The sequence below is a fragment of the Oncorhynchus masou genome, chromosome 31 (assembly GCF_036934945.1).
Source record: "Oncorhynchus masou masou isolate Uvic2021 chromosome 31, UVic_Omas_1.1, whole genome shotgun sequence".
In the NCBI taxonomy this organism is placed as follows: domain Eukaryota; kingdom Metazoa; phylum Chordata; class Actinopteri; order Salmoniformes; family Salmonidae; genus Oncorhynchus; species Oncorhynchus masou.
The window spans coordinates 49,930,730-50,074,908 of record NC_088242.1 but is presented as its reverse complement, the minus strand read 5'-3'; the positions used below and the strand labels follow the sequence as shown (position 1 = coordinate 50,074,908).

Genomic DNA, 144,179 nt, shown 5'->3' with positions numbered 1-144,179 from the left:
ATCGTCATTTCGAGACGTATTTGAACCAGCGATCTAAGGATAAACTCCTTGGCTAACTGCCTGGGTCCTGCGTTGGGAGACTTTTGTCCTCTGACCACACCCACAATACTGTTCACATCAATCACACCCTCCCTTATTGCAACCATCCCAGGTAGCTTCTAGTGCCAACCCTTACAGAGGCAATCTGTGATTGCTACATCCATTTAATATATATCCAATGAAGAATATAACTTGAACTGCAAATTGGCCCCTTAAACACTTCCTTTTCCAGTGAGTGTAAAGAATTTTCAGTTCATGCATCCCTGCTGTACTTAAAGAAATATTTATAGACAACACATCTTATAGGCTGCAGAAACAGGCCCCTCAGCCTGGACAGGAAAGATATCGTATCCCCTGATGTTATACAGAAGGTGATTACTCCAGTTATTTCTCCTAGTATTTCACAACTTTATGATCCCACAAGGTTATTGGTCAGTGAATGGGGGCAATCTTCTTGAACAACCATGAACTTGTCCATCTGCCTGCACAGTAACAGTGCTCAACCAACTCTCTGCCCTGTCCTGTTCTGGCCAACCAACTCTCTGCCCTGTCATGTCCTGGCCAGCCCTAACAACTCTCAACCAACTCTCTGCCCTGTCATGTCCTGGCCAGCCCTAACAACTCTCGACCAACTCTCTGCCCTGTCATGTCCTGGCCAGCCCTAACAACTCTCAACCAACTCTCTGCTTGGCAGCATTTGGGCTGGAAAGTCTCTGTGGATGTATTTTCGAGGCAGTTGTGACTAACCACTTTAATTCAATTATGGAAAAAACATTTCAAAACCTGATATTTAATAAGGAAAAATAAGGAGATTATGCACATCATAAAAATGTACATTTCCACTGGTGTATTTTGGCCGGACGTTTTAAACAAGAGGCCAGAAGTTATTGCTATTGGATAAATAGTTACGATTTCTAAAATGCCCTTTATGTAGAAGGTATTGGTGTACTGCTTCTCATGTTGCTCTCCTCTTTAGATTCAGCATGGACACCCACAGTCTAAACTGACACTGACACTAACACTCAGATATCAAACAAACTAATACCATGTTCATGAATGTGATATCTTTTAAGGGGTAACGTGCAGTTCGAACAATAACGGCACTAACGGCACTGTGTTGGTAAAAAGCTGAGGGATGGGGCTGTAGAAATATAACCATCCATTATCATTTTAACCATGTTGAGGCTATACAGTGTTTGTTTACATTTACATTGTTTACAAACATTGGAGTAAAACAAAGTTTTATATTTTGAGTTCTGATGGGGCACGACCATTGAACTAAGCTCATGAGACATATTCTTCAAGCCTCAATGGACGTACAGTATATAATTAATTGAAAAGTACAAATATGGATGTACCATAGATTGCCCCATTAACACTGCTCACTGTTAGAGGTCACAATGTCCTTATTAGACACTGTGTGAGCCTGCCAGGTCTGAGCTCCACTGTGAGGGATGCGTGGGCATGTCCACCTCAGTCCAGTAAGTGATCAGGTGTTTGACTCCGTCTGGTAGGAAGGAAGTTCTTATTAATGCTGAGACAGAAGGCAGAGTCTCAGCTACCTCAGGCATGCCTGCCCCCCCACACACACACAAATGTTCACGCACACACACTCTCTCTCATACACACACACACACACACATAAATTCAGATCCAAACAGCAGCAGGCAGGGACTCGCTGTGGTTCATTACTGTAAGAGGGTGTAATCCAAGGTGTGCTGTTACAGGAAAAGGGGTGCTTGGGAACAGGTATAGTAATTAAAGCTGTGAAGGTATCTGAAAATGATGTGAAGACTGGACAACCACCCTTTCTCCCTACAGTATGTTACTCTGGCTTTCCTTATCCATCCTCCTTTCCTCCCACCTTTTCTCCCTGCCACCTCTTCTCCCCCATCTCTACCTTCTTGCATTCAAAGCAGCTGCGTCAGTGTACTGTATCTCTACATCTCTGAGCTCAGTCGGAAAAAAACACGACCTCAGTCTGTGCTGACTTGGGAAACCCCTACCCTCTTCACAAGCAGACAAGCTATTTATTGGCTATTTACAAAATTTGCTTTATGATTTACTCCATTAGGTTTTCTTCAGTATGAAACATGAATCAGTGAAAAATCAAATCAGTGAATAGGCCCGCCGAGCCACAAACAAAAGTCAGATAATGTTGAATACAAGATGGCACCGACAGACATGACCACCATGTTTCTAACTCTTAGCCATCTTTGGACATTAGATCGACGGTCACTCAGAAATTTGACTTCCCTGACCTGGGTCCTTTGGTCTGAACTTTCCGAGGCAGCTCTATTCATCCTGGGGGCTGCACCAAAACGCTGACGCCGGAGAAGAGGAAGAAGAAGTGGGGCACTGCATACCATCCATCGCTTCCGTGTATATACCGTGTATGTACTCTCTAACGTTCAGTCCCTGGACAATAAAGTAGATGAGCACAGGTTGAGGATCTCCTTCCAGAGAGACATCAAGGACTGTAACATACTCTGTTTTATGGAATTATGTCTCTCTCCGAATATATTCTTCCTGTTGATTCAGCCAGCGGGGTTCTCCGCCCAGCACCCAGACACGAAGAAAGAACTCTCCAGGAAAAAGAAAGGCGGAGGGGTATGTTTCATGATTAACAACTCATAGTGTGATTGTGGTAACGTACAGGAACTCAAGTACATTTTTTCTTCTGATCTGGAACACTTAACCATCAAATACCGACCACATTACCTCCCGAAATAATGTTCTTCTGTCATCGCCGTGTACATTCCCCCGCAAGCCAACACTGCAACAGCTCTCATGGAACTACATTGGACTATGTGCAAACTGGAAACCTCATTTCCTGAAGCCACATTTACAGGTATTGTAACTGGGGACTTTAATAAAGGAAATCTGAAGAAAACACTACTGAAATTATATCAACACATGTCCTGTGCGACACGTAGATCACAAACTCTTAATCATTGCTACTCTCCCTTATGGGATGGCTACAAGGCCCTCTCCCACCCTCCCTTCAGCAAATCTGATCACACCTCCATTCTGCTCCACTTAGATAGAAACTTAAACTAGAAGCACCCATGGTAAGGACTGTTCAATGTTGGTCTGACCAATTGTAATCTATGCTTCAAGATTATTTTGTTCACACTGACTGGGAAATGTTCCGAAAATAATGAGGGCAGTGTGCTCTCATCCCCTGTCGCAGACGTGAGTTAGCAATTTAAGCATGTTCACCCTCGCAAGTGTCATCCCCACTTGCTTCAAGATGTCCACCATTGTTCCTGTACCCAAGAAAGTGAAGGTAACTGAACTGAAAGAATATCGCCCCATAGCATCATGAAGTGCTTTGAGAGGCTAGTTAAGGACCATATCACCTCCACCTTACCCAACAACCTTAACCCACTTCAATACACATATCGCACCAACAGATCCATGGATTATGCAATCACCATTACATTGCACACTACCCTATCCTATCTGGACAATAGAAATATCTATGTAAGAATGCTGTTCATCGACTAAAGCTCAGCCATTGACTACTAAGCTCAGGACCCCGGATCTGAACCCTTCCATGTGCAACTGGGTCCTGGAATTCCTGACGGGCCGACCACAAGTGGTGAAGGTAGGCAACAACACCTCTGCCACGCTGATCCTCAACACGGGGGCCCTGCAGGGGTGCGTGATCAGCCCCCCCCCCGTACTGTTCACCCATGACTCTATGGCCGAGTAGGTCTCCATGCCTCTCCCTCAACGTCAAGTCCTTAATTTTGTTGACGTGGCCTACAGGAGAAAGCAGAGACAGCACGCCCCCATCCACATAGACAGGATTCTCACCCTGCAGTGGTAAGAGTCAAAAGCTTCAAGCACCTCTGCGTGCACATCTTTGACGACCTCAAATGGTACCTTCACACAGACAGTGACGTGAAAAAGGTGCAACAGTACCATTATAACTCCTCCACCACACTTTAAAGTTGGCACTATGATTTCGGCCAGGTAGCGTTCTCCTGGCATCCGCCAAACCCATATTTGTCTGTCAGACTACCAGGTGATGAAGCAATATTCATCACTCCAGAGAAGGTGTTTCAACTGCTCCAGACTCCAATGGTGTTTTGTTTTATACCACTCCAGCCGATGCTTGGCATTGCTTATGGTGATCTTACTCTTGTGTGCGGCTGTTCGGCAATGGAAACCCATTTCATGAAGCTTCCGACGAACAGTTCTTCTGCTGATGTGGCTTCCAGATCCAGTTTGGAACTCGGTAGTGAGTGTTGCAACTGAGGACACCTTCCAACAGGACAATGACCCTAAGCACATAGCCAAGGCAACACAGGAGTGGTTTGAGGACAAGTCTCTGAATGTCCTTGAGTGGCCCAGCCAGAGCCCGGACTTGAAGCCGATCGAACAACTCTGGAGAGACCTGAAAATAGCTGTGCAGCAACGCTCCCCATCAAACCTGACAGAGCTTGAGAGAATCTGCAGAGAAGAATGGGAGAAACTCCCCAAATACAGGTGTCCCAAGCTTGTAGCATCATACACAAGACGACTTGAGGCTGTAATTGCTGCCAAAGATGCTTCAACGAAGTACTGAGTAAAGGGTTTGAATACTTATGTAAATGTGATATTTCAGTTTTTAATATTTGATAAATTGGCAAAAAAAATGTTTTTGCTTAGTCATTATGGGGTATTGTGTGTAGAATGATGAGGGGGGAAAACATATTTAATACATTTTAGAATAAGGCTGTAACCTAACAAAATGTGGAAAAAGTCAAGGGGTCTGAATACTTTCCGAAGGAACTGTAATATATATATATATACAGTTAAAATCGGAAGTTTACATATACCTTAGCCAAATACATTTAAAAACTGTTTTTCACAATTCCTGACATTTAATCCTCCCTCTCTTAGGTCAGTTAGGATACCCACTTTATTTCAAGAATGTGAAATGTCAGAATAATAGTAGAGAGAATTATTTATTTCAGCTTTTATTTCTTTCATCACATTCCCAGTGGGTCAGAAGTTTACATATGCTCAATTAGTATTTGGTAGCATTGCCTTAAAATAGTTTAACTTGGGTCAAATGTTGTTTCGGGTAGCCTTCCACAAGCTTCCCACAATGAATTCTGGCCCATTCCTCCTGACAGAGCTGGTGTAACGGAGTCAGGTTTGTAGGCCTCCTTGCTCGCACATGTGTTTTCAGTGCTGCCCACACATTTTCTATAGGATTGAGGTCGGGGCTTTGTGATGGCCACTCCAATACCTTGACTTTGTTGTCCTTAAGCCATTTTGCCACAACTTTGGAAGTATTCTTAGGTCATTGTCCATACATCGAAGAATCTCAAATATAAAATATATTTAGATTTGTTTAATACTTTTTTGGTTACTACATGATTTCATACTTTTGATGTCTTCACTATTATACTATGTTGAAAATAGTTTTAAAAAACCTGGACTAAGTAGGTGTGTTGAAACGTTTGACTGGTAATGTGTGTCTATATACATATATTTCGGGCTCTGACATTGCTCATTCTGATATTTCTTTATTTTTACTTTTTGGATTATGTGCATATTGTTTTGCATTGCTAGGTATTATTGAATAATATTTATTTTGGCAACAGAACAAATGTGCAATGTGGACCCACAGGATATCACTTAAAAGTATTAATTAAAACGTTTGTTTCCAAAGTGGTCCTTGACGCTCGAATAAATAACACATATAATGATTAAAATGCAAAACAAAATTACAAACAACCATCAATACATTCATTTATATTGACATCCTAGAAAGTGGCACGATTCACTGCACTTTTCCATAACCTTAACATTATTTTGCATGACCTGCATTCTCTTTCAGCCTTTTTGATAGCCCACTATACCAAGCAGAGCAGGCATAATCAAAATAAACTGAATCAAGGTTGGAACAAGCAGTTTCTTAACTTTGATGTTAAAATATCTAGTGTTACGATAAACTACCTTTTAAAAGTTTGGGGTCAATTGAAATGTCCTTGTTTTTGAAAGAAAATCACATTTTCTGTCCATTGAAATAACATCAAATTGATCAGGAATACAGTGTATACATTGTTAATGTTGTAATTGACTATTGCAAACGGAAACGGCTGATTGTCTATGGAATATCTACATAGGAGTACAGAGGCCCATTATCAGCAACCATCACTCCTGTGTTCCAATGGCATGTTGTGTTAGCTAATCCAAGTTTATCATTTTAAAAGGCTAATTGATCATGAGAAAACCCTTTTGCAATTATGTTAGCACAGCTGAAAACTATTGTGCTGATGGTGTTCTTTAGACTAGTTTAGTATCTGGAGCATCACAGGCTCCAGATTACAGGCTCAAAATGGCCAGAAACAAAGGACTTTCTTCTGAAACACGTCAGTCTATTCTTGTTCTAAGAAATGAAGGATTTTCCATGCAACAAATTGCCAATAAACTAAAGATCACGTACAACGCTGTGTACTTCTCCCTTCACAGAACAGCACAAACTGGCTCTAACCAGAGTAGAAAGAGGAGTGGGAGGCCCTGGTGCACAACTGAGGAAGAGAACAAGTACATTAGTGTCTCTAGTTTGAGAAACAGACACCTCACAAGTCCTCAACTGGCAGCTTCATTAAATAGTACCCGCAAAACACAAGTCTCAAGGTCAACAGTGAAGATGTGACTCCGGGATGCTGGCCTTCTAGGCAGAGTTGCAAAGGAAAAGCCATATCTCAGATTGGCCAATAAAAATAAAATATTAAGATTAAGAACACAGCCAATCCAAGTTTTGGGAGGTGCTTCAGGAAGCATGGGGTGAAATCTCTTCAGATTACCTCAACAAATTGACAACTTGAATGCCAAAGGTATGCAAGACTGTAATTGCTGCAAATGGAGGATTATTTGACGAAAGCCAAGTTTGAAGGACACAATTATTATTTAAATTAAAAAAGTATTATTTATAACCTTGTCAACATCGTGACTATATTTCCCTTTCATTTTGCAACCCATTTCATGGAAAACAAGGACATTTCTAAGTGACCCCAAACTTTTGAGCGGTGGTGTAAAAATGTCAGTTTGTTCACCAGGTCAGCAGAAAAAGGATTGATCTATGGATAAAGATAAATTACACTTGTCTTAGATTCAATCTCCTTGCCTGCACAGTTTACCTTTATCTTGTCAGCCCTCAGCAATCTACGTTTTGTTCCAAACAAAATCGATTCAGTTTTTCCCAAATGTAGAGACAATTTGTTGTAAGTGAACCAATCTTTAACCGAATGCAATTCCTTACTCAGGGTCTCCTCTATGTAAGCCGTATTCCTCCCTGATACCAGTAAGTCTGAGTCATCAGCATAAAGCAGGAGTTTGCAATTTACTGTATCTGGCATATCTTTGACGTATATACCAAATAAGAGAGGCCCTAAAGTGTATCCCTGCGCTACTCCACAGGATATTTATTTGGCCTATGACAGAAGATCACCAACATTACATACTTGTGTTAAGTTCGTCAGATAAGACCTAAACCAATTCACTGCTACATTAGACACATGCATTTCAGATTCTCGTCAGGAGAAGCTTTCTGCAAGTCTAACATCACCATACCTGTACAGTTCCCCTTTTCACTTTCCTGCTTGATGTGGTCAAAAAGGTGGAGAAGGCAAGTATCAGTGGAATGAGCTGTTCTAAAGCCAGATTGGAGTTAATAAAGAAGTTTGTGCTCGAGAAGGTATCCCTCAAGTTGACTAAAATCAATCTCTCAACAATTTAAGGTGCTGAGGATCGACACTTTGGCCTTATCCATTTTTGTATCTTGCCTGGATTCTACAGTTAATATAACCATCTTAATGTAGTTGTAGATTTGTCCTTTCAAATTTGTCCAAGTAGCGATCCATTTTCCAGATGATATCTAAGATTTCGGAAGTGATGCATTTTTCCTTGATTCTAATTTGTTTGGAGCTAGAGAGTTGACTGCAGACTGAAGCATCTCTTTAAAAAAATACCAAGCTTGATCAACATCACAGTTTAGTACATAAGACCAATCCAAATGTCCAAGTACTTCTACAAAACATTCCATTGAGTATTGTTTAATAGACCGTACCTTCATGCAGTTATTACCTAGCTCAAGTAGAATTTGATTTCTTACAAGTACAGTACAGTAGGTCACCAATATTTAAGACACCTGACTGTCAGACGTTCTCTTGGTCTGATACAATAATCAAATCCAAAGTTGATTTACTGTGATTATACACCCGAGTTGGCTCAACAATCAGTTGTTTCAGTCCAAATACCTGTTTAAAAGTTATACAGGGCATTTACTAGTGTACTTTTGTATTAAAATTGCCAAGCAGAATACATTCCCTGTCAGCTAATTTGATTCTAGTAAATCATAGAAATCATTCTGCTTAGGAGGCAGATAGCAAACACCAACAAGTATAAGACAACATTTAGAAAGGAGTATATCTACCCATGCAACCTCAAGTCCATTCATTTTCAGTTCTGAACGAGGGTTAAAATGCACATCATTCCTAGTAAAAACAAACACGCCGGCACACGCAGGCATCGCTTTGGTTGTGGTCAATTCTATGAATGTTATAACCTGGTAGGTCAACCTCATTGTCCTCAATTAACCCATTGAGCCAAGTCTTAGTCACAGCAACTACTGCAGCCCGGGTGTTAGAAGCGAGGAGTTTAAATTCCTCTAAATTTGGCAGCAGGCTCCGTGTGTTCACATGGATGAAGTGAAGTCCTCTCCGATTGAAACAGTCAAACATGTAATTTCCCCTGCCCACTGCTGATACGTCGACTATCTCATCTAGATTGCTCTAATCGACCCCGCCTGTCTAACAGCCCAATGTTTGTTACGGTGTTTGAGCAGAATACATTGCAAACTTTACAGCTTCATCATATGATAAGGGTTGGATATCTCCACACTTTGTGAACAAAGAAATCACAAATATCGCAAAAACTAGAAACATAAAGCATTTCACTGCACCTGTGACAACATCTTCAATTCTGTGTATACGGCCAATCAACTTTGATTTCATAAAAACTGTGTCAGGATAGCAAAGCATCTTTGACAGCAGCAACTGGAATGACAGATCGCACCCACTCAGCCACTGAAGGAGGTTCCTCCCATTAACGCTTCACTTTAAAGGCCAACAACACTTATTTCCCCCCGCTGTAATACATCTGTGCCACAAGCTCAACTCCCCCTTGGGACAACGTAGTATAAACTTACTTAACATGGCTCAATATTTCCAAAGCCACCCACACAAGCCGTGTGTAGCGTTAGTGTACCCCAGGCAGGGAAATGGCGCTAGGAGCTCTGAATCAGTGCAGCTTTACTTACAACCCTTTGAAAACAAACTTTCAAAACCTAATTCCCTTTTGCTCATGCATTACTGTAGAGGTAATGAAAGCCTGGCCTTATGCAGAGGCTTGAACGGACGAGACAGAGGCCTGAGAGCGTGTGCGGTACAAAACAAACAGTTAGCTCTAGCTGCTCTTGCCTTCCTTCCCCCGGCGCGGCCAGGTTTTACGAGGGGACGCAGATTGGAGAAATATATGCTGGTTTGTTGTGAGCGAAATTCGGCCCTATGGATTTAGACTGTTGGAAAACCACAGTCGGACAGAAAACAAGTTTGTCTGGCGAGGGCGTGTGTTTGGACAACACTGCATGTTGATTTATCTGCTGCCCAGAATGTGTAATCGAATGCCTAATGGACTCACTGTTCATTTGTGAATTAACACATTCTTACATTTACATCACTGACGCTGGACATATGCTTTCAATTTTAGCTAGTACGAATATATTATTTTTGTTTTTTGGGCAGTGGGGTGGGAATTTTTGTCATCTTGACAAGGATTATATTCTATATCCAGTATTTCCTCCACCAAAGGCCAACGCAAAGCAGCTTAACTCCTACCCTTGGCCCTCTGTTAGGGTATGTTGACAGGGTATGAGAAATCAATCTAACTTTTAAAAATAGTATTACCAGTCTTGCAATATACCTGTATTTGAATCATGCTGAAAGACTCAATTAGCTTAATGGCAAAACGACAAGACCTATAAAACTACCTGAAACAGAAGGGAAGCAATTGCACAAGAGATGGTATTACAGGGTGCTGGAAAATTTGAGGGAAAGTTATCCTTCACATCGATGTTACTGGATTCAGTGGAGCTTGAAGTAAAAAGCACAAAGAGGATCAAATGGAATGTACTTGTTAACAAATATGCGAGATTCTAATCTAGGAGGATGATTCCTATACAAACTGAAATTATTATTTCACTATTTGAATCATCTCATGTGCTCTATAAAAGCATACAGTACAGTACACCCAGGCCAACCATGCCTCTATAGACAGACTAACTGTAACTATAGTACAGTCAGACAGACAACTCCACGGAACTCCACAGAAATCTGAAACTCCCTGGAATTCCGGAAATTGTCATGTCAGATAACAGACCAAAGACGAGAAACTTTAAAGCACTTTAAAGCATCAAAAGCAAATTCTAGCACCACTGCACAATCTTTAACCATTAGACTGATAAACAAGATTTTTATCCATTTTGTTGAACATGTCTCCCCTTCCCTTTCTTTAACTGCCATTCCCAACCCTGTCCGTCTAAAACTGTTGACTTGATTAAACATGGCACATAACTTATGAAGAACTGAAAAGGAGTCATCCATTTTTTCTCTCTGTCTTTATTAAAGTTGAATGAAGTCTACAGTAACACAATGATATATGACCTCATGGCCTGGTGTAAAAAGCAATTAAGTCATTGTTCACCACAATGGGGATTTTTTCTTAGTTTTAATAATCTGAAAAAAATAGTTACCATATGCTCTAGGGGTTTTCCATGCACCACTCCACTCTGAGAGCTGCAGTGTCTTTGCTTTTTGATCAGAGACTGAATTATAGCCTGCATGAGTAACCAGGTGAGGGACATCTCTGGTCAAGTGTTAAGTAAGATACTAACAATTCCTCTGTCATCAAATTCCCCTGTTCGGGAATTAATCAAGTCTTATTGGATTGAATTTGAAAAATTGATCAAACTTGATTGGCTAGAGATTTCACTCATCAATCAATTGCACTAGGCATAAATGAAAAACATGCAGGGGCATCTTTTATAAATTGTGTGTACGCACAAAATATATCCTAAAATGTGCATGCGTCAGTTTTCACGCAAATGTTTGCATTTATACAATTTTTACTTAATGTGAGAATGTGCTCAACTCCCCGCAAACTTTAGAACATGCATAGACACATCTGGTAGCGCTTGAAATATTGTATTGCAAGCTGGCAAGGAAGTATTTTGGGTAAATGGGGCATATGGAAGCTTTTTACCATATAGCCCATTTGCACAAAATACTTCCTTGCCAGCTTGCAATATTCATTAAAAAAAACAGCAAAAACATTAATAAGAATGCAGCCATTTGACATTAGTGAGCATCTAAAGTAATTTGACACAGGAATCTTTTTCCAATTTATTTTTATAACCAATGCAGAATAAATTATTTACCTTTTCTGGCCGTGATGGGTTCATATTCCCGAATTAACCATACAACAAATTAATATGCGCATCACTCATTTAATTGGATCTAATAGACTAGTAAATAGATATCCTGAGACAAGGCCGAGTATAGCCCACAAAGATCTCCACCACGGCACAACCCAAGTGGGGGCGCCAACCCAGGCACGAACCAGTAGGCCAGTGACTCAGCCCCTGTAATAGGGTTAGAGGCAAATAATCCCAATGGAGAGAGGGGAACCGGCCAGGCAGAGACAGCAAGGGCGGTTCGTTGCTCCGGTGCCTTTCCGTTCACCTTTACACTCCTGGGCCAGACTACACTCAATCATAGGACCTACTGAAGAGATGAGTCTTCAATAAAGAGTTAAAGGTTGAGACCGAGTCTGCGTCTCTCACATGGGTAGGCAGACCATTCCATAAAAATGGAGCTCTATAGGAGAAAGCCCTGCCTCAAGCTGTTTGCTTAGAAATTCTAGGGACAATTAGGAGGCCTGCATCTTGTGACTGTAGCGTAGATGTAGGTATGTACGGCAGGACCAAATCGGAAAGATAGGTAGGAGCAAGCCCATGTAATGCTTTGTAGGTTAACAGTAAAACCTTGAAATCAGCCCTTGCCTTAACAGGAAGCCAGTGTAGGGAGGCAAGCACTGCAGTAATATGATCAATTTTGGGGGGATTCTAGCAGCCGTATTTAGCACTAACTGAAGTTTATTTAGTAGAATAGAGCATTGCAGTAGTCTAACCTAGAAGTGACAAAAGCATGGATTAATTTTTTTAGTACCTGTGTGTTCAGTGGTGAGAGACGTGTGCTCCCAGATCAAAAGCCTATCCCTTATCCATGTGGGAACTTAGATGTGCTCAGAAGGACTTGTAGTGGGTGCGTGCTCCCTCTCCAGAGCCTGGCGAATGTCCAAATCTATGTCCCAAACCACAGGGGCTATGACTCGAGATGGAAGGCAGGTCCTCTGGCATTCATGTGCCCAGTCAGCAGTGGTCGGCCGTCAGGGCCAGCAAGGCCTTCTCTGCTGGCCTAAACATCATCAGAATATATATTTTTTTTAAATATATTTTCCCACAAATATGTATTAAATTATTTCCCAGAGTAAGAGTTACACTCTTCATTTCATAGCGTTCCTCTTGGTTGCACTGCTTCTAGCCCCAGGTTGAGATTTGGAGGGCTGGTCTTTGTGTTAGATATTTTATCCAATCATATTCAGCCATCATGCGTTGCCAGGGGTCTAAAATCTGCCCTCCGGCCATCAGAATCAACAGTGCGGGCACTTGTAGATTAAAGTGAATGGAAATTAAAATTTTGTGTCAACCAATCAGCTTTAGAGTTGGCTATTGTACGCCTGCTGGCTGGCTCCAGTGTTACACAGGAGCCAGCTAGCAGGCGTTGTGCCTGCACGTCTTTTGATTGGATTATCAATATTGAGAGGCAGGTCCTATATGGGCAGGTCTCAGAACTAGGAAACTGAAATTGATCAACGAGTTAATTCGCATACTACTAAACTTTTTTCAACCCACAATGGCGGAAGGAGAAGATATCGATTTTGTCAAGGATATAATTATAACACCATTCTCAAGACAAACTTTTCAAGAAAAGTTAGACATTGTCAGGAGAGGTAGACGCCGACGCTACAAAGCCGACGCTACAAAGGCTCCGAGAAGCACTGCAAACTGTACTGCTGGGAATGCCTATTATTTGCAAGTGATCGATTTGGTGTTTGGAGCCACACTGGCTTTGCAAACCTGAGTTGTCTAACCAAGGCAGCAACGAGACACCAAAGTATGGCTGGGCACTTACAATGGTGCTTTTGAAAACTTTTGGGGACACCCGAGTGGATCTACAGCTCAACGAACAAGCATGCAGGGCAAGGAAGCTGTACAATGAAAAGGTATTGTACTCTTCCTCTGCAATTCTCTGAATAAAAATGTCAATTTCAAGGTGACGCAACGCCTGGATATACTGCGTTTCTGTCTAAATGTATAGTGTCTAGAGCCATGGCATCATAATGATGGTAATAAGAGGTGGATTAATTTGGGTGGGACTGTGTAGGACTTCACTGAAGGCCCAGGCCCCAGAACCACGGCACGCTACTGCCAGTCAGTGATTTTCATCCTCAACCATGAGATGGTTGGGTTCTGGCATTGGAGCCATGGGAGGCAGAGGATGATCTTATGAGCTGGAGCACTAATTATGTAGAAAGGAACATTTTCCTGATGAGTGGACTCCACGGTAAGGGGTGTGGTGATGTGTATAATGGTTCCGGATCCTAGTGGTCGATTATCAAGTGCTTGAACCAGAAATGGAGAGGAGAGTGGGTATGAGGTGATGTTCAGAGAGGAGGCAAGGGTCTGGTCAATAAAGTTCCCAGCGGCACCAAAATTCACTAGCGCTGTAGAAACAGTACATGAGGGACAGAAAGCTAGTGTGATTGAAACTAAAAAGAGTTTGTCAGAAAATGATGAAGATGGGATACTCACACCTGCCCCAGGAGGTGGGACATCATGTGACCGTCCCTCTGCTCTCGTAGATCCAGAGTTAGGATGTATCTGAAACTGCTGAAGCCCTCCTTGACCACAGTAGGGACAGAGCCCCTGCTGTTTCCGACTACGTTATTCAGCTGTGGGGAGGCGTGTGAACCCCTACCTCCATGGTTCAGGCTCTGATACAGAGTGGTCACTGAGGGAGGGAGAGAAGCAATGAGGGTTCCGACGCTCCCAAAGTGGGTTATCCAGACGGATGGCCATCGTGATGAGTGCGTCCAAGGAGAGTTTGTCATCTCGACATGCCAGTTCCGTCTGGACCTCCTTCGCGCAGTCCTATTCTGAATAATGTACAGAGCGCTGGCTCATTCTATCCGCTGGATGCTGCTACAGCCGGAAGGTTAGCACGTCCATCATATTTATGCGGGAGGGACAAACTGGCATCGCTGACCTGGGCAGACTACTTTATGAACTGGTGTACTGGCTCACTGGGTCGACTGGTGGTAGAGTATCCTCCGCTAGTTGAAGGCAACGCCTCTCGGGTATTTGAGATGTTGCAGACAGTGAGGAACCTCTTCCATAGCCTTCCCCAGTTGCGCCAGCAGGTCGTGGTGTTGACGAAGTAGGTATCTCTGTTTGTCGACAATCTGGGATATATCCTGATTTCCTGCTTCTTCCATTTGTTGAGGAAGTATTCTGTAACGTAGACACTGGGAGTCGAGAAGCAAGTGCAGGTGGTGAGTTTAATATTAAACAAAACATGGAACAATACAAGAAACAAGAGTGGTGTATGTACATGAAACAATATCAATACTGTCTGGGGAATAAACCTAAGTGAGTTCCAGATATAGGGGCAGTAATGAGTGAGGAAATGGAGTCCAGGTGTGCCTCATAATGAGGAGCAGGTGCGCGTAATGATTGATGCCAGGTGCGCGTAATGATGGTTGCCAGGACCGGTGGTTAGTAAACCTGCGATGTCGAACGCCGGAGAGGGGGAGCAGGAGTAGACGTGACAATCTCAGAACTGTTGTTTAGTGAATTCTTCTTTCATAACCCATTAAGGTCCTCACCTGAAAAGTACCTAAAGTTCAGAGTATTCAAATCCTAAGACATTTGTACATTTTTTAGGGGGGACAAATTGCAGATAGAACCTTATGGCTCTGAAATATCAATCTGGATTTAGCCATAACGTTTATCTGGCACAGAATGTTAAAAAGATACATTTTTCAAGAGAAAAGTACAGACATTTAATGATTACATTAAGAGAATACCCTTCATTCTTTCTAATCACATCATCAAATATATTAATTTATGTTCATCACAGATTTGTTAAAGCGATAGTTAACTAAAATGACAAATCTGCTATATCCCATGGATAACTAGTAACATTGCTAAAGCTTAGCTCTGGATGAGTAAACTGATATTTTTCTGGTTTTTGACACCCAAAGTCAGTAAATGACTTGCTATTAAGTTTGTAATTTTTGTGAAACACCCCTTCCATGGAGGTTTTCGTATTGATATAGAACAAGACAAGAACAGCACTGCTGTTTGTATTTGAAAAAGAGGACCAGAACCTATGATATGAATAATCAAGAACTTGGGACTATAAGGTTCTATCTGCATTATGTGTAGTTTTGACATAATATTTTTCAAGCCCCAGATCTCAGAATTGTTTTGTGATGTCTTCCTCTTTCGTGACTCAATAAGTATATCACCTTAAATACAATATTTTTTTATTCACAACCCAGCATTGTGTGATTGGATTGCAGACAGAACCTTATAGCATCAAGTTAAAAGGTGTTTGCGTAGATAATACTTTAAGATTTTTCATTTTTCATAACTCATTACTTTTTCAGAAATCTGACAAAAGTACTCAAAGTATTGGGACAGTGAAATTATACAATGACTATGAGGTTTAAGTGCAGGCTGTCAGCTTTAATTTGAGGGTATTTTCATCCACATCGGGGGAACATTTAGAAATTACTGCAATTTTTGTACATAGTCCCCCCATTTTAGGGTACCAAAGGTATTGGGACAAATTCACTTATGTGTATTAACTTATTATCGTTTGGTATTTGGTCCCATATTCCTAGCACGCAAGGATTACATCAAGCTTGTGACTCTACAAACTTGTTGGATGCATTTGCTGTTTGTTTTGGTTGTGTTTCAGATTATTTTGTGCCCAATAGAAATCAATGGTAAATAATGTATTCCTATGGGACTTTGTACAAAAGTACCCTCAAATGAAAGCTGACAATCTGCACTCTAACCTCATAGTCATTGTATCATTTCAAATCCAAAGTGCTGGAATACAGAGCCAAAACAACAACAAATGTGTCACTGTCCCAATACTTTTGAAGCCACTGTATGTGAATAACTCATGTTTCACCTAAACGTCAGATAGAATCTTATGGTCACAATCTATTGCTCAAGATGGATAAGTTATACGGTACCTGAGGATAAGTACACTTTTACACTATCCATCATTTGTAAATAGTTATTTTATGATCATAATGAGAAAATTATCTTTAAAAGACTGGAGGGCTTGTTGTCTTGCGAAGGAGAACCTTTGTTTGTTATGGGGAAGGTTCTGTCATGAACTGCTCTCAAGTGTCGTGCACATCAGGTCATCAACTTCTCTTTCAAAACAACCACCCCCAAGTATTGGGACCTGCCCTGTAGTTAACACAAAACTTGTCAACAGTATATCAAAGCAAAATATTGCCATAGCAACCTAAAATGAGTAACAGCGATATGTATCATATTTATGCTGCCTTTTAATATGGCCAAGATCTCCATAAACTAGCGTACAGAATATACATATATTTTTTAACTGATTTCTAAAATGAGCACAAGCTTATTGGCCCCTGCCCTCCTGTTATTCTCATGTCAGCCCTAATGAGTGTTGTTATTCCTACAAAGGAATTAACAGTGAGCTGCACTTTAGCACATGGAAAATGTAGGCCTAAGTTATCAATCATACAAGTCACTCATCCAGCAGAGTTCCTGAATCAAGCAGTGGGTTATTAACTCCTTGGTTGAAGTACTTTATAACTAGAATACAATACATTTCATTAAAGAAGTAGTCAAGTGAGCGGTGAAAACGGGTGCGTTTGGTAGAGAGCTCTGCCAGACAGAACCCTGGTGCCCCGGTCTGTGAGGCTTAGAGCAGGTGGCCTTCCCCCCCCTGGCACTGCATGTTAAAACTGTACAGAGTCTCCCTCTCCCTGCCTTCCCTTCAGCATCTGTCTCTGTCGGCCAAATGCTGCCTGCCTCGCATGTCCCGGGGTAGGCTGGGGGGCTGCATCCCAAATGGCACCTTATTCCCTATATCGTGCTCTACATTTGACCAGGCTTTATTCAAAAGTAGTGCACTATATAGGGAATACGGTGCCATTTGGGATGCAACCCTGGAGGCTAGAAAGACAAGGCTGCTCAACTCAACAGGGCCTGTATGTGCATTGAAAGTCGTCCATTTAAAATAACCTATGGATAAATAAATACAGAGCTCTAAGTTCACTGTACAGTAATTGGTCAGGAAGCCCATTAGAGGCAAAACTAATTTACAGTAAATGGATCAGCGTGGAGCTGCTGATGTGCACTTGGCTCCCTCTGTGCATTATAACGATTGGAAATTTCAAGTAAAGTCCTGGAGGTTTTTTAATGTGCAAATATTTATTGCGATGTCTCGCAGACGCTGTTTTCTTTTTCTTTGGGAAAAAAAATCAGCACTGTTTGAGTGTGTGAGTACAGGTTTAGCCAAATAAAGCATTTTACAAATAGAAATATTACAGAAAGTGGTTAGGAATTATGTCATTTCTGATCATATGTTCGGTTCTATTATGTTAGCTTTCGTGGGCAGTAAGGTCAAGTTTGAAACAGAGGTTTTATTAATGCAGCCATTTTTATCTCAATATCTAATATTTTCTGGGTAACAATTAAGTACCTTACTGTAATTAACCTCACTGTTAAATTAAAATGGTCAAAAAGAAACAAAAATAGCAAATTCTCAAGCTTGGAGAGGGGTAAACTGAAAACTAGCTGTTATTGGCAGAGATGTTTGAAACTCTCTTTCTTATTGGTCTATTAACTCATTTGCAGCATGGTAATGTCACCAGGGAGGCCAAAACTCCAGCCCACCAAAAGAGGCTGAAATTTTGGCCGAGCTTTTCAAACAGCTCTTACACTAAAAGGGAATTATCTTCATTCTTATTTACAATGACTGCCTACTCCGGCCAAACCCGGACAACACTGGGCCAATTGTGCACCGCCCTATGGGACTCTCAATCACGGTCAGATGTGATACAGCCTAGATTCGAACCAGGGACTGTAGAGACACCTCTTGGACTGAGATGAAGTGCCTTAGACTGCAGCGCCACTCGAGAGCCCACAAAAATGGAGCCTGATAGAGCGGTTTACCCTGACGACCACACACACATACATACATACAGTCAGAGACTGTGGTTAGGCCTGCCAACCTTGTTGACCAACTGGCTTAGCGTGTGGTTACATGCTGTACGCAGAGCAGTCATTATCGTATTGAATCTGCTCTTCACATAAGCAAACAAACAAGCTCAATCAGTCATTAACATGTCAAGCTAGAGGTGTGTGTGTGTGCGTGTGTGTGGTTGTTGGGGTAAACCTCTCTATTAGAATGCCCTTTTGAGTTTTAAGTCCTCAGTAAAACATCATAAATGATCTGTGAATTTACTTGAGTCTGTTTTTCTTTCTTTTAACAAAGGGTCTCCATACGCAAAAAGATTGCAGTTAGAGTGCAGTATAACTGCAGTTCAACTGCAGTACACTGTAGTTATTTTGCAATTACTGCGTACAAAATACCACAGTCGACTGCAGTTACTGCACTTTTACTGCAGTGTGAAAACTGCAACATTTTTTTGTAAGGGTTAAGAGTGACTCAATAGTCACTACTTGATATATCAGAAACATCTATATCCGAGGGTATAACATATTTCTTAGCCATAATGTCATGTATGTGTAGCAGTACTAGTGGTTTAATAATATACTGTAACTGTACAGCAGTAGCAGTGGTGGCAGTAGGTGGTTCCAAAGGCAACCAACGCCATGGCAACACCACAAGCCACAGAACATAAAACAGCACGATAAGTTTTTATGCTGCATGTAAACTGCCACCACCAGAACCAACACAGCAACCACATGCATGCACGCACACACACACACACACACACACACACACACGCACACACAACCACCTCTTCAACCCCCCCCACCCTTGTCCCTCAGACAATACTGCAGAGTTATCCTTTCTTGGGCACAGGGATGGAGAGAGGGTCTAACTGTGTCTGACTCTGAGCTGTGCTGTGTGTTCTTTGGCAGCGTGGCTGAAGTTTATGGTAATGTTTTGGGTGATAGGTCGGTCGGGTGTAGTGGGGTGGCGGGTGGCAGGCCAGGCTAGGGCAGCCATTGGTGGTGGCAGCGTGGTGACTGTATGGGGTTTCAGGCTGTGTCCAGCTGGCCAGGGTCCATTCTCTGAGGTCGGGGAAGTGAGATGCAGCAGGCAGTTAGACCTTGGGCTGCTTGTGGTCAGGGTGGGGGGCAAGAGGGGGCGAGCCCCCCTCAACTGTAGACCAAAGCACAGGGCCCCTGCAGAGAGGGCACACCCACACACATAGGCACAGATTGCACAAACATATGCAAGCACACACTCAATATGCACACACACACACACACACACACACACACTTACAATCATACACCCCCGATGCTCTCCCGTCACAGACAACATCTGAAAAGACAGATAAATGCCACAGTGTCCATCTCATGATGCTCAGACTCTGGATTTATCACACAGGCATGCAGACACAAATGCAAACTGTTTAAAAAGAAGCGGGTTTACCGGCTAAGGGAAACTCCTTCCCTGACTTTCAATACAAAGGTCTCTGTAAATTCATACTAATAAAATATAATATTTACTGTAACTGTTTATTTTTAGTATTGCATACATATTACATTTGCAGTTGCCACCCCATGTTATGATGTTTCTCTCCAGTCATCATCATTCCCACCCATCCAGTCCCATTGTCCCTCAGGTTGCCTGCCTGGCAGCCATATAAGTGAGAGAGGAAATAAGGCATAGAGAAAGGTGACTACAGATGTTCCTCCTAGTTTACCTCCCAACACCACACAGAGTCTAACAATATGACCGGCTTGAGTTTCACCCCTCAAAAACAATATGCTGTGAGAGGCAGCGACTGCTACCAACTGCGAACCCTGTGGTCGATTCCCTGGTATGTTTGGTCTGGCTCTTCTGAATATCATGTTGAGTGCCGTTGAAGACCTAGCTAGGCTTGGTATGTTCTACACTGTAACACCAAAGAACCACTCTGAGGCTGCATTCCAATTGGAACCCTATTCCCTACATAGTGCACTACTTTTGACCAGGGACCATTCATTAGGTACAGACCACACCTTCAACATAGTACAGTAGTTTTACAGATTGTATTGAAAGGGAATGGGGGGGGGTAGTTGAGTTAGCTTGGTAAAGGGGTGAGCATGATGCTCGAGATAGGTAGAGGTGTGGTTGTCTGTAAAAGGCTGAAGAGATGGTGCTCTTGGTGTAGGGGTGTGGTTGTCTGTAGGGAGATGAAGAGCGGTGTTCTTGGTGTAGGGGTGTGGTTGTCTGTAGGGAGATGAATAGATGGTGTTCTTGGTGTAGGGGTGTGGTTGTCTGTAGGGAGATGAAGAGCGGGTGTTCTTGGTGTAGGGGTGTGGTTGTCTGTAGGGAGATGAAGAGCGGTGTTCTTGGTGTAGGGGTGTGGTTGTCTGTAGGGAGATGAAGAGCGGTGTTCTTGGTGTAGGGGTGTGGTTGTCTGTAGGAAGATGAAGAGATGGTGTTCTTGGTGTAGGGGTGTGGTTGTCTGTAGGAAGATGAAGAGCGGGTGTTCTTGGTGTAGGGGTGTGGTTGTCTGTAGGAAGATGAAGAGCGGGTGTTCTTGGTGTAGGGGTGTGGTTGTCTGTTGGAAGATGAAGAGTGGGTGTTCTTGGTGTAGGGGTGTGGTTGTCTGTAGGAAGATGAAGAGCGGGTGTTCTTGGTGTAGAGGTGTGGTTGTCTGTAGGAAGATGAACAGCGGGTGCTCTTTGTGTAGGAGAGCGGGTGCTCTTTGTCCGTAGGACATTGAAGTGCGGGTGTTCTGGGTGGAGTGGTGTGGTTGTCTGAAGTCCTGGAAGAGCAGGCTGCTCTTGATGTTGGAGTGGCATAGTGATTCAGGTCGTAGAGGAGTGGTCCTGGATGAGTGACGGGATTAGGTGGGGATCTGGACTCTGGGAGTTTGGTGAAGAAGTGTTAAACAAATCAAAATATATTATACAGTTGAAGTTGGAAGTTTACATACACCTTAGCCAAATACAGTTAAACTCAGTTTTTCACAATTCCTGACATTTAATCCTAGTAAAAATTCCCTGTCTTAGGTCAGTTAGGATCACAACTTAATTTTTAGAATGTGAAATGTCCGAATAATAGTAGAGAGAATGATTTATTTCAGATTTGATTTCTTTCATCACATTCCCAGTGGGTCATAAGTTTACATACACTCAATTAGTATTGGTAGCATAGCCTTTAAATTGCTTAACTTCAGTCAAATGTTTCAGGAAGCCTTCCACAAGGTTCCCACAATAAGATGGGGGAATTTAGGCCCATTCCTCCTGGCAGAGCTGGTGTAACTGAGTCAGGTTTGTAGGATCCTTGCTCGCACACATTTTTTCAGTTCTGCCCACACATTTTCTATAGGATTGAGGTCAGGGCTTTGTGATGGCCACTCCAATACCTTAACTTTCTTGTCCTTAAGCCATTTTTCCACAACTTGGGAAGTATGCTTGGGGTCATTGTCCATTTGGAAGATCCATTTGCGACCAAGCATTAACTTCCTGACTGATGTCTAGAGATGTTGCTTCAATATATCCACATAATTTTCCTACATCATGATGTCATCTATTTTGTGAAGTGTACCAGTCCCTCCTGCAGCAAAGCACCCCCACACATGATGCTGCCAGCCCCAGGCTTCACGGTTGGGATGGTGTTCTTCGGCTTGCAAGCCTCCTCCTTTTTTCTCCAAACATAACGATGGTCATTATGGCCAAACAGTTCTATTTTTGTTTCATCAGATGTTTCATGGACATTTCTCCAAAAAAGTATGATCTTTGTCCCCATGTGTAGTTGCAAACCGTAGTCTGGCTTTTTTTTATGGCGGTTTTGGAGCAGTGGCTTCTTCCTTGCTGAGTGGCCTTTCAGGTTGTCGGTATAGGACTCGTTTTACTGTGGATATAGATACTTTTGTACCTGATTTCTCCACTATCTTCACAAGTTCCTTTGCTGTTGTTCTGGGATTGATATGCACTTTTTGCACCAAAGTACGTTAATCTCTAGGAGACAGAATGCGTCTCCTTCCTGAGCTGTATGATGGCTGCATGGTCCCATTGTGTTTATGTCAAAACTATAGTTTGTTAAGTTAACAAGAATTTTGTGGAGTGATTAAAAATGAGTTTTCATGACACCAACCTAAGTGTATGTAAATTTCCGACTTTAACTGTATATATGAAATTCTTCAAAGTAGAAACTCTTTGCCTTGATAACAGCTTTGCACCTACTTGGCATTCTCTCAACCAGCTTCACCTGGAATGCTTTTCCAACAGTCTTGAATGAGTTCCCACGTATGCTGAGGACTTGTTGGCTGCTTTTCCTTCACTCTGCGGTCCAAGTCATCCCAAACCATCTCAACTGGGTTGAGGTTCGGTTATTGTGGAGTTCAGGTCACCTGATGCACTCCATCTCCTTATTGGTCAAATAGCCCTTACACAGCCTGGAGGTTTGTTGGGTCATTGTTCTCTTGAAAAACAAATGATAGCCCCACTAAGCGCAAACCAGATGGGATGGCGTATCGCTGCAGAATGCTGCGGTAGGCATGCTGGTTAAGTGTGCCTTGAATTCTAAATAAATCACAGACAGTGTCACCAGCAAATCAACACCACACCTTATCCTCCATGCTTCACGGTGGGAACACATGTGAAGATCATCCGTTCACTTACTCTGCGTCTAACAAAGAAACGGCGGTTGGAACCAAAAATCTCACATTTTGACTCATCATACCAAATGACAGATTTCCACAGTTCTAATGTCCATTGCTCGTGTTTCTTGGCCCAAGCAAGTCTCTTCTTATTATTGGTTTCCTTTAGTATTTGTTTCTTTGCAGCAATTTGACCATTTGTGAAGCATTTATTTGGGCTGCAATTTCTGAAGCTTGTATCTCTAATAAACCTATCCTCTGCAGCAGAGGTAACTCTGGGTCTTCCTTTCCTGTGGCGGTCCTCATGAGAGACAATTTCATTGTAGAGCTTGATGGTTTTTGCGACTGCACTTGAAGAAACTGTCAATGTTCTTGACATTTTCAGGATTGACTGACCTTCATGTCTTCAAGTCATAATGGACTGTTGTTGCTCTTTGCTAATTTGAGCTGTTCTTGCCATTATATGGACTTGGTATTATACCAAATAGGCTTATCTTCTGTATTCAACCCCTACCTTGTCACAACACAACTGATTGACGCAAACACATTAAGAAGGATAGAAATTCCACAAATTAACTTTTATCAAGGCACACCTGTTAATTGAAATGCATTCCAGGTGACTACCTCATGAAGCTGGTTGAGAGAATGCCAAGAGTGTGCAAAGCTATCATCAAGGCAAAGGATGGCTACTTTTGAAGAATCTAAAATGTAAAATTCATTTGTTTAATGCTTTTTTTGGTTCCATATGTGTTATTTCGTCGTTTTGATGTTTCCACTATTATTCTACAATGTAAAAAAAATTGTACAAATAAAAAAATAACTTGAGGTGTGTCCAAACTTTTGAATGGTACTGCTTATTATGGACATTTTCTGAAATTACAATGAAAAAATGTCTTATGTGTAGCACCTTTAAATGCTGATTTTTGGTTGCATTGTCAAACAAACACAATTCAAGATTATCTTTGTAATTATAGTAAATAGCCTAAAGTTAAGGCTCTCTTACGAATTAATGTAACATTTAGCCTTAAAATGAGTAACACATTTTGAGGTTACTGTAACTATGCTTTTGTTCTTACAGTATGTAATCAGCAGCTAATCTTCCTGGGGTCCAGCAACATTAAAACAGTATATACAGTTTAAAATATTACATGATGTTACATTTCATAACACTATACCCAATACATTTACTGTGTTCCCTGAGGCCACTACTCAACTACCACATATTTACAATAGAACATCCATGTGTACGTGTGTGTAGAGTGCATGTCTTATCATGTACAGTGCCTTGCGAAAGTATTCGGCCCCCTTGAACTTTGCGACCTTTTGCCACATTTCAGGCTTCAAACATAAAGATATAAAACTGTATTTTTTTGTGAAGAATCAACAACAAGTGGGACACAATCATGAAGTGGAACGACATTTATTGGATTTATTGGATTTCAAACTTTTTTAACAAATCAAAAACTGAAAAATTGGGCGTGCAAAATTATTCAGCCCCTTTACTTTCAGTGCAGCAAACTCTCTCCAGAAGTTCAGTGAGGGTCTCTGAATGATCCAATGTTGACCTAAATGACTAATGATGATATATACAATCCACCTGTGTGTAATCAAGTCTCCGTATAAATGCACCTGCACTGTGATAGTCTCAGAGGTCCGTTAAAAGCGCAGAGAGCATCATGAAGAACAAGGAACACACCAGGCAGGTCCGAGATACTGTTGTGAAGACAAGGAGCACTGTGCAAGCGAAGATATCCATAAAAAGTGTCGTTTAAAGTTTGCCACAAGCCACCTGGGAGACACACCAAACATGTGGAAGAAGGTGCTCTGGTCAGATGAATCCAAAATTGAACTTTTTGGCAACAATGCAAAACGTTATGTTTGGCGTAAAAGCAACACAGCTCATCACCCTGAGAACACCATCCCCACTGTCAAACATGGTGGTGGCAGCATCATGGTTTGGGCCTGCGTTTCTTCAGCAGGGACAGGGAAGATGGTTAAAATTGATGGGAAGATGGATGGAGCCAAATACAGGACCATTCTGGAAGAAAACCTGATGGAGTCTGCAAAAGACCTGAGACTGGGACGGAGATTTGCCTTCCAACAAGACAATGATCCAAAACATAAAGCAAAATCTACAATGGAATGGTTCAAAAATAAACATATCCAGGTGTTAGAATGGCCAAGTCAAAGTCCAGACCTGAATCCAATCGAGAATCTGTGGAAAGAACTGAAAACTGCTGTTCACAAATGCTCTCCATCCAACCTCACTGAGCTCGAGCTGTTTTGCAAGGAGGAATGGGAAAAAATATCAGTCTCTTGATGTGCAAAACTGATAGAGACATACCCCAAGCGACTTACAGCTGTAATTGCAGCAAAAGGTGGCGCTACAAAGTATTAACTTAAGGGGGCCGAATAATTTTGCACGCCCAATTTTTCAGTTTTTGATTTGTTAAAAAAGTTTGTAATATCCAATAAATGTCGTTCCACTTCATGATTGTGTCCCACTTGTTGTTGATTCTTCACAAAAAAATACAGTTTTATATCTTTATGTTTGAAGCCTGAAATGTGGCAGAAGGTCGCAAAGTTCAAGGGGGGCGAATACTTTCGCAAGGCACTGTATATGTGTGTCTGTGCCTCTGTGCTTAAAAAAAGAAATATATTTTTAGTTTTCATTTACAACTGCAACCTGGCCACGATAAAGCAAAGCAGTGCGACACAAACAACAACACTGAGCTACACATGGAATAAACAAACATACAGTCAATAATACAATAGGAAAAAACTTATATATACACTGTGTGCAAAAGAGGTGAGATAAGGGAGGTAAGGAAATAAATAGGCCATAGTGGCAAAATAATTACAGTATAGCAATTAAACACTGGAGTGATAGATGTGCAGAAGATGGGTGTGCAAGTAGAGATACTGGGGTGCATAGGAGCAAAATAAATAACAGTATGGGGATGAGGTAGTTGGATGGGCTATTTAGAGATGGGCTATGTATAGGTGCAGTGATTTTTGAGCTGCTCTGACAGCTTGTGCTTAAAGCTAGTGTGGGAGATATGAGTCTCCAGCTTCAGTTATTTTTGCAGTTCGTTCCAGTCATTGGCAGCAGAATGAGGAATTGGCTATGGGGGTGACCAGTGAAATATACCTGCTGGAGTGCATGCTACGGGTGGGTGCTGCTATGGTGACCTTGGTGACCAAGCGGGGCTTTACCGAGCAAAGACTTATAGATGACCTGGAACCAGTGGGTTTGGCGACAAATATGAAGCGAGGGTCAGCCAACGAGAGCACTGCATCCAACTTGCTGAGTAGAGTGTTGGAGGCTACTTTGTAGATGACATCCCTGAAGTCAAGGATCGGTAGAATAGTTAGTTTTACGAGGGTATGTTTGGCAGTATGTTTGTGTGTCTCTTCACAGTCCACGCTGTTCCATAAGGTGTATTTTAATCTGTTTTTAAATCGGATTCTACTGCTTGCATCAGTTACCTGATGTGGAATAGAGTTCCATGTAGCCATGGCTCTATGTAGTACTGTTTGCGTCGCACAGTCTGTTCTTGGCTTGGGGATTATGAAGAGACCTTTGGTGGGATGTCTTGTGGGGTATGCATGGGTATCCAAGCTGTGAGCTAGTATTTTATAAACAGACACCTCGGTCCATGCAGCATGTCAACACTCCTTACAAAAACAAGTAATGATAAAGTCAGTCTCCCTTCCACTTTGAGCCATGAGAGACTTACATGCATGTTATCAATGTTAGCACTCAATGTTAGTGTAAATTTAGGGGCCAGCCGTGCTGCCCAGTTCTGAGCCAATTGTAATTTTCCGAGGACCCTCTTTCTGGCACTTGACCACACGACTGAACAGTAGTCCAGGTGTGATAACACTATAGCCTGTAGGACCTGCCTTGTTGATAGTGTTGTTAAAAAGGCAGAGCAGCTCATTATGGACAGACTTCTCCCCATTTTAGCTACTGTTTTATCAACATGTTTTGACCATGACAGTTTACAATCCAGGGTTACTACAAGCAGTTTAGTCACCTTAACTTGCTCAATTTCCACATGATTTATTACAAGATCCAGTTGAGGTTTAGGGTTTAGTGAATGATTTGTCCCAAATACAATGCTCTTAGTTTTTGAAATATTTCTGACTAATTTATTCCTTGCCACCCATTTTTAAATTAGCTGCAGCTCTTTGTTAAGTGTTGCAGTGATTTCACTCACTGTAGTAGCTGACGTGTATAGTGTTACGTCATTCGCATATATAGCTACACTGGCTTTACTCAAGACCAGTGGCATGTCATTAGTAAAGATGAAAGGGTAAAGGGCCTAGAAAGCTGCCCTGGGAAATTCCTGATTCTACCTGGATTATGTTGAAGAGGCTTCCACTAAAGGACACCCTCTGTTTTCCATCCAAGTTGTCAGACCCCGGGGGCTTGTTATTGTTGATAGACAATACTTTTTTCACTTCTTCCACACTCACTTTACGGAATAAACAATTACAATGCTTGTCTTTCATAATTTGATCAGTTTAGTGAACTGTCAGCACTGTCACCAGTGAACTGTCACCATCAGTACGACCAAGAATATGACTTTCGCAAAGTGGATCCTGTGTTCTGCCTTTCACCCAGGACAACGGAATGGACCCCAGCCAGCGACCCAAAAAAACGACTTCGTAAAAGAGGGAAACGAAGCGGTCTTCTGGTCAGACTCCGGAGACGGGCACATCATGCACTACTCCCTAGTATACTTCTCGCCAATGTCCAGTCTCTTGACAACAAGGTTGATGAAATCCGAGCAAGGGTAGCATTCCCGAGGGACATCAGAGACTGTAACGTTCTTTGCTTCACGGAAACATGGCTCACTGGAGAGACGCAATCGGAGTCGGTGCAGCCAGCTGGTTTCTCCACGCATCACACCGACAGAAACAAACATCTTTCTGGTAAGAAGAGGGGCGGGGCGTATACCTTATGGCTAACGAGACGTGGTGTGATCACAAAAACATACAGGAACTCAAATCCTTCTGTTCACCTGATTTAGAATTCCTCACAATCAAATGTCGACTGCATTATCTACCAAGGGAATTCTCTTCGATTATAATCACAGCCGTATATATTCCCCCCCAAGCAGACACATCGATGGCTCTGAACGAACTTTATTTGACTCTTTGCAAACTGGAATCCATACATCCTGAGGCTGCATTCATTGTAGCTGGGGATTTTAACAAGGCTAATCTGAAAACAAGACTCCCTAAATTGTATCAGCATATCGATTGCGCAACCAGGGTTGGCAAAACCTTGGATCATTGCTATTCTAACTTTGCGACTCATATAAGGCCCTGCCCTGCCCTCCTTTCGGAAAAGCTGACCACGACTCCATTTTGTTGATCCCTGCCTACAGACAGAAACTAAAACCAGAAGCTCCCACGCTGAGGTCTGTCCAACGCTGGTCCGACCAATCTGATTCCACACTCCAAGACTGCTTCCATTACGTGGACTGGGATATGTTTCGTATTGCATCCGACAACAACATTGACGAATACGCTGATTCGGTGTGCGAGTTCATTAGAACGTGCGTTGAAGATGTTGTTCCCATAGCAACGATTAAAACATTCCCAAACCAGAAACCGTGGATTGATGGCAGCATTCGCGTGAAACTGAAAGCGCGAACCACTGCTTTTAATCAGGGCAAGGTGACCGGAAACATGACCGAATACAAACAGTGTAGCTATTCCCTCCGCAAGGCAATCAAACAAGCTAAGCGTCAGTATAGAGACAAAGTAGAATCTCAATTCAACGGCTTAGACACAAGAGGTATGTGGCAGGGTCTACAGTCAATCACAGATTACAATAAGAAAACCAGCCCCGTCAGGGACCAGGATGTCTTGCTCCCAGGCAGACTAAATAACTTTTTTGCCCGCTTTGAGGACAATACAGTGCCACTGACACGGCCTGCAACGAAAACATGTGGACTCTCCTTCACTGCAGCTGAGGTGAGTAAAACATTTAAACGTGTTAACCCTCGCAAGGCTGCAGGCCCAGACGGCATCCCCAGCCGCGCCCTCAGAGCATGCGCAGACCAGCTGGCTGGTGTGTTTACGGACATATTCAATCAATCCCTATCCCAGTCTGCTGTTCCCACATGCTTCAAGAGGGCCACCATTGTTCCTGTTCCCAAGAAAGCTAAGGTAACTGAGCTAAACGACTACGCCCCGTAGCACTCACTTCCGTCATCATGAAGTGCTTTGAGAGACTAGTCAAGGACCATATCACCTCCACCCTACTTGACACCCTAGACCACATATGTCAGAGTCAAGGCCCACATCCGGCCCGCGAGAAGGTTTTTACGGCCCCTGGGATGATCTTGATTTATTATTAGAACCGGCCCGCAGACCGCAGCAAGCCGGCAGCCCGCAGATCTTTTACACGCACCAATACTACATTTCCCACAATGCAACGGTGACGCACCGAGCAGTAGGCTGCTTCATTTCAATATTTATTGGCACAGCAGTCGTCAGCATCACAGTAAAATTAACTTTCAGATACCCATCAAAAATGGCAAAACGGAAGGTGGACACTGAGAACCGGGGTTTCAAACAAGGTGGGAGTCGGAGTATATGTTCACGGAGGTAGCTGGAAAACCTGTGTGTCTTCTGTGTGGAGAAAGTGTGGCGGTGCTGAAAGAGTATAATCTGAGACGACATTATGAAACGAAACACGCGGACAAAAACAAGAATATGGACATGGAACAAAGGCTACAAAAGGCAGAGGAATTAAAACGAGGCCTCAAATCTCGACAGGCTCTGTTCAAAAAAGCCAAATCACAAGGCCAGGCTGCTGTCAAGGCCAGTTTTATTTTGGCAGAAGAGATCGCTAAATCAGCCCGGCCATTTACGGAGGGGATTTCATCAAAAACTGCATGATTAAAGTTTGTGACGAAGTTTGCCCAGAAAAAAGGCAACTCTTTTTAAATGTGAGTCTGAGCAGAAACACCATTGCCGAGAGAGTAGACCAGTTGTCCATCAATCTAAAAGAGCAGCTTGTGAAAAAGGGAAAAGATTTCATTGCATATTCCTTGGCTGTGGATGAGAGCACCGACATTTCTGACATTGCCCAGTTGTCAATTTTCATCCGCGGAGTGGACTCCAGCCTAAGCGTGACAGAGGAGTTTTTGGCTTTACGTCCTATGCATGGCACAACTACGGGGCATGATTTGTATGAAGAGGTGTCAAGATGTGTAAATGAGATGGAGCTGCCTTGGGAAAAACTCGTGGGTTTGACAACCGACGGAGCACCTGCGATGTGTGGACACAGGAGCGGACTGGTGGCGAAGATACGGGAAAAGATGCAAGAGGAAAACGCGACAGGTGAGCTGACAGCTTATCATTGTATCATACACCAGGAAGCGTTGTGCGGTAAAGCCTTGAAAATGGAGCATGTAATGAGCATCATCATAGGTTTTCAGTAGGTTCAATTAGGTTCACTAGACTATATGCGTCATTTAAAAATTTTTCAATGAACATTCGAACAGTCCGGCCCTCGGCTTGTAGCTAAATTTTTTATTTGGCCCTCCGTCCATTTGACTTTGACACCCCTGCCCTAGACCCACTCCAATTTGCTTACCGCCCAAATAGGTCCACAGACGATGCAATCTCAACCACACTGCACACTGCCCTAACCCATCTGGACAAGAGGAATACCTATGTGAGAATGCTGTTCATCGACTACAGCTTGGCATTTAACACCATAGTACCCTCCAAGCTCGTCATCAAGCTCGAGACCCTGGGTCTCAACCCCGCCCTGTGCAACCGGGTACTGGACTTCCTGACGGGCCGCCCCCAGGTGGTGAGGGTAGGCAACAACATCTCCACCCCGCTGATCCTCAACACTGGGGCCCCACAAGGGTGCGTTCTGAGCCCTCTCCTGTACTCCCTGTTCACCCACGACTGTGTGGCCACACACGCCTCCAACACAATCATCAAGTTTGCGGACGACACAACAGTGGTAGGCTTGATTACCAACAACGACGAGACGGCCTACAGGGAGGAGGTGAGGGCCCTCGGAGTGTGGTGTCAGGAAATTAACCTCAACGTCAACAAAACTAAGGAGAAGATTGTGGACTTCAGGAAACAGCAGAGGGAACACACCCCTATCCACATCGATGGAAAAGTAGTGGAGAGGGTAGTAAGTTTTAAGTTCCTCGGCATACACATCACAGACAAACTGAATTGGTCCACCCACACAGACAGCATTGTGAAGAAGGCACAGCAGCGCCTCTTCAACCTCAGGAGGCTGAAGAAATTCGGCTTGTCACCAAAAGCAGGTCTGCACAACGCATCACCGGGGGCAAACTACCTGCCCTCCAGGACACCTACACCACCCGATGTTACAGGAAGGCCATAAAGATCATCAAAGACAACAACCACCTCAGCCACTGCCTGTTCACCCCGCTATCATCCAGAAGGCGAGGTCAGTACAGGTGCATCAAAGCTGAGACCGAGAGACTGAAAAACAGCTTCTATCTCAAGGCCATCAGACTGTTAAACAGCCACCACTAACATTGAGTGGCTGCTGCCAACACACTGACTCAACTCCAGCCACTTTAATAATGGGAATTGATGGAAAATATATCACTAGCCACTTTAAACAATGCTACCTAATATAATGTTTACATACCCTACATTATTCATCTCATATGTATACGTATATACTGAACTCTGTATCATCTACTGCATCTTTACGTAATACATGTATCACTAGCCACTTTAACTATGCCACTTTGTTTACATACTCATCTCATATGTATATACTGTACTCGATACCATCTACTGTATCTTGCCTATGCTGCTCTGTACCATCACTCATTCATATATCTTTATGTACATATTCTTTATCCCCTCACACGTGTGTATAAGACAGTAGTTTTGGAATTGTTAGTTAGATTACTTGTTGGTTATTACTGCATTGTCGGAACTAGAAGCACAAGCATTTCGCTACACTCGCACCATCTGCTAACCATGTGTATGTGACAAATAAAATTTGATTTGATTTGATTTATACTTGGATGTGTAGTGTCAGCGTTTGTTGCTGGCATGTCACGCCTAAATTTGCTAATCTTGCCAATGAGAAAATCATTCAAGTAATTGGCAATATCAGCGGGTTTTGTAATGAAAGAGCCATCTGATTAAATGAATGACGGAGCTGAGTTTTTATCTTTTTGCCCAAAGGTGCCCCAAAGCTGTTTACTATCATTCTTTATGTAATTTATCTTTGAACATAGCATAGTTTCTTTTTATTCAGGTTAGTCACATGATTTCTCAATCTGCAGTATGTTTGCCAATCGGTAGTGCAGCCAGACTTATTTGCCATTATTTTTTCCTCATCCCTCTCAACCATACATTTTTCAATTCCTCATCAATCCACAGGGATTTAGCAGTCATTTTCTTAATGGGTGCATGCTTATTAGTATCTATAATAGGCAATTTCATAAATGTGTCAAGTGCAGCATCTGGTTGCCGTCATGAAAACTCAGGGAGAAAAAGGTGTAGATTCAAGCACAGAGCGTGGCAGGTGTTTATTTTGCCTTCGCTGAAGGCAGGAATCGTGGTCACTTGCAGGCAATGGTCATACACAGGTAGGCAAAGAGGCAGGTGAATCAAAACTGGGACTGAAGGCTATAACTGGTTCTCACAAACGAGCTAGGAAAAGGCTTAGTAGGTTCAAAACTGACAATACCTCACAAAGGCACAAACAGAATGAACTGAACTAAAATAAGGAGCTGATGAGACCAGGTGAGTAACTAACACAGGTAAAATCAATGAACAAAAATGAACGACAGGGCTATGTTCAAGAACACAAAGAAACAGGGCTATGTTCAAGAACACAACGAAATAGAACACAAGGTTGACTAAGAAAATAAATACAGAACCTTACAGTTGCTCCTTATTACACACCATAGACCAACACATATTCTTTACATCAACAACATAGGAATCACTACAAAACATGTTGCATGACCTCTTATTTACTATATTAGGCCCCGCCCTTGGAACTTTGGTTTTCCTCGATATGGCTACTATATTGTGATCACTACATCCAATGGATTTGGATTCCGCTTTAAAGCACATTTCTGCAGCATTAGTAAAGATGTGATCAATACATGTTGATGATTTCATTCCTGTGCTGTTTTTAAATTACCCTGGTAGGTTGACTGATAACCTGAACCAGGTTGCAGGCACCAGTTACAGTTTGATGCTTTCTCTAGAGTGAGCAGCCTGATGAAAGCCAGTCAATATTTACATCACCCAGATTTTTTTTTTACCTCAGTGTTGATATCGCATACATTTTCAATTATTTCACACATATTATCCAGATACTGACTGTTAGCACTTGATTGTCTATAGCAGCTTCCCACCAGAATGGGCTTTAGGTGAGGCAGATGAACATGTAGCTATATCACTTCAACAGTATTTAACATGAGATCCTCTCTAAGCTTTACATGATTGTGGTTCTGAATATAAACAGCCACACCATGTGATAACCATGTATTGCTACCACTGTATCGTCAAAGGTATCATCTAAGTGAGTTTCAGAGATTGTCAGAATATGAATGTAATCAGTTACTAGCAAATTATTAATATCATGAACCTTGTTTCTTAATAAGCTACATATGCTAACGTGTGCTTTTATTAGCTCTTTTCTTGGATGCTTGATTGTTTTCGTTGCTTTACTGGGAAGCTTAACAGAAGTAGACATGCTCATGTTATTTATGTTAGTGCAGGGTGAGCTGCTCACAGTGGACTTCCTACTAGGGCAGTCCGCCTTATTGCTAACAGTTTAACTCTGGTTCATAGGCACATGATTTCTGCATACAATAGCTGTAGGATCAGCAGAGGCATTCAGGGCAGTTAGAGGAACATAAATTAGATTACTTATTACATTCCACAATGGTAGGGATTAACTGAGCTGGGCTTGGGTCATTGATAAGTCATTGTCTCAACTCAGCCTTATAACACTGTGAAAGGATCCAGGAACTCAAATGATTTGAATGAGTCTCATCCTCCTTATAAAATGAGCTTTGTTTCCAGAAGGTATCAAAAGGGTCAATAAATGTTACCTCCACAGAGCTGCAATAGTCTGGTAGCCAGTTATGGAGGGCTAAATGCCTGCTGAAACGTTCAATCCCACGATTTAACGAGGGCACGGGGCCAGATATTACGGGGCGTTTGTTGGTGTCAAGCAGAGACCCAATCAGTTCCTTAAAATCCATCTTCAGTTGTTCTGAGCTGCCCTTCATAATGCAATTGAATCCCAAATGAACTATGATAGACTACATTTCCTGATGCAAGTTTAAAATGTTTGGGAGCAGCTTTTCGATGTCCTGCACTAATGCTCCTGGATAGCAGAACATTTCTGCTCCAGGGACTGAAACATTTCTTACCATTGAACTACCCAATACAATGGCTGGAGATTTGGATGGAGAAATCCGCCCATTGCTACCTCTCACACAATTCATTGAACCTTTTATGGACCCAGGAGAAGCAGGAAAGTGTATACACGTTGCTCCCGGCGATAGGTGCAGATCTCCAACAGCAGGCAGTGCCCCGTCAGATCCAGAGAGAGGGAAAGGAGCCGAACTCGATGATGAAGCAGCTGCTGGAGTCAGCGTAGTTGGAGTCAGCACAGACGTTGCAGACACAAGCAAACCCAGCAATGAAGGCGCAGGTAGATCATGCACCAGTGCAGCAAAGATATTTCTTATGTCAATCTGCTCTGACCCTCTTGCAGTCACTCCCGTCCGCTTAGTAGCATGCCGCTGCCTTCGGTTTCCTTGACTTGTGACATGGGACCAGCGCTGATTGGAACAATGTTCAGGCAGTTGTCCGTCTACTCCACTACTGCATGGAGGAGGAGAAGCAGATGGAGATAGCACAGGCCAGGTAGCACAGGCCATTTGGATAGGTACAGATGACAAGGTGGGGAAATATTCATCAGGCCCGAGCGGCGATCAGCCATAGGAGTTGAGAACGAGAAAATGACTATTTGCGTTTTCTCCATAAGTTTGCACAGAATTGAGATTTGTTTGCTAAGCATAGCCACCTCATTCCTGTAATCTTCCGCTAGCAAACAATTGCCGCATTGGAACTCCGGATTGTCAATATTGTCCTGGACAAGAGGGTAATAAACACAGATTCTACGGTGCTGGAAATGTTTGTTCTTTTGGAATTTGCTCAAATTTGGCCCTAAATCATTGTTTTTACATTTAAAAAGCAGTCCATTGGGTTACAGGGATAGTACACTTTTATTGGAAGGGACGGAAAGACACAATTACCGACATCAGAATGTTTAGCATTTGCACCATAAACAACACAAAAGTCACTGTAAAATTCAGCTATTAATGCTCCGAATGTTTAAGTAGATCTACTCCCTCTTATGCTTGACTTGGGCAGGAGCTCACCGGAGTTGAGTCCCGACCCCTCAAATGTTCTACTGCTTGAGCTCCTGCACCTCTTATACAATATTACCTCAAAAGTTAATTAACAAACACCATATCCTAAAAACGGGACAGGTCAAAATAAAACAGACAATATTGAATTGACATTTAGGCTACACTCAAGCAGGCTTTTTACCCCATGGCCTAAATTGTCATGATCTGTTGTTTCAAGTTTGTGTCTGTCCATTTGTGATGAGCTGATCATAGCGAAAAAATAAAACACTTCTGTTTTTCCCAGCTGGGTTAACATATTGATTCTCATTGTAAATAACCTTTGGCAGCTGATACTCAAATAGGTAGCCAAATAGATTAGTCACGGGAATCAGGACTAATAAAGCTAACACAAAGTCCTGTTTTACATACGGTAGACCTACCAGATGGATGGGCATTCATAAAATTCCATTGCAGATTGGCACTGTAGGCTACACCCCAGTAAGCATGGTTCAATGCTTTTTTTGGTCCTGTCCGGACCAGGCGCCTATTTTTGGTGCGGTCCACAGGCCTTGATTTCCCAGACGACGGATGTTGAATTTTTGTTTCAGTCCGGAACAAATCTGAACCAATCATAGACGTCTATGTTTTGTTCAGATTTAGTCCGGTTTGGACAGGCAGTGATTTGGTCCAAACTTAGACATCTTTTAATTACGTCTTTTCAACTTTAATTCCCATCTGAAAATGAACCTGATTTAAATGTCAGGAAAATATGTATTTTAGACTTATTTTCAGCGTCTTTTGCTTTCTGGGACTATTCTAGTTTCGGGGTACAGAGCCCCACAGCAGAGGTGTCATAATACCCATAAAACCTAGCAGTCAAACAGGGAATGGTTCCAATAATTTTTCCACCATTCAATTTTTCCATAGGGAATTTTAGAAACACTTAAAATAAGGGCTGTGTTTTTTGTGTAAATGTAAATCTGTCTCAGACAAGGTGACTTTTATCGACATATTAGGCTATATTTACTCTCACATTCAAAAATAATAATTAGCATCAAAGTAGACATCATGCAAGACTACAAATCCATGCAAGCTCTTTCATTTCATCTCTAACTGATACCTTTGCTTACAGTTATTGTGCATGTTTTAAATTGACACGACAGTTCACCGAAAATGTAAAATGGCGCCAATGGATAGGGCTGCCGTGCTTCAAGCTCTTAGGAAACTCTGCAGTATTTAGTTTTTTAGTATTTATTTTTTACATTATTACATACAGCCAGTGGTGACGCATCATTTTGAGCCCCACATTCTTTGCAAAAAAAAATATATGTATATATACACTAGCGTTTGAAGTTTGGGGTCACTTAGAAATATCCTTGTTTTTGAAAGAATAGCTCATTTTTTGTCCATTAAAATAATGTAAAATTGATCAGAAATACAGTGTAGACATTGCTAATGTTGGAAATAACTATTGTAGCTGAAAACGGCTGATTTTTAAAAATGGAATATCTACATAGGCGTACAGAGGCCCATTATCAGCAACCATCACTCCTGTATTCCAATGGCACATTGTGTTAGCTAATTGAAGTTAATCATTTTAAAAGGCTTATTGATCATTAGAATATGATTTAGCAATTATGTTAGCACAGCTGAAAACAGGTGTTCTGATTAAAGAAGCAATACATCTGGCCTTCTTTAGACTAGTTGAGTATCTGGAGCATCAGTATCTGTGGGTTCAATTACAGCCTCAAAATGGCCAGAAACAAATGACTTTCTTCTGAAACTTGTCAGTCTATTCTTGTTCTGAGAAATGAAGGCTATTCCATGTGAGAAATTGCCAAGAACTGAAGATCTCATACAACGCTGTGTACTACTTCCGTCACAGAACTACGCAATCTGGCTCTAATCAAAGAAAGAGGAGTGGGAGGACCGGTGCACAACTGAGCAAGAGGACAAGTACATTCAAGTGTTAAGTTTGAGAAACAGACGCCTCACAAGTCCTCAACTTGCAGCTTCATTAAATAGTACTTGCAAAACACCAGTCTCAACGTCAACAGTGAAGAGGCAACTCTGGGGTGCTGGCCTAGGCAGAGTTGCAAAGAAAAAGCCATATCTCAGACTGGCCAATAAAAAGAAAAGATTAAGATGGGCAAAAGAACACATACACTGGATAGAGGAACTGCCTAGAAGGCCAGCATCCTGGAGTCGCCTCTTCACTGTTGACTATGAGGCTGCTGTTTTGCGGGAAGTATTTAATAAATCTGCCAGTTGAGGACTTGTGAGGTGTCTGTTTCTCAACAATAGACATAAACAGTGTTCTTAAACTAATAACACACAAATTATTGTATTTTTCTTGTCTATATTGAATACATAATTTATACATTCTCAGTGTAGGTTTGAAAAAGTATGTGAACCCCCTAGGCTAATGACTTCTCCAAAAGCTAATTGGACTCAGGAATCAGCTAACCTGGAGTCCAATCAATGAGAAAATATTGTAGATGTTGGTTAGACCTGCCCTGCCTTAAAAAAACTCACAAAATTTGAGTTTGCTATTCACAAGAAGCATTGCCTGATGTGAACCATGCCTCAAACAAAAGAGATTTCAGAAGACCTAAGATTAAGAATTTTTGACTTGCATAAAGCTGGAAAGGGTTACAAAAGTATCTTAAAAGCCTTGATGTTCATCAGTCCACGTTAAGACAAATTGTATATAAATGGAGAAAGTTTCAGCACTGTTACTACTCTCCCTAGGACTGGCTGTCCTGCAAAGATGACTGCAAGAGCACAGCACAGAATGCTCAATGAGGTTAAGAAGAATTCTAGAGTGTCAGCTAAAGACTTACAGAAATCTCTGTTACATGCTAACATCTCTGTTGACGAGTCTACGATACGTAAAACACTAAACAAGAATGGTGTTCATGGGAGGACACCACGGAAGAAGCCACTGCTGTCCAAAAAAACATTGCTGCATGTCTGAACAGCCACCACTAACATTGAGTGGCTGCTGCCAACACACTGACACTGACTCAACTCCAGCCACTTTAATAATGGGAATTGATGGGAAATGATGTAAATATATCACTAGCCACTTTAAACAATGCTACCTTATATAATGTTACTTACCCTACATTATTCATCTCATATGCATACGTATATACTGTACTCTATATCATCGACTGCATCCTTATGTAATACATGTATCACTTGCCACTTTAACTATGCCACTTTGTTTACATACTCATCTCATATGTATATACTGTACTCGATACCATCTACTGTATCTTGCCTATGCTGCTCTGTGCCATCACTCATTCATATATCCTTATGTACATATTCTTTATCCCCTTACACTGTGTATAAGACAGTAGTTTAGGAATTGTTAGTTAGATTACTTGTTGGTTATTACTGCATTGTCGAAACTAGAAGCACAAGCATTTCGCTACACTCGCATTAACATCTGCTAACCATGTGTATGTGTGACAAATAAAATTTGATTTGATTTGATTTGATTTGAAGTTGGGGCACTCTGTTCACAATGTTTACATCAGCATACCGCTTGCCCACACAACGCCATTCATGCGGTCTGCGGCCGTTTGGACGTACTGCCAAAATCTTTAAAATGACATTGGAAGTGGCTTATGATAGGGAAATTAATATTACATTCTCTGACCACAGCTCTGGTGGACAATCCTGGAGTCAACATGCCAATTGCACGCTCACTCAAAACTTGAAACATCTGTGGCATTGTGTCGTGTGACAAAACTACACATTTTAGAGTGCCCTTTTATTGTCCCCAGCACAAGGTGCACCTGTGTAATGATCATGCTGTTTAATCAGCTTCTTGATATGCCACACATGTCAGGTGGATGGATTACCTTGGCAAAGGAGGAATGCTCCCTAACATGGATGTAAACACATTTATACATTAAACATTTTTTAGAAATAAGCTTTTTGTGCATCTGGAAAACTTCTGGGATCTTTTACTTCAGTCATACTTTTGACCAGAGCCCTCTGGGTAAAATGGGGAATAGGGGGTATTCGGGATGCACACTATGTCAATTACAAAAAAAGAGGTCAATCAGATCAAACCACCCAGTAAGTATGCATACAGCATTCTCACTGTGAATTCATACAAATTGATTTCCCCAGCAAGGCCAATATTATTTGCACTGCATGCCACTAAACATTGGGCGATTTATCATCCACACATCCCAGGCCAGGGAGAGGGGTTTTGTGTATAGGTACTCTTGGACCTCATGACTAGTGGGTTTGATGCACGGCCAGGGGCAATATGGCCGCTTTGCCAGGAGTCCAAGCTGTTAACGCTTGTCTGAGTTACCGTAAATCCTTCTTCCTGTACCACTAAGAAGCTCAGAAAGCTACAGCCCTGCTAATCGCCACCCTGAGGTCCTTTACAGGTAGCCCAGCCACTGAGACTTACTTACAGACCCAATTATGATCTCCCTACTCCATGTGTAACAGGGAGCATTGCAACGACACACAGAGCTCTCAGTGGATTGTTTTCTTATTATCCATAGGTGAATCAAGGAGCAGCATCTTTGCCTCATGGAATAATGAGAAGGAAAAAAATAATTTGAAAAGCTTCTCTCTTCTTAATCAACAACCTGATCAACTCTATGTGAAGGAGATGTGTTGCGCTGCATGAGGCAAATTGTGGTCACACCAGATACTGACTGGTTTTCTGATCCACACCCCTACCCTTTTTTTGAAAAGAATCTGTGACCAACAGATGCAAATCTGTTTTCCCAGTCATGTGAAATCCATAGAGTAGTGCCTAATGAATTTATTAAATTGACAGATTTCCTTATATGAACTGTAATCTAGTAAAATCTTAGACATTGTTGCATGTTGCGTTTATATTTTTGTTCAGTATAAATGTCATCAAAAATGTCATCTACGTAATCCCCAAAAGTACGAATTTATCATGAGGGCAATCAACAATAACTACTAATGATGAAACTACTGGGATGAAACCACTCTCCCCTGCTGCGCTGTGGTGTAGCGATGATGTACGGTTCAGCCAGGAGTTGATGGACAGTCAGAAGAGCGAATGAAATAGTAGGAGGGACTTCCCAGCTCAAGTGGTTTCAGACTTCACATCCTACGTCACACAGGCTCAGAAATACTACTGTGTCTATGCGAATCAGGGCTATCACTCAATTGCAAGCCATTTCTTTCTACGGTGTCCACAGATCAATTTGTACCTGAAAATGTCGGTCGAAACTGGATAACAGAACCAGGCAGAGATCTTACATCTAAAAGGTTTTAAAAAAAGCATATACAGGTAACTGCCAAATAAAGGAAACACTTGAGTAAATGAGGGATACAAAACATATTGAAAGTCCGTGCTTCCACACAGGTGTAGTTCCATCCTGAGGTAACCTCTCTGGGATATGTGGGACGCTAGCGTCTCACCTGGCCAAAAGCCAGTGAAAATGCAGAGCGCCAAATTCAAATAAATTACTATAAAAATTTCATGAAATCACACATGTAAGATACCAAATTAAAGCTACACTTGTTGTGAATCCAGCCAACATGTCAGATTTCAAAAAGGCTTTTCGGCGAAAGCAAACGATGCTATTATCTGAGGATAGCACCTCCGTAAACAAAGAGAGAAAAGCATATTTCAACCCTGCAGGCGCGACACAAAACACAGAAATAAAAATATAATTCATGCCTTACCTTTGACAAGCTTATTTTGTTGGCACTCCAATATGTCCCATAAACATCACAAATGGTCATTTTGTTTGATTAATTCCATCGATACATATCCAAAATGTCAATTTATTTGGCGCGTTTGATCCAGAAAAACATCGGTTCCAACTTGACTATAAAATATCTCAAAAGTTACCTGTAAACTTTGCCAAAACATTTCAAACTACTTTTGTAATACAACTTTAGGTATTTTTTAACCTAAATAATTTATCAAATTGAAGACGGGATGATCTGTGTTCAATACAGGAGGAAAACAAACTGTAGCTAGCTTTCTGGTCACGCACCTATCTAACAGTACACTTGAAGTGACCCTCGTTCTGAACAGGGCTACTTATTCATGTCACAAAGGAAAACCCTCAAACAATTTCTAAAGACTGGTGACATCCAGTGGAAGCGGTAGGAACTGCAAGAAGGTCCCTCAGAAATCTGGATTCCCAATGAAAATTTATTGAAAAGAGAGTGACCTCAATCTGAATGGTTTGTCCTAAGGGTTTCGCCTGCTAAATAAGTTATGTTATACTCACAGACATGATTCAAACAGTTTTAGAAACTTCAGAGTGTTTTCTACCCAAATCTACTAATAATATGCATATCTTATATTCTGGGGATGAGTAGCAAGCAGTTGAATTTGGGCATGCATTTCATCCGGATGTGAGAATACAGTTTTAATTGCTTAGGGTCGTGTATAAAAATACCTTGTGTGTGTGTGTGTGTGTGTGTGTGTGCGTGTGTGCGTGTGTGCGTGTGTGCGTGTGTGCGTGTGTGTGTGTGTGTGTGTGTCACAGCCACCAGTTGAACACTTATGGGAGATTCTGGAGCAGCGCCTGAGACAGCATTTTCCACCACCATCAAAACACCAAATTATGGAATTTCTCGTGGAAGAATTCCAGATACTTGTAGAATCTATTCCAAGGCGCATTGAAGCTATTCTGGCACCTCATGGTGGCCCAGCGCCCCATTCAGTCACTTGTTGGTGTTAACTTTATTTTGGCAGTTAGCTGTACATATCTTGAAGCTGTCTTCCATTGGATCGAAGACTAGCCATGTAACCAATGACTATTTAAGGGGCATGCCACTCAAAAATCCTGTCTCAGTTCTAGTAGCTGCTTTGTTCAATCAATTGATCGCTATTTGATTCCTCTCCCTTGCAAGTGCTTCTGATTTGCCACTCATGTACCCAAGTGTTTTCTTTGGCAGACTCATACCATGGTCTTTATAGCATTCCTGGGTTCAAACATTTTGTCAATTAGGCCTGTCCTCTTGTTTGTTTGACTTATTTACTTTGACATAAAGGCTTTTGAATAACATGTTAGCCTTCCATGTTTAATGTAGGCTACAGGGTACCCTGGAAAAAATATGCCGTACCTTCAATTCTGGATTAAGTGCTAGTTCTATTTTACTGTTAGAAATACAAATCTTTGATGCACAAGTTACAGCATATTATGGACCAATGATTGTATCAGAAGATCTGGCAACTCTGGTTTTGCTTTGAAATATCATACTTTGAACGTGACATGTACAGTGCATTTGGAAAGTATTCAGACCCCTTTTTTCATTTTTTTAACATTACAGCCTTATTGTAAAATGGATTCAATCAAAACATTCCTCATCAATCTACACACAATACCCCATCGATCATCCTTGAGATGTTTCTACAACTTGATTGGAGTCCACCTGTGGTAAATTTTAAATTCTATTGATTGGGCATGATTTGGAAAGGCACACACCTGTCGATATAAGGTCCCACAGTTGACGGTGCATGTCAGATCAAAAACCAAGACATGAGGTCGAAGGAATTGTCCGTAGAGCTCCGAGACAGAATTGTGTCGAGGTACAGATCTGGGGAAGGGTACCAAAAAATGTCTGCAGCATTCAAGGTCCCCCAAGGAACACAGTGGCCTCCATCATTCTAAAATGGAAGAAGTTTTGAACCACCAAGAGTCTTCCTAGAGCTGGCCACCCGTCCAAACTGAGAAATAGGGGGAGAAGGGCCTTGTTCAGGGAGGTGACCAAGAACCCGATGGTCACTCTGACAGAGCTCCAGAGTTCCTCTGTGGAGATGGAAGAACATTCCAGAAGGACAATCATCTCTGCAGCACTCCACCAATCAGACATTTATGGTAGAGTGGTCAGACAGAAGCCCCTCCTCAGTAAAAGGCACATGACAGCCAGCTTGGAGATTGCCAAAGACACCTACAGGACGCTCAGACCACGAGAAACACGATTCTCTGGCCTTTCCGTTCACCTTCGCACCCCTGAGCCAGACAACATTCAATCATGGGACCTACTGTTATTACACTATTACACTCGACGGAACGACTTGATTAGTGTAGTGTCAACATCGCAGCCACTGCCAGCTAGCCTACTCCAGCAGTACTGTATCATTTCAATCATTTTAGTCAATAAGATTCTTGCTACTTAAGTTTAACTTTCTGAACATTCGAGACGTGTAGTCCACTTGTCATTCCAATCTCCTTTGCATTAGCGTAGCCTCTTCTGTAGCCTGTCAACTATGTGTCTATCTATCCCTGTTCTCTCCTCTCTGCACAGACCATACAAACGCTCCACACCGCGTGGCCGCGGCCACCCTAATCTGGTGGTCCCAGCGCGCACGACCCACGTGGAGTTCCAGGTCTCCGGTAGCCTCTGGAACTGCCGATCTGCGGCCAACAAGGCAGAGTTCATCTCAGCCTATGCCTCCCTCCAGTCCCTCGACTTCTTGGCACTGACGGAAACATGGATCACCACAGATAACACTGCTACTCCTACTGCTCTCTCTTCGTCCGCCCACGTGTTCTCGCACACCCCGAGAGCTTCTGGTCAGCGGGGTGGTGGCACCGGGATCCTCATCTCTCCCAAGTGGTCATTCTCTCTTTCTCCCCTTACCCATCTGTCTATCGCCTCCTTTGAATTCCATGCTGTCACAGTTACCAGCCCTTTCAAGCTTAACATCCTTATCATTTATCGCCCTCCAGGTTCCCTCGGAGAGTTCATCAATGAGCTTGATGCCTTGATAAGCTCCTTTCCTGAGGACGGCTCACCTCTCACAGTCCTGGGCGACTTTAACCTCCCCACGTCTACCTTTGACTCATTCCTCTCTGCCTCCTTCTTTCCACTCCTCTCCTCTTTTGACCTCACCCTCTCACCTTCCCCCCCTACTCACAAGGCAGGCAATACGCTCGACCTCATCTTACTAGATGCTGTTCTTCCACTAACCTCATTGCAACTCCCCTCCAAGTCTCCGACCACTACCTTGTATCCTTTTCCCTCTCGCTCTCATCCAACACTTCCCACACTGCCCCTACTCGGATGGTATCGCGCCGTCCCAACCTTCGCTCTCTCTCCCCCGCTACTCTCTCCTCTTCCATCCTATCATCTCTTCCCTCTGCTCATACCTTCTCCAACCTATCTCCTGATTCTGCCTCCTCAACCCTCCTCTCTTCCCTTTCTGCATCCTTTGACTCTCTATGTCCCCTATCCTCCAGGCCGGCTCGGTCCTCCCCTCCCGCTCCGTGGCTCGACGACTCATTGCGAGCTCACAGAACAGAGCTCCGGGCAGCCGAGCGGAAATGGAGGAAAACTCGCCTCCCTGCGGACCTGGCATCCTTTCACTCCCTCCTCTCTACATTTTCCTCCTCTGTCTCTGCTGCTAAAGCCACTTTCTACCACTCTAAATTCCAAGCATCTGCCTCTAACCCTAGGAAGCTCTTTGCCACCTTCTCCTCCCTCCTGATTCCTCCTCCCCCCCCCTCCTCCCTCTCTGCAGATGACTTCGTCAACCATTTTGAAAAGAAGGTCGACGACATCCGATCCTCGTTTGCTAAGTCAAACGACACCGCTGGTTCTGCTCACACTGCCCTACCCTGTGCTCTGACCTCTTTCTCCCCTTTCTCTCCAGATGAAATCTCGCTTCTTGTGACGGCCGGCCGCCCAACAACCTGCCCGCTTGACCCTATCCCCTCCTCTCTTCTCCAGACCATTTCCGGAGACCTTCTCCCTTACCTCACCTCGCTCATCAACTCATCCCTGACCGCTAGCTACGTCCCTTCCGTCTTCAAGAGAGCGAGAGTTGCACCCCTTCTGAAAAAACCTACACTCGATCCCTCCGATGTCAACAACTACAGACCAGTATCCCTTCTTTCTTTTCTCTCCAAAACTCTTGAACGTGCCGTCCTTGGCCAGCTCTCCCGCTATCTCTCTCAGAATGACCTTCTTGATCCAAATCAGTCAGGTTTCAAGACTAGTCATTCAACTGAGACTGCTCTTCTCTGTATCACGGAGGCGCTCCGCACTGCTAAAGCTAACTCTCTCCCTCTGCTCTCATCCTTCTAGACCTATCGGCTGCCTTCGATACTGTGAACCATCAGATCCTCCTCTCCACCCTCTCCGAGTTGGGCATCTCCGGCGCGGCCCACGCTTGGATTGCGTCCTACCTGACAGGTCGCTCCTACCAGGTGGCGTGGCGAGAATCTGTCTCCTCACCACGCGCTCTCACCACTGGTGTCCCCCAGGGCTCTGTTCTAGGCCCTCTCCTATTCTCGCTATACACCAAGTCACTTGGCTCTGTCATAACCACACATGGTCTCTCCTATCATTGCTATGCAGACAACACACAATTAATCTTCTCCTTTCCCCCTTCTGATGACCAGGTGGCGAATCGCATCTCTGCATGTCTGGCAGACATATCAGTGTGGATGACGGATCACCACCTCAAGCTGAACCTCGGCAAGACGGAGCTGCTCTTCCTCCCGGGGAAGGACTGCCCGTTCCATGATCTCGCCATCACGGTTGACAACTCTATTGTGTCCTCCTCCCAGAGCGCTAAGAACCTTGGCGTGATCCTGGACAACACCCTGTCGTTCTCAACCAACATCATGGCGGTGGCCCGTTCCTGTAGGTTCATGCTCTACAACATCCGCAGAGTACGACCCTGCCTCACACAGGAAGCGGCGCAGGTCCTAATCCAGGCACTTGTCATCTCCCGTCTGGATTACTGCAACTCGCTGTTGGCTGGGCTCCCTGCCTGTGCCATTAAACCCCTACAACTCATCCAGAACGCCGCAGCCCGTCTGGTGTTCAACCTCCCCAAGTTCTCTCACGTCACCCCGCTCCTCCGCTCTCTCCACTGGCTTCCAGTTGAAGCTCGCATCCGCTACAAGACCATGGTGCTTGGCTACGGAGCTGTGAGGGAACGGCACCGCAGTACCTCCAGGCTCTGATCAGGCCCTACACCCAAACAAGGGCACTGCATTCATCCACCTCTGGCCTGCTCGCCTCCCTACCACTGAGGAAGTACAGTTCCCGCTCAGCCCAGTCAAAACTGTTCGCTGCTCTGGCCCCCCAATGGTGGAACAAACTCCCTCACGACGCCAGGACAGCAGAGTCAATCACCACCTTCCGGAGACACCTGAAACCCCACCTCTTCAAGGAATACCTAGGATAGGATAAGTAATCCTTCTCACCCCCCCCTTAAATGATTTAGATGCACTATTGTAAGTGGCTGTTCCACTGGATGTCAGAAGGTGAATTCACCAATTTGTAAGTCGCTCAGGATAAGAGCGTCTGCTAGATGACTTAAATGTAAATGTAATGTACTGAAGAGATGAGTCTTCAGTATAGACTTAAAGGTCGAGACTGAGTCTGCGTCTCTCACATGGATAGGCAGACCATTCCATAAAAATGGAGCTCTATAAGAGAAAGCCCTGCCTCCAGCTGTTTGCTTAGAAGTTTGAGCGACAATAAGGAGGCCGGCGTCTTGTGACCGTAGCATACGTGTAGGTATGTACGGCAGGAACAAATCGGAGAGATAGGTAGGAGCAAGCCCATGTAATGCTTTGTAGGTTAGCAATTAAACCTATAGTGTGTAGATTGATGAGGGGGAAAAACTATGTAATACAATTAAGAATAAGGCTGTAACGTAACTCAATGTGGAAAAAGTCAGGGGGTCTGAATACTTTCCGAATACTTTTAAAAAAAAGTTTTCAATGTAACCTTTATTTAACTAGGCAAGTCAGTTAAGAACACATTCTTATTTCCAATGACGGCCTAGGAACAGTGGGTTAACTGCCTTGTTCTGGGGCAGAACGACAGATCTTTACCTTGTCAGCTCGGGGATTCAATCTAGCAACCTTTCGGTTATTGGCCCAACAGTTTAACCAATAGGGTACCTGCCACCCCTCTTAGTGCCAGCATCAATTTGTGGTGGAAAATAGACGGCCACGAAAAATATAGATGAAAACTCTCTTGGTAGATAGTGTGGTCTTCAGTTTATCATGAGGTACTCTACCTCAGGCGAGCAATATCTTGAGACCTCCTTAATATTAGACATTACAGACCAGCTGTTATTGACAAATAGACACACAACCCCACACTTCGTCTTAACAGATGTATCTGTTCTGTCCTGCCGATGCACAGAAAAAACAGCAAACTGAATATTATCCATGTCATCGCTAAGCCACGACTCGGTGAAACATAAGATATTACAGTTTTTAATGTCCCGTTGGAAGGATAGTCTCCAGCGGAGACCATGCAGTCCAACACTGCTCCCACCAGGATTTCTCAGCCCAGCAGGGTCTCAGGATCAGACCCTACATCAAGGTCTGTCATTGCATGCTACCTGTACCTCGACCCCAGGCCTTAGGGACAGGTAATGGGGCCGGGGAGAGACTGAGGGGCGGAGGTCTGGACTTTGGAGGAGATGGAAAGACAACACATCAAAGCTGTGTGTAACTAACTGCCCTAACTGCACCGTGAGTCCTTTCGCTCGCTGCCACACCAACCTACGACTGCAGGATTGCAGTGTATACTTAACAGTCGGTGCATAAGAGAAAGATGTACATCACAAATAGCACCCTATCCCTCCGGCTGCGTTTACACAGGCAGCCTATTTCTGATATTTTTCACAGGTCAGCTGTGAAAAAGATCTGATGTGATTGGTCAAAAGACCAATTTAGTGGGAAAAAATATCTGCCTGTGTAAACGCAACCTAAGCAGTGCACAATTTATTTATATTTTTATGACTGGATGTGTATTTTTTTGTTGGGGGGGTACAATATTTAAAATCATATAAATTAATATTCCGTTCATAAACTTCCCTTTTTCAGGACCCTGTTTTTCAAAGATAATTCATAAAAATCCAAATAACTTCACAGATCTTCATTGTAAAGGGTTTAAACACTGTTTCCCATGCTTGTTTAATGAACCATATACAATTAATGAACATCTGTGGAACGGTCGTTAAGACACTAACAGCTTACAGACGGTAGGCAATTAAGGACGCAATTATGAAAACTTAGGACACGAAAGAGGCCTTTCTACTGACTCTGAAAAACACCAAAAGAAAGATGCCCAGGGTCCCTGCTCATCTGTGTGAACTTGCCTTAGGCATGCTGCAAGGAGGCTTGAGGACTGCAGATGTGGCCCGGGCAATGAATTGCAATGTCCGTACTGTGAGACTCCTAAGACAGCACTACAGGGAGACAGGACGGACAGCTGATCGTCCTCGCAGTGGCAGACCACGTGTAACATCACCTGCACAAGATCGGTACATCTGAACATCACACCTGCGGGACAGGTACAGGATGGCAAAACCAACTGCCCGAGTTCCACCAGGAACGCACAATCCCGTCATCAGTGCTCAGACTGTCCGCAATAGGCTGAGAGGGGCTGAGGGCTTGTAAGCCTGTTGTAAGGCAGGTCCTCACCAGACATCACCGGTAACAACGTCGCCTATGGGCACAAACCCACGGTCGTTGGAGCAGACAGGACTGGCAAAAAGTGCTCTTCACTGACGTGTCGCGGTTTTGTCTCACCAGGGGTGATGATCGGATTCGCGTTTATCGTCGAAGGAATGAGCGTTACACCGAGGCCTGTACTGGAGCGGGATTGATTTGGAAGTGGAGGATCCGTCATGGTCTGGGGCGGTGTGCCACAGCACCATCGGACTGAGCATGTTGTCATTTTAGACCTTCTCAACGCTGTGCGTTACAGGGAAGACATCCTCCTCCCTCATGTGGTACCCTTCCTGCAGGCTCATCCTGACATCACCCTCCAGCATGACAATGTCACCAGCCATACTGCTCGTTCTGTGCGTGATTTCCTGCAAGACAGGTATGTCAGTGTTCTGCCATGGCCAGCAAAGAGCCCAGATCTCAATCCCATTGAGCACGTCTGGGACCTGTTGGATCGGAGGGTGAGGGCGAGGGCCATTCCCCCAAAAATGTCCGGGAACTTGCAGGTGCCTTGGTGGAAGAGTGAGGTAGCATCTCACAGCAAGAACTGGCAAATCTGGTGCAGTCCACGAGGAGGAGATGCACTGCAGTACTTAATGCAGCTGGTGGCCACACCAGATACTGATTGTGTCCTGTGTGGCTCAGTCGGTAGAGCATGGCGCTTGCAACGCCAAGCATCGTGGGTTCGATTCCCACTGGGGCCACCCATATGCAGTAGTGGCCCCAGCCAACTTGTAAGTCGCTTTGGACAAAAGCGTCTGCTAAATGGGATATATTATTATTTATTATTACTTTTGATTTTGACCCCCCTTTGTTCAGGGACACATTATTCCATTTCTGTTAGTCACATGTCTGTGGAACTTGTTCATTTTATGTCTCAGATGTTGATGTCTTGTTATGTTCATACAAATGTTTACACATGTTAAGTTTGCAGTTGACAGGAAGAGGACGTTTCTTTTTTTGCTGAGTTTATATATTCCATTAATTATTTCACTGTACCTGTGAGCTGCCGCTCGTAAGAAGAAAACATGTAATAAAAATAAACATTACTAAAGGTACATAACTAAAAAAGTATTGACCATTGCATCATATTATAAAGTTGAAGAAATATTGAATTAAATATATACAGGAGAAGAAAACAAAAAAGAAGTGGGCCTTCACCCTCAACCTTCCATCCCATTATCCCAAACCCACGTAGCCAACATGTCCCCACCCCCATTCTCAGAAACCATGTTTCCCCCCCTTCCCATCCCCCTAGCAACTAGGGTTGCTTGTTAGTCACCCCTCACCCCACTACTTTTGACCAGAGCCATATGGGTTTCCCTATGTTCTCTGAACTACACAGGGAATGGGGTGCCATCTGGGACGGACCCAAAAAGGGAAGACCACCAGCAGTCGCCACCCGTCGGGCACTGGGCAGGAACTGGGGCTCATCTTTGTTGAACATGGCTCTGGTACATGCTTGCTTAGTCATCTCCCACTGGGCAGCCTGGACTGCGGAGACTTTATTTAGCAGCAAACTGAAAAACAAAAACCCTTCATTCTTAAAAAGTGTTCTGCTTCGTTTTCTATTGAGACGGGCGGGTTTAAGACTAGAGGAGGTGAGGTGAGACGTTGTGGGACTCTGCACTCTGCTGCTTGAGTGGTGATTTGATTTGCACACGGTGGTGGACTGGTGATGGTGTAGATGTTTTTTCTCGCAGCATTCACCTGTAAACACATGTTTATACTGCAGACAGTTGCCCTCTGGTGCAGCTCCTCTCCTAAGCATAGTTTCTCAGCTCTGATGGGATATTTAAAATTGTGTTTGGCCTGGGAGCTTGTTCCAATCCAAGGTGAGTAGGTAGCCTACCTACGTACACTACCTCATGGGTGATGGCTGGTGTGTTCTCTTCACTCACTGACATTAGTCTAAGTGCAGTGGTGTCAGTTAACTCACCACTGGCACCAGCAGCACCAGGACTGCTTAATGCCAGAAGTAGCGAGCTGTCGTTGAATTTTTAACAAGCAAGACATAGAGAAACAAACCCTTTATTCAGCTGAGGAGAGCGTAGAAAAAAGTGGATAACTTAGCAAGGTTACCACAGAGTGTACGTTAAATCCCACATAGGAAAAGGGAGGGATAAAAGAGATGGAGAGAGATGGAGGGTGGGGGAGCGAAGTGAACTTGCAATTGCATTCCAAAAGTGGATAAAAAACAGTTGGGATGTTGCTGACTGTCATTTTTTTTCTTTCGTTCAAAATGCAGGCCGGGATATAAAACAAAGCCATGGTTGTCATGCTAAAGGATCCTGCTGCTGAAGAGGTGTCAAATTATTGTGCCTCAGCTGGATACGTGGGTGTTGGAAGCCAGGGGGTGAGGACGGTGCCAAACCCAGTAGACTTTGGCACATCTGTCCCCTAACCGCTGGCACGGATGAACCTCGCTCGCTGTGAGGCTTCAGATCATCGATAGGCCTCTGGCAGATTGGCAACCATATACACTACTACAAGAAACCATGCAAACCATGCAATAATATGACTGCCACGGACTCCCAACACTTAACCTATCATGAGGAGGGTCATTGGATCGAGAGAAAAAACAAGTAAACATGACAACAACACCTGTCAATTCCTGTCGTAGGCCTATCTCCACCCAATCCCATTATAACTGACACCAACACTGACATACACTTCTTCTATGGTACAAAGAGGTCAGCGCTAAACTAAAGAGGGGCAAGTCCAAACAGTATAGAGATGGAACGCAAGGTTTCAGTTTTCATGATTACATCAATAAAATAATAGCGAGTCAAAGTGCTAGGCTGTTTTACCAGAGCATGTGTTTGCCTGCTTTTACACATTGCTTGAGCTTGAGACAGTTCTGAACTGAATGAAAACTAATGGCTAGACTGGAGCTGTTCTGAGGAATACCTTTGAGTAAGCGAGCATTGTCTTAGTAGGGCCTACATTTGTATTAAGTACATTGTCAAAGTACATTGCACTAAGTACATTAAAATTGTGTGACAAAACTGGCAAGACCATTGATGGCCTTGAGTGTAAACCCAGCGAAAAAAACAGACAATGCTCTTTATTTCAAAATATGCTTAATTTCAATTTGTTGTTTTGCTGAAAAAAGCAGTAATATGATCATTTTTCCAACTTTGCTGTAGTCAAAAGCAACTGTTTCTCTCTGTAGTTCAACTTTCCATTACCAGAACACCAATATCGGACGATTTGTCTTTGTATTTATTTATATATTCATCTATATACAGTGGGGCAAAAAAGTATTTAGTCAGCCACCAATTGTGCAAGTTCTCCCACTTAAAAAGATGAGAGAGGCCTGTAAATTTTCATCATAGGTACACTTCAACTATGACAGACAAAATGAGAAAACAAATCCAGAAAATCACATTGTAGGATTTTTAATGAATTTATTTGCAAATTATGGTGGAAAATAAGTATTTGGTCACCTACAAACAAGTAAGATTTCTGGCTCTCACAGACCTCTTTAAGAGGCTCCTCCTCTGTCTGTATTAATGGCACCCGTTTGAACTTGTTATCAGTATAAAAGACACCTGTCCACAACCTCAAACGGTCACACTCCAAACTCCACTATGGCCAAGACCAAAGAGCTGTCAAAGGACACCAGAAACAAAATTGTAGACCTGCACCAGGCTGGGAAGACTGAATCTGCAATAGGTAAGCAGCTTGGTTTGAAGAAATCAACTGTGGGAGCAATTATTAGGAAATGGAAGACATACAAGACCACTGATAATCTCCCTCGATCTGGGACTCCACGCAAGATCTCACCCCGTGGTGTCAAAATGATCACAAGAACGGTGAGCAAAAATCCCAGAACGACACGGGGGGACATAGTGAATGACCTGCAGAGAGCTGGGACCAAAGTAACAAAGCCTACCATCAGTAACACACTACGTCACCAGGGACTCATCCTGCAGTGCCAGACGTGTCCCCCTGCTTAAGCCAGTACATGTCCAGGCCCGTCTGAAGTTTGCTAGAGAGCATTTGGATGATCCAGAAGAAGATTGGGAGAATGTCATATGGTCAGATGAAACCAAAGAACTTTTTGGTAAAAACTCAACTCGTCGTAATTGGAGGACAAACAATGCTGAGTTGCATCCAAAGAACACCATACCTACTGGGAAGCATGGGGGTGGAAACATGCTTTGGGGCTGTTTTTCTGCAAAGGGACCAGGACGACTGATCCGTGTAGAGGAAAGAATGAATGGGGCCATGTATCGTGAGATTTTGAGTGAAAACCTCCTTCCATCAGCAAGGGCATTGAAGATGATACGTGGCTGGGTCTTTCAGCGTGACAATGATCCCAAACACATCGCCCGGGCAACGAAGGAGTGGCTTCGTAAGAAGGATTTCAAGGTCCTGGAGTGGCCTAGCCAGTCTCCAGATCTCAACCCCATAGAAAATCTTTGGAGGGAGTTGAAAGTCCGTGTTGCCCAGCAACAGCCCCAAAACATCACTGCTCTAGAGGAGATATGCATGGAGGAATGGGCCAAAATACCAATTACAGTGTGTGAAAACCTTGTGAAGACTTACAGAAAACGTTTGACCTCTGTCATTGCCAACAGAGGGTATATAACAAAGTATTGAGATAAACTTTTGTTATTGACCAAATACTTATTTTCCACAATAATTTGCAAATAAATTCATTAAAAATCCTACAATGTGATTTTCTGGAATTTCTTTTCTCATTTTGTCTGTCACAGTTGAAGTGTACCTATGATGAAAATTACAGGCCTCTCTCATCTTTTTAAGTGGGAGAACTTGCACAATTGGTGGCTGACGAAATACTTTTATGCCCCACTGTATACAGTGCCTTGCGAAAGTATTCGGCCCCCTTGAACTTTGCGACCTTTTGCCACATTTCAGGCTTCAAACATAAAGATATAAAACTGTATTTTTTTGTGAAGAATCAACAACAAGTGGGACACAATCATGAAGTGGAACGACATTTTTTGGATATTTCAAACTTTTTTAACAAATCAAAACTGAAAAATTGGGCGTGCAAAATTATTCAGCCCCTTTACTTTCAGTGCAGCAAACTCTCTCCAGAAGTTCAGTGAAGATCTCTGAATGATCCAATGTTGACCTAAATGACTAATGATGATAAATACAATCCACCTGTGTAATCAAGTCTCCGTATAAATGCACCTGCACTGTGATAGTCTCAGAGGTCCGTTAAAAGCGCAGAGAGCATCATGAAGAACAAGGAACACACCAGGCAGGTCCGAGATACTGTTGTGAAGAAGTTTAAAGCCGGATTTGGATACAAAAAGATTTCCCAAGCTTTAAACATCCCAAGGAGCACTGTGCAAGCGATAATATTGAAATGGAAGGAGTATCAGACCACTGCAAATCTACCAAGACCTGGCCGTCCCTCTAAACTTTCAGCTCATACAAGGAGAAGACTGATCAGAGATGCAGCCAAGAGGCCCATGATCACTCTGGATGAACTGCAGAGATCTACAGCTGAGGTGGGAGACTCTGTCCATAGGACAACAATCAGTCGTATATTGCACAAATCTGGCCTTTATGGAAGAGTGGCAAGAAGAAAGCCATTTCTTAAAGATATCCATAAAAAGTGTTGTTTAAAGTTTGCCACAAGCCACCTGGGAGACACACCAAACATGTGGAAGAAGGTGCTCTGGTCAGATGAAACCAAAATTGAACTTTTTGGCAACAATGCAAAACGTTATGTTTGGCGTAAAAGCAACACAGCTCATCACCCTGACCACACCATCCCCACTGTCAAACATGGTGGTGGCAGCATCATGGTTTGGGCCTGCTTTTCTTCAGCAGGGACAGGGAAGATGGTTAAAATTGATGGGAAGATGGATGGAGCCAAATACAGGACCATTCTGGAAGAAAACCTGATGGAGTCTGCAAAAGACCTGAGACTGGGACGGAGATTTGTCTTCCAACAAGACAATGATCCAAAACATAAAGCAAAATCTACAATGTAATGGTTCAAAAATAAACATATCCAGGTGTTAGAATGGCCAAGTCAAAGTCCAGACCTGAATCCAATCGAGAATCTGTGGAAAGAACTGAAAACTGCTGTTCAGAAATGCTCTCCATCCAACCTCACTGAGCTCGAGCTGTTTTGCAAGGAGGAATGGGAAAAAATTTCAGTCTCTCGATGTGCAAAACTGATAGAGACATACCCCAAGCGACTTACAGCTGTAATCGCAGCAAAAGGTGGCGCTACAAAGTATTAACTTAAGGGGGCTGAATAATTTTGCACGCCCAATTTTTCAGTTTTTGATTTGTTAAAAAAGTTTAAAATATCCAATAAATGTCGTTCCACTTCATGATTGTGTCCCACTTGTTGTTGATTCTTCACAAAAGAATACAGTTTTATATCTTTATGTTTGAAGCCTGAAATGTGGCAAAAGGTCGCAAAGTTCAAGGGGGCCGAATACTTTCGCAAGGCACTGTAAATCCATATATTTTATATAATCTATATATCTATCTATCTATCTATCATATATATATATATATAACATGAATGCTTTCAATTCATCTCTGGAGTGAATGATCTATATATCATTCACTCTAGAGATTAATTGAAAGCATTCATGTTTCATACACGGAACCCTGGAAAAATACTTTTCAACACTGACTTCCATTTCAATACAAGTCCTTTATTATTTCTTTAAGTTAAATGTTGGGAATAAAGGAACATTCTTTTCAGGTAGCGATGTCTGATTTGCTCTATAACATTCAAGCCTCTCTTACAAATTGCTTACTATTTCTTGTCTATGCAAACAACTCACTTCACGCTGTCCACTGAGTGTGGGTGAGCACCCATAGTTTAAACTGACCGCCCAAATAATTCTCGTCATTTTAAAACACGTGAAGAATATTGAGAATCAATGCTTGGCTTATGATCCATGAACTGCTTTGAAATTGTGAAATACATTATTGACATGCTATTCCTTAGGATCATTAACGTGTGAATAAAGAAAAATAATTTTCAATATCTTCATTTTTGAAAATAATTTTCTGTCTTTGACATCACCTGTCCACCTACATGTAGGCAAATGACCCCAATCAGACCAAACACGTCTCTTACTGTGAGCTATTGTAGATCCATTCTCCATCCACTTAATCCACTCTCCAATTCATGGCTTAATTGTAAAATTGATGTTGGTCAGCAATATTACTTTACGTTTGTTCAATGATGGTTAAACAGGTTCAACTATGTTTGTCTAAATTACCCTGGACCATTTTAGTGCTATGTCGAAATATGAATATGACGTTAAATGTAAATAATCTCCATTGAAATAGCTTTATAGCCCAGGACTAGGCATAATATGTGTCCAGGAAACAGTAATTTAGCAGACACTCTTATCCAGAGCGACTTACAGGAGCAAGATCTTTTTAAATTGTTTTGTCTTTGATATCACCTCTCCATCTATAAATAGGCAAAGGTCCCCATTCAGACAAGACAAGTCTCTTATTGTCAGCTATTGTAGATCCACTCGCCATCCACTCTTCATGGCTTGATAAAACAATTGAGGATCAAGCTCGGACAGAAATTACAGTGAAATGCTAAAGCATTGAGGTGTTGGCATGTCCCTCGAACTGGCCCTATGTGACTGTTAGTGCTGTTGAAGGTTTCTGCTGGTTGATTTATTAGGTAAAGTTAACAGTACAGTGAGGCTCCAGACTCCAGAACGACGAGCGGCCTGCTCTGGTAGACAGGCTGCCGGCCCGGCAGACCTGGTTTCAAGTACTAGGTGAAATATTTGAATGTTTGCTGTTGCCTGCCTGCAGTGCCAGATGGACGGGGTTTACAGTTTGGATGCTATTCTATTGGTTCCATTGTGCCGGGAAAGCTCAATCAAGCATCGATAAAGTATTTGAAAGTATTTCAAATAGTATTTGAACCCAGGGCTGCTGCTCCGGTGAAGGGCTGCTGTGCCAGGCCAATGAGCTCAGTGTCCAGACATCCAGGATGGAGAAAGGATGGAGAGAGAAAGGGAAACGGACAGAGCCAAAGGGCATGCCAGTGCCACCTGCACATCACAGCACAGGAGTCTTTTGAGAAAAGTCTCTGGCTCTTTGGTTCTTTGGCTTTTCCAGGCATCGCCGGGGCTGGGCGGTTGGTTGGGTAGCGGTCTTCATTCCACCATGCAAGGCGGGCCGGTGGGCAGGACAGGGAAACTGAGCAGAAGCAGATCTGCTTGCCCTGCCTGACTGAGGTTCCTGGGCCAAGTTAAGCACGGAAATATTTATTTCCTGTTCATTCAAGAGTCTGGCAGTCACCTGTAGAGTTATCCTCTCTCTGTTCATCCTGATCCTGAGTTACCGGCCAGGCAGGCGGCCACCCGGTTTAACCGTGTCAGTCAGCCACAGGATTAGGCTATGTATGGTCAACTGGGTTCGTGACTAGGTTAAACCATGTAGGTCAGCAATATTACTTTACGTTTGTTCATTGAAGGTTTAACAGGTTCAACTATATTTGTCTGAATGACCCTTGACCATTTTAATGCTATGTTGCTTACAAATATGATGTACAATTTCAATAAAATGTACAATGCTCAGTCTCCATTGAAATAGCTTCATAGCCCAGGACTAGGCATAATAGTTAACCAGGCAAGTCAGTTAAGAACAAATTCTTATTTTACAATGACGGACTACCCCGGGCCCAGACAACGCTGGGCCAATTGTGCGCCACACCCCATGGGACTCCCAATCACAACCAGTTGTCATACATCCTGGGATTGAACATGGGTATGTGTTGATGTTTCTAGCACTGTGATGCAGTGCCTTAGACTGCTGTGCCACACAGGAGTCCCAAGTTGTTTCTACAACTTGATTGGAGTCCACCTGTGGTAAATGCAATTGATTGGACATGATTTGGAAAGGTCCACACCTGTCTATATAAGGTCCCACCGTTGACAGTGCATGTCTCTAGGACAGGATTGTGTCGAGGCATAGATCCGGGGAAGGCTACCAAAACAATTCTGCAGCATTGAAGGTCCCCAAATGGAAGAAGTTTGGAACCACATAGAATCTTCAGAGAATCTTCCTAGAACTGGTCAACCAGAAAAATTGAGCAGTCGGGGGAGAAGGGCCTTGGTCAGGGAGGTGACAGAGCTCCAGAGTTCCTCTGTGCAGATGGGAGAACCTTCCAGGAGGACAACCATCTCTGCAGCACTCCACCAATCAGACCTGTATGGTAGAGTGGCCAGATGGAAGCCACTCCTCAGTAAAATGCACATGACGGCCAGCTTAGAGTTTGCCAAAAGGCACCTAAAGCACTCAGACCATGAGAAACAGTAATCTCTGGTCTGATGAAACCAAGATACTGTGGAGAAGTTTTTCAGAGGCAGGGATTGGGAGAATAGTCAGGATCGAGGGAAAGTTGAACAGATCAAAGTACAGAGATCCTTGATGGAAACCTGTTCCAGGGGGCTCGGGACCTCAGACTGGGGTGAAGGTTCACCTTCCAAAAGAAAAACGAACCTAAGCACACAGCCAAGACAACGCAGCAGTGGTTTTGGGACAAGTCTCTGTCCTTGAGTGCCACAGTCAGAGCCTGGACTTGAACCCATCGAACATCTCTGGAGAGACCTTAAAATAGCAGTGAAGCGACGCTCCCCTTCTAACCTGACAGAGCTTGAGAGGATCTGCAGAGAAGAATGTGAGAAACTCCACAAATACAGGTGTGCAGAGCTTGTAGTGTCATACCCTAGGAGACTCAAGGCTGTACTCGCTGCTAAAGGTGATTCAACAAAGTATTGAGTAAAGGGTCTGAAAACATATGTAAATGTGATATTTCAGTTTTTTATTTTTTATACATTTGCAAAAAATTATCATTATGGGGTAGGTTGTGTAGATTGATGAGGAGAACAAACTATTTAATCCGTTTTAGAATAAGTCTGTAACATAACGAAATGTGGAAAAAGTCAAGGGGTCTGAATACTTTCCGAATGCACTGTATATAGTATATGTGTCCAGGAACAGTTACATTTTAGCAGACACTCTTATCCAGGGCGATTTATAGGCGCAAGTGCATTGCTCAAGGGCACATCAACAGATTTTTCACGTAGTCTGCTCTGGGATTTGAACCAGCTACCATTTCTGTTCCTGGCTTTTTGCTCTTAACCGCTAGGCTACTTGTCACCCTCGACAATAGGGCCCATAGAATTTCATTGAGAGCTCTCTAGTTATGGATACTATATCAGCTGTTGCCTAAACAAGGAATCATTCACTTTGCAGGGTGGTTTTGTTGGCCGGAGAAAACCTTCCCTTAACTGTGCTGCAGATGTAGAGTTTGCGAGGGACGCTGGGATGGTAAACGCCCTAAGGTTGTCTCAGAGAGCCAGGTCTGTGCTGGGGGACACAGGATGGATTTCTGCTTGTGCAGGGCTGCTGGGCTGGTGATTGTGTTTGGCGTGCAGCATAGTAGCTCTTCTGGCATTGGCTCTGCTTAGCTATGCACATAGTGCCCATGATCTCTTAAATTACAGCAAGTAGGATAAAAGATCTACGGGGTTTAAAGTTCTAACTCCTGTACTAACATCTACTGGGATGTTGGTTGTGATTCAGAGGTAGTTTCAGGGCCCATATTCAAAAAGTGTCTCTGAGTGTGTGCTGATCTAGGATCAGATCCCCTCTGTCCATGTAATCTTATTGATTATGATCTAAAAGGCAAAACTGATCCAATGTCAGCACTTTGAGACTTGTGAATATGTCCCTAGATCTTGAATATGTACAGTATTAAGGTTGTGTTGACCTTTAGTATTAATTAGATATGACTCTATTACATACTGGGTAGATGTTGGGTCAACATTAAGTTTTCCTCTAAATGCCATGAGTCGTCAGCGGCCTCGACAGGGATTTTAAAAACATATTTGTCATTCATTTTGAAGCGTGACAGTTCACCTCAAATTTGTCTGAACTGAAGCAGTCCAGGCAGTACGCATGGACATGGCTGTGTTTTCTGTGTTCGACAGCCAAACAAAACGAGAAAAAAAACTCCAATAATAATAATGCAAATATATGGAGTACTTAGTTGTTATGGCACCAGTACGTGGAGAGCCAAATGGGCATCAACAGAGGGGCCAAGAGAGGGAGTCTCAGTTTCGCCTGCAGAGAGAAATGTCCACAACTAAGTGTTTTTGTCAACAGACAAAAATATACTGTGTGAGCGGACTGAGCTGCAGCACTATTGGATGGATGGACGGCTGGCTGACTGTTCATAGGCCAGGACACACAAATCTCCCCTTTAGCTCCTGTGAAACACAGAGCGCCTAGCACCCGCATCCTACCCTCCTTTACATCCCTCTACCTCTCCGTCCATTTGTCCCTCCCTCTGGAACAGGAAACGACAGGGGGGCTGATCTTAATTAGCTTGGCAGTTATGAATAACATCCTCAGTGGATTAAGGAGATTGTTGTTGTAGGTTTGTGCAGGGGGCAGTGAAACTGTCCCACCAACCAACCACCCAATGGTTCTGATTCAGTTATTATATAATGGCACACACACACACACACACACACACTTTGACTGTGTATCCAGCGTCACGGAATTGTTGGAACTTTTTGAACCCACCCAGGCAGGATTAAGATCACACAAGGGGACTATTTAATCAAACCCGGGAACTGGGAGCTTTGGGATACTGAAAAACATGTTTGAAGTAAGGTTAGTACATTACCTGTTGGTTACACACATAATTAATTAACATTGTCTAAAGAATGTGGCCTCACACAATGTAATTTTGTTCACCTGTAAACTCAATTCCTCATGCAATCTACCTTGCTGTCTCCATGCATTGAACATATAAAACTGCTTTCATCATCAAGTTTAAGACCATTGAAATCTCACATCTTCAATCAATTTCACCAGTATTTATTTTGTTGTGTCAGTGGAATTTGATCAGACACATTCACTGGTTGGTAAAAGGTTGACTTTTCCTACACTCCTCATGCGGCGGCAGTTGGCTCGATTGGGATTCAGAAATGTTTCAAATCCAAGATAAACTGGAGTCTTGTGTTAAATGTTTTTCCAAATGATACAAAATCTATTTTTAGAGGAACTTTGGATCTTCGAGTTGGGATTTCAGACCTCTGTGACTTCTACCAAGTCCCCACCCATCACGCTGTTTCATTCTTGATTATAGAATGTGTTACATTCTTGACTTTATGAGTATGTGAATCTTATCTGGGCTATCTAGAAAAGACTACACAAGTCATATTACAAGGCGTATAATAATGTTATGCCTCTCTTTGACTGACTCCAAATGGCTTTGAGCCAGGACCATTTTAAGATGATAACAACAAAAGCCCATGACAAGTCTCATGTATATACATAATGCATTATATCTACAGGCTTTTAAGTGGAATGTTACCAAACTGTCTATATACAGAAATATTTAGGCCATGGAGAGCCTAAACATCTCTTGTAGTTTGGTGCCAAACAAGTTCATTGACAAGGCTAAAAGGTGACAATCAAATGCTCTGCATGCTGAGATGAAGGTCTTGTGTCTGAAAGCTGCCTGGAACATTATAATATTACATTTGTTTTGATCTAAGTGTGCAGAGACTCTTCTAGAATTTAATTGGGTTATGACATGTCTATTGAATTCTGTAGCTCAGTTGGTAGGGCATGGATAGTGGGTTCAATTCTTGGGACCACCCATACGTAAAATGTATGCATGCATGACTGTAAGTTGCTTTGGCTAAAAGCCTCTGCCTAATGTCATATATTTAAGTGAGAAGTGCCCAAAACAAAGTCAAGGCAAACCATGCCAATGTATCCTCCTAACACCGGCTTCAAGGGCATTATCACTTCTATACATCTGGTTACTAAGATTATTAAAATAATGATTTACATATTTTCATTAACTTCATTTTTTATCAATTTATTCACAGTATTTCATCCTTCCACAAGATATAGTCCCAACACAAATCTAGGGTTAATTTCCAAGCCGGCTGGTCGTTCATTCTATCAGTTCGGTTGCCAGAGACACGACCCAGTCGTTCAGTCTTTTTGTTCTGTGTCTATGGACGCGACCCAGTCGTTTGTTCTAAATATTCTATTGTCATACTGGCTGGCAACGTTCTTATCCCTTGCTTGCTAGCAAGTCAACTACGGCTAACGTACAGTAATGTCAAACAGTGCAGCCAGAATAACAACAAAGTAGCTGCATTTGCATTTGTTTAAGCTGTTTTCCAGAGACATTTATTTGGATGCATCCATAACAATGAGCTAATGAGCCACGATTTCACCTGGCATAGAAAATGTGCTCTCTCGTCTGGACACTGTTATTCAGAGGAGTTGGCCAACAACACAGCTAACACAATCATTTCAAACTCAAGGTGTAAAGACTGCAAACTAGCTGCACTTCATTTGTTTTTTACCTGTTTTTTTGTTATTGACATGTATTTGTATATATCCATAGAAATTATGCTGATTCATGATTTAGACTGGCTGAGAAAAGCTGCCTGCCTGTCTGTCATCCCAAATCCTGACCCATCCCTACACGTTCATTGAATTTCAATACTGAAACAATGTTGCAAAATGTCAGAGAGACAGACAGCAGTCTACTCTAACCTTGCGGTTTATTCAGACCTCCGCTATTGAAAACCAATTGCTAGTCTAAAAGCTTTTTACACTGGAGATCAAGTTGATAAATTGTCTGGCTGGGCTGATGAAACAGTGGATTGTACTGTGAGATGGAAGAGAATAAATAGGGATTTCAACATCATAGCTTTAGCCGGTGGTAACTTGTGGAATAGACACCGGCTGGAATACGGTTTTAACCAATCAGCATCCAGGATTAGACTCACCTGTTGTATAATATATTATATATTACAGTGTATATATTATTGACACTATATAGAGGCCTAGTTCTGTAAGTTTCCAAAAGTTAATACCATTGCAAAATCTTTATCTAGCCTTGAGAGTTTATAAACATAGATCCAAATGTATATATATTATTAGCTATTCACACCATTTCTGCATAGTACTGTAGGCCTGGTATTTCATTTTTACATTAACTCATTTTGAAAACATGTGATCGTTGATAATTGCAGTCTCCGCTTTGATCATCTTTCAGAGGGCACGACTGTTATGCTTGAGGCACTTACTATGATTCTTGGCCCGCCACATATTTTCTGTGTAAATGACATACAAAGAAAGCTTAAGAGGTGTTTCTCAAGGGCTCAAAAAAAATGTTCGCTTACACTCCATTGGCAAGTCGGCTATGGAAAACCTGAACTATAAACTTCAAGCACTGTATTCTGTGTGGTTTGAGGCTGAGGTCTGAGGTGGGCAGGGGATCCATTGCTTGGTTTCTGCTGCAGCGGCATCCCAGAAAGGCAAGGGTTGCATCCCAGAAAGGCAAGGCAATGGCACCCTATTCCCTGTATAGTGTGCACTACTTTTGACCATAGCCCATTTGGGACACAGACCAGGTCTAGTTGAAGGTCAGGTAGTAGGAGGCAACAACTGGCACCTCCAACCACTATCACTGTGGCAACATATAGGGTCCTCTCCTCACCACCACAGAGTTTAAAAGCCTGTCATGCCCCAAGGACCAGCCAGAGAGTGGTCAGAAATATATTTTTATGAACCCCCTCCTCTCTCTCTCTCTCTCTCTCTCTAAAGAAATGGCTGCATACATTCTGCCTGGAAATGCAGCAGCCAGCAGATCACATTGGTCATGGACATTTCAGTGCGAGATAATGTCTGAAAAGGACCTTAGTGACCTCTTAACTTTATTTATAATGTATCCTTCTGACCAGCTTGTGCATAATGTTAATAATGTTCCAATGTACGCCTGTGTCAAACAATGTTTGAAATATTTAATGTAACACTGTTTATAGTAACATATTTCCTTTGTAGCTTATGGTCTGTGAAATGTGAAGTGCTTAATGGCCTGCGCTCCACGAATAATTACAGGCGACCATATGGTGGATAACACTGCCATCTTCAGATGGGGGTGCAGTTTCATCACCGTTATGAAATTGAAAATGTACATTGGAAATGTAATTATAAAGAATTTTTAACTATGTCAATATCCATCTGGGCAGAAATCCAGAAATTCCGGGCAGAATTCAACATACTATATTTTGACTGTCGATTACGCCTACGGATGTTGCAGGCTCCACAGGGCTCTTTCTTTGTGGCGGGGTGCGTTTTTTTTTTCAAGACTGACCAATCACCATCTAGTTTCTTGGGGTCTAACGTCCAATACCTCTCCTCTTTGTTGCCTGATATACGGTCGCGGACTATGCCGCGGACAGACAGCAACAACAAAAAAGGGTCCGGGTTTTTAGCTAATATCGTTCTTTAAATAGTTTGAATATGTATTTACTTGTTCGGTTTCAATATACCATCACAGTGCAGCTGTAGTTTAACCAAACAATCTCAGCCGGGACACGCGATGGAGAGTGAATATTTCTAAGATAAAAAATAAAAATAAGTACGTTAAGTTGAATCGGATAGCTAGCTCATGATAGCTGAATAATCGTTGCTGGGCACCAGTCTTTTCGTTTACCGACACTTCCAACTCTGGACGTTCCCTTGTTGTTACGACCGAGCTTGCTCACTGCTCAATTTAAGAATTTACCTAGCTAATTTACACCCGCCTACTGTTTTTATCTACGAGAAAGGAAACGGGCATGGCGGAATTTCTCGAAAATCCGTCAGTTCTCACGAAGGATAAACTCAAAAGTGAGCTCACGGCCAACAATGTGCCGCTTCCCGTCTCCGAGCAGAAGAAACATGTATATGTTCAATTGTACTTGAAGAACTTGACCGTTCTGAACCAGAAAAGTCCACTTACAGACATGTTCTCCAGTGATGAAGAACTACCTACCCCTATAGTCTCCAACAAGAGTCTTTCTGGAAGAGTAAGTTATGAATATGTTATTATTGGTCATTACAGTGCTATGAATTGATTTTGTAACGCATGAAATTACTAGGTACCTGTGTTAAATGATTGTTGCCTTTCCATTAGCCCATTAATCTGACCGAGAGCAACCTTTCCATATAACGTGAATGTTATTCATTTAAATATCCCCCTTCCTGTTTCTTTCCCTCTTAAAACGTCTTAAGGATCTGACCCTTTTTTCCAATTTTTGCCTAAAATGACATACCAAAATCTAACTGCCTGTAGCTCAGGACCTGAAGCAAGGATATGCATATTCTTGATACCATTAGAAAGGAAACACTTTGAAGTCTGAGGAAATGTGAAATTAATGTCGGAGAATATAACACATTAGATCATCTTTGGCATGCAAGAGAAAAGCCATAATGTATTATTCCAGCCCAGGCGCAATTTAGATTTTGGCCACTAGATGGTAGCGTGGGGGGGACACCGTTCCCATAGAGGCCTCTTAAACCATATTCACACGGGACTAGTATTATGAGAGAACGTTGGTTATTATGTTATTATTACTCCAGAATGTATTTTATTCCAGAGAACCTTTCGGAATGGATTCGTTTTTTTCCAAACTGTCCCCTGGAATTCTTACTTTAAAAAAAATATATATAAATTGACAGTTATGATGGAAGCCTACAGGGATTTATTCTAGGCATGAAGATATTTCAACATGTCCAGCTGATAGTGCCACACTGATAACTCGAGCTTGGTTTCTAAACCATACCAAACCATCTTTGGTATAGTGTCATAATAATCAATCCGCAGTACGTCCTAAATGCCTCCCAGCCTTTGGATGTGAGCTAAACAGTTCATTCGAGATGCGTTTTAAGGCCATGGATGAGAAAGTTAACTTCTCATTTCCAAATGTTTAGATCAGTTGTGTGCTGCTTTGCGATGTATTGGCAGCAAGGGTTGCGTTAAATAAGCACAATATTTTTTACTGATTCATTTGGCTATATTCAATTCATACGCACGAAACGTAAACAAAAGCATTCACTGTGAAAGTTGATGCATGTAGGCCATTCATATATAGCCTATAGGCAGCACTTCTTTCGATTTATCGAATCAGTTATTGTTTTCTTGCTCAAACTGTGATTAACACCTGTCAAACACAGACATTTCTCTCATAAAACAGGGATGTCGATTCACACTAGACTAGTATTTTCAGAGGACCTTGGACTTTGCCAAAAAACACTAGGTTATTCTGGCTGGAATTATTACTCTCCTGCCATGTGAAAACGACTGAGATGGCAGATTTGGGCGGGACTAAAATTACAGATGTGGTGTTTTGTGCTCGTGCACATAATTACATTACCAGACCTCCCCCAGTAAAACGAATCCCGTCTGAATAGGGCTTTACTTACTGGTTCTCTCATGTCTGTGTTCTTTGTAGATAATCTTAGTTAAAACAGAGATAGGTTCATCTTCGGTCTCTAGATAAGCTTTTTACCCAGGTCTATGAATTGACACCCATAATCCATCCATCCACAGAAAGCCACCAGGATTGACAAGCCTCGGTCAGAAGAAGTGAAAGTGACAGACCTTACAAATGCAGGCTTAAACCATGAGCTGTTGAAGCATGGAGTCAATGTTGGACCCATAGTTGGTGAGTCTTCCTTATGTTTTACTCAGGGTGTGTCTTAAAATGGCGTCCTCTCCTTTCCTTACTCCGCCACTTCATCTGCATTGATCTGAGAAGATAAGCTTTCACCTCATCAGTTCTTGTACATCTGTGCAGATGATGTGAATGAGACAAGGAGAAGAAGCCACTATTGAGATTAGAGGTCGACCGATTATGATTTTTCACCACTGATACCGATTATTGGAGGACCAAAAAAAAAAACAGATACCGATTAATCGGTCGATTAAAAAAAAAAAGTTTTATTTGTAATAATGACAATTACAACAATACTGAATGAACACTTATTTTAACTTAATATAATACATCTATAAAAGTCTATTTAGCCTCAAATAAATAATGAAACATGTTCAATTTGGTTTAAATAATGCAAAAACAAAGTGTTGGAGAAGTAAAAGTGCAATATGTGCCATGTAAAAAAGCTAACGTTTCAGTTCCTTGCTCAGAACATGAGAACATATGAAAGTTGGTGGTTCCTTTTAACATGAGACTTCAATAATCCCAGGTGAGAGGTTTTAGGTTGCAGTTAATATAGTATTTATAGGACTATTTCTCTCTATACCATTTCTATTTCATTGATCTTTGACTATTGGATGTTCTTATAGGCACCTTAGTATTGCCAGTGTAACAGTATAGCTTCCGTCCCTCTCCTCGCTCCTCCCTGGGCTCGAACCAGGAACACATCGACAACAGCCACACTTGAAGCAGCGTTACCCATCGCTCCACAAAAGCCGTGGCCATTGCAGAGCAAGGGGAATAACTACTCCAAGTCTCAGAGCGAGTGACGTTTGAAACGCTATTGGCACGCACCCCGCTAACTAGCTAGCCATTTCACATCAGTTACACCAGCCATTAGGCTGATAGGCTTGAAGTCATAAACAGCGCTGTGCTTGCGAAGAGCTGCTGGCAAAAAGCACGAAAGTGCTGTTTGAATGAATGCTTACGAGCCTGCTGCTGCCTACCATCGCTCAGTCAGACTGCTCTATCAAATATCAAATCATAGACTTAATTATAACATAATAAAACACAGAAATACGAGCCTTTGGTCATTAATATGGTCGAATCCGGAAACTATCATTTCGAAAACAAAACGTATATTCTTTCAGTGAAATACGGAACCGTTCCGTATTTTATCTAACGGGTGGCATCCCTAAGTCTAAATATTCTTGTTACATTGTACAACCTTCAATGTTATGTCATAATCATGTAAAATTCTGGCAAATTAGTTCACAAGGACCCAGGCGGCCCAAACTGTTGCATTTACCCTGACTCTGTGTGCAATGAACGCAAGAAAAGTAACACAATTCCACCTGGTTAATATTGCCTGCTAACCTGGATTTCTTTTAGCTAAATATGCAGGTTTAAAAATACATACTTCTGTGTATTGATTTTAAGAAAGGCATTGGTGTTAATGGTTAGGTAGTTGTGCAACGATTGTGCTTTTTTCGCAAATGCGCTTTTGTTAAATCATCCCCCAGCATTGCATCGATTATATGCAACGCAGGACACGCTAGATAACTACACATGGTTGATGATATTACTAGTTTAACTAGTGATTATGATTTATTGATTGTTTTTTATAAGATAAGTTTAATGCTAGCTAACAACTTACCTTGGCTTCAACTGCATTCGCGTAACAGGCTCCTCGTGGAGTGCAATGAGAGGCAGGTGGTTAGAGCGTTGGACTAGTTAACCGTAAGGTTGAAAGATTGAAACCCAGAGCTGACAAGGTAAAAATCTGTCGTTCTGCCCCAGAACAAGGCAGTTAACCCACTGTTCCTAGGCCGTCAAAATAAGAATGTGTTCTTAACTGACTTGCCTAGTTAAATAAAGGTGTAAAAAAAAAAGAAGCAAAATCGGCGTCCAAAAATACTGATTTCCGATTGTTATGAAAACTTGAAATCGGCCTTAATTAATCGGGCCATTCCGATTAATCAGTCGACCTCTAATTGAGATGCACCAACAGACTCAAACAGTCAGTGAGAGATCCTTGACTAAATGTAACCCCCTTCACTTCTAACTTGTTTCCCCTTGTCTTCAGGCTGCACTCGCATTCTTTATGAGAAGAAGCAACTGGATACACCTGCCGCTGAGGCTACCCCTAGCCTATCCGAGACTGCCACTGTTACCTCTGCAGCAGTCAAGGCAGACAGCAACCAGAACGGCAACACACTCTCTGACCAGTACAGTGACAAGGAGGAAGGTGAGATGAGATATTATAACTGCACAAGAACATGCACCATTAATTAAGCAGCACACTTATTCAGCGCATGTGACTAATACATTTTGATTTGATTTAATTCAGGGTTGGTTTCAATTTCAATTCAGGAAGTAGGCCTAAACTGAAAAGCAATGAGGAAATTGGAATTTCAGAAATGGAATGGATCCTTTTTTACTCCGTTTAGATGCCTTGATTCTCGCTGACTTGTGTTCGCTTTAACTCTGTCAGATGAGATTACAGCTGCTCCTGAACCAGAGCCAGCTGCTGTTGTGGAGAAGTCTGTGATGAGCAGAGGGAAGACTCCTGTCACCATCAGGACCAGCAGCAGACGGAGCAACAAGGTAAGCCTTTAAGTTCAAGTTGATTTAAGTAAATACAATGCAAAATCACACTCACCAGAGCTCTCACATTAAAACAGCATTCGTCTTCAACAGCAAGACAGTTCAGCACATGTGTAAATAATCTTATTTTACACCCATAAACCTCAACCTCTCAATCATCTGTTGTCATTGTCAATGTTCACAGGTGGTGGATGAGAGTCTAGCAACTGGTGACCAGACCCCTAAGAAGACGGGGAAGAATGTTGAGGAGATTCTCGCTAATGAGATCCTTTCACCCATAGGCATCAGGTAAGACCTTTTTAGGCCCTATCACTAGTATGTGGAACCTTTCACTTTTGGTCAAACTAAGACAGATCCCATCTCCTGATCTTTTTTTACGTGTATGGCTCCAAGAACACAGGGGCACTTACCAGTAAAATCTTTACAGCAGTTGTTAAACATGACTTGTCAGAAATTACTTTGTCACATTATCCTCTAATCCTCCTCTCTCCCCAGCGCCACATGCAGGAGATCGATCCATGGTGCGGCTGGCCGACCGGTGAAACCCAGCAACTATTGGCTGAACAAGTCTCTCCTGGAGCGCTCCATCTACACAGAGTCTCACTCTGAGTGCAGCTCCCTGGGCTCAGAACGGGCCAGGCCAGGATTCCTCTCTGTCCTACTAAAGCTCATGGTGCTCATCACTGTAGCCGGTTCCATCTACTTCGTCATCCAGCACCTTGATGCAGATCAGGTCCAGTCCGTCAAGGGTTTGATAAACGACGCCAAGGGTCACCTGTATAGCACGGTTGATAAGGTGGTAGATGCCGTGGTCGATAATGTGATTGTGCCGCTGGGCATCGGGGCCAGCAGCAGCCAAAGTGCAGGAGCTGAGGGTGGAGGCAAGTAAGCAATACACCTACTCCACCCTGCTCTCTTTTATTATAATTCTTTCTACTATTTTACCAGGCTGTCCAATTGAGGTCAAAAGACCCCCCTTCATCTGGTCACCAACCCCATCTTCATCTATTTATACATGGTTGACCATCTTGGAGGACTGACTGACATTTAATCTGGGCTGGTAGACTGTCTCACCCTGTCCCTTCCTTGTTCACTTCTCCTCGTCCCTGCTAAGGAGAGAAAGGAAGGGCATTCAACCTAACCAACACCAGCTTCTTGTAAAACAAACCAGCACTGTCTTGTCATGACAGTCTGAATAGACTAGTTTTTAATCATAGTGTGAAGTGCATTTTGTGTATTCTTTGTGTGTATTTTTCACTTATGTGTGTAGATAGAACTCCCATGTGATATTGCGAGGACATGTCACATGCATGGTTGTAGTTTTTGAAGGACATGGTTGTAGTTTTCGGGGTGTCTGTTGTGCCAGGCACACTGTTAGAACTTGCATAGTGCCAGGGTTGAAGTCAATTCCATTTCAATTCCAGTCAATTCAGAAAGTAAACCAAATTCCAAAGGTTCCTCATAAAAAACTTTGGAGAGAATGAGAATTGGAGTGCACTTCCTGAATTTAAATGGAACTGTCCCTAACCCTGCTACTGATTACGGAAATATCGACAAGTATTTCTGTATGGATTTTGAATATACACTGTAGTATTAATAATAGAGATATGTAGAATAATGTTTTTAAACTATGAATTGAATGGTGCTCAGGTCTATTATAATTTGCTCTAAGTTAATTGGATCTCTGCTGCGAGGAGTCATAATACTGTCCAATAGTGTTAAATAAGGTTTTGTCACTGAATGAGGAGAAGCCCTTTTTCATGCTATAAACTACGAGTTTGATTGCTAAAACTATTAGTTGTCTTTAAACTGCTCGTGTAGAGCCATCAGTACATTGAAAAGCTGTTGGGGAGATGAACTGCAGTAAGTAAGCCTGGTCCCAGATCTGTGTGTGCTATCTTGCCAACTCTCTTGGTCATTGTCAGGAGGACTTGACAAGACAGCAAAAGCAGATTTGGGACCTGACTAGCAGTAAGTGGTCTGGTAGTTGAATGGCTCATCAGTCTGTGATGACCAAATCCCAGTATAGCTTTGTGTGAGTTTGTGTTTCATCTTTAGTGCTTTGTTGCTCTGAAGATTCAAGATCCTTCAGTCCTATCTAAAGGGCATGCTCACCGTAACAAAAAGTTTTGAAACAGGAAAACACAAGTGGGTAGTCCTTATTGGACAAATATTCTCTGATTCTGTGTTTTTGTCCATGTGGTGCCGAATGAACACGACCTAGGACTGGCTGTCTTTATATTTAGTGCATCCACACAGCCCTTCTTAATGGTTCCATACATACGGCTACGGATCTTGGAAGAATTATATTTTTGCAAAATAAAGTTGAGCAAGTAAATGGCTCATGATCCTATTCTAATTTTAACGAGTCAAAAACTCAAATAGAGTTTGCCTCTTGTATACTTCATCTTGATAGCAGAGGTAATACTAATGGGGACAATAATTACCCGAAGAGACTAATGACAAAAGCCACTTATGTTGACCAGTTACTGACATTCACTTGTAAAGAAGTTGACATGTTCGTCCACACTGTTTGAAAAAAAATAAGAAAAAAATGTTATTTATTTTGTTCCGTATTTTTCAAATGTGAATTGTGAACTTTTTTATTATTTTATTGTAGAAAAATAAAGTACCATAGGTGAAAGTAGGATGTTGCTTTTTTTTAAAGTGCTATCCTAAATCTGACCCTCTTTGTTTACTTGTTACACAAGTGAATATATTAAAGATTAAATGTTTTTGACTTTGATCAAGCAGCTAGCTTCCCAAGCAAGGATGAAAGTATATTGTGGGGTTAAGGTTTTTTTATCTGTTTTTATAGATAATATCATTAAATAAATGTGGTAAGTCGATTCTCTCCCCATGGTTTTCTTTAATGAGGAGATTCCATACTCTTGGTCATCTGAGAAAAGAAGACAGCTACTGTGCTATGTTTTATCTCACTGTAGAGCCCCTAGTCCAGCTCAACATGCCTTAGATAGCTATTTTGTCAAACACCCCACACATGGGGAAACCTCACCTTGCTTAGCTGGTGGCTCCAGAGATGCAAGCTCTATCATCGTCACTCAATGCCTAGGTTTACCCCCATTGTACTCACATCCTTGTCTGTACATTATGCCCTGAATCTGTTCTACCACGCCCAGAAATCTGCCCCTTTTATTCTCTGTTCCGAACGCACTAGACGACCAGTTTGTATAGCCTTTAGCCGTACCCTTATCCTACTCCTCCTCTATTCCACTGGTGATGTAGAAGTTAACCCAGGCCCTGTAGCCCCCAGCATCACACCTATTCCCCCCCCACTTTAACCTCGGTCATTGTATAATTTCAAATCCAAAGTGCTGGAGTGCAGAGCCAAAACAATCAAATATTTGTCACTGTCCCAATACTCAATATCTTCGCTGCATGCTTTCTCTCTGGTTTTGGTCTTTTTCCATCCAGAGAATTACCACTTAGATTAATGGTGTCAAACTTATTCCATGGAGGACCTATTGTCTGCTGGATTTTGTTTTTTCCTTTCAATTAAGACCTAGACACCAAGGTGAGGGGAGTTCCGTGGAACGAGTTTGACACGTGACTTAGATGACCCGCTTAACAATTTTCTATACAGAAAGAACCCTGTAATCAGCTCCAATGACTGTACTTTTCTCCATGTTAAATGAATAGGGTGAGACATTGTCAATAAAGCCATTTAAACTACTTTCCCAGATTCAGATGAACAGGAACAGCTTTTGAGCTAACTGTTCCTGTAGACTTACAGTCGTTGTGCTAACGCATTGTGCTAGCATTAGTTATTGTGCTTACGTTCCTACACCGCACTAGCCATAGGGGGCGCAAAACCAGACAGGAAGATTACATCAGTGACTCAACCTACCCAAGGGAGTCGAGCATAGCAAACAAAGCCTGGCATGACATGATGCGCCCTCATAGGGACGGCATGGGAGAGCGTGAGCAAGCCAGTGACTTGGCCTCCGTAATAGGGTCAGAGGCAGAGAATCCCAGGAGAGTGGGGAGCTGTCCAGGCAGAGACAGCAAGGGTGGTTCCTCTGGCCACCGCCTTGCCGTTCACCTTCGCACCCCTGAGCCAGACTACACTTAAATCATAGGACCTACTGAAGAAATTAGTCTTCATTTAAGACATAAAGGTTGAGACCAAACCTGCTTCTCTCACATGGATCTGCAGACAATCCCATAAAAGAGGAGCTCTCCAGCTGTTTCCTTCAAAATTCGAGGGACAATAAGGAGGCCTGGGTCTTGTGATTGTAGTATACATGTAGGTATGTATGGCAGGATCAAATCATAGACATAAATAGGAGCAAGTCCATGCAATGCGTTGTAGGTTAACAGTAAACCTTGAAATCAGCCCTGGCCTTAACATGAAGGCTAGCACTGGAGTAATATGATCAAAGTGTTGGGTTCTAGTCAAGACATTTAACAAGAAATTAAAACTATAGGCGCTGAGTGGAGGGCAACATAGGTGCTGTCTGAAGAGATATCTTGCGAGTCTGGTTTTAAATACGCAAATTAGTTGAGAGCAGCTGAGCTGAAGGTGCTGAAGACAAGGTTCCCAGTGACCAGGAGTCTGGTGTTGGGGGTGATAAGGGAACCCGAGTCAAATGAGTAAAGTGAGTGACAGGGGATTTAGGTGTGCAGAATGTAAGAGCGGTAAGAAAGAACCAGGACATGGAGAGATTTGCAGGTGAGCGGTGGAGAGTGGATGTGATGTTTTCCCAGGTTTTGGTGCAGACAAACTGTTCAACACAATACTATTCATAATGCCCAAAACCTGGCAGTCTAAATTTGCAGAGCAGAAAGTCTTATTGTTGTGTAAAACCAGGGATTGGAACCACCTTAATAGTGGGAGAACGGGCTTGTGGTAAGGACTGGAGCGGAATCAATGGAATGGTATCAAATACATCAAACACATGGCTTCCAGGTGTTTGATGCCATTCCATTTGCTCTGTTCCGGCCATTATTATGAGCTGTTCTCCCCTCAGTAGCCTCCACTGGGAACCAAAATTACTTGTTTTGTTCTGAACAGAACCATTATTCTTTTTTGTTCCGTTCCACTGTTTTCAACCAGTAAAATGAAGTTGTGAACCAGTTTGAACCCAAAGGAGTACCATTTTATATTGTTCCTTTCTGTTCCTTTTTAAACCTCTGAAAAATGCATTTCTTTTACACTGTAAAAAATATTGTGCCCCTTTCACTTGAAAAAATGTAGGTAATGTAGATAAACAGGGGCCCATTATCAGCAACCATCACTCCTGTGTTCCAATGGCACGTTGTGTTAGCTAATCCAAGTTCACCATTTTAAAAGGCTAAGTGATCATTAGAAAATTGTTTTGCAATTATGTTAGCACAGCTGAAAACTGTTTTTCTGATTAAAGAAGCAATAAAACTGGCCTTCTTTAGACTAGTTGAGTATCTGGAGCATCAGCATTTGTGGGTTCGATTACAAACTCAAAGTGGCCAGAAACAAAGAACTTTCTTCTGAAACTTGTCTGTCTATTCTTGTTCAAGAAATGAAGGCTAGTCAATGCAAGAAATTGCCAAGAAACTGAAGATCACGTACAACGCCGTGTTCACAGAACAGCACAAGCTGGCACAACTGAGCAAGAGGACATTAGAGTACATTAGAGTGTTTAGGTTGAGAAACAGACGCCTCACAAGTCTTCAACTGGCAGCTTCATTAAATAGTACCCGCAAAACACCAGTCTCAACATAAACAGTGAAGAGGCGACTCCGGGATGCTGGCCTTCTAGGCAGAGTTCCTCTGTCTGTGTTCTTTTGCCCATCTTAATCTTTTATTTTTATTGGCCTGAGATATGTCTTTTTCTTTGCAACTCTGCCTAGAAGGCCAGCATCCCGAAGTCGCCTCTTCACTGTTGACGTTGAGACTGGTGTTTTGCGGGTAATATTTATTGAAGCTGCCAGTTGAGGACTTGTGAGGTGTCCGTTTCATTCAACTTAATTTTATCAGGTTCAGAACTGTTTTTTTTTACCTGCTTAAGGCCTTCAAGTCCCAGAACTAAGTTTCAGATACTTAATGTAATCAGTTACAGAACTAATAGTGTAAGTTTAATTTGCTGAATTTACTCAGAATCGTGATTGATATTCTGTTTTATCTACAAATGTTTTTTACTCAGTTACTTGTGGTACTCAGGTTAGTAAAATGTATTTAAATTGGGTTCCTACTACTCAAATATATACTAACAACTATACTTAAAAGCTGATGCAAATAGTTACCTCAATATACTTGGGATAATTTACAAAAAAGTATTATTTCTATACAAGGGAATATGCTAAAAGAAACCGTGTTAGGGTGTGGTTTGGGTGGGCAGTCTATGCTCTATGATTTTCTATTTCTATGTTTTTGGCCGGGTGTGGTTCTCAATCAGAGGCTGTCTATCGTCGTCTCTAATTGAGAACCATACTTAGGTACCCTTTTCCCTCACCTGTTTTGTGGGAAGTTAGCTTTGTCTCTGTCCAGGGCACATAGCGTCACGGTTTGGTTTTTGGTCTTCGTTTTGTCGGTGTCATTTTTGAATAAAGAGAAAATGTACGCTTACCATGCTGCACTTTGGTCCAGTCCTTCAGCCAGCCGTGACAATCATCTGTAAGCATTCTGGGTATAACTATACCTTGCCTCCTTAGGTAAAGTTACATCCAGATAGCTTGCACCTGACAAAAAAAACTCAGATATCCACTAGTGCATATGGAGTAAGTTTTATAACAAAGTTTTTTTTAAACAGGAATTCACAATGTCACTTATGACTTCACCTGACAAAGAGCACCATGTAAACTGTAGCTCCTATACCACCTAGCTTTTCAGCTTACTGAGTAGGGTTTAGACCACAGTTTGAGTGGCCATTTGAGAGTTCTCATATCTTTAGATCTCTCTGAAAACAAGTAACTTCATTTTTAGAGCTTGGACCCATAGGGATGTCCTAAGATCATCAAGTTCAAAGAATACTTGTTTGACCACCTCAAAAGGTATACTTCAGTTCTTTGGGGTACCTTATCTATGGCTTAAATCGGAGGCCCATAAGCAAGTTACATGACTGTGTAAGACTGGGAATACCAGCCAGGACCTCTGCTCCTTCGATGCAGATCCTTCACAGTGCTCCTTGATCACATGACACCATCACATTCTGAACGAGGTCCTCTCGGATCATGGTGTTGTCAGCATCCTGAGTGGAAAAAAAAAGATATAACAGACTAGGCTACTAGATTAACTGTGCAACTTGAGAGGAGAGAGAGGGAAAGAAAGGAAGACATCTAATTTAGAGATAAATAAGGATACAAAAATAAAACCTTTACCTTGTATTCTGTGATAAGGTCTTCAACTCTCTCGCCGGGGGATATGACCAGGCCACAGATCACACCGTCTCTTCTTTCCTAGATGGTGTTGCACTGTAATATGATGTTATACAAATAATTGCATTTAATACCGGCATTAAATACATACAGTATAACCTATATACTATTGTGAATGTGTTACTGTGCATACCCCGTACAGGACTTCAAGGATTTTCTGCATGTCCTCCTTTAGAGCACCTCCTCTTGACTTAAACAAGTCCAATATTTGTGGTGTATATTCATCCAGCTTCTGCATAAAGGTGGACTCAAGAGCAACAGTTGCAATTCTTCCAAACTCGTCCTTAATGAGAGAGAGAAACATCTTCTGAATAGGACAAAATATGATCTGAGAGCCAGAATGCTATTGGGAACCCTCTCCCAAAGCATGTGCAGAGTGAGAATGTTCAGACTAATCTATAATGCATATTTAATTGTAGATTAGAATATTAGGTTAAGACAACACAAAATACTTCAATCAATATACATTTTTTACCTACATTAACAATTTTCATTCAGCTGTATTTTGTACCTGAGTGTGCTCAATATCTTTTCAGACAGATTTTCCATGATGTCTGATTTCAACAGACAGATTGTTGAGCAGTGTTCCATCCTTCATGTGTGCTTCATTAGCTGCCTCGAGAATGAGCTCTGTATCAGTACTCAGGAACGTCTGAATACTTGAATACCTTTTCCTAAAGAAGAGGAGTTCTATTAAAATCTATGACAATTTCAGGAAAATAAAACTAATGGCTTAAGCTTTAAATAGCTAGCTAGCTAAAAAATGGAAACATCGCAATCCTAGCTGACTTGGAAGAGCTGCTTGTTATCTATCTTACTAGCCAGCCCAGTTATTACATTTAGCTAGTTTGGCTGTTAGATTATTGACTAGATAAGTACTGCACAAGGTCAACATTTGCAGTGCTGCCTTCAACATGTTGTGAATACATGAAGAACACAAAGGTTTCTGCAAGGACAGGTGTAGCTAGCTAGCTACGTATTGTTCATTCCACTCTCTGCCTGGCTAGCTTGCCTAGCAGGCAAACATTAAATTGCAGGGGCACCATGTGTTCAGTTTTACTGTAATGTTTGCTGACGATGCATTTTTTTGGTAAGCTAGGTAGCTAATATTTTACATAGCTATTTCGGTTAATATAAAACGTACACAAAAATGACGACGGTTAGAAACAGCTCTGAGGCGAGTAAATGCACTGCTAATTTACTAGCAATCCCACCAATAGCTACAAACATCACGGCCGTTAACTACGCATCTTATCAACGTGCAAATATATAACGTACTCTGGCAATATAGCTAGCTAAAGGCTTATCGTACTTTAAGAATATTATTGAACGTTTTCCACAAATATTTTCGACATTTCGTGGAAAATGTGTGTAGAGAGTTCCAAACTATATTCCAAGTTATAATTTGGTCTTCAGCAGCCGCATGGCCATTTCAGAGGAGAAAGATCAAGAAGACGTCTGTTCCAAACACAAATGATGTTCAGAACAATATGTAGCATGTCAGTCCAACATAATAATGAGCCTTTGAATATCATATTTTTAAGTTGTTGGTTGTTACTTAGAAATATTTGTTCAAATTTAGCAGCATATTATCTATTTTTATTTGCAAATGCCAGTCTTTTTCAACGCATAAATTAAGTACTATATTCAAAAACGTAAGTAAAACCAGGATCCTATTATTTTAAGTACAAATCATTGATTTTCTTTTGCAATATTTACTAAACCCGTGGGTCATTTTGTTACAGTGTACATTTAGCTTGACATTAAATTGCTAAACCAATCAGTGCAGAAAGAACAGCTTTCTGTGGAGCGGGTGAGCGATTTAATCTGTATAGGAAGGTCCTTAAGAGCAAATTGTATTTGTCGTAGCAGCATTGTTTAATCATAATGAAAGACAAACACACCCAGTGCAACTGACATTTTGTGGGTGAGGAGAGAGGATTATGGAGGAATGACATGCATTATCTGAATTAGGCCCACAGAATTATACCTAAAGAGAAGCCCTTCTATGGAGGAACTTTGAATGTCCTTGAACTCCCCCGTTGGTTTAACGATGGGCCAGAGCAGATGCTGGAATATGTTTCTGAGGGACAGAGTGAGGGTGCTTTGTTGTGATTTTTGTGAGATTGGAAAAAAAATCCTGGAACGTTAAAGAAAGTTATTAACCAGTTCCCATGCTTTAAAATAACGTTTATGTTCCAGAAAAGTATAGATCACTTTGGTTTTCAGTTCAGGTTCTGTTCCTCAAATTATTTCATTATTTCTTATTTTTTGTTCCCTGAACCAGTTCCTCCAACCCTTGTGAGAAACTGAGGTAGTCAGAGAATTAGGGCTCTAATGTTGCTTTATGGGAAAAACAAAAGGTTGTGCAGTGTGTGTCCCTGCCCTGTGAACAACACAAAGTTGGTTTAAGGTCAAATAAAATTATTTTTTCTCTCTAGAAAACGAAAGGGTGTGCGATGTGTGTTCCTACCCTCTATACATTCCAAAGTTGGTTTGATGTGTCTATATTACATGGTCAAGGTTCCGTTGAATAATTTTAAGTGACTTTGTAAAAATATTTAAATAATGGAATCTTTTTATGAGAGCAAAAGGGTATGCAACATGCCTCTATAAAATGAATGATGGGCAGTTGATATGAGGTGGCTAAGTCACGTGGATGAAGAGCTATTGAAATGTAAGTGATTTTGTAGAAAATATAAGATTTTGTATGTACAAACACACACACATACATATATATATATATATATGGAAACATCGCATATATATATATATATACAGTGCCTTTGGAAAGACCCCTTGACATTTTACACATTTTGTTAAGTTACAGCCATGTTCTAAAATTGATTAAATCGTATTTTCCCCTCATCAATCTACACACATTACCCGATAATGACAAAGCAAAAACAGTTTTTTAAAATCTTTTGCTAATTTATTGCAAATAAAAATTGAAATATTAAATGTAGATAAGTATTCAGACCTTTTAATTAGTACTTTGTTGAAGTACCTTTGGCAGCGATTACAGAATCGAGTCTTCTTGGGAATGACGCTACAAGCTTGGCCCACCTGTATTTGGGGAGTTTCTCCCATTCTTCTCTGCAGATCATCTCAAGCTGTCAGGATTGGTGGGGAGTGTTGCTGCACAGCTAATTTTAGGTCTCTCCGGAGATGTTAGATCGGGTTCAAGTCCGGGCTCTGGCTAGGCCACTCAAGGACATTCAGAGACTTGTCCCGAAGCCACTCCTGCGTTGTCTTGGCTGTGTGCTTAGGGTTGTTGTCCTGTTGGAAGGTGAACCTTCTCCCCAGCCTGAGGTCCTGAGCACTCAGTAGCGGGTTTTCATCAAGGATCTCTCTGTACTTTGCTCTCTTAATCTTTCCCTCGATCCTGACTATTCTCCCAGTACCTGCTGCTGAAAAACATCCTCAAAGCATGATTCTTCCCCACCATGGTTCACCATCGGGATGGTGCCAGGTTACCTCCAGACCTGGCACTTGGCATTCATTACAAACAGTTCAATCTTGTCTTGGTTTCATCAGACCAGATAATTTTGTTTCTCATGGTCTGAGGGTCCTTTAGGTGCCTTTTGGAAAATTCCAAGTGGGCTGACATGTGCCTTTTACTAAGGAGTGGCTTCCGTCTGACCATTCTACTATAAAGACCTGATTGGTGGAATACTGCAGAGATGGTTGTCCTTCTGAAAGTTTCTCCCATCTCCACAGTGGAACTCTGGAGCTCTGTCAGAGTGACCATCAGGTTCTTGGTCACCTCCCTGACCAAAATTTTAAAAACCAGTTTTTGCTTTGTCATTATAGGATATTGTACAATTTAATCAATTTTAGAATAAGGCTGTAACGTAACAAACTGTGCAAAAAGTCAATGGGTCTGAATACTTTCCGAATACACTGTTTATATACACAGTACCAATGAAAAGTTTGGACACAACTACTCATTCCAGGGTTTTTCTTAATTTGTACTATTTTCTACATTGTAGAATAATAGTGAAGACATCAAAACTATGAAATAACACATATGGAATCATGTAGTAACCCAAAAAGTGTTAAACAAATAAAAATATACTGCCTTGATGACAGCTTTGCACACTCTTGGCATTCTCTCAACCAGCTTCATGAGGTAGTCACCTGGAATGCAATTCAATTAACAGGTATGCCTTGTTAAAAGTTCATTTGTGGAATTGCTTTCCTTCTTAATGCTTCCGACCGCAGGGCACTATAGAGGGTAGTGAGTACAGCCCAGTACATCACTGGGGCCAAGCTTCCTGCCATCCAGGATCTTTATACCAGGCAGTGTCAGAGGAAGGTCCTTAAAATGTTAAACGATTCCAGCCACCCTAGTCATAGACTGTTTTCTCTGCTGCTGCATGGCAAGCAGTACCGGAGCGCCAAGTCTAGGTCCAAAAGGCTCCTTAACAGTTTCTACCTCCAAGCCATAATACTGCTAAACAGTTAATCAAACGGTTATTTGCATTGACCCCCTTTTAAAAAAATTTTAAGTGATTTTATATAAATATACACTGACCAAAAATATAAACGCAACATGCAACAATTTCAAAGATTTTATGAGTTATAGTTCACATTAGGAAATCTGTCAATTAAAATAATTAAATTAGGCCCTAATCTATGGATTTCGCATGACTGGGAATACAGATACTGTATGCATCTGTTGGTCACAGATACATTAAAAAAAGTAGGGAAGTGGATCAGAACACCAGTCAGTATCTGGTGTGAACATTTGCCTAATGCAGCGTGACACATCTCCTTCACATAGAGTTAATCAGGCTGTTGATTGTGGCCTGTGGAATGTTGTCCCACTCCTCTTCAATGGCTGTGCGAAGTTGCTGGATATAGGTGGGAACTGGAACACGCTGCCGTACACGTCGATCCAGAGCATCCCATGTTTCATGAGCTGAAATAAAAGATCCCAGAAATGTTCCATACGCACATAAATCTTATTTCTCCAACATTTTTTCCACAAATTTGTATACATCCCTGTTAGTGAGCATTCCTCCTTTGCCAAGATAATCCAGCTACCTGACAGGTGTGGCATATCAAGAAGCTGATTAAACAGAATTATCATTCCACAGGTGCACCTTGTGCTGGGGACAAGAAAAGGGCACTCTAAAATGTGTAGTTTTATCACGCAACACAATGCCACAGATGTCTCAAGTTGAGAGAGAGTGCAATTGGCATGCTGACTGCAAGAATATCCACCAGAGCTGTTAACAGAGAATTTAATGTTTATTTCTCTACCATAAGCCGCTTCCAACGTAATTTTGTTAGTACATCTACACTGGCTCGAAACCGCAGACCAAGTGTAACCACACCAGCCCAGGACCTGCTTCTTCACGTGCGGGATCATCTGAGACCAGCCACCTGGACAGCTGATGAAAATGTGGGTTTGCACAACCGAAGAATGTCTGCACAAACTGTTGTAAATCGTCTCAGGGAAGCTCATCTGCGTGCTTGTCATCCTCACCAGGGTCTTTACCTGATTGCAGTTCGGCGTCGTAACCGACTTCAGTGGCCACCTTCAATCACCACTGGAACATTGGAGAAGTGTGCTCTTAACGGATTAATCATGGTTTCAACTGCACTGGACAGATGGCAGACTTGTGAGTGAGCGGTTTGCTGATGTCAATGGTGTAAACTGAGTGCCCCAATGTGGCAGTGGGGTTATGGTATGGGCAGACATAAGCTACGGACAACTAATACAATTGTATTTTATCGATCACAATTTGAATGCACAGAGATACAGTGATGAGATACTGAGGCCCATTGTGATGCCATTCATCCGCCGCCATCCCCTCATGTTTCAGTATGATAATGCATCGCCCCATTTCGCATGGATCTGTACACGATTCCTGGAAGCTGAAAATATCCCAGTTCTTCCACAGACTGCATACTCACCAGCCATGTCACCCATGAAGCATGTTTGGGTAGCTCTGGATTGATGTGTACGACAGCACGTTCCAGTTCCCGCCATTATCCAGCAACTACACACAGCCATTGAAGGGGAGTGGGTCAACATCCCACACGCCACAATCAACAGCCTGATCAACTCTATGCGAAGATGTGTCGTTCTGCATGAGGGAAATGGTGGTCACACCAGATACTGACTGGTTTTCTGATCCATGTCCCTGCTTTTTTTTAAGGTATCTGTGATCAACAGATGCATATGTATTCCCAGTCATGTGAAATCCATAGATTAGGGCCTACTGGAAATATTTAAATTGACTGATTTCCTTCTATGAACTGTAACTCAGTAAAATCTTAGAAATTGTTGCATATTGCGTTGATATTTTTGTTCAGTTTAGTTGCATTGATGGTGTGCCAGGCTACCTACACCTTGCTGTGTGATTATGAAACTCTGGTCGAAATCAGGGAAATAAGATCTGTGCAACGTTGTACACTTTCTTTAATTCATAAAGAGCCTAACCTGAGGTATGTAGCTCAAATCATTCACGATCTATTCATATTTGAAGGCTTGAATGTCTGGCAAATATTGAATCTCAATTCAACTTTACCCTGGTTATCTACCAAAGGAGCAAAATGTAACTGTGGTGGAGAGCATGAAGTGTAATCTTTGGAGTGCCTGATTAGGGTGAAAGAGAATGAGGTTGCTCAAATCAGGGCAGTTGAGAGAATCTCCTATAGAGGCTATCAAAAGGGGAAAAAATAAGAGTAGCTTTGAAGGTCCGGCAACAGTAGGATCCAGAAATTCTTCATGTTAAGAAAGTGGACTTTGTATCATGTATAGCAATAAATTGAAAGCAAGTCACAGGATCAACATAATTGTTTCTGCAGTTGAACTCTTTTCTGGGTTTATTTACTCCATGAAGCACTATTTCCTGCGTTCCCACCTTTTCGGGCACCAGAGCCTGAGCAGGGTATTTTCGTTTTAAAATTAATGAGTGGGAATGTATGTTTTTGGAAATCAATTTTTTTGTAATGTATGGGGATTGATGTTAAATGTCCCTTCCCCGTATGGAATTTACTTCTATTTTTGTTATCCCCTTCCAGTTGGTAGCGACACTACCTACACCTTTTGATTGTAGTTCTCCATAAACCCCAATGAATAATGAAGCTGGCTTCATCTCCATCAATTTCTTTGTTTTAATCTACTCAAGTGTCTACTCTTATTTTGTTCTCTTTGTCTGTCGGCCGGTACGGCAATTCAACTTTTAGCTGTGAATGTGTAGCCTACCAGATTAAAATAATCAATAAACTCATATCTTTCTATCTCAGCTGACTATTGTCAGTCAAGTAAGTACCTTCACGACCTCTACGATTCGCCGATGGTAAAGGACGGCCGCGCCATTTTGCGACTGAAAGCCTGCTGGTAACTTCTTGCGAATTTATACTTTGCGTGTAGTAACATTTGTTTTGGTTGAAGACATTGCTAAAAACAATAATATTGGTTTAGAGAACAAAGGGAAGCTAGCAAATGTTGGCTAACTAGTTTAGCTACTACGTTCCAGAGTTCGCTAGTTGGATTCCTAGACAAACGTATGCATTTCGTTTCGTTTCAGCCACTGTCATTGGTTTGTTGGCTAGCTAACCATGTTGTCTTTATTTATGCCCCACAGCCACCCGTACTGAACAATGTACCCCAACTCGCTGACACAGTTGGCGCGGGCGAACCCCTTCAGCGCACCGCTGTTCACGCTACAAAAAGTCGAGGAACCGTCACAAAGCCTTGCTGCCGAACATGGACTAAGCAAACGCACGCTGGCCGCCGCTGCAGTGGCGGGTAAGCCGAGTGGTGCATGCTAGAAATGCTACCGAGCATGGTAAGTTAGGCGTTTAACCACCTACCGTTAGCTAGAATGCTGACCCTAATTGAGTTGCAAATGTTACCAACCACTAACGTTCGTCCAGTGTGGGATGGGTTTTTGAACGAACGCGAAGTGAACTGTCTTATCACTCTGCTTATCAGTGATTACCTTCGTATATAGCTAACTAAAGTCATTGGTGATTGATTACACACAAATAAATGTTAGCCTATTCTGAATATCCGGCACCATAGTGCTCGAAGCCGTCTTTTGCTTTGCTTTTGGCCTCTGCGCAAACCCATTCTAGACACTACTTCGTTTTGAGTAGGGGCCCTGCAGAGGACACGGCAAGGACAACGTTTTTTTTTAGGGTAGTAACTTTGGCAGTGCAAATGATTACTATCTAGCTTCAAGTCTGCAGAAAAATCTTGAGAATTTGAATAGGAAGCTAACGAAGAAAATAGCTAGTATTTCTAATGCTCAGCCCCCTTTATGCTGAATTAAGCAACTTATCTACACATGCAGTACAACCTTATATTAGGCCTACATAATGTAATATTATCTAACTAACGTTATGCCCCTGTCAAAGGTAGTCCATCACCAAGTAAATACTGCAACAGCCTAGGATTTCTTAGTTACAAAAAAGTTGACTAACACATAGAGGCAAATGTCATTGTTGAAATAAGACTTGAGTATAGGTTCTGCATTGGGTGTTATGTTATCGCCTTACCATGTGAGTTTGGAAGTCTCCCAATTACTAAAGGTCTCAAATTATGGACTTGATGTAGGCCTGTGCTTATTTTACAGCAGCTACCATATACTGACTATCAGTTAGTGATTCATGTGTGGTGTTTGTAATGAAACTTGACACGCTCAAATAGATGAGGCAGATAGGCTACCATTTTACAACCAGTTTATTTACTATTATCAGATAAGTTTGACTTACAGTTCACATGAGTCCATGTAGTGAAACAGTATTTTAACGCAGTCGTGAAGGTGATTTCGCTCTGTATCCATGGAATTTATCCACTTAAATAGAATGCGAGGCACCAGTGAAAGGCCCAGTACTAGAAAAAGACATGAGCTGTGTTTGAATACTCATATTTGTGATGTAAATTGAGTATATAGTATGCTTATTGGATATAGTTAGTATGCCAAAAGTTCCCGGATGTCGTACTACATTTGCCAAAGTACGAAGTATGCAAACAGTGGACACATTTTGTGCTTTTAGGGCCCGTAATGAAATTCTTCACAAAAAGGGTGTGGATTCACATCGTTTTGAGATTTGAAGAAAATATGCAGCCGAAGTCCAACGAGCAGATTCAGAACAAATTCATTGTTTTAACTAATTATGACAAATGTTGAGCAATGTACTAAAGAAATGACTTTTACCTTACACGTTATGTTGGCATCAATTTGTTAGCTACGCTATCCTTATGAAACAGCATATCATTACAGCAGTATGTACTGGTATGTTAGCTAGCTACCTAATGTTAGTTGGCAACTAATACATCAAACTTGCCAGTATATTAACTATATGCTATCTAACTAACTACCCAACGTTTATTGACATCATTATTCCCGTCATTCTTAGCAAAGTGGTATAGTTGTGTTCTCAATGGACATTTGGGTGCATTCGTAAATTCTCTCTGGCTATCTACTCTGATTTCAGAACTTTCATCTGAGTGTACCAGAGCACAGAATAACTGATGATTTACGAACGCGCAACACACTTTGAATATGGCCGTTGTCAGTAAACGTTGGCAAAAAAGCGTATTTGAATCCATTCTTTTTCAGTACAGTCGTGGCCAAAAGTTTTGAGAATGACACAAATATTAATTTTCAAATTCTGCTGCTTCAGTTTGTATGATGGCAATTTGCATATACTCCAGAATGTTATGAAGAGTAATCAGATTAATTGCAAAGTCCCTCTTTGCCATGCAAATGAACTGAATCCCCAAAAAACATTTCCACTGCATTTCAGCCCTTCCACAAAAGGACCAGCTGACATCATGTCAGTGATTCTCTCGTTAACACAGGTGTGAGTGTTGATGAGGACAAGGCTGGAGATCACGGTCATGCTGATTGAGTTTGAATAACAGACTGGAAGCTTCAAAAGGAGGGCGGTGCTCATTGTTCTTTCTTTGTCAACCATTGTTACCTGCAAGGAAACACAAGCCGTCATCATTGCTTTGCTCAAAAAGGGCTTCACAGGCAAGGATATTGCACCTAAATCAACCATTTATCAGATCATCAAGAACTTCAAGGAGAGCAGTTCAATTGTTTTGAAGGCGGCTTCAGGGCGCCCAAGAAAGTCCAGCAAGCGCCAGGACCGTCTCCTAAAGTTGATTCAGCTGCGGGATCGGGGCACCACCAGTACAGAGCTTGCTCAGGAATGGCAGCAGGCAGGTGTGAGTGCATCTGCACGCACAGCGAGGCAAAGACTTTTGGAGGATGGCCTGGTGTCAAGAAGGGCAGCGAAGAAGCCACTTCTCTCCAGGAAAAACATCAGGGACAGGCTGATTTTCTTCAAAAAGTAAAGGGATTGGACTGCTAAGGACTGGGGTAAAATCATTTTCTCTGATGAATCCCTTTTCCGATTGTTTGGGGCATCTGTAAAAAAGCTTGTACGGAGAAGACAAGGTGAGCTCTACCATCGGTCCTGTGTCATGCCAACAGTAAAGTATCCTGAGACCATTCATGTGTTAGGTTGCTTCTCAGCCAAGGGATTGGGCTCACTCACAATTTTGCCTAAGAACACAGCCATGAATAAAGAATGGTACCAACACATCTTCCGAGAGCAACTTCTCCCAACCATCCAGGAACAGTTTGGTGACGAACAATGCCTTTTCCAGCATGATGGAGCACCTTGCCATAAGGCAAAAGTGATAACTAAGTGGCTCGGGGAACAAAACATAGATATTTTGTGTACATTGCTAGTATTCCATAGTAACATCTGACATATCTAAAGACACTGAGGCAGCAAACTTTGTGAAAATTAATATTTGTGTCATTCTCAACTTTTGGCCACAATTGTATACTAAAATGAACTTATTGTATGTAGTATATACACATTAAGTATGTAGTATACATTATGTTAGTATGGATATTTGAACACAGCTATGGGCTTCACTGAGTTGAACTGAATGTTTTATGATGTCGGGTCTATGCATCAACTACCCTACAAAGAGTAGGCCTACTATTACAGTGTACACATTTTACATCTGTGTACACATTTCACATCTTACATCTGTGAAAGAACCTCAATTCTTTCTTTTCCTCAGAGGGAGACAGTTGTGAGTTTGGCTCCTCACATTATTTCATTATGTGTGGCATCGGTGGGATCCTGAGCTGTGGTACCACACACACAGCTTTGGTGCCCCTTGACCTCGTCAAGTGCAGGTTGCAGGTCTGTTGGCCCGCCAGTGGTTGCATGGCATGGAATAGATATTGTGCTGTGGATTTCACCACAAGATGACATCATCCAAAATAACTGACATTCACCAAGACTAAGATCACACAAATAACAGTTTGCAGGAATATTTTGAGTTACAACTAATTTGCTGAAACAAATGTAACCTGTTATCATTAGGCCTATTTCATTTGCATGTTTGAGCTGGAGACTATTTAGGTCCTTTGCTCCACTAGGAGCTATAATAAATAAGTCAAAGGGGATCAAGTGAGCTGTGAACCAGATTAAAACATTAACAGGAGGGAGTGAAGTCTGAGCCTTAACAGAACTTGAGGGTGCCTTTTATTAATACATTGTCCTTTAATCTATGACCTCAGACTGCACTTGCCCTTTCTCTGTGCCCAATCAGCAATTTGATATTGTACCCACATCCATTCAACGGCAGTGACCTTTAGCTTAGCAACAACTGCAGACAATTTCCAGGCTAGGACAGGACATCCTCCTTGTTAAAAACCAGCCTGGAGTTAAGTCTACCATACTTGCAGGGGAAGTTTTCTAAATTAATGTTGGTGTTCTGAGCCTGTATTCATAATGTTTCTCAGAGTAGGATTCCTGATCTAGGATCATGCCCCCCCCCCCCTCCATGTAATCTTGTATATTATGATCTCAAAGCCATGAATGCAGGCCTTGGTGTGAGTACAGGAATAAATTGGACATATTATGTATTCGTGCCTTGTTTTTGATATTACTCACCATCACCTTGCAAGTAACATGAATTCGTATGTTAATACCACTCAGAGTTTTCGGGCAGAAAGAATTATCCACTGTGCCAGCATACACATTCAGGAGGACGGCCTGGAGCAGTGGTTCTCAACTGGTTTTGCCGCTGGACCCAAATTGAACGATGCTGTCTGTTGCGACCCAATATTCACATCACAAAAATAATCGGCAAAATACAATCTGGGGAACGATTTTTCATGCTATGGTGATATTAAATGTAGTAATTATATGACAAGGGAACAACATTCCCACCTCATTGTCAATAAAATTTTGCCCATTCTGGATGAGGAATGCTAATAAACACATTGATTTTAGAAAACAAAATCAACCAAACTGGTGCTGCGAATGGCTCTCTCTATCTGTCAAAAAAATAAAGGGAACACTAAAATAACACATCCTAGATCTGAATGAATGAAATATTCTTATGAAATACTTTTTTCTTTACATAGTTGAATGTGCTGACAACAAAGTCACACAAATTATCAATGGAAGTCAAATTTATCAACCCATGGAGGTCTGGCTTTGGAGTCACACTCAAAATTAAAGTGGAAAACCACACAACAGGCTGATCCAACTTTGATGTAATGTCCTTAAAACAAGTCAAAATGAGCCTCAGTAGTGTGTGTGTTTGGCCTCCACGTGCCTGTATGACCACCCAACAACGCCTGGGCATGCTCCTGATGACTACAACTCCTGGACAGTCTGGTGCAATGTGGTGTTGGTGGATGGAGCGAGACATGATGTCCCAGATGTGCTCAATTGGATTCAGGTCTGGGGAATGGGCGGGCCATTCCATAACATCAATGCCTTCCTCTTGCAGGAATTGCTGACACACTCCAGCCACATGAGGTCTAGCATTGTCTTGCATTAGGAGGAACCCAGGGCCAACCGCACCAGCATATGTTCTCACAAGGGGTCTGAGGATCTCATCTCGGTACCTAATGGCAGTCAGGCTACCTCTGGCGAGCACATGGAGGGCTGTGTGGCCCCCAAAGAAATGCCACCCCACACCATGACTGACCCACCGCCAAACCGGTCATGCTGGAGGATGTTGCAGGCAGCAGAACGTTCTCCACGGTGTCTCCAGACTCTGTCACGTCTGTCACATGTGCTCAGTGTGAACCTGCTTTCATCTGTGAAGAGCACAGGGCGCCAGTGGTGAATTTGCCAATCTTGGTGTTCTCTGGCAAATGCCAAACGTCCTGCACGGTGTTGGGCTGTAAGCACAACCCCCACCTGTGGACATCGGGTCCTCATACCACCCTCATGGAGTCTATTTCTGACCGTTTGAGCAGACACATGCACATATGTGGCCTGCTGGAGGTCATTTTGCAGGGCTCTGGCAGTGCTCCTCCTGCTCCTCCTTGCACAAAGGCGGAGGTAGCGGTCCTGCTGCTGGGTTGTTGCCCTCCTACAGCCTCCTCCGGCCTCCTCCACGTCTCCTGATGTACTGGCCTGTCTCCTGGTAGCGCCTCCATGCTCTGGACAGTACGCTGACTGCCACAGCTCACATTGATGTGCCATCCTGGATGAGCTGCACTACCTGAGCAACTTGTGTGGGTTGAAGACAGTGTCTCATGCTACCACTAGAGTGAAAGCACCACCAGCATTCAAAAGTGACCAAAACATCAGCCAGGAAGCATAGGAACTGAGAAGTGGTCTGTGGTTATCACCTGCAGAACCACTCCTTTATTGGGGGTGTCTTGCTAATTGCCTATAATTTCCACCTGTTGTCTATTCCATTTGCACAACAGCATGTGAAATTTATTGTCAATCAGTGTTGCTTCCTAAGTGGATAGTTTGATTTCACAGAAGTGTGATTGACTTGGAGTTACATCATGTTGTTCCCTTTATTTTTTTGAGCAGTGTATATTGTGATTGAGGAAAAATTGTTCAGTGATTTAAGTTATTAAAGATATAAGAGCCCGATCTAAGGCACTGCATCTCAGTGTTAGAGGTGTCCCTACAGACCCTGGTTAGATTCCAGCATGTATCGCAACTGGGCGTGATTGGGAATCCTATAGGGCGGTGCACAATTGGCCCAGCATTGTTGGGTTTTGGCCCGGGATAGGCTGTCATTGTAAATAAGAATTTGGTTTTTAACAGATTTGCCTAGATTAATAAAAAATAAAAAACATTTCTACACGTTCTACCTGGTTTAAGTTGTTCAAGTTCAGACTGGAGTATATCTTTTTTGAAATTTCTTACTCATTTAGACACCAGCGCATTCAAATCCTCATTTTGACCCACCAGTTCAGAATTGCTGGCCGAGAAAACATACTTGACCAAACAGTCTGTCATCTGGTTTGCAAGCCTTGGCAGGATTGCTAACGTTGTGGTGTGAGAAATTCCAATTCCTAGCATGGCTCCCTTTGTTATCTAAGTGCATGGTGTGTTGTCTGTTTTGTATTGTGTTCTGTCTGCTCTAGATTCTGATATTAGCTGCGAGTTTGGCTCTATGAAATACTATGCCTTGTGCGGCTTCGGTGGCATCCTCAGCTGTGGGATTACACACACGGCAGTCGTACCCCTCGACCTGGTCAAGTGCCGTCTGCAGGTCTGTATGTCAGCTAATGTCTCTCTGAGCTTTAATGAGTGTACTGGACTGGAATAATGTATACATTGCGGAGTTGGGGTTAATTTGATTTCTATTCGGGAAGTGAAACTGAAATTCCATTGTAGATTTAACTTTTCAATTTTACTTCCTGAATTGTAATGTAATTTGCCCCAACCCTTGTAGAGTGATAAAACATTGAGTGGTATGGCTGGCCCTGTAGTGTTGTGTATTTCTGTAGTATTTAGTGCATTTTCTTTACAAGGACCTCCCAAGTATTGTTTCCCCCCTCAACCACTTCTACTAGTTCACATCCATTAACCATTCTGTTTTTAATGTGTTGTCTAGGTGGACCCAGACAAGTACAAGAGCATCTTCAAGGGCTTCTCCATCACCGTAAAGGAGGATGGCATGCGGGGGCTGGCTAAGGGCTGGGCTCCTACTTTCATCGGCTACTCCATGCAAGGTCTCTGCAAGTTTGGCTTCTATGAGGTGTTCAAGATCACCTATAGTGACTTTATCGGAGAGGTAAGTTGTTACTAAGTAATTGATGACGATGAAAATAATGTTAATGGTTTATTTTGTTTAATTTGCACTATGGTGTAGCCACAGAAAAAAACTCCTGTTCGAACTTCTCATGGGGTTAGATTCAGGGTGCTTGTCCGGGGCCACACAAAAATATGTTGCGGGTATTCGCAGACCGTATTTGTGAAACACTGCTTTACACTATATAAGAACAAATTGGATGGTGTTAAGATATATAGATTGGAGGGGTTGAGTGGAGCTGAAGGGTGGGACTAAAAACAAGGTGACTAAATGTAAAATATTCTGTCTGTTTCAGAACCTTTGTGAAACAGCACAGTTAGAAATATATGGCAAATAGAAGATAACAATAACTGTTGTAAAATACATTGTGTCCGTAAAATGTATATAGTATGTACATTCCATTCGGAAAGTATTCAGACCCCTTCCCCTTATCCAAATTTTGTTGCATTACAGCCTTATTCTAAAATGGATTCAATACATTTTTTTCATTGTCAATCTACACATAATACACCATAATGGCCAAGCGAAAACAGGTTTTTAGAATTTTCTCAGACCCTTTGCTATGAGACTTGAAATTGAGCTCGGGTACATCCTGTTTCCATTGATCATCCTTGATGTTTCTACAACTTGGAGTCCACCTGTGGTAAATCTCGATTGGACATGCTTTGGAAAGGCACACACCTGTCTATAATAAGGTCCCACAGTTGACTGTGCATGTCAGAGCCAAAACTAAGCCATGAGGTCGAAGGAATTGTCTGTAGAGCTCCGAGACAGGATTGTGTTGAGGCACAGATCTGGGGAAGGTTACCAAAAAATGTCTGCAGCATTGAAGGTCCCAAAGAACACGGTGGCCTCCATCATTCTTAAATGGACGAAGTTTGGAACTACCAAAACTCTTCCTTGAGCTGTCTAAAAAAGCCGATGGTTACTTTGACAGAGCTCCAGAGTTTCTCTGTGGAGATGGGAGAACTTTTCCAGAAGGCACCTAAATGACTCTCAGACCATTAAAAACAGGATTCTCTTGTCTGATTAAAACCAAGATTGAATGCCAAGTGTCACTTCTGGAGGAAACCTGGCACCATCCCTAGAGTGAAGCGTGGTGGCAGCATCGTGCTGTGGGGATGTTTTTCAGCCGCAGGGACTGGGAGACTAGTCAGGATTGAGGGAAATATGAACGGAGTGAAGTACAGAGATCCACGATGAAAACCTGCTCAAGACCTCAGATGGTTCACCTCCCAACAGGACAATGACCCTGAGCACACAGCCAAGACAATGCAGGAGTGGTTTTGGGACAAGTCTCTGAATGTCCTTGAGTGGCCCAGCCAAAGCACAGATTTGAACCCAATCGAACATCTCTGGAGAGACCTGAAAATGGCAGTGCAGTGACACTCCCCATCCAACCTGACAGAACTTCAGAGGATCTGCAGAGAGAAATGGGAGAAACTCTCCAAATACAGGTGTGCCAAGTTTGTAACATCATACCCAAGAAGACTCTGGGCTGTAATCGCTGCCAAAGTTGCTGAGTACAAAGTACTGGGTAAAAGGTTATGAATATATATGTAACTGTCATATTTCCGTCGTGTTAAAAAAAAAAAAAAAAAAAATGTCAACCTGTTTTTGCTTTGTCATTACAGGGTTTTGTGTGTAGAAAGATGGGGGGGGAGAAATGTAATTACTTTTAGAATATGGCTGTAACGTAATAAAATGTGGAAAAAGTCAAAGGGTCTGAATACTTTCCGAATGCCGTGTAGAAGCCTATGTGTGTTAGTTCACTCCAATTAGGGGAAGGGTTGGGGGCAAATAATAAAGGAAAATAAATTTTACAAACATTTTATTTTATGAACCTCTAGCGACGAGCAATCCCGTATCCGGGAGCGTAATCATAGCCTCAAGTACATTACCATAACGCAACTTTTCCTATTCAAGAAAATCGCAAATGAAATGAAATAAATATATTCAAACACAAGCTTAGCCTTTTGTTAACAACACTGTCATCTCAGATTTTCAAAATATGCATTACAGCCAACGCTAGACAAGCATTTGTGTAAGTTTATCATGGCATAATGCTATGCTAGCTCTGCTGGCAGCAGGCAACATTTTCACGAAAATAAAGCAACCAGATTAAATAATTTACCTTTGAAAAACTTCAGATGCTTTCACTCAGACTCCCAGTTAGATAGCAAATGTTCCCTTTTTCCAAAAATATTATTTTTGTAGGCGAAATAGCTCCCGTTTGTTCATCATGCTTGGCTGAGAAATCGACCGGAAAATGCTACCATTACAACGCCGAACTCTCAATCTTTCAAAATTAACTCCATGATATCGACAGAAACACGGTAAACGCTGTTTAGGATCCATCCTCAAGGTGTTTTTAACATATGTATTCTATAATATATCCGTCGAGGCAGTTGGTTACTCATAAGAAACGATTGGGAAAATGGCTACCTCAGTATTTTACGCAAGGTTTTCTCCGGGAGACACCATGCGACCACTCGCCCTATATGGTCTCTTACAGCCATTCTCCAATGGAAATGCCTAAAAAGACGTCACAATGCTGCAGACACCTTGGGGAAAACGTGGAAAACGTAAGCTGACTCCTAGCTCCTTCACAGCCATATAAGGAGTCATTGGCATGAGGCGGTTTCAAAAAATGCGGCACTTCCTGATTGGATTTTTATCTGGGTTTTGCCTGTAACATCAGTCCTGTGGCACTCACAGACAATATCTTTGCAGTTTTGGAAACGTCAGTGTTTTCTTTCCAAAGCTGTCAATTATATGCATAGTCGAGCATCTTTTCGTGACAAAATATCTTGTTTTAAAACGGGAATGTTTTTCATCCAAAAATTAAAAGAGCGCCCCCTATATCCAACTAGTTAAACAGTATGGGGGATTGGAAACGATGCAGACAATTAAATTTTAGCTTCAATATTAAATCTGATCTGCCCCATAATTTGTTTTTATAATAACTGCTCTGCACTACCAATGTGTAGTACCCACTTGGGTGATGCCCTGACATCTGCTGGCACCAGAAATCCCACCACACATCTGTAATTGTCAGTTGTAGTTCTCATCACTACGGGCCTCTGCTGTCTCCGCAATCCTCCTGCTGCACTTCTCAGCCTCACGCCGTTGAAGTCGATGTTACCATTCGAACCAAAATACTTCCCAGTTCCAGCTAATTCATTAATACTGAAATAAGGTTGTCATCAGTGGCACAGAAAGGCTCCATCTCAATGAGTTGTTCCGTGATTCATCGCATCCTATCTCCTTGACACCAACTGTATCAGACCGTTTAATAATATGCTTTGAAAAGGAGGCAGGGCGAGAGAATGCAAGGCAATCAAGTAAAGATTAATTGAGAAAGAGCTGAATAATAGTTGTTCATCTCCTCCCATTTTGACAACTCATTATGATTTACATTGTGTCTAGGGATGTACACTTTGTCTTCAAATCCTAACCTCCCAGTCTGCCTTTCCCAGGAAAACACCTATCTGTGGAGGACCTCCCTCTACCTGGCTGCGTCTGCCAGTGCTGAGTTCTTTGCTGACATCGCCCTGGCCCCTATGGAGGCGTGTAAAGTACGTATCCAGACCTGCCCCGGCTACGCCAGCAACCTCAGACAGTGTGCCCCCAAGATGTTCGCAGAGGAGGGCATCTGGGCGTGAGTATCCCAACTAAATCACTACCTTCTGCTTAGCCGTAACCCTTTGATGTTGGTCTAGATTTGTATAATCAGTGAAGTACTATACTGAACAAGAATATAACTGCAACATGCAACAATTTTCTAAGATATTACTGAGTTACAGTTCATATAAGGAAATCTGTCTGATTAAATAAATTACGGCCTAATCTATGGATTTCACATGACTGGGCAGGGGCTGAAACATAGGCCCACCCACTTAGGAGCGAGGCCCAGCCAACCAGAATGGGTTTTCCACCACAAAGGGGCATTATTATTACAGACCGAAACACTCAGTTTCATCAGCTATCCAGGTGACTGGTCTCAGATGATCCCTGCAGGTGAAGAAGCCGGATCTAGAGGACCTGGACTGGTGTGGTTACACATGGTCTGTGGTTGTAAGGCCAATTGGACGTACTACAAAATTCTCTAAAATGACGTTGGATGCTGCTTAAGGTAGAGGAATGAACATTTAATTATCTGGCAACAGCTCTGGTTGACATTCCTGTAGTCATCAGGCCAATTGTAAACTCCCTCAACTTGACACATCTGTGGCATTGTTGTGACAGAACTGCAGTTTGATTTGTGGCCTTTTACTGTCCCCCGCACAAGGTGCACCTTGGGCTGTTACAGTGACCGTATTACCATCGGTCATGATGGCAGTCAAATTCAATGTTATCGTTTTTAATCACAGTAATTATGCTTCTCCAAGCTCTGATGCTGCTGATGGTCATAAGTAGCCTACCAAACTTGCTAACTGCCTGGCACACCTTTGTCTCTCTAATCACTCTGACATCAATGCCAATGTAATCGAAAATCAAATTAAACACTTCAAATGAGCTCATGTTGCGCAACATTTATATAGCCCTCTGTTAAAAATAGGATCCCATCAGCTTTCTATAGGCTAGACCTGCTATATTTATTTCTCAACCTTCCTAATATTATATATACAGTGCCTTGCAAAAGTATTCGGCCCCCTTGAACTTTGCGACCTTTTGCCACATGTCAGGCTTCAAACATAAAGATATAAAACTGTATTTTTTTGTGAAGAATCAACAACAAGTGGGACACAATCATGAAGTGGAATGACATTTATTGGATATTTCAAACTTTTTTAACAAATCAAAAACTGAAAAATTGAGCGTGCAAAATTATTCAGCCCCTTTACTTTCAGTGCAGCAAACTCTACAGAAGTTCAGTGAGGATCTCTGAATGATCCAATGTTGACCTAAATGACTAATGATGATAAATACAATCCACCTGTGTGTAATCAAGTCTCCGTATTAATGCACCTGCACTGTGGTAGTCTCAGAGGTCCGTTAAAAGCGCAGAGAGCATCATGAAGAACAAGGAACACACCAGGCAGGTCCGAGATACTGTTGTGAAGAAGTTTAAAGCCGGATTTGGATACAAAAAGATTTCCCAAGCTTTAAACATCCCAAGGAGCACTGTGCAAGCGATAATATTGAAATGGAAGGAGTATCAGACCACTGCAAATCTACCAAGACCTGGCCGTCCCTCTAAACTTTCAGCTCATACAAGGAGAAGACTGATCAGAGATGCAGCCAAGAGGCCCATGATCACTCTGGAAGAACTGCAGAGATCTACAGCTGAGGTGGGAGACTCTGTCCATAGGACAACAATCAGTCGTATATTGCACAAATCTGGCCTTTATGGAAGAGTGGCAAGAAGAAAGCCATTTCATAAAGATATCCATAAAAAGTGTTGTTTAAAGTTTGCCACAAGCCACCTGGGAGACACACCAAACATGTGGAAGAAGGTGCTCTGGTCAGATGAAACCAAAATTGAACTTTTTGGCAACAATGCAAAACGTTATGTTTGGCGTAAAAGCAACACAGCTCATCACCCTGACCACACCATCCCCACTGTCAAACATGGTGGTGGCAGCATCATGGTTTGGGCCTGCTTTTCTTCAGCAGGGACAGGGAAGATGGTTAAAATTGATGGGAAGATGGATGGAGCCAAATACAGGACCATTCTGGAAGAGAACCTGATGGAGTCTGCAAAAGACCTGAGACTGGGACGGAGATTTGTCTTCCAACAAGACAATGATCCAAAACATAAAGCAATATCTACAATGGAATGGTTAAAGTCAAAGTCCAGACCTGAATCCAATCGAGAATCTGTGGAAAGAACTGAAAACTGCTGTTCACAAATGCTCTCCATCCAACCTCACTGAGCTCGAGCTGTTTTGCAAGGAGGAATGGGAAAAAATTTCAGTCTCTCGATGTGCAAAACTAATAGAGACATACCCCAAGCGACTTACAGCTGTAATCGCTACAAAGTATTAAGGGGTCTGAATAATTTTGCACGCCCAATTTTTCAGTTTTTGATTTGTTAAAGTTTGAAATATCCAATAAATGTCGTTCCACTTCATGATTGTGTCCCACTTGTTGTTGATTCTTCACAAAAGAATACAGTTTTACATCTTTATGTTTGAAGCCTGAAATGTGGCAAAAGGTTGCAAAGTTCAAGGGGGCCGAATACTTTCGCAAGGCACTGTATATATATTTATTTATTTATTTATTTATTTATAATATTCCTAATACTTCTCTTTAAAACAGGAGTGCAACCCACCTGGCTGGCATGAAAATGAACCATTGGAAAAGCGTTATCCATTTGCTATTTAAGTGCATAGATAATATGTATTTTTTTCCCCGCTGTCCCTGTTTCAAGACAGGTGCATGATAATGGCCCATTCTAAATCAAAAGAAATGTAACACATATATATTATTTAGTATATGTGAAGACAAGATTAAATCAAGAATAGTTTGGTGGGTGACAATATTAGCCTATCACTTGTGAATGATGCCCGGCTTAAGGCCAAACGGTGCAAGCTTTTTTTGCATCTTTTTAAAATCATCATCGCACACCTCATGTTGACTAGCCCAAAGGCCTATATGTTTTTATAAGGTTTCCATCACAACTAAAGTGGCCAAATAACGTCTTAAACTTAAACACATTTATCTGCTTTACAAAGGGTGTCGAGCCAAACTGGCATACATACCCAGCATGTGAGTTTCAAGTTTGGGGATGATTAATTTTCACCATAAAAATGCACCTTTTATAATAAAAGCATTACATGCATAATCGTGTTTGTGGTTAGTTTTGAGAATGGCGTTATCCTGCTTATGGAACAGTCGCGCATATATCCTACTGCCGTGTGCGCATTGCTGCGCTTATAATGTGGAGAAATAGCATATTAGTTTATCAACATTTTAAGCTAAATATTCTCATCTGTTGCATCAGGCTCATTGCTTAAAACGGGTTTGCTAGTGGTTTTATTAATTTGTATTAAAAATCAGAACAGTTTATACAAATGTTGGACTAGTTACATAAATAACTCAAAATTAAGCATTTGTAGAAGTGATCCTAGGGTGGCAACACATACTTTAAGTGATTTCAATGAGTCTTTCTCCATTCTGATTTGTTTTATATCGGGGTGGCAGGTAGCTTAGTGGTTAGAGCGTTGAACTTGTAGTCGAAAGGTTGCAAGATCGAATCTCCGAACTGAAAAGGTAAAACTCTGCTCCTGAACAAGGCAGTTAACCCACTGTTCCTAGGCTGTCATTGAAAATAAGAATTTGTTCTTAACGGACTTGCCCAGTTAAATAAAGGTATAAAAAATACTGTTCAATTCAACTTCAGTCAAAACAATTTTCAGCACTTTTATCATTTCTGCATTTCTTGCACTCAATTTCAGTGGTGAAAAGTAACCAATTGTCATGCTTGAGTAAAAGTAAAGATGAGTTAAAAGAAAATGATTCAAGCAAAAGTGAGTCACCCAGTAAAATACTACTTGAGTAAAAGTCTTAAGTATTTGGTTTTAAGTATATCAAAAGTAAGTGTAATTGATAAAATGTACTTAAGTATAAATCATTTCAAATTCCTTATTAAGCAAAACAGATGGCATCATGTTCCTTTTTTTTAATGATTATTTACGACTAGCGAGGAGCATACTCCAACACTCAGGCACAATTTACAAACAAAGCATTTTGTGTTTAGTGAGTCCTCCAGATCAGAGGCAGTAGATGACCAGTGATGTTCTCTTGACAAGTGCGTGAATTGGACCATTTTCCTGTCCTACTAAGCATTCAAAATATAACGAGTACTTTTAGGTGTCAGGGAAAAGGGTCCAATTCACGTAAAAAGTACAGTATTTTCTTTAGGAATGTAGTAAAGTGAAAGTTGTCATAGTTAATGTACAGATACCAAAAAAAATTACTTTAGTACTTTACAACACTGCTCAATTGAGGTCATTTCCACACTGCCACGTAGGGCTGCACGATATGGGCAAATAATATAGTTCCAAATTAGGCTTAATCCTGGTGTGGGAAATGTCAATAAAACCAACAAGTCACTCATTTGCTCCACCTCTTCCTCTGTCCCCTCTAGTTTCTACAAGGGTGTGGTACCTCTGTGGATGAGGCAGATCCCCTACACCATGATGAAGTTTGCCTGCTTCGAGAGGACCGTAGAGCTGCTGTACAAACATGTGGTCCCCAAGCCCCGTGCTGAATGCTCCAAGTCTGAACAGCTGGTTGTCACCTTCGTGGCAGGATATATCGGTGAGTCCACAATGCTGGATAGAAGTTTATTGAAACTGGTAGATGAATAGGTATGTTAAGAGATTTACAACCATATAGGTCAGGGATGGGCAGTAACTTTGGTGGGGGCCACAAAAAAACTCAACATGAGGAGCCGTACTGGCTTGTCTGCTTACCCATATCCATACCTAGACATGCAGTCAGAGCCTGCCCTAGCCTTTTGGGGCCCTAAGCAAAATGTTGGGAGGGGCCAACCAAGTCACAAACTCTACCTCCTGCGCCTTAACCTGTTTCTTCCTGTTTTTTATTTTGTTCATTGGGGTGGCCTAGAGGTTAGAGCATCGGGCCAGTAACTGAAATGTTGCTGGATCGAATCCCTGAGCTGACAAGGTAAAGGTAAAAATCAGTCGTTCTGCCCCTGAACAAGGCAGTTAACCCACTGTTCCCCAGTAGGATGTCATTGTAAATAAGAATTTGTTCTTAACTGACTTGCCTAGTTAAATAAAGTTTTTTTTTAAGTGTTTACTATTTTGCTTCTCCTGGGTCTGTGAAAGGTTCAATGGATTATGTGAGGGGTGGGAATGGGTGGATTTCTCCATCCCCTTCTCCAGCTGTTGTATTGGATAGTTCAATGGTAAGAAACGTCTCAGTCCCTGGAGCAAAAATGTTCTGCTATCCACGAGTACAGGACATCAATAAGCTGTTCTCAAACATTTTAAACCTGCATCAGGACATTTTGGCTTTCATAGTTCATGTGGGATTCAATTACACTATGAAGGGCAGCTCATAACAGCTGAAGATGGATTTTGATGAACTGATTGGGTCTCTGCTTGACCCCAACAAATGCCCCATAATAACTGGCCCTGTGCCCTTCCCTAAATCGTGGGATTGAACATTTCAGCAGAATTTTAGCCCTCCATAACTGGCTATGAGACTTGCAGCTCTGTGGGGGTAACATTTATTGACAATTTTGATACCTTCTTGAAACACTTGTTTTATAAGGAGGATGGAATTCACAAGTCATTTGGGTTCCTGGATCCTTTCGCAGCCTTATAAGGTTGCAATGAGACAATGACTTATCAATGACCCCAGCTCAGTTAATCCCTACCATTGTGTCACTGAGTTGTCATTATACTTCAGCAAATGTACATTATCCCAGGGGTGTTGGAAGACCCAATGTAAGTAACCTAATTTATGTCCCTCTAACTGCCCTGAATGCCTCTACAGATCATACAGCTATTGTATGCAGTAATCATATGCCTATGAACCAGAGTTATGCTGTTAGCACTGAGGTGGTGTGCCATGCAGCCATGCAGCTCACCCTGCACTAACATAAATAACATGAGCATGTCACCTTCTGTTAAGCTTCCCAGTAAAGCAACAAAAACAACCAAGCATCCCAGGAAAGTGCTAAAAATAGCCCATGTTAACATATGTAGCATATGTAGCTCATGAAATCAATAATTTGCTAGTGACAGATGACTTTCATTCTGACGATCTCTGAAACTCAGACAATGCCTTTTGATACAGTGGTAGCAATAAATGTTTTAATCATCTACAGAAAACAAATGCCAAAGGTGGAGGGGTTGCCATGTTATATTAAGAATGGCATTCCTGTAAAGCTTAGAAGATCATGTTAAATACTGTTGGAGTAATATGGCTACAGTTTCATCTACCTCACCTAAAGCCCATTCTGGTGGGAACCTGCTATTGACCAACAAGTGCTAACAGGCAGTATCTGGATAATTGGTAAAATGCTTGATTGTGAATGTGATCAACAGAGGTATATTTTATGGGTGTTTTTCAACATTGACTGGCTTTCATCAAGCTGCCCACTCAAGAAAAAGCTTCAAACTGTAACTGGTGCCTGCAACCTGGTTCACGTTATCAGTCAACCTACCAGGGTAATTTAAAAACAGCACAGGAATGAAATCAACATGTATTGATCACATCTTTACTAATGCTGCAGAAATTTGTTTTAAAGCAGTGTCCAAATCGATTGAATGTATTGATCACAATCTAGGAAAACCAAAGTTCCAATGGCTTGGCCTAATATAGTGTGAGGTTGTACAATAAATGTTGTAGTGATTCCTATGTTATTGATGTAAAGAATATTTGTCGATGTGTAATGTTGTCAGTTAGGTTAATGATTTTTAGATGAGTAGCAAATGTATGCATGACATGCCAGCAACAAACGCTGCCACAACACATCCAAGTATAACTGATCAAAGTATGAAAGTTGAGCATTGTCATTTTGAATTCTGTAAAGTGTGTGTGTGTGTGTGTGTGTGTGGAAGGAGTGAAAATTGTCTATCAACAATTATTAATCAGCCTTATTTACATACGTTTTCAGACCCTTTACTCAGTACTTTATTGAAGCACATTTGGCAGAGATTACAGCCTTGAGTCTTGGGTATGATGCTACAAGCTTGGCATACCTCTATTTGGGGAGTTTCTCACATTCTTACAGATCCTTTCAAGCTCTGTCAGGTTGCTCCACTCAGGCTCCCGAGTGGCGCAGTGGTCTGGGACACAATCTCAGTGCAAGGGGTGTCACTGCAGTACCTGGTTCGAATCCAGGCTGTATCACATCCGGCTGTGATTGGGAGTCCCATAGTGTGGCGCACAATTGGCCCAGCATCGTTCAAGTTTTGCCTGGGTAGGCATCATTGTAAATAAGAATTTGTTCTTTACTAACTTGCCTACATAAATAAAGGTCACTTTTTTTAAAATAAAATAATTCCGGTCTCCAGTGATTTGGGTTCAAGTCCGTGTTTTGTCTGGGGAACTCAAGGACATTCAGACACTTGTCTCTGAAGCCAGTAGGTTCTCATCAAGGATCTCTGGTTGGGCCATTCATCTTTCCCCTTGATCCTGACTAGTCTCCTAGTCTCTGCCGCTGAATAACATCCCCATAGCATGATGCTACCACCACAATGCTTCACCGTAGGGATGGTGCCAGGTTTCCTCCAGACGTGACGCTTGGCATTCAGGCCAAAGAGTTTAATCTTGGTTTAATGAGACCAGAGGATCTTGTTTCTCATGGTCTGAGAATCCTTCAGATGCCCTTTGGCAATCTCCAAGCAGGCTGTCGTGTTTTTCACTGAGTGGCTTCCGTCTGGCCACTCTACCATAAAGGCCTGATTTGTTGGAGTGCTGCAGAGATGGTTGTCCTTCTGGAAGGTTCGCCCATCTCCACAGAGGAGCTCTGTTAGATTGACCATCGGGTTCTTGGTCACCTTCCTGATCAAGGCCCTTCTCCCTCGTTTGCTCAGTTTGGCCGGGCCTCGGTGGTTCCAAACTTCTTCCATTTTTAAGAATGGAGGCCACTGTTCTTTGGGACCTTCATTGCTGCATACCTTTTTTAGTACCCTTCCCCAGATCTGTGCCTCGACACAATCCTGTCTCGGAGCTGTACGGATAATTCCTCCGACCTCATGGCTTGGTTTTTGTTCTGACATGCACTGTCAACTGAGAACTTTTTATATAGATTGGTGTGTGTGTGCCTTTCCAAATCATGTCCAATCAATTGAATTTACCACAGGTGGACTCCAATGAAGTTGTAGAAACATCTCAAGGATGTAAACAGGATGAAAACCTGAGCTCAATTTTGAGTATCATACTAAAGGGTCTGAATATTTGTTTTTAATACATTTGCACACTAATAACCTGTTTTTGCTTCGTCGTTATGGGGTTTGTAGATTGATGTTCTATTTAATCAATTGTAGAATGAGGCTGTAACTTAACAAAATATGGAAGAAGTCAAGGGGTCTGAATATTTTCCCGAATGCACTGTAGGTGGATGAACTGCATTTAAAATCATTGAAGAAATGGTCATAAAAAATAATCAGGTCACGTTAAATCTGTTAGCAGGCCATATTTGGCTGTATGTTTGAGACTGCTGCCCTAGTCAAAATCAAGATTTCCTATGTTGTCTTGATCACATCCCTGGTGTTTGTTCTCTCCCCTTCAGCTGGTGTGTTCTGTGCCATTGTGTCTCACCCTGCTGACTCTGTGGTGTCTGTACTGAACAAGGAGAGTGGCAGCAGTGCCATCGGAGTACTCAAGAAACTCGGACCCAAAGGTGGGTACTGGATTCTTTCCAGAAGTTCTACAGACAAAGGCGGGCTATCCTATTGCCCATTCTAACTGTTTTTAGAACGGCAATTCTCAGCTGGTGGGTTGTGACCCAAATGGAGGTTTTGAATGGGTGTCTGATTTTAAATAAACATTTTAAAATGCTCATTGAATTTAAACAACTAAAACCAGGTAGAATGTTTTTAGAAATGATAATGAACCTAGATTTTTGAATAATTAAATCCCTGAGCAATTTTACTTCAATCCCAGTATTTTTAATATGGAACTAATTAGCGCTGTTTAGTTGGTTTTGTGGTCGCAAACCAGTAAGATTATTAACATTCTTAATCAATAATATGGGCAAAATTGAATTATTGACAATGAAAAAGTTGGGAATGTTGTTCCTTTGTCATATTATTGTCACATTTACTATCATGGCATAACACAATCTGGATTTATTTATTTTTATGGCTTTTTTTCGCAACGCAAATATTGGTTTGCGACTGAGACGACCTGGTTGAATTTGGGTCCTGAGGCACAACCAGTTAAGAACCACTGGTTTAGAATGTAGATTGATTGTGTTAACGTCACAGTAAAAACACTGAGGTTTCCAACACACTCCTTAGATCTCTCTCTGAGGGCTGATTGCAGCTCCAGCCCAGGTGCCCCAGGCAGCTTTCTGGCTGGACAGTTGCTTGAGTCAATGGCCTGTGCGAACAGTCTATCTGCTCCCCAGCCCATTACCTGCACTGGCAGCCTCGCTCGAATACTACCAGTGCAGACTTGCAGTACCTATTACCACCTGTCTCAGAGTAACCATCATTAGTTGTTGACCTTTGATATTTTTAAATGGTGTAATGGGATATTCAAATATCAATTTGATCAGAGTTTAAACAGTTTGCCTTTATTTCTCTTGCTCTTTCTTCCCTCTGTTCGTCCTTCCTTCTCAGGTGTGTGGAAGGGTCTGGTGGCCCGTATCATCATGATCGGTACCCTGACCGCCCTGCAGTGGTTCATCTACGACTCTGTGAAGGTCTACTTCCGCCTGCCCCGTCCCCCTCCCCCAGAGATGCCCGAGTCCCTCAAGAAGAAGCTTGGCCTCACCGAGTAACGAAACAAATATTGGCTTTATCAACAAATAGCAATTCAAAATGGCGGCCTTATCAACAGCCATATAAGATGTAAGACAGCGGCCTTATCAAACACATCCTTCAGTTAACAACCGCATAGCACACCGCTCTACCTGCTATAGTCATAGCTGTCCTGCCTCTGTAGCCCACCTACCCTGGGCTGGGCTACTGATCAGCAGGTTTGGGGTTGATTCAATTTTATTTCCTTGTCAGTTCTAACTTTAATTTTAAATGCAAATTTTCTTAATTGAATGCAAGGTAATTCGAATTTCAGTTTACTTCCTGAATTGATTGAATAGAAATGTAATTGTCCCCAGCCCAACTGGTCATTGGTAATGACTCATTTGGCATACTAAAAGATAAGAGGGAAGATGGTTCCCCCCTGTGGGGGTATAGAAGAAAGACTACGACATGAATGCAATCGGGTTTTAACACCCCACCATAGTTGGTCAATGTTCTAATAAATGTGGAAACAACAGTGTTTTTTGTCTTGTTTTTCAAGGATTGTGGCTGATAAGGAAGGTAATGTTTTGATTCCTCTTTAGACTGACCATTGCCAGTAGTTGTGATTTTAGTTATCTGTTTTAAATATGAGGTTCTGGTAAGACTTTCAACAGTCAGATTGTTTGCACCATCACCTAAAACTACATATTTATAGGGTTGGGTGGTATCTAGATTTTCATCCGGTTTGTGTACCATACCGGGGTATACAGTATTACCGGAAGTGCGCAGGGTGTTCCATTTTTAATTGCTCAAAACAACTTAGACAACTGGGATCTTGATCCAGGAGGGGATTGAATCCTTCAGAAAGATGAGTCCCTAGACAAATCCGTTGACTCCTTCCTCTGCACTGATTGTAAAAGGCTTGACAGGTGAAAACTGGTGGACATTCATCATTAGGGTGGGTTTTCAGATCAGTACAGATGAGGTGACAGGATTTTGGTATTTGAAAGAGTGTCTTATGGTGATGAAGTACATGAACAGCTGACATGTCAGGTCACCCATTAGAGGCAGTACACTTCCTGTGGGGGATGGAAGTTTAGGGCTTAGAGTTGATTACCTGCACTCAGGAGGCAGCAGGCAAGAAGAGAGGACTAGGAGAGACGACGACAAGCCAAGGGTAAGACTTACTGTACATGTTCTAAAATCTAAATTAAAGTATAAGTGAAAGCAGTGGTGAGAGGGTCCAATACCAATAACCAGTGTCTGATGTTTGGGTGTTGAGGTATGTGAAGCATGCACTATTAACCAATGATGATGGTGTGCAATACCCATCTGTACATGGGCTACCTGAGCCTATATGATGCACTGCTGCAATTTCAAGCTGCCTATTGACTGTGGATATTTAGGCTATTGGTTGATTAATCGTGGTATACTGATTAAGGCCTTGTCATGTCATTGATTGGCAAGAAAAAAGCTAATACAGAGGACTGGTAAAAAGCCACAGGAACATTGAATTTTGAACACAGTACACAAGGTATGTGAGGTGTAACTATCTTAAGGCTACTTAATTGCAGTGGTGGAAAAAGTACCCAATTGTCATACTTGAGTAAAAGTAAAGATACCTTTTTAATAGAACATTTTTCGAGTAAAAGTGAAATTCACCCAGTAAAATCATACTTGAGCAAAAGTATTTGGTTTCAAATATACTTAAGTGTCAAAAGTAAATGTAATTGATAAAAGAAACGTAAGTATTGAAAAAGTATAAATCATTTAAAATTCTCTATATTAAACCAGAAGGCACCATTTTCTTTTTTTTTTCTTTTTACAGATGGCCAGTGGCACACTCCAACACTTAGACATAATTTACAATCAAAGCATTTGTGTTTAGTGAGTGCCACAGAGGCAATAGGGATGACCAGGAATGTTCTCTTGATAAGTGCATGAATTGGACCATTTTCCTGACATGCTCGTAACAAGTACTTTTCTGTGTCAGGGAAAAAGTATGGAGTAAAAAGTACGCTATTTTCTTTAGGAATGTAGTGAAGTAAAAGTTGTCAAATACAGATTCTTCAATAAATTGCTTTAGTAGTAATTCAAAGTATTTTTTATTTAAGTACTTTTACTGCACTGCTTAATTGTCGCATCCATTACTCTTGGGCGACAGCTTCCGCCTGGGACAAGGCAGTCACGTATTGACAAGAGCAACCAGAATCCCATGCGGTACATTCTCTGAGACAGGGCAATTTTTATCAAGGGATGTGTGTACTGAAGATGTTTTCCTTCAAATAAGTTTTGGATGCTATGTTATGGACAATTAGTGTATCGTGCTTTATAAAATTGTGGTGATTATTAATAGACTAAAGCCTATTTATCATAAACCCAGATGAAATCGGCTGAGATGTTGAAATATTTGTTTTAGGCCTAAATAAAATTCGCATCGCATTCTATAATTTTCTAGCCTATCCAAACAAAATACTCTTAAAATTGTGTATAAAGTTTATGATTCAAATATGTACTCGCGCCTCGTCATATTCTTTGGGTATCTATTTAAAGTTACGCGTCTTTGCCAATTTATCCCCTTATTTGATCTCCGATGTCTACCCTCGGGCATTTTGTCTATTTAGCAGATGGCGCGAAGATGGAACGACTGTCTGTCTGCTTTGCGAAAGTGGGACTGTTTTGAAATTGAATGTGTTGGCGACGTGCCATGCCCAAGAGATTGCGCAAATTTAACGGTGTTCGCCCTTTCTCATTCATCTGGCTATTGTATTGGCCTGCCTAGTATCATCTTTACTGCATTTACAATTATATTTGTTTTTCTAGTAATCCAAAATATTATAATGGAAACAATGTATTGTTCCTGGCTTACATGGATGACCTTGCCAAGCGGATAAGGATCAAGCGCATTATCGCTCAATGTATTTATGCACGCCGTGACTGGAGGACGATGTCATTCAACATTCACTTGTAATACATTGACAATTTTGCGGCACTACCCTGTACTTAATTATTTCCACATTGACCTCACCATTATGGTCATTTGAGGAATAAGCTGTATTTCAACCATTGACCCATAATGTCTTCGCAGGATTTAAAAAACAAGTTACTCCTAATTTGGCTACATTGCTGCAGCTGTCATCCCGGGAAATCATTATTTTGGTAACACTGTCTAGGAATAAAACCCTCTTCATAACACATTATGCGCTATGCATATATCCCCGTTTGTTTAGCACTGCCCATATACTGGATACATATCGTCCATAGTCATCAGAGAAGCAGGACAAGTGCACCAGATGGAGCCTGCGACATTACAGGATTACAGGATAACTCCTTTTTAACAGTCTGCAGTCAAGTTTGGCATCCGATTAGTAGAGCCTTCACCAGGCCGTTGGCGCACAGGGGGGGAGAGCGAGAGCAGCAGCAAACTACAGTAGAGCTCTGTGCTGTCACTGTGGCGCTTTTTGTAGTGCACCCTCGTTTTAGGCCTGTGTCACATGCCCTGATTGCAGTGCTGCAAGCTCACCTATCTGATTCCTGCCCTGTCTGGATTTGGATACAGCCGTTGTGTGAGGTGTTGTGGGTGCAGGGGGAAGGCACCGTAGCTCTCGTCTAGTCTGACATGTTGATTACATGGTGGTATTTATACCTCGCAGCTCGGAGCATCGTCAAACAAAGCAAGTATTTGTTGTATTATACCTGGGGAAGTTCAGGGTGTCCTGCTCGTATCAGCTCTGCTCGTTTATAAGGGTTGGGGCTCAGATATTGGTGTGTGTGTGTGTGTGTAAGAAACGGGTGTAGGAGGTGAAAGTCACATAGAACTACGAGCTGTAGAATCAAATGTATTTAACCTTCATCCGTAATCTCCGTGCAGTGCTGCCAGCCTGTCGTTTTAAAGCAACGCAGGCTGTTTTTCATGAATGCATTACTTATTTAGTGAAACCTACATTCACCTTACCAAGGTCGACCAACGTGTTTGGCCAGCTTGGTTGATAGGGTTTATAATGTATGCCATTTATCCAAAGAGACTTACATTCATCCTAGCATACATTTAAAAAAATACGTATGGTTGGTCCCAGGACTCTAACCTACTATCCTGGCGTTGCAAGAGCCACGATCTACCTACGAAGCTACAGAGGGAAAGGAAACAGATGACCATTTTGTCGTATGTCTTTGGACATGTGAAAGACCACTTCTGTTTCTCCACCTCTTTCCCCTTTCTCTCTTCATATAGCATTGAACATGGCCTCTATCCTTCAGAAGCTCATCACTCCCCTGTTCAGTGGGACACCTGAGCCCCCCAGGAACAAGGTGACAGTGGTGGGGGTCGGCCAGGTCGGCATGGCCTGTGCTGTCAGTATCCTGCTCAGGGTAAGACCAGACCTGCTGTGTTTATACTCCTGTCAGATTACTACCCCCTAGAGCTACAGTATTATGGTGTTTAGTCTACTGCATTGACACTGGATTACTCTTTACTCTGAGGCATGGCTGTAGACTCCTTAGATACCATGGGAGCCTACTGTCATGTCTCGGGGCAAGTTTACTCTCAGCCTACTGGTCTTCTCTCATTATTACACGTCCAGCCATTCCCTCCTTATTACAGTGTTATTATAATGTTCAGTACTTTGTTGCTAAACTATAAAACAGGCTTTTATACATGCACATGCAGAATATGTGTAATTGACTACCATTGCTTAGACTGATATTAGCTCAGAAGGGATTATAATTGTGTTTATAATCTGTTATGAAGAGGGTATTATTCCTAGGCAGTTTTACCAACATAATTATTTCTCGGGATGACAGCTGCAGCAATGTGGCCAATGAGTTTTAGGAGTATCTTATTTTTGAAGTCATGCAAAGACATTATGGGTCAATGGTTGAAATATAGTTTTATTCTCCAAATGCCCATCATGGTGAAGTCAAGGTGGAAAGAAAAACTGCACAGTCATTGTACATTCATCACATCTTACCCCCCCTCTCTTTCTCTCTCTCTTCAGGAGCTGGCTGATGAGCTGGCCTTGGTGGATGTGATGGAGGACAAGTTGAAGGGAGAGATGATGGATCTGCAGCATGGCAGCCTCTTCCTCAAAACGCCCAAGATAGTCGCCAGCAAAGGTGAGTGTGTAGCAATTGGTCACCAGGAGACCATACAACCTAGATGGACACAATCTGCATGTCAAATGTCTGTGTGTTAAATTAAGTACTCTCACTGAGAGGGGAAGTGTATGAAGGGGGGATGGGAAAAGGGTGAAAGGGAAATGTATGAATGCATTATTCTATTAATGATATGACAAATTAGTGACAGAAATACTAGACAAAAATGATATACAGTACTCTCATTGATTTGATATTCTCCCACGGTCAGACTACTCTGTGACGGCGAACTCTCGTATCGTCGTGGTAACTGCGGGCGTTCGTCAGCAGGAGGGAGAGAGCAGGTTGAACCTGGTTCAGAGGAACGTCAACATCTTCAAACACATCATCCCTCAGATCATAAAACACTCCCCCAAGTGCATCATCATCGTGGTCTCCAACCCAGGTACACTCACATATGCATACTGTATATACCAGTGGAGGCTGATAGGAGGATGGGCTCATTGTAATGGCTGGAATGGAATTAATGGAACGGTATAAAACATATGGAAACCATATTTGGCTCCATTCCATTCCAGCCATTACAATGAGCCCGTCCTCCTATAGCTCCTCCCACCAGCCTCCACTGGTACATACACACCTAAATATACACACACCAAGTACACTCTCACACACAGACACCATAGACTCAGAGCCATTTATTTAGATATGTAAATATATGGCTCTGCAGACACTCACACCTACATATACTGTAGTACCTACACACACTTACTGTAAACGCTTACACATCCCAGCTACACAAACGTAGATACACACTAACACAGATAAACTCACACACCAGATACAGTAGTGTTCATCCAACGACTTGTTATGGAAGTCTTAACCCCAGAAATCTCTCACTGGCTGTAGTTGATGTGCTGACCTACGTGACCTGGAAGTTGAGCGGCCTGCCCAAGCACCGTGTCATTGGCAGCGGCACCAACCTGGACTCTGCCCGTTTCCGTTACCTGATGGCTGAAAAACTGGGCATCCATGCTACCAGCTTCAATGGATGGATCCTGGGAGAACACGGAGACACCAGTGGTGAGTGCGTGCGTGCATACGTACAGTACCAGTCAAAAGCTTTGACGGGTACTTCTACATTGTAGAATAGTAGTGAAGACATCAAAACTATGACATAACACATGAAATCATGTGAAGATCAAAAAAGTGTTAAACAAATCTAAATATATTTTAGAGAGGCCTCCTGGGTGGCGCAGTGGTCGAGGGCTGTGCTACCAGAGATTCTGGGTTTGTGCCCAGGCTCTGTCGCAGCCGGCGGTGACCGGGAGGTCCATGGGGCTACGCACAATTGGCCTAGCGTCGTCCGGGTTAGGGAGGGTTTGGCCGGCAGGGATATCCTTGTCTCATCGCACACCAGCGACTCCTGTGGCGGGCCGGGCGCAGTGCGCGCTAACCAGGTCGCCAGGTGCACGGTGTTTTCTCTGACACATTGGTGCGGCTGGCTTCCGGGTTGGATGTACGCTGTGTTAAGAAGCAGTGCGGCTTGGTTGGGTTGTGGATACCACAAAATTGGGAAGAAAAAGGGGTCAAATTTAAAATATATATATTTTGATTCTTCAAAGTAGCCACCCTTTGCACACTCTTGGCATTCTCTCGACCAGCTTCACCTGAAATGCTTTTCCAACAGTTGAAGGAGTTCCCACATATGCTGAGCACTTGTTGGGTGCTTTTCCTTCACTCTGCAGTCCAACTCATCCCAAAACATCTCAATTGGGTTGAGGTCTGGTGATTGTGGAGGCCAGGTCATCTGATGCAGCACTCCATCACTCTCCTTCTTGGTCAAATAGCCCTTACACAGCCTGGAGGTGTGTTGGGTCATGGTCCTGTTAAAAAACAAATGACAGTCCCACTATAAGTGCAAACCAGATGGAATGGCGTGTCACTGCAGAATGCTGTGGTAGCCATGCTGGTTAAGTGTGCCTTGAATTCTAAATAAATCACTGACAGTGTCACCAGCAAAGCACCATCACACCACCTCCTCAATGCTTCATGGTGGGAACCACACATGCGGAGATCATCCGTTCACCTACTCTGCATCTCACAAAGACACGGATGTTTGGAACCAAAATTTCAAATTTGGACTCATCAGACCAAAGGACAGCTGTCTACCGGTCTAATGACCGTTGCTCCTGTTTCTTGGCCCAAGCAAGTTGCTTCTTATTATTGGTGTCCTTTAGTAGTGGTTTCTTTGCATCAATTCGACGGAAGGCCTGATTCACACAGTCTCCTCGGAACAGTTGATATTGAAATGTCTGTTACTTGAAGTCTGTGAAGCATTTATTTGGGCTGCAATTTCTGAGGCTGGTAACTCTAATGAACTTATCCTCTGCAGCAGAGGTAACTGGGTCTTTTCTTTTTCTGTGGCGGTCCTCATGAGAGCCAGTTTCATCATAGCACTTGATGGTTTTTGCGACTGCACTTGAAGAAACTTGACATTTTCCGGATTGACTGACCATGTTTAAAGTAATGATGGACTGTCGTTTATCTTTTCTTATTTGAGCTGTTCTTGACATTTTACCAAATATGGCTATCTTCTGTATACCACCCGACCTTGTCACAACACAACTGATTGGCTCAAACGCATTAAGAAGGAAATTCCACAAATTAACTTAACAAGACACACCTGTTAATTGAAATGCGTTCCAGATGACTACCTTATGAAGCTGGTTGAGAGAATGCAAAGGGGGGCTACTTTGAAGAATTTCAAATATATATATATTTTTTTGTCCTAATTATTAACCATAAACACAAACGTACGTACAGTACCAGTCAAAGGTTTGGACACCTACTCTTTCCAAGGTTTTCTTTATTTTTTACTATTTTCTACATTGTAGAATAATAGTGAAGACATCAAAAGTATCAAATAACACATGGAATCATGTAGTAACCAAAAAAGTGTTAACGAATATACACTCAGGAAGTCTGAAAACGTATGTATTCCATTCAAATGTTTTACTGAATTCTTAGACTATAAGTAGCAGCGACCCCATTCTTGAGGGTTACTGTGATAAAGGTGAGGGACAGAGATCTGTTAATCTGGGCTGTCTGGGCCCTACAGGTCCAATGCAGCTATTTTTATCTCAATATCAAATCATTTCTGGGTAACAATTAAGTACCTTACTGTAACTGTTTTGAATTAAAATGGTCCAAAATAGCTTCTTAGCAATAATTTTGCTAGGACTGTCTGTGAGTGGGAGGGGGAAACTAGCTGTTATGGCCAGAGGTTTCTTACTGGTCTATTAACTAATTTACCACCTGGTGATGTCACTAGGCAGGCCAAATCTCACTCCCACCAAAACAGGCTGAAATTTCAGGCGGTCTTTTCAAACATCTCTTACACTAAAAGGGCATTATCATCATTCTCACAATTTCACAGTATTATTCCAATCTCAGTGTGGAAATGTATATAAAACACAGGATCACGTTTTTTTGACTGCACTGAGCCTTTAAAGGAGATAATGGGTAATAAGGTTAAGTGTGTGGGTGTGTGTTCCAGTCCCTGTGTGGAGCGGCACTAACGTAGCAGGTGTCAATCTGCAGACACTGAACCCTGACATCGGTACTGATGCTGACCAGGAGAACTGGAAGGAGACTCACAAACAGGTGGTTGACAGGTAATGTACACAGCACCGTAACAAAACAAACTATTACCTCTACTTTTGTTGTAAACACTTTTACCCCCCTAAGAGTGTAATCTAGAAAAGGGTTCTTCGGCTGTCCCCATAGGACAAATCAGATGTATTTATAAAGTCCTTTTTACATCCGTAGATGTCACAAAGTGCTATACAGAAACCCAGCCTAAAATCCCAGAGAGCAAGCAATGCACAGTGGCTAGGACAAACTCCCTAGAAGAATCATAGAGAGGATCCAGGATCTGAAGGGTGGCCAGTCCTATTCTGGCTGTGCCGGGTGGAGATTATAAGAGTACATGGCCATTAAGGCCAGATTGTTCTTCAAGATGTTCATAGATGACCAGCAGGGTCAAATAATAATCACAGAGGTTGTAGAAGGTGCAACATGTCAGTACCTCAAGAGTAAATGTCAGTTGGATTTTCATAGCCAAGCATTCAGAGGTTTGAGACAGCAGGTGCGGTAGAGGGAGAGTCGAAACCAGCAGGTCATGGTTTCCCAAGCTCAGTCCTCCTGGGGACCACAAGGGGTACACATTTAGTTTTTTTGCCCCAGCACTACACAGCTGATTCAAATAATCAAAGCTTGATGATGAGTTCATCATTTGAATCAGCTGTGTAGTGGTAGGGTAAAAACCAGAACATGCACCCCTTGGGGTCCACAAGATTTCCCCCTGTCAGCCCTGGGATTCGAACTGGCAACCATCTGGTTACTGGCACGCTTCTCAAACCTCAAGGCTACTAAAATAAAATAAAAATGTAATTGTGTGTTCCAGTGCCTATGAGGTGATCAAGTTGAAGGGCTATACTAACTGGGCCATTGGCCTGAGTGTAGCTGACCTCACTGAGAGCCTCATCAGGAACATGAACAGGATCCACCCTGTCTCCACAATGGTGAAGGTGAGAGACACACTCCATACACGTACTGTATGCACACATGCACACTTGGCCTTGTGCCTTCTCACACCACTGGAGGTGTGTGGTTATTCCTTGACAACGCACAGTCTGTTGTATGTAAATGCTTACACAACAGATATGTAACAGATAAACAAACAGGAATATAGACATGTACACACCTATGCACAAAACTCAAGGAGATGATGCCGTTGCTCGACAGGGCATGTACGGGATCGATGACGAGGTGTACTTGAGCCTGCCGTGCGTGCTGAATGCTGGGGGCGTGGCCAGCGTGGTCAACATGACCCTGACGGACGACGAGATCGGCCAGATAAAACAGAGCGCTGACACACTGTGGGACATCCAGAAGGACCTGACTGACGTGTAGCAACGCTAACAGAACACCAAGGGGCGCCACATTCCACTCAACACTCAATATCTCCTTTCTCCTCTAGTGTGCATTCGTTCACTACTTCCCATAAATCTAAAATCATGTGCACACTTTGGGAGAAAGGAGAGATAATTGGGACATAGCCCCAACTCTCCTTATCACCTATTACTCAACATATGCCACTTAGCAGACGGACGCTTTTATGTAAAGCGACTTACAGTACAGTGATTGCATATAGTTCTAATATGTGTTTTTGATCCGTGTGGGAATTAAACCCACAGCTTTTGCATTGCTAGCCTCGCTCTTAAAGAGCAACTGCCCCTAAAAAACAACTTCTCCTTTATAAAACTGCCTATGTGGCAAATTTACTACAAAGTGTAAATGGGATCATTTGGGTCATAAAGTCATTCTCATCCAAAATGTTGTGGTCGTGACTGCATCACAACATAAATGAAGGTTGGGTTTGTTTCATTCCTGCCCACAGCTGGTAGCACACAATTAATCATCAATTCGGGAGGTGAAGCTGCAAATGATCCAATCTTAATGCCTATGGTAAATTTGGGTTTACTTTGGATATCCATATTGGGCTAGTTAGGGACCATTAGTAAATTACACAATGCACATGGGCCAATATGTTACAATTCCAATAGCTAAAAATGTCAATGACTTAAAAACCCCAAACTAATTATATAATTTAAATAAATGTATAGACATGTATTGAAAGCATTTGATGAGAAAACTAAAAGGTGTTCAACGTGAAAATATGGTATTTTACATTGTCATTTGTTTGACAGTCCATAACTAGCCCCGGAGATAGGCTATCCAAAGAGAATCCAATTTTGCCATAGTCGCACACCAGCTGGCTGAAGCTAATTGGCTAAAGCTAATTGGCTAAATCATTTGACTAACTTCCCACCTGCAAACACACACAAGACACCCACATCATACCAGACTCCAAAACCAACTGAAGTTTGAATTCAGTTATGGCTGCTAGCATTTCTAACTAACCAAATCTAAAACGAGAGATAATCAGGAAGTGCAGTTGCCCTTTAACAACTGAGCCACACAGTTAAAAAATGACACAGGTTCCAAAAATACACTTTCACAGTGTCACTGCTGTTAACTTATACACTTGTAATCTTCATACCTTTCCTGGCATCTGTGTGTTTGGTCTCATGGTCGGCATCTGTGTGTTTGGTCTCATGGTCGGCATCTGTGTGTTTGGTCTCATGGTCAAGAGCATTAGGTGTTAGGCTTACTTTGCACATGGCTGCTTAACTGGGAAAGGTGCAGATTGAAGCGTCTTTGTTTCCCTGAAAAAGCGCTATATAAAATCCTGGAAAAGTGCTAGGCTATATTAAAACCATGTCATTCAGATGTGGGTTCATCAAATGCTTCAGTCATTTTTCCCTTTTTAAAGTGAAGGGTTATTTAAGGGTTGTTAATCATGTTGGATGTGTAAAATAAAAGTGTTTATTATTGTTGGAATGAACAAAGTCCTCAATCTTTGTTTTCAGAACGATTGAAACCATTATTAATCAGCAATTTATTTGGTTCAGATTTAGAAGCACAATTTCTGTATTTTCATGATAATTTCATACATGCATGTACAAACACAATATACTACGTAGAGCACCAGGTTTTTTTTTCCATTTATGCTCAGGTGTCAAACATTGCCGTATGTACTGGAGTGTCACAGTACTTGTCCTAACAACACACCATAGCATGTGCCCTCAGTCTGGCCAGTAGAAACGTGTATATCATGTCATCCCACATAAGTGTGATGTGGCAACCTTTCACAGTGAGGAGAATGTAAACATCGTGTGACCAAGGTGAAGTGGGTCCGAATGGTGTTCAGAGTGGTGTTACTGCTGTAAATTATGGTGGCGTGACAGTCCTGTGTCACTCGAGTTACTGTAAGTATCCCGAGGACAGGCGTAGACATGTTTTCTTTCGTCTTCTAATCACCTGTCAGGGTGATTAGAAGAGGGGAAACCCCTATATAAAAATGAGTCCAGCGGAAGACTGTGTCAATACAATTGGACTATCAAATATTTCTATATTACATGATTTCTCTTAATAAATGACATTTGTTTATTTTATTTTTTTACCCCATTTTCTCCCCAATTTCGTGGTATCCAATTGTTTAGTAGGCACTATCTTGTCTCATCGCCACAACTCCCGTACGGGCTCCGGAGAGACGAAGGTTGAAAGTCATGCGTCCTCCGATACACAACCCAACCAAGCCGCACTGCTTCTTAACACAGCCGCATCCAAACCAATCTGTGTTTTCACTGCGGTCTTTGGTATGACTTGGCAAAGGGATCGAACTCCCAATCTCAGGGCGGACACTCTAACAACAAGGCCACTACATACTAATTAAACATTCACATATGGAACAAATGCACACAATTGTATTGCCTAAGGTAGACGTTACACAATCACTTTATGCATAAAAAGAGAAAGCTCTTTCTTACGCGCGCTTTTAAAGTACAGTATCACCCAAGGAGTCCAGTTTATCCGCTGAAACTAAGTACAGACAATACATGTTATTGTAACTTCTATTCAATGCACTTTTAATAAACCAAAATTCTAGTTTTGAGCGGTCTGTAGAATGCGCGTAAAATGTGGTTGCCTGGGGCGCGCTCCAAGGATGAGACATTAATGTAACCAAGAGTAGCGCGAGCAAAAGAGTCGTTGACGTCTGAACTAACAATAGAATGTCTTTATATCATTATGTATTTTGAAAAAAATATTTGTATGCTACTGTAAAAGCACACTAGCAAACCAATATACATGCGTAAAAGGGTACATGTTCCTACAAAATGAGAATTAGAATAATCATGCCATTTGTTACACTTTCAACCACCGGTTATTAATGAAAATAACATTCAATAATGCATTAAGCCTCGAAGAGTTCTCCGATACAGTATATCAAAGCACATAATTATCCCTATATTTAGGAAAATAGTTTACTTACTTTAATTTCTATATTGATGTCTTCAGTTGCTCTCTACTAAATATGGTATTTGCATCTAAAGTCGTGGCCAAAGGTTTTGAGAATGACACAAATATTAATTTTCCTGCCTCAGTTTGTATATACTCCAGAATGTTATGAAGAGTGATCAGATGAATTGCAATTCATTGCAAAATCCCTCTTTGCCATGCAAATGAACTGAATCTCAACAAAACATTTCCACTGCATTTCAGCCCTGCCACAAAAGGACAAGCTGACATCATGTCAGTGATTCTCTCGTTAACACAAGTGTGAGGACAAGGCAGAAGATCACTCTGTCATGCTGATTGAGTTAGAATAACAGACTGGAAGCTTCAAAAGGAGGGTGATGCTTGGAATCATTGTTCTTCCTCTGTCAAACATGGTTACCTGCAAGGAAACACGTGCCGTCATCATTGCTTTGCTCAAAAAGGGCTTCACAGGCAAGGATATTGCTTCTAAATCAACCATTTATCAGATCATCAAGAACTTCAAGGAGAGCGATTCAATTGTTGTGAAGAAGGCTTCAGGGCACCCAAGAAAGTCCAGCAAGTGCCAGGACCGTCTCCTAAAGTTATTTCCGCTGCGGGATCGGGGCACCACCAGTACAGAGCTTGCTCAGGAATGGCAGCAGGCAGGTGTGAGTGCATCTGCATGCACAGTAAGGCGAAGACTTTTGGGGGATGGTCTGGTGTCAAGAAGGGCAGCAAAGAAGCCACTTCTCTCCAGGAAAAACATCAGGGACAGACTGATATTCTGCAAAAGGTACAGGGATTGTACTGCTGAGGACGGGGGTAAAGTCATTTTCTCTGATGAATCCCCTTTCCGATTGTTTGGGGCATCCGGAAAAAAGCTTGTCCGGAGAAGACATGGTGAGTGCTACCATCAGTCCTGTGTCATGCCAACAGTAAAGCATCCTGAGACCATTCATGTGTGGGGTTGCTTCTCAGCCAAGGGAGTTGGCTCACTCACAATTTTGCCTAAGAACACAGCCATGAATAAAGAATGGTACCAACGTATCCTCCGAGAGCAACTTCTCCCAACCATCCAGGAGCAGTTTGGTGACGAACAATGCCTTTTCCAGCATGATGGAGCACCTTGTCATAAGGCAAAAGTGATAAGTGGCTCGGGGAACAAAACATCAATATTTTGGGTCCGTGGCCAGGAAACCCCCCAGACCTTAATCCCATTGAGAACTTGTGATCAATCCTCAAGAGGCAGGTGGACAAACAAAACCCCACAAATTCTGACAAACTCCAAGCATTGATTATGCAAGAATGGGCTGCCACCAGTCAAGATGTGGCCCAGAAGTTAATTGACAGCATGCCAGGGCGGATTGCAGAAGTCTTGAAAAAGAAGGGTCAACACTGCAAATATTGACTCTTTGCATCCACTTCATGTAATTGTCAATAAAAGCCTTTGACACTTTGAAATGCTTGTAATTATACTTCAGTATTCCATAGTAACATCTGACAAAAATATCTAAAGACACTGAAGCAGCAAACTTTGTGGAAATTAATATTTGTGTCATTCTCAAAACTTTTGGCCCTGACTGTACAAGTCGATGGCTTCTTATTAACTGTTTCTCATTAACTGGGTATTATATGGGGACATTCCTTCACACCTCGTGCGTAAATACGTAAGCCACCGTGCGCTAACAGCGAGGTGCTGTTCAAACTGTCATCACTCTAGACACAAAGTTCATCCACTGGGTCAAAATATCTGATTCAGAGTTAAAAGTTTACAAAAGTTTTTTTTCTTCCGAACCAACTCTGCCCTGCGTCATGGAAAGGCACTAAGATGTGAGGTTTCGACCTCTCTGAACATAGGAGTGTCATTACATAGAAAACATAGAGCATGTTACGAATTCCCTGAAGGTTGGTGACTGATTTCAGCACCTCACAATCCTGAGCTGTCCACTCTACTCCCTATCCCCCACAACCAGAGCCTTAGAGTTTAGGGGGTACCATAAACCTGCCTTGCAAACGCTCTAGCCCTGTTTGTACCTTGTGCTAACATGGGTCCTTTGTCCTGATCTTGTCTACATTCGGATTGTGCCCACATTTCCATAAATGTGTCTTCACATGGTATTAAAATGTCTCAACCATCCACTGTTTCTGCATTGTGACCAGATTCTTGTCACTTCCTTTATGCAAATTATTTCACAGCTATTCCTTTGAAATAATGTCTTTATTGTAAGACATATTGATGTAATCAGTCAAATGGTGCCACCTGTCAATTTTGGGGTGGAATAATGAGGATTTAAATTCTTTCTCTGTGTAGATACGTCTACACTTGCAAGATATCCAGACATGCGTCTTGACTACCTCAGAAAGGTGGGCACAATGTTCTCATCACAGTCTGTCCTTTATTGTGTCCACATTTTTATACAGGAGTAGACAATCAGAATGTCGACAAGGTCAGGACAAATTATGCAAGTTAGAACCAGGTATAAATGGGGCTACTGACCTGTGTGACTGTGTCCTGATAGGTTATTAGGGATGTTACGAGGGGGGCGGACATCTGCCCATCCTCTTGAGTATACAGGTTACCCAATACATGCAGTCCACCTCAAGCAGTGGCAGAGCAACATCTGTCTCTGCCCATCAACAACTGGACTCACTCATATCTCTGAACTTGTGGGATGGTTTGCATGCCCAAAGTGAGTTGTGTAGCATGTATATATTGTTCTTAGTAGTTGCATTATGCATGTTGCCTCTGTATAGCTTGTAACCTGTAAACTTTCAGAGAAGATATTCATACAATCCTTTAGTACTGCTCTTGGGATAGGTACAGTATATTCATTGCCTTTAATTTCCTTCTACAGAACCTACCTTTCCCATTTTTCATCCCCATATACTTTGTCAATGTGTAGTAATTAAGTTCCCTGTTTGTCAACTCTAGGTCAGCAAATACTTAGAGCCGGGTTGCTCTCTTTCACAGCATGTATAACCCGTGTACATGGATTACAGTGTGTTCTTCCTAATGATCACGGGGGTGTATTCTAACCGCTCTGTACACTGGTGCACAAGACCAAATTTGTTTCTTACTCGCTCGGTGTGAATGCCTGTTAGTTGACCCCGAAGCCATCGTTAGTTTGACGAGGAACACACGTTTCTGTTTGAGAATGTGTGGAGCTAAGGGCGGTTGATCAATGTGGCCTATGTTTTGTTAGATCCCCCCCCCAAAATTATTTCCTATTTGTATTTTCTCAGAATGAATACATTGGCATTGAGGCAGGTGGATGATTGTTTTCACAGGTTGTCTGTGTTCAATTTGCAAATCTTGACAATTCTTTGAATGTCTGATTTCAAATTACAGGTAACTGCCAAGATAAAGGAAACATCAAGTGTCTTAATAGTGCGTTGGAGCCAGCACGGGTTGCCAGAACCGCTTCAATGCTTAACGTAGCCGGGGGGTGGGAGCCTGAAACTACATCCCCTGAAAACCAGAGGCTAGCATAGATTCTACAAGTGTCTGGAACTCTATTGGGGGGGATGCAACACTATTCTTCCACAAGAAATTCCATAACTTTGTGTTTTATTGATGGGGAAAACTGTCTCAGGTGCTGCCCCGGAATCTCCCATAAGTGTTGAATTGGGTTGAGATCTGGGGACTGACACACTTTAAACCCCCTATGTTCCTTTGAGACCCCTCTTCCTAAGTCACAAATATTGTATTGTAGTCATGGTAACCAAAATAATGGGCAACTGAATTTTAATCTGAATTGTGTGTTAAAAAAATTGTCAGGCACATTTGTTTTTAAAACACACTATTTCAAGTATGTATTTACAAAAGATACATTTGAGTAAAACAGCTCTGACAGACCTCTTAATACATTAAGTAGAAAGTGACAAACCCCAGCTGCAGTGAGACCATCAATATCTGGGTTGTGGAGACATCTGATGCATTCGTTTTAGCTCGCCCAGTGCCCCAGGTGGGTGGAAATTTTCACTTTAGGAAGGAATAGTTTAAAATGTGTAAATTCAACTCACCTGGTGTCCTGGACTAGCTTAAATGAATGTACCCATTTGTGACCCGTTGTGCGCACAGGGCAATTCATCTTCAACAGCTTAGTATTTAATGATGCAAAACATTCTGAACATTGCAGATAGAAATGGAATAAATACAGCTGACATAATTCACTATCTGACAATCATATTTGCTCTACACAATATCTGAATGTTCTGTAAAGCTACATCCTCCTGAACAGTACCCAGGTGTAACACAACTCTAAAAATTCCAGAAACTCTTCATCAAGGTAACCAAAACACTTCTCTGACTGTACAGACAACATTCTAGAAGAAAGACTGCTGTAACAGATTCAAGACTTCTCCTCCATAGCGATGTCCAATCCAGTGGTTGGTTCAGTCACGTCAATCATCATAATCAGTCGATCAGGAACGGGTAGTGACACAAAGGGCCCAATTCACCCATTGGGCCTTGAAATAAAGTAGTCCCTTAGTAACAATTGTCCATCGATGGCAACCAGGTTATGAGACCATTTCCGTCAAAGGAAACTTTACGATACCAGTTGTATTCATAGGCCTGCCCAAAGAAACATTGTTTTCCTTTGAACAGAAAGAGGTTTCTGATTCACAGCTTTGACCTTTAACATGGGAGTAGTCTTGGCTAGTAGTTGACCAGTAGAGAAAAGTCAACAATATAAACTATTATCAATAGAGTAAAGCCATTTCATATCCTCCAATCCAAAGATGTTCACTGTTATACCATATTGTTGCTCTCGCCGACTTTGTCCACAAACTGAAAAAAAAGATACAAATGTGTTATCAGAAAACCACAATCTTTGTCATTTAAGGGTGGTTCACCGGACACCGATTAAGCCTAGTCCTGGACTAAAAAGCAAGCTCAATTAATAATCTTAATTGAAAGTGTTTTTTGTTGTTGTTCAGGACTAGGCTTAATTTGTGTGTAGAAAACTTGCCCCTGGAGACAAAGGGCAATGGTGCAAGGCGCAAAGAGCCGGAAACAGCTGACTTTGGCAATTCTATGAACTTTATCACATTACACATGGTATTACACATGGAACTTAGATACTTACTCCACTAATCCCTGGGAGGTTCAGTATGGACCCGAGGACAGGCAATCTCCTGATGAAGCCTACTGCCACTGGGAAGAAGCCCCTGGGAAAGAGAAGAGTGACATTTGGGGTGAATCTCAAAAGTATTTCTTGATTTTTCAAATCATGTTCCCTCACCTACTTCACAAAATGTTAGAGGGAAGCGAGGAGAGCATTGGAGAGGATCTGAGGTTCCTTCTCCTCCAATGTTCTCCTTGCTTCTGAGGTTTTGAGAGATGAGAGAGAGGAAACAGGGAATCAAAAAAACATAGCCAAACATTTGAACCAACTTATTTTTTGGCCAACTGTCCATTTCAGACCCAACTGACCTGAATAAGAGGAAGAATCCATAGATCTCCAGCACCACTCCAATGATAGGCCAGCCAATCAGAACCACCAGCACCCCCCCCAGGAAGAAAGTTGTGGCTTTAAATTTGTGTCTCTGGAAGAAGAATTTGAAGGTACGCTCCAAGCCGATGACAAAGGACAGGCCTGCTACAAACAAGATCTGACACACAAACACAGGGGTGAGAAATAAAGCTTAGAGGATTTTTAGAATCCCATGACAGTATGCTGCACTACGAGCCTGGCAGCATCCAAATTGATCTAGCTTCATCTCATTGCCGTTTCACTTCAACGGTGAAACGTAGTAGTGAAAGCATTTTGGATGCAAGGCTAGTGCAGTACAGTATGTCATTTCACTTAATTTAGCTATGTAAACAACTGGAGGACACGTACCACCTAGACAAGTCCTAAAACAGTGGTCTGTTCAGAGATACTGATAGTACTAGTACTGTAATTTAGTAGGCAGTGCAATACAACAGATAATCAAAGCCCTCCACAACCAGGGCCTAAAATTAAGATTTTGTCATTGGCAGGTAGAATATCTAATTCACCAGCCACATTGGCAGGTGGTCACATTAAGGGATCTATAGTGTGAGCATTTCATAAGAATATTCAAACGTCAAATATGCGCACATGCGAGTTGTGATTTATACTGTAGAAAAATAAATGCTGCAGTAGCTGTTTAATAAGTATTTTTGCCATTTTGTTTTATTATATGGTATTTGCACAAAGAACTATGAATCGTAACCTCGCACAGCAACACTGCCTGGCTGAAAAGTGCTGAAAGATTTGTTTTTAGAAGAAATGCGCACAGGCATAAAATGGTTCTAATTTACTCAAAAGTTTACTAAAGTGAGACTTTGTCCTCTTGTTTCTTGGCTATTTACATTTTCTTTACATACTAGTTTTTTTATGTTTGAGTTTGCTTCTAGTGCTAGCGAAGAAGACACGTCCTCGGCTACTAGTCAGATTCTCGGGAAACGCTAATTTCACGCCCCTTTTTCATAGCAGATGAGGAGAATTTATGTAGCAGATTAGGATAATTAACATAGCAGGTTAGGAGACTGAGGTTAAGGTTAGGGAAAATGCTCTCCTAACCGGCTATGAAAATCCCTTTGTAATCAAAGTGGCGTGAAAAGAGTGTGGGCTCATTTGAGTGGTAAGGCGAAAGCAACCCACTGTAGACGAACGTCAAGAAGTGAAGTCAGGGGAGGTGCATCTGCCACAGCCGAAAGTCGGACAATGTAGTTAGGCTAGGCTCAGATCAACATGGCAGTGTCAACATAGCTGCTATTGTTTATCAATGTCTGTCTGTATAAATGTCAAAATAAAATTTTCTATGCCCTGGAAATAATTCATTGGTTAGACTAGAAAGGTCTCAAATATCACTTTTCATTTATATCACCTGTAGCTTTAAGATATGACAAAGTTGGTTCCTGTTGTAGTCATGTATTTTGCCACTCTCACGTGACCATAATGCGTTTTGGCAAATTCTGCCCCACACAATGCAGGTGATGGCTACTGCATGGTGCCGTTGGTGAGAAGCAACTTCATGATTTTTGTAAAGTTCATGGAGTCGACATGTAGTCGCAAACCGGACAATTTTAATAACCATAATGCAACACACTCTGAAAGGTGGTGTCAATTACTTGACCAAAGTGATCCGCTTTAACTTGCCCCGTCCCTAAAATTCTCACAGGCACTGCACGTGATGACTGGAAAGGCCCCGTTACCACAGTAACCTTAAAGGGGCAGCTGAAAATGTCTCATCTGTGATATTTTGGTTAAAAGACTGCTGACAAAATATTTAAATTACATTGCGCAACATTCCAAATGTCTTACAAGAATTATTAAAAACGCAGAGCAATCTCTTGCTGTACGTACAATATTGTGTGCTATAACTTGGAAAATAAATAAAACTTGGGATGACACCATAATGATGTTTGTTTCCAATAAGATCCATTTCTTTTTACCTTTATTTAACTAGGCAAGTCAGTTAAGAACACATTCTTATTTTCCATGACAGCCTAGGAACAGAACTGCCTGTTCAGGGGCAGAATGACAGATATGATACCTTGTCAGCTCGGGGATATGAACTTGCAACAGTTCAGTTTCAAGTACAATGCTCTAACCACTAGGCTACCCTGCCACCCCTTGTCCTGTGTATATATCGTATTCTTTGTATATAATTTGTACATATTTTTAATTTCCAACTACGGACTGAACATACTCTCCTGCAACCCACCTCACCCAATGTGGTATGGATCTGCTATTTTTCATACTTTTGAACCAGAACCCACTTCAGAAGCTAGCCAGCTAACTAGCTACTAGCTAGTAGTCAGTTTACCACTGCTAGCGATCATCACCGTTAACTCGGACCTTAGCCTGGCCAATTCCTACCAGTCTGCACAGCTCGATATCAACCCAGAGCATATCGGACTGCTATCCCGAATGTCAATATGCCTTGTCTATTGCTGTTTTGGTTAGTGATTTTTGTCTTGTTTCACTGTAGAGCCTCCAGCCCTGCTCAATATGCCTTAACTAGCCATTTTCTTCCACCCCCCACACATGCGGTTACCTCACCTGGCTTAAATGGTGCCTCGAGAGACAAAACCTTTCTCATCACCACTCAATGCCTAGGTTTACCTCCACTGTACTCACATCCTATCATACCCTTGTCTGTACATTATGCTTTGAATCTATTATTCCGCTCCAAGAAATCTGCTACTTTTACTCTCTGTTCCGAACGCACTAGACGACCAGTTCTTTTATCCTTTAGCTGTACTCTTATCATACTCCTCCTTTGTTCCTCTGGTGATGTAGAGGTTAGCCCAGGCCCTGCAGCCCCCAGCATCACTCCCATTCCCCAGGCGCTCTCATTTGTTGACTTCTGTAACCGTAAAAGCCTTGGTTTCATGCATGTTAACATTAGGAGCCTCCTCCCTAAGTTTGCTTTATTCACTGCTTTAGCACACTCCGCCAACCCGGATGTCCTAGCCATGTCTGAATCCTAGTTTAGGAAGAAATTTCCATCCCTAACTATAACATTTTCCATCAAGATAGAACAGCCAGAAAGGGCATAGTTGCAATTGACTGCAGAGATAGCATGCCGAGTTCTGTCATACTATCCAGGTCTGTGCACAAACAATTTGAGCTTCTACTTTTAAAAATCCACCTTTCCATTAACAAGTCTCTCACCGTTGCTGCTTGTTATAGACCCCCTTCAGTCCCCAGTTGTGCCCGGGACACCAAATGTGAATTGATCGCCCCTATCTATCTTCAGAGTTCGTACTGTTAGGTGACCTAAACTGGAACATGCTTAACACTCCGGCCACCCTACAATCTAAGCTCGTTGCCCTCAATCTCACACAAATGATCAAGGAACCTACCAGGTACTACCCTACATCCGTAACCATGGGCACCCTCTTAGATATCATCCTGACCAACTTGCCCTCTAAATACACCTCTGCTGTCTTCAACCAGGATCTCAGTGATCACTGCCTCATTGCCTGCATGCGTAATGGTTCCTCAGTCAAACGACCACCCCTCATCACTGTCAAACGCTCCCTTAAACACTTCAGCGAGCAGGCCTTTCTAATCGACCTGACCTGGGTATCCTGGAAGGATATTGACCTCATCGCATCAGTTGAGGATGCCTGGTCGTTCTTTAAAAGTAATTTCCTCATTATATTAAATAAGCATGCCCCTTTCAAAAAATGTAGAACTAAGAACAGATATAGCCCCTGGTTCACCCCAGACTTGACTGCCCTTGACCAGCACAAAAACATTCTGTGGCATTCTGCATTAGCTTCGAAAAGCCCCTTGATATGCAACTTTATGCAACAAAGTCAGGAACCAATATAATCAGTCAGTTAGGAAAGCTAAGCTAAGGCTAGCTTTTTCAAACAGAAAATTGCTTCATGTAGCACTAATTCCAAAAAGTTTTGGGACACTGTAAAGTCCATGGAGAATAAGAGCACCTCCTCCCAGCTGTCCACTGCACTGAGGGTAGCAAACACTGTCACCACCGATAAATCTACGATAATCGATAATTTCAATAAGCATTTTTCTACGGCTGGCCATGCTTTCCACCTGGTTACCCCTACTCTAGCCAACATCTCAGCACCCCCTACCCCCACTTCTCCTTCACCCAAATCCAGACAGCTGATGTTCTGAGAGAGCTGCAAAATCTGGATCCCTACAAATCAGCTGGGCTAGACAATCTGGACCCTCTCTTTCTAAAATTATTAGCCGAAATTGTTGCTATCCCTTTCACTAGCCTATTCAACCTCTCTTTCATATTGTCTGAGATACCCCTCTTCAAAGGGGGAGACACTCTAGATCCAAACTGTTATAAACCTATATCCATCCTGCCCTGCCTTTCTAAAATCTTCGAAAGCCAAGTTAACAAACAGATCACCGACCATTTCGAATCCCAGCATACCTTCTCCGCTATGCAATCTGGTTCCCGAGCTGGTCATGGGTGCACCTCAGCCACGCTCAAGGTCCCTAATGATATCATCAATAAAAGACAGTACTGTGCAGCCATTTTCGACCTGGCCAAGGCTTTCGACTCTGTCAATCATTGCATTCAATAGCATTGGCTTCTCAAATTACTGCCTCGCCTGGTTCACCAACTACTCCTTAGATAGAGTTCAGTGTGTCAAATCGGAGGGCCTGTTGTCCGGACATCTGGCAGCCTCTATGGGGCTGCTACAGGGTTCAATTCTCAGGCCGACTATTTTCTCTGTATATATCAATGATGGCGCTCTTGCTGCAGGTGATTCTCTGATCCACCTCTACGCAGACGACACCATTCTGCATACATCTGGCAATTCTTTGGACACTGCTAACAAACCTCCAAACAAGCTTCAACACCATACAACACTCATTCCATGGCCTCCAACTGATTTGAATTGCTAGTAAAACTAATTGCGTGCTCTTCAACCGATTGCTGCCTGCACCCTCCAGCCCGACTAGCATCACTACCCTGGACGGTTCTGACCGAGAACATGTGGACAACTACAAATACCTAGGTGTCTGGTTAGACTGTAAACTCTCCTTCCAGACTTACATTAAGCGTCTCCAATCCAAAATGAAATCTAGACTAGGCTTCTTCCTATTTCGCAACAAAGCCTCCTTCACTCATGCTGCCAAACATACCCTTGTAAAACTGACTATCCTACCGATCCTTGACTTCGGCGATGTCATTTACAAAATAGCCCCCAACACTCTACTCAGCAAATTGGATGTAGTCTATCACAGTGCCATACGTTTTGTCACCAAAGACCCATATACTACCCACCACTGCAACCTGTATACTCTCGTTGGCCGACCCACACTGCATATTCATCGCCAAACTCACTGGCTCCAGGTCATCTATAAGTCATTGCTAGGTAAAGCTCCACCTTATCTCAGCTCACTGGTCACCATAGCAACACCCACCTGTAGCAAGCTCTCCAGCAGGTATATTTCACTGGTCATCCCCAAAGCCAAAACATCCTTAGGCCACCTTTCCTTCCAGTTCTCTGCTGCCAATGACTGGAACGAATGGCAAAAATCACTGAAGCTGAGTCTTACATCTCCCTCTCCAACTTTAAGCATCAACTGTCAGAGCAGCTTACTGATCACTGTACCTGTACACAGTCAATCTGTAAATAGCACACCCAACTACCTCATCCCCATATTATTACTTACCCTCTTACTCTTTTGCACCGCAGTATCTCTACTTGCACATCATCATCTGCACATATATCACTCCAGTGTTAATGCTAAATTGTAATTATTTCATCTCCATGGCCTATTTGTTGCCTACCTCCCTACTCTTCTACATTTACACACACTGTACATAGATTTTTATATTTATTTTCTATTGTGTTATTGACCGTACGTTTGTTTATGTGTAACTCTGTGTTGTTTGATTTTGTTGCACTGCTTTGCTTTATCTTGGCCAGGTTGCAGTTGTAAATGAGAACTTGTTCTCAACTGGCCTACCTGGTTAAATAAAGGTGAAATAAAATAAAAATCCTCCACGATATCACAACTCAAGTGACCAATCGAAGCTCACCAACGCTTCCAACCCATACTGGGGATCCCGAGTAGGGATTGGAATTGTCAAAGACTCCAGCCACACTAATCATAGACTGTTCTCTCTGCTACCGCATGGCAAGAGTTACCGGAGCACCAAGTCTAGGTCTAGGTCTTAGAGCATGGCGTTTGCAACGCCAGGGTTGTGGGTTCAATTCCCACGGAGGACCAGTATGAGGGAGGGAAGAAATATGAAAAAGTAAGCAGCCACATAAATCGCTCTGGAGAAGGGCGTCTGCTAAATGAGTAAAACGTAACAGCCAATAAGGGGGTACATTTGGGTTCATTCTCGTGAAAAAAGGAGGTGCACATACATGTAGCAGGGCAACTATCGCAAACATTAGGATTATGTAGTAGGCTATAACTCACATTTCCAATGGCAAGAAGAGCTTTGTCAAAAAACAGGATCATCCCAAAGAAGAGGAAGAACACGCCAAAGCCTGTCAACCCCATCCCGATTTCTGTGGAACCAAAATTGTAAGTCAATACATTTTTATTTATTATGGATCCCCATTAGCTGCTTCCAAAGCAGCAGCTACTCTTCCTGCGGTCCAGCTAAATTGAGGCAGTTTATACAATTTTAAAACATTACAAAACATTCACAGATTTCACAACACACTGTGTGTCCACAGGCCCCTACACCACTACCACAAATGGGCGGCAGGGTAGCCTAGTGGTTAGAGCGTTGGACTAGTAACCGGAAGGGTCCGAGTTCAAACCCCCGAGCTGACAAGGTACAAATCTGTCATTCTGCCCCTGAACAGGCAGTTAACCCACTGTTCCCAGGCCGTCATTGAAAATAAGAATGTGTTCTTAACTGACTTGCCTGGTTAAATAAAGGTAAAAAAAAAAAAAAAAAAATCTACAGTACTAAATCTATGTGTATGTATAGTGCGCATGTTATGTGTCTGTGGCAATGTTTGTGTTGCTTCACAGTCCCCGCTGTTCGACAAGGTGTTTTTTAAATCTAATTTTACTGCTTGCGTCAGTTACTTGATGTGGAAAAGTGTTCCATGTAGTCATGGCTCTATGTAGTACTGTGTGCCTCCCATAGTCTGTTCTGGACTTGGGGACTGTGAAGAGACCTCTTGTGGCATGTCTTGTGGGTTATGCATGGGTGTTTGAGCTGTGTGCCAGTAGTTTAGACAGACAGCTTGGTGCATTCAACAAGGCAATACCTCTCATAAATAAAAGTAGTGATGATGTCAATCTCTCCTCCACTTTCAGCCAGGATAGATTGACATGCGTATTATTAATATTAGCTCTCTGTGTACATCCAAGGCCCAGCCGTGCTGCCCTGTTCTGAGCCAATTGCAATATTCCTAAGTCCTTTTTTGTGGCACCTGACCACACGACTGAACAGTAGGTGCGACAAAACTAGGGCCTGTAGGACCTGCCTTGTTGATAGTGTTGTTAAGAAGGCAGCGCATCGCTTTATTATAGACAGACTTCTCCCCATCTTAGCTACTACTGTATCAATATGTTTTGACCATGACAGTTTACAATCTAGGGTTACTCCAAGCAGTTTAGTCATCTCAACATGCTCAATTTCCATGTGATTTATTACAAGATTTAGTTTAGGTTTAGGGTTTAGTGAGTGTTTTGTTCCAAATACAATGCTTTTAGTTGTAGAAATATTTAGGGCTAACTTATTCCTTGCCACACACTCTGAAACTAACTGCAGCTCTTTGTTGAGTGTTGCCATCATTTCAGTCGCTGTAGTAGCTGACGTGTATAGTGTTGAGTCATCTGCATACATAGGCACTCTGGCTTTACTCAAAGCCAGTGGCATGTCGTTAGTAGAAATTGAAAAAAAGCAAGGGCCCTAAGGGCCCTACCCTTGGAAATTCCTGATTCTAACTGGATTATATTTGATAGGCTTCCATTAAAGAACACCCTCTGTGTTCTGTTGGACAAGTAACGTTTTATCCACATTATAGCAGGGGGTGTAAAGCCATAACACATACGTTTTTCCAGCAGCAGGCTATGATCAATAGTGTCAAAAGCTGCACTGAAGTCTAACAAGACAGCCCCCACAATCTATTTATCATAAATTTCTCTCAGCCAATCATCAGTCATTTGTGTAAGTGCTGTGCTTGTTGAGTGTCCTTCTCTATAAGCATGCTGAAATTCTGTTGTCAATTTGTTTACTGTAAAATAGCATTGTGTATCTGGTCAAACTATTTTTCCCAGAAGTTTACTAAATGCTGGCAACAGGCTGATTTGTCGGCTATTTGAGCCAGTAAAGGGGGCTTTACTATTCTTGGGTAGCGGAATGACTTTAGCTTCCCTCCAGGCCTGAGGGCACACGCTCTCTCGTAGGATTAAATTGAATATGTGGCAAATAGGAGCGACAATATCATCTGCTATTATCCTCAGTAATTTTCCATCTAGATTGTCAGACCCTGGTGGCTTGTCATTGTTGATAAACAACAATCATTTTTTCACCTCTTCCACATTGACTTCTATGAATTCAAAAGTACAATTCTTGTCTTTCATAATTTGGTCCGATATACTTGGATGTGTAGTGTCAGCGTTTGTTGCTGGCATGTCATCCCTAAATGTTATTATCTTGCCAACGATAAAGTCATTAAAGTAGTTTGCAATATCAGTGGGCTTTGTGATGAATTAACTATCTGATTCAATAAATGAAGGAGCTAAGTTGGCGTTTTTCCCCCGAAATTTAATTTAAGGTGCCCCAAAGCTTTTGCTATCATTCTTTATATAATTTATCTTTGTTTCATAGTGTAGTTTATTTTTATTTAGTTTAGTCACATGATTTCTTAATTTGCAGTACGTTTGCCAATCAGTTAGGCTGCCAGACTTAATTGCCATACCTTTGCCTCATCCATCTCAACCATACAATTTTTCAATTCCTCATCAATCCAAGGTGATTTAACAGATTTTAGTCATTTTCTTAATGGGTACATGCTTATTAGTATCTGGAATAAGTAGTTTCATAAATGTGTCAAGTGCAGCGTCTGGTTGCTCCTCATTACACACCACAGACCAGCAAATATTCTTTACATCATCAACATATGAATCACTACAAAAACTTCTTGTATGACCTCTTATACACTATATTAGGCCCAGCCTTTGAAACTTTGGTTTTCCTATTGTGATTACCACATCCTATGGATTTGGATACTGCTTTAAAGCAAATATTTGCAGTGTTAGTAAAAATGTGATCAATACATGTTGATGATTTAATTCCTGTGCTGTTTGTAACTACCCTGGTAGTTTGATTGACAACCTGATGCTGGTTGCAGGTACTGGTTACAGTTCAAAGTTTTTTCCTGTGTAGGCAGCTTGATGAAAGCCAGTCAATATTTTAATCGTCCAGAAAATATACCTCTCTGTTGATATCACATACATTATCAAGCAATTCACACATATTATCCAGATACTGACTGTTAGTACTTGGTGGTCTATAGCAGCTTCCCGCCAGAATGGGCTTTAGGTGATGCAGATGAACCTGTAGCCATATTACTTCAACATTATTGAACATTAGATCATCTCTAAGCTTCACAGGAATGTGCTTCTGAATATAGACTGCAACACTGCCTCCCGTTGGCATTTCTGTCTTTCAGGTAGATGTTATAGCCATGTATTGCTACCACTGTATCAAAGGTATTACCTACGTGAGTTTCAGAGATAGTCAGAATATGAATGTCATCTGCAAGTTATTGCCTTCATGGACCTTGTTTCTTAGGCTACATATGTTAATATGGGCTATTTTTAGCATTTTTCTAGGTTGCTTGATTGTTTTTTATGCTTAACTGGGAAGCTTATCAGAGGTAGACTTAATCATGTTATTTACATGTTATACATTAAAGTCTAACTAGCTACATTGTTTCCATTGACATTGATTGTCACCGAAAGCATCCATCCATATACTCTTTCTTGTCCGCACATCCGTTACTTTATAAGCAGGAGTAGGTAGGTAACTAGCTATCGCCCATGATTTAACTAGCAGTGAAATAAGTTCATAATAGGTCGTTCATAAAACGGCGATGGGCCCAACTGATCCCATTCATTCAACCTGGCTAGCTTGAAGGACTGCTCACAGAGAGAAGATACATCTACGCTTTAAACATGTCATTTATAAATTCAAAGGTCTTACTCTGTGAATCTGTTAGAGAAATCATTTTTGTCGGGAAGGGTAGCGATTGGAAAATCACTTGTGCTCATTCAATAATCGTTAGATAGCAGTAGCTTGTTGAAGCAGAGGAAAAGCTGGCGCCACGTCTTCTTCGTGATTCATGCATTCACGCACGCTCAAATGACACGTTCACGGGAAACAGTTCTGCGCGGTGCTGCGTAGAGATTTAGTTGTGATTAGAAAGTCAAGATATGGGGGATGTGTGTGTTGCTATTTGTGAACAGAGATCTGTATATAATGACGAGATGCCCATGTCTCCGCCCTAACAAGTTGAGTCGTTGTCCCAAAGATGGGAAGGCAGGCGACAAGGTCCCAGATAAGCCCATATAAACAAATTAGGTTTATCTTGGACAAATTTTGTCAAGAGTGAATCCTCTCGCTTCGCCTCTTCCTCTCTGTTGTGGATATGTATTTTGCTACTATGTATCCTTAACCCCAACACAATTCTGCCTGGACTCAATACAACTGTGATTTATTTTAACGTTACATCGCCATCTTTATGGGAAATGTGGTTCTCTGCTTGAAAAATATAGCTACTACAACATCCATGCGTGTGCAACCCGGAAGAGTGCAGCCGGTGACGTGTTCAAGAAAATACTCGATTCGTTAAAAAATATACATAATTACAGCAGAAAACCTCCGTGTTTACACAATATCCTCGTTAGGAATACTCGTAGGCTATTTTCTCCCAATAACTGCAAACATGAGTACCATTTTTGCAGTACTTCTTGTTTTTGTTGGGTGCTGCAGCAATGTTGTGTTTCTGGAAACGCTTGTAAGGTCAGTGATCAACTCTGAACTCCTCAACAACAACTATTGACAACTAGGCTACTAGCTTGATTGAATGAGGTTAGCTACATCTTTAGAAATGTTATGCATTCTGTAAAGAACAAGTTTATATAGGCCTAGCTAAGATGTTGCAATGCTTAATATCCAATAATCTAATATTTAGGCTAGCATATTTCCTAATAATTAATGATATTCATGTACACTTTTATATATTTTTCCTACTCCCAGAGAGTTCCCAGGATGTGGCAACATTGTGACCTTCGCTCAATTTGCCTTCATTGCATTGGAGGGGTTCATCTTTGAGACGAACTTTGGAAGAAAGAAACCAGCCATCCCTATGAGGTAGGTATCCTAATGCAGTGGTTCCCAAACTGTGGGGGACAAAAGGGGGATACCTAGTTAGTTCTACAACTAAATGCTTTCAAACTGAAATGTGTCTTCCGCATTAATCCAACCCCTCTGAATCAGAGAGGTGTGGGGGGCTGCATTGCTCAGGGGCAGAATGACAGATTTGTACCTTGACAGCTCTGGGATTCGATCCAGCAACCTTTCGGTTACTGGCCCCACACTCCTACCCGCCAGGCTACCTGGGGTCGGCGGTCCCCCTCCTTTTTAAAGGAACTCAGTTCGGCATTAAATTTATTCTTGAAAGTTGTAATAGTAAAATGGACAAGGTGCAATTTCGAAATACATCATCAGTTCCTCTTGTCATGTTAGTCTTTGCAAACCTTGGAGAACTTTTCTCTCCACCTATGTGCACCTACTTCGTAAACTTTCATTCATAGGCTAGTGTAACAGTATAGCTTCCGTCCCTCTCCTTGCCCCTACCTAGGCTCGAGACAGGGACCCTCTGCACACATAGACAACAGCTACGCTCGAAACATCGTTACCCATCGCTCCACAAAAGCCGTGGCCCTTGCAGAGCAAGGGGAACAACTACTTCAAAGTCTCAGAGCGAGTGACATCATCGATTGAAACGCTATTAGCGCGCACCCCGCTAACTAGCTAGCCATTTCACATCGGTTACACTGGTTATAGCAAACTCATGATGGGAATAGGGAAGATTTCAGTAACATGTAGTAGCCTAAACCTATTGATGTTACGTTGAACTGGGTGAATGGAATATGAATGACAGTCATCCAACATGCTGTAATAGAAATAATGGCATGCTCATGAAAATAAAAATCGGCATACCTCATAATAAATGGCACTGATCGCCACTGTTGGAGAGCTATTTATAACTTGTCAGAAATGTCCAGATCAACTAGCCCATGTCAGCTAATGTTTTTTTTATAGAGGTTTTTTAGCCCATAGATATTGTTTACATTTTTTAGTCACTCAAATATCACATATATACACATTAGAAATGGAAAAATTTGTAGAATTGCAAGAAAATTTGCTTTAAAACTGCACAATTTTCTTTGCACCCCGTGACAAAATGTGTAGAATTGCAGGAAATAAGCTTAAACCTGCAAAAGAGGGGTGTGAACAGTTTGTGTCATGAACAGTGCTTGTGCCTATAGAAATAGACGAGGCGTGAGCATGGGGGTGGGGAGGGGGCACAGGATATTCCCCAATGCTTAAAATTTTTGGGAACACCTGGCCTAATGTATGAGAATGTAGCTACAATGATGGAATTATTGAGCTGTCTGTCTGCCTGTCTGTCTGTCTGTCCGTCTTTCTCCCTGTCCTGTCAGGGATGAGAAGCACAGTTTTCATTTCAACCTTTGTGTTTATTTCTTCTTAATAGCAACTATGTAATCATGGTGACCATGTTCTTCACAGTCAGTGTGATCAACAACTATGCTCTCAACTTCAACATCGCTATGCCTCTGCACATGATCTTCAGATCTGTAAGTATACCGTTACAAATGTTCTGATGGCTCTTAACTCAACATCTGATGCTTTTAGTACCACTTATTACCAACATCTAATAATATCCCTTCTTGATTGACAAATGCCTTGTGTTGTGCTTATATCTTCACAGGGATCGTTAATAGCTAATATGATCCTGGGTATAATAATTCTGAAGAAAAGGTATCCCCCGCATAACTTCTCTTTACTTGGCTGTTTTACAAACCCTTAACATGTTACTGTTACTCTAGAGATGTTACTAATTTGTTAGTCAAATTAATAGGCTACCTTTGCCTTTCTGCAGCATGAGCTATAGCATCAGAGGAATGTATTGCTGCCTTTGTCACTATTTTACATGATCATGATGGCTGCTGTTGAAATGCCTAAAATGTCTGGCCTGGTCTGGTTGTAAAGGAGGTTCTGAAACTATGTACAGCATCTTTTCCCTGCAGGTATTCAATGAGTAAATATCTCTCCGTAGCGATGGTGTCTCTGGGCATCTTCATATGCACCATCATGTCCGCCAAACAAGTGGTGAGCTCTTCATAATATTAACATGTTTCTATTCAACCACACACTTTGTTTCCATATGCAGCTGCAATGTCTAGTAGTTCAGTTGTTACACATTTGTTACAGCTACTACAATCTGTTATACATATACAGTAGTCAGTACATATTTGTTTATATTGTACAGGGAAATATTCAGTAAGTTTTTGTGCTGTTACATTTCCTGCTATTTAGTGACCTCTGTTTTCCACTTTTCAGAATGTAGGTACTAAGGGCTCAGATGATCAAGGTGTATATGCCTTCCTGCACTGGCTGATAGGTAAGTCTTACATGAACTTTTACATGGAGTCTTCTCAGCCAGATTTCTTTGTTCCAGAATGACTTGCATTTTTTATAACAAGATCTTTACCTTGCCTCGACTAGTTGGGACTACCTTTATCTGAGAACTGTACACGGATTGTTACTGTTGTTGACAAAGGGTGGACAATGGATTGAAATAAGAGCATACAACTCTGACAAACACAAACCCTGCATACATATTTATAGGAAATTACGGGACTTGCAAGTCCTTAGTGCATAATCTACCCCATTCCCATTTTAAACTGGCAATGATTAATGCAATTATTAATACAAGCTTAAGGCACAGACACACCGGTAGGATTGTAGTGTCTGCTAGCCGAGAGTACTTAGCACCTCTGAACAGAGGGCTGGCAGTCATTTTGCAAACCAATTCTACATGTGAAAAAGACTGCAGTCAGCAAACAAACAAACGGCCCCCTACTGTACAGACCGACAACCGACAACTGTCTCTCTCTATGGTTAAAGTATCCGTTTCTCAATCATGATATAACTGATCTTCTGGGTTTGTTGTTGTTCTTCTAGGTATCGCCATGTTGACCTTTGCACTGCTCATGTCTGCGAGAATGGGCATTTTCCAGGAGACCCTATACAAGCAGTATGGCAAACACTCCAAGGAGGCTCTCTTCTATAATGTACGTGTCAATCCCAAAACTCCTGTATGCATTCCAAACCTGTCAGGTGTTGTATACTTGAAAGGCAAAGTAACTCACAAAAGTAATTGTAATTTATCCCCTGACAATGGGGATATTTAAGCTTTACTTTTCTCACCAAACGTTATGCGCCACCCTACAATTGTTGATCTATATTTGGTGCAAACAAAGTGTCTGCATTTTCAGTGTTGTGTGTATTGATAATAGGGTGTTTTATATGTATACTTTACTCTATATATGTATCTTCTCTGCAGTTGTAATATGTGTCATTGCTCTCTCAGCACTGCTTGCCTCTGCCTGGGTTCCTGCTTCTGTCCTCAGACATCTACAGCCACGGTGTCCTCTTCAGTCAAAGCAGTGAGTTAAATACAGTCTTGTAGGAAAGTTTTGTATGAAAACATCAAAGTATCCAAATGAAAACATCAAAGTATCCTCCTCATTGAGTAGAGTTGCAAAGTTTCCAGGTTATTCAGAAAACTCAGTTGAAGGATTAATGGGAAATTGCTTCACTAACCTCAATAATTTATAGTTATGTCTGTTGGTGTCTTTGCTTAACCTGGTTCCACATCTGTTTGGGCTGTCTTGACAATAACCATAGGAGTTAGCAAGACAGCCCAAACAGATCTGGGACCAGGCTAGTCTTTGCTCACTGATGTTATGAATGTTATGTTGAATTCACATTGTCCAGAGTTGGCCTGTAGCCTAATTTACATTTGTCTTCCAGCTCCTGTAGAGGTTCCTGTGATTGGCCAGGCTGTGCCGGTGTTGTGGCTGTACCTACTGCTGAACGTCATCACACAGTATCCTTTACAATACTTTCACAGTGAATACTGTATTTGTCTGTAGTCACTACACACAAATAAAAAATTTAAATCATGTTTTATTGTCACATACACAGGATAGATGCAGAGAAATGTGTTGTTTTACAGGGTCAGCCATAGTAGTACGGCACCCCTGGAGCAAAGTAGGGTTAATTGCTTTGCTTAAGGGCACATCAACCGATTTTTCACCTTGTTGGCTCAGGTATTCGAACCAGCGACTACCTGCTTGCCGCCACGGTAAGGATTGGAGGTTGTTTTTCTTTAAGCTCCTGTAAAATCTCACTTTCACAGTAAACACTGTATGAGTAGTCACTGAACACAAATTGGCATGCTTGGAGGGGAATTCTTCCCATTGGAAACAAATTAGACTAATCCAGAGTTTTATTTTACAACGCTGCTAACAAACACACTGTTACTGACGTCTCTGTATACTAGAAGACAATGCACATTCACCTTACAAATTGCAATGCAAAAACACTCTCTCTCTCTCATTCACATACACACACACATTTTAGACCTGTTTTTATTAAACATATACCATCATCCTCTACCAGTCCTTCACCCTCCTCAGATACGTGTGCATCCGCGGTGTCTTCATCCTGACCACAGAGTGTGCCTCTCTCACCGTAACCCTGGTGGTGACTCTGAGGAAGTTCATCAGCCTAATCATCTCCATCCTCTTCTTCAAGAATCCCTTCACCGCCTGGCACTGGGTGGGCACTGGTGTAGTCTTCCTGGGCACCCTGATCTACACGGAGGTCTGGACTAGCATCTGCACGGCGTTAAGAGGAAGTGAAAAGCTGAAGAAGAAAAAGACGTAGTAATATGCAGTAAAGAAGGCGGAGTGATACGCAGCACTTTCGTCAATTCCTTGCATCCTCTCTCTTTGCTTCAAAAAGAATTGAAGAAGAGGATCCACGGGGGGGAGGACTGGGCCAACGTCACAAGAGAGTGCCTTTGACTGCACTGTTGTGTGTGTACATTTGTTGTGGGTGTGATTGCACACACTGGAGCCTGTTTCCCCCCTCGCTCTCTACTGCAGTTGCAGTAGGAGCAGGTTGGTTTTTAATAGAATCATCATAAAAAGTGTATTGTTTTCATTGCTTGAACAATTACCTTAGAAAAAAAGCCTTCGCACTAGGTTTCTCACTTAACCCATTTTAAGGACATAACCTTGACAAAAACTACCTTGTTGACTGAATAAGTCATGGCAAGATTTTTGCAAAACTGATTGTATGGAGATACCCTACTGTTTTGTTAGTTTTGTTTGTTTGGTGAGCTGTATTTATTTAGGTGTTTTGCTAAATATGAGTTTTTCTGAGCTGTGACTCAAAAGTATGTGTCTGTCAACATGTAATTGAACACCAGAAAAATTATTATACCGGTATATGGACAAAACATATTACTGTACTCTGATTAGCATAATTTTGAAATACTAAATTACAAAAAGTGAGTTCACCACCTCATTGCTATACAAACTGATGTTAGTGAAACACAAAAATTACAAGTATTATCATGTATTCTGAATATGATACTTGCTCAGATTTTATTGTAGGAATATTTCATCAGGAGGATGTTTGTCCTTTCAAAATAGTACTTGGCAGGTCCAGCAACTTTGTCTTAAAAAAACCCAAAACCATGCAAATGCATTTTCCTACACTCCAGAATCACTGCACCATTAATTCTCAACCTACTGAAATAAAAAGTTCTACCCTATACATTTGCATTGTATTGCATAATATTTCTGTATGTATATTTCCATACAATGACCCACTTACAATTAAAAGGAAAATATTGTACTTACGTAATAGTTTCAGTGAAATGCACTTAATGTACCCTGGTCAAAAGGAAAATGTGCATAGTAGACTCAGCCTGGTCTCATAAACTAGACATAGTATAGCAAATGTAAATCCGGGACACTCAAATTAGCATATGTTACGTTTGATGTGGTTACATAAGACAGATGGTTATTTCAGGCAAGTAGTGCAGTTGGTTGGGGTGGATGTGTGCAACCCAAAGGTTGCAAGTTTGAATCTCATTAGGGACTTTAGCATTTTAGCAACTTTTCAGCTATTTATTTTCTGCTTTCTAACTACTTAGCATGTTAGCTAACCCTATCCCCTAATTCCTCGATCACACCGACAGCATTATTGCATTTTGGTACACCAAACTATGTTCATTCCCCAATGGAGCGCTGCGTTTGCCTTGCAGCATTGCATTGCAAAGGCAGTTGCAGTGCGTTCTTTGTGGTGCATACATTAGATTTATTGTACACATCAAATTGTATGCGTGACGGCTTGACAGAAATGGTAGCAGAAGGTGAATGTTGAACTTTTGTTGCACACATATCCAGATGATGCTGCGTGCCATTTTGCTCAATGACGCTGTCCGTGTGATCAAGGCATAACCCTAACCTTAACCCTTTTTAAAATGCAAACGTCGAGCAACCTTTGCGAGTTTGAATCTCAACACAGACCTTAGCGTTTTAGCTAATGAGCAACGTTTCAACTACTTACTACTTCTTTGCTGCTTTGTAACTACTTAGCATGTTAGCTAACCCTGACCTTTAACCTAACTCCTAAATATAACCCTAACCTCTAACCCCTAGCCTAGCTAACGTTAGCCAGCTAGCTAACATTAGCCACCTAGCTAGATTTAGTAACATACATTTTGTAAATTTGTGAGATATGGTACATTTAGCATATTTGCAAAATATTGCACGTTTGCTAAGTAGTTAGTACTCAGTGTCAGAAACCCAAAGGTTGTGAGTTCGAAACTCATCACAAACAACTTTAGCATTTTATGGAATTAGCAACTTTCAACTACTTACAACTTTTTTGTTGCTTTGTAACAAATGACCATATTAGCTAACCCTTCCCCTAATCTTAACTCTTTTAGCTAATCCTTCCTCTAACCTTAACCATTTTAGCTAAACCTTCCCCTAACACTAAACCTATATTTAACCCTTTAACCAAAATCCTAAACTTATCCCTAACCCCTAGATGAGCTAATGTTAGCCACCTAGCTAGATTCGTAACATCATAGGTTTTGCAAATTTGTAACATACTTCGTTTTGCAAACTCGTAACATATTGTATGGTTTTTTAATTAGTAACATATAATACGAATTGTAATTAATAACATAACAAATGAAATGGGTGATGGACATCCACAAATTAATGCATAGCCTACCATATGAAACGTAACATACACTACATGACCAGACGTATGTGGACACCTGCTAGTCGAACATCTCAATCCAAAATCATAGGCATTAATATGGAGTTGGTCCCTCCTTTTCTGCTATATCAGCCTCCACTCTTTTAGGAAGGCTTTCCACTAGATGAGCATTAGTGAGGTTGGGCACTGATGTTTGGCAATTAGGCCTGGCTCACAGTCAGTGTTCCAATTCATCCCAATGGGGTTGAGTTCAGGGCTCTGTGCAGGCCAGTCAAGTTCTTAAATACCGATCACGACAAACCATTTCTGTATGGAACTTGCTTTGTGCAAGGGGGCTTGTCATACTGATACAGGAAGGGCATTCCCCAAACTGTTGCCACAAAGTTGGAAGCACAGAATCATCTATAATGTCATATTATGCTGTAGCATTAATATTTCCCTTCACTAGAACTAAGGGGCCTAGCCTGAATCATGAAAAACAGCCACAGACCAGTATTCCTCCTCCACCAAACATTACAGTTAGCACTAGGGCAGGTAACGTTCTCCTGGCATCCGCCAAACCCAGATTCGTCCACCGGACTGCCAGATGGTAAATACCGGAGGAAAGTGGAGTGCTCGTCTTGAGCTTTGTGGGTTGTACGTTACACCATGCCCAAACCGGATGCGCGTGCGCCATCGTGCGCAAATTGATTTAAATATTTTATTTAGAAGTTGCTTCTATTTGTGACACCGAGCGTGCTGCAAGTCCTGCCTCCCATCTCCTCATTGACTTTAAGAAGCATATACCCACTTGCCATTTCCTCATTGGTTATACCCACGCGGGTGATTAAAAGATGAACTGAGGTTGGTCGGTCGGTTGCGGTAATACACCCTATTATGAATCCCCATATAAATTCCAAAGAAGAAAAAGCTTGAAAGGAGGAGAGATGATTAGAAACAATTCGGTTGACCGTTTTATGTGTGGATTAATTGTCGGAGTAGAGGACCTTGTGCATTTCAGGTAAAATAACAACTCAACATTTATATCCCAGGACAAATTTGCTAGCAACAGCAAGCTAGCTAAATAGGACAAATTAGCTAGCAGCTGCAAGCTATCTAGCTAAAATGCCATAAATGTTTAATGCTTTACAACCTGTCCCCAAAATAATATAATTGGTTCAGAGTTTGTTTTGATATTTCAACCTGCCTGTCATGATCATGTTTGCTGTGTGGAGACAAAATCAATTTGCGCACGATGGCGCACGCGCACCGCGCGACCTGCGATTTTAGTGGATCTGATTGGTCAAGACACGCAAAGAGCCTACAGCAGCACTCTGATGTGAAGGACAGGGAAATTGTGGGCGAGTTGATAAATCATAAAAAGAATGGTATAAAAAAAACAGCACTTTGCCCGTTAAATTAAGTCATAAGTGCCGCCTCGCAATAACGTTTTCCGACGGCCCTGCTGTAGACCACCTATCTGTTGCATTTCTACTCTGCCACTTGGAAGGTCGCTTTAAGTTTTCAAAAAAGAAGACACAAGTTTTCACGATGGGCACAATGACAGAAAAAATACGATAAAGCGAAGTGTCTGTCTATGCTCGCGCCTCATCCGCCTGCGGGGAGACCAGACACCTGCACCCAAGCGTCGCACTTTGCTTTCGTTCTCGTTTAAAAGGAACATTATGCAAGTTTGACTTTTCTCATTTGAACCCGATGGCTGAATCTTGGTGATGTAAGTCAAATTATTACAGTTATCCAGTTGGTTTATTATTTGATGCTGAAATGCGGTGCGTGTTTTATTATAAGCACGTTGAAAGTAGGCTAATATGTTGTATTTTATTGTAGCTTCAACATCGGTGTTCCAACGATATGTTTGTTTGTTTGTTTTATTAAATTAGCTATAAGAAAATTGTTCTAGACTATAGTGTGAATTGACGCTGCGCCATGTTTTTCTTGCCAAGGGAGGGTGTTTTCATCCCTTGCCTCACGGCTCTGACACTTGGGCATTGCCCAACGTCCGCATTCCCCATCATGTTGCGCAGGTACAATTCCAGGGCTGAAGTACTCCGAATACCCGCGGTGAACGTTTTTATCTACACTATATATACAAAAGTATGTGGACACCACTTCAAATTAGTGGATTCCGTTGTTGACAGGTGTATAAAATCGAGCACACCGCCATGCAATCTCCATAGACAAACAATGGCAGTAGAATGGCCTTACTGAGGAGCTCAGTGACTTTCAATGTGGTACCGTCAAAAGATGCCACCTCTCCAACAAGTAAGTTTGTCAAATTTCTGCCCAGCTAGAGCTGCCCAGGTCAACTGTAAGTGCTGTTATTGTGAAGTGGAAACATC

General features: G+C 42.1%; 5 protein-coding genes across 8 annotated transcripts; 4 read left to right on the top strand and 1 right to left on the bottom strand.

Moving 5' to 3' along the window:
* Positions 1–64,213: 64,213 nt before the first annotated feature.
* LOC135524076 (lamina-associated polypeptide 2, isoforms beta/gamma-like) lies at positions 64,214–71,941 on the top strand. The gene is made up of 6 exons (XM_064951249.1): positions 64,214–64,854; positions 66,378–66,492; positions 68,567–68,728; positions 68,975–69,087; positions 69,272–69,375; positions 69,583–71,941. Exons 1-6 carry the CDS (start codon positions 64,624–64,626, stop codon positions 69,974–69,976), a joined length of 1,119 nt encoding a protein of 372 aa, XP_064807321.1. The 5' UTR covers positions 64,214–64,623; the 3' UTR covers positions 69,977–71,941.
* An 11,592-nt stretch (positions 71,942–83,533) lies between these two features.
* LOC135524075 (solute carrier family 25 member 3) lies at positions 83,534–105,475 on the top strand. Of its 4 annotated transcripts, none has more exons than XM_064951246.1 (8): positions 83,534–83,818; positions 84,066–84,229; positions 87,536–87,660; positions 91,346–91,525; positions 95,023–95,204; positions 99,639–99,811; positions 103,764–103,874; positions 104,818–105,475. In XM_064951246.1, exons 2-8 carry the CDS (start codon positions 84,082–84,084, stop codon positions 104,976–104,978), a joined length of 1,080 nt encoding a protein of 359 aa, XP_064807318.1. In that variant the 5' UTR covers positions 83,534–83,818; positions 84,066–84,081; the 3' UTR covers positions 104,979–105,475. The 4 variants fall into 4 exon arrangements, with proteins under 4 accessions (XP_064807318.1, XP_064807316.1, XP_064807317.1 ...); XM_064951244.1 differs by lacking the exon at positions 87,536–87,660 and adding an exon at positions 90,873–91,000 and having other exon boundaries at positions 83,539–83,818; XM_064951245.1 differs by lacking the exons at positions 83,534–83,818; positions 87,536–87,660 and adding exons at positions 83,845–83,985; positions 90,873–91,000.
* Positions 105,476–107,998: 2,523 nt separating this feature from the next.
* Positions 107,999–116,499, top strand: LOC135524074 (L-lactate dehydrogenase B-A chain). The gene is made up of 8 exons (XM_064951243.1): positions 107,999–108,614; positions 109,172–109,308; positions 109,935–110,052; positions 110,303–110,476; positions 110,941–111,114; positions 113,591–113,708; positions 114,500–114,623; positions 114,841–116,499. The coding sequence occupies exons 1-8, from the start codon at positions 108,560–108,562 to the stop codon at positions 115,006–115,008; spliced, it is 1,068 nt and encodes a 355-aa protein (XP_064807315.1). The 5' UTR covers positions 107,999–108,559; the 3' UTR covers positions 115,009–116,499.
* A 5,262-nt stretch (positions 116,500–121,761) lies between these two features.
* Positions 121,762–133,872, bottom strand: LOC135524072 (vesicle transport protein GOT1B). Its single transcript, XM_064951242.1, has 5 exons — positions 133,642–133,872; positions 129,888–129,979; positions 123,416–123,594; positions 123,069–123,150; positions 121,762–122,770 (listed from the first exon to the last, which is right to left on the bottom strand). The coding sequence occupies exons 1-5, from the start codon at positions 133,664–133,666 to the stop codon at positions 122,732–122,734; spliced, it is 417 nt and encodes a 138-aa protein (XP_064807314.1). The 5' UTR covers positions 133,667–133,872; the 3' UTR covers positions 121,762–122,731.
* Positions 133,873–133,974: 102 nt separating this feature from the next.
* Positions 133,975–140,423, top strand: LOC135524071 (UDP-xylose and UDP-N-acetylglucosamine transporter-like). The gene is made up of 10 exons (XM_064951241.1): positions 133,975–134,460; positions 134,698–134,811; positions 136,220–136,322; positions 136,457–136,506; positions 136,776–136,857; positions 137,089–137,149; positions 137,713–137,822; positions 138,122–138,197; positions 138,565–138,640; positions 139,233–140,423. Exons 1-10 carry the CDS (start codon positions 134,384–134,386, stop codon positions 139,480–139,482), a joined length of 999 nt encoding a protein of 332 aa, XP_064807313.1. The 5' UTR covers positions 133,975–134,383; the 3' UTR covers positions 139,483–140,423.
* The last annotated feature ends 3,756 nt before the right edge of the window (positions 140,424–144,179 follow it).

Coding starts and splice junctions, on each gene's coding strand:
- LOC135524076 (XM_064951249.1), top strand. CDS start 64,624: ATGGCGGAATTTCTCGAAAATCCGTCAGTTCTCACGAAGGATAAACTC. Junction 64,855..66,377: donor ACAAGAGTCTTTCTGGAAGA/GTAAGTTATGAA, acceptor ATCCATCCACAG/AAAGCCACCAGGATTGACAA. Junction 66,493..68,566: donor CAATGTTGGACCCATAGTTG/GTGAGTCTTCCT, acceptor CCTTGTCTTCAG/GCTGCACTCGCATTCTTTAT.
- LOC135524075 (XM_064951244.1), top strand. CDS start 84,082: ATGTACCCCAACTCGCTGACACAGTTGGCGCGGGCGAACCCCTTCAGC. Junction 95,205..99,638: donor GCAGAGGAGGGCATCTGGGC/GTGAGTATCCCA, acceptor TGTCCCCTCTAG/TTTCTACAAGGGTGTGGTAC. Junction 103,875..104,817: donor CAAGAAACTCGGACCCAAAG/GTGGGTACTGGA, acceptor CTTCCTTCTCAG/GTGTGTGGAAGGGTCTGGTG.
- LOC135524074 (XM_064951243.1), top strand. CDS start 108,560: ATGTTGATTACATGGTGGTATTTATACCTCGCAGCTCGGAGCATCGTC. Junction 108,615..109,171: donor TCGGAGCATCGTCAAACAAA/GCAAGTATTTGT, acceptor CTCTTCATATAG/CATTGAACATGGCCTCTATC. Junction 113,709..114,499: donor CACAAACAGGTGGTTGACAG/GTAATGTACACA, acceptor TGTGTGTTCCAG/TGCCTATGAGGTGATCAAGT.
- LOC135524072 (XM_064951242.1), bottom strand. CDS start 133,666: ATGATTTCTCTAACAGATTCACAGA. Junction 129,980..133,641: donor TTCTCTAACAGATTCACAGA/GTAAGACCTTTG, acceptor TTGGTTCCACAG/AAATCGGGATGGGGTTGACA. Junction 123,151..123,415: donor GGATTCTTCCTCTTATTCAG/GTCAGTTGGGTC, acceptor TCTCTTTCCCAG/GGGCTTCTTCCCAGTGGCAG.
- LOC135524071 (XM_064951241.1), top strand. CDS start 134,384: ATGAGTACCATTTTTGCAGTACTTCTTGTTTTTGTTGGGTGCTGCAGC. Junction 134,461..134,697: donor TTTCTGGAAACGCTTGTAAG/GTCAGTGATCAA, acceptor TCCTACTCCCAG/AGAGTTCCCAGGATGTGGCA. Junction 134,812..136,219: donor AAACCAGCCATCCCTATGAG/GTAGGTATCCTA, acceptor TCTTCTTAATAG/CAACTATGTAATCATGGTGA.